Source organism: Dermacentor variabilis, unplaced genomic scaffold, assembly GCF_050947875.1.
Source record: "Dermacentor variabilis isolate Ectoservices unplaced genomic scaffold, ASM5094787v1 scaffold_12, whole genome shotgun sequence".
NCBI classification, from domain to species: Eukaryota; Metazoa; Arthropoda; class Arachnida; order Ixodida; family Ixodidae; genus Dermacentor; species Dermacentor variabilis.
The window spans coordinates 25,315,450-25,459,628 of record NW_027460280.1 but is presented as its reverse complement, the minus strand read 5'-3'; the positions used below and the strand labels follow the sequence as shown (position 1 = coordinate 25,459,628).

General features: G+C 43.6%; 2 protein-coding genes across 6 annotated transcripts; one reads left to right on the top strand and one right to left on the bottom strand.

Moving 5' to 3' along the window:
• Window positions 1-26,769: 26,769 nt before the first annotated feature.
• Oat (Ornithine aminotransferase precursor) lies at window positions 26,770-102,992 on the bottom strand. 2 transcript variants are annotated; one of them, XM_075676866.1, is made up of 9 exons: window positions 102,720-102,992; window positions 97,216-97,393; window positions 83,716-83,940; window positions 61,536-61,759; window positions 53,411-53,583; window positions 52,462-52,540; window positions 44,258-44,371; window positions 35,760-35,898; window positions 26,770-27,008 (listed from the first exon to the last, which is right to left on the bottom strand). In XM_075676866.1, the coding sequence occupies exons 2-9, from the start codon at window positions 97,385-97,387 to the stop codon at window positions 26,845-26,847; spliced, it is 1,290 nt and encodes a 429-aa protein (XP_075532981.1). In that variant the 5' UTR covers window positions 97,388-97,393; window positions 102,720-102,992; the 3' UTR covers window positions 26,770-26,844. The 2 variants fall into 2 exon arrangements, with proteins under 2 accessions (XP_075532981.1, XP_075532982.1); XM_075676867.1 differs by lacking the exons at window positions 97,216-97,393; window positions 102,720-102,992 and adding an exon at window positions 84,131-84,151.
• Window positions 102,993-109,510: 6,518 nt separating this feature from the next.
• Window positions 109,511-143,723, top strand: LOC142566061 (HIG1 domain family member 2A). 4 transcript variants are annotated; one of them, XR_012824958.1, is made up of 4 exons: window positions 109,511-109,696; window positions 109,765-109,975; window positions 141,607-141,702; window positions 143,523-143,723. XR_012824958.1 is itself a non-coding variant. In XM_075676792.1 (3 exons), the coding sequence occupies exons 1-2, from the start codon at window positions 109,549-109,551 to the stop codon at window positions 109,938-109,940; spliced, it is 324 nt and encodes a 107-aa protein (XP_075532907.1). In that variant the 5' UTR covers window positions 109,511-109,548; the 3' UTR covers window positions 109,941-109,975; window positions 120,602-126,169. The 4 variants fall into 4 exon arrangements, 3 of the variants coding, with proteins under 3 accessions (XP_075532907.1, XP_075532908.1, XP_075532906.1); XM_075676792.1 differs by lacking the exons at window positions 141,607-141,702; window positions 143,523-143,723 and adding an exon at window positions 120,602-126,169; XM_075676793.1 differs by lacking the exons at window positions 141,607-141,702; window positions 143,523-143,723 and adding an exon at window positions 114,132-114,645.
• The last annotated feature ends 456 nt before the right edge of the window (window positions 143,724-144,179 follow it).

Here is a 144,179-nt window from a genome sequence, read left to right as displayed (position 1 = left end):
CCCGGCAAAGCATGAGTCGACTGGTAACCACAAAACAACTTGTTTATTTTAACATCGCAAAGAGTTGGCGGTCAGGTTGACCGAAGTAGAGAGACGGGAGAGCACTTTACTCAACAGAAGAAATCGGAGCCCCTTTTGGCGTCCGGGGGCAGCTGCTTTTATACTCTCGCAGTTGAGGGCAAGAAGGAACCCCTCAATAGACGAGCACGTGATTGTACAATGAGATAAGGTGACGCATACTGTCGTAGCGCCGCCGGTCGGGCACAAAGACTGGGAGGAGAAGGTAACTCCTACTCTCGTAGCGCCTTCGGTCGGGCACAATGGCTGGGAGGAGAAGGAGACTTCTACTCTCGTAGCGCCTTCGGTCGGGCACAATGACTGGGAGGAGAAGGAGACTTCTACTCTCGTAGCGCCTCCGGTCGGGCACAATGGCACATACACTCACACACGCACATGAAGACACGTGGCATCGGAACATGCCTGGACGCGCTTGGCGGGGAGCGTAGCGGCGACGCCGAACGGGCCAAAATGTCTGCCGCTTTGTTGCAGTCGCGCCGGCTAAACCGCGCGTCGTAGTCGAAACGTAACAGACCGCCCCGCCGGGGGAAGGAGATCCCGATGGACAGGGGACTGCATCCGCTGTCCGGAGGGATGTCGCTCGATGATGCTCATAACCGAAGTCGGGCGTCCCTCGACGTTTCTTGAGCGCAGCGCACAGAGAAGGCCTCGTTCTCTCGTTCAGGTTCGCACAGGACACTGCAAAGTGACTTCGGGAGAGTTCACATTCTTGTTCTCGTTCCCGGCAAGCGTTAGAACTACGCTGAAACTCAACCGCTCAGTCAGCAAGCACGGCACAACCCTCACTAAGCCCTGCCAGGCTCTTTCCCCTTTTATACCACTGCCTAGTTCCTTACAGTAGTCTAGCATCACTCAGAACGCGTCCACAAATTGGAAAATTGCACTAGAAAGCATATCATCCCTTTGAAACACTAAACAAAAGCAATATGTTAAAAAATCCTGCCTCAGGAAGAAAAACATCAGTAACAAACAATTTTGAGGCTGATTCCTACGTTAGGGGCTTCGACTTAAGCCATCGGCGTTACCGTTGAGACTCCCCTTTTTGTAACGCACCTCAAAGGAATATTGTTGCAAAGCGAGGCTCCAGCGCAGGAGGCGGCCATTTTTGGCAGAGATGGTCTGCAGCCATTGGAGAGGGCAGTGATCCGTCTCAATGATAAACCTCGAGCCGGCTAGATAGCATGACAATTTCTGAACGGCCCACACGAGACATGCACACTCTTTCTCGGTGGCGCTATACGCCTGCTCACGACTGGTCAGCTTACGACTAGCATACAGGACGGGGTGTTCTACTTCTCCATTTTCCCGTTGGCACAGTACAACGCCCATGCCTCGCTCACTAGCATCGCACTGAACAATGAACCCTTTTGTATAGTCTGGCGATCGTAGCACAGGCTGGCTGGTTAGGGCACTCTTTAGGGCGCTAAAAGCTCTTTCCTTTGTCTCGTCCCAGACGACTGTTTGAGGCTCTGTTTTTCTTAGAGCATCCGTCAGGGGAGCCGCGATATCAGAGTACCTGGGGATGTACCTCTGATAGTAGCCGGCGACACCTAAGAACGACCGAATATCGGTCTTCGTGCGCGGTTGCGGAAAGTCTCGCACTGCGGCCACTTTTATTTCAGAGGGGCGGCGACGACCCTGACCAATCACGTGACCGAGGTAGACAACCTCGGCCTGTGCTAACTGGCACTTAGGAGCCTTTACTGTCAAGCCCGCTTCGCGCAGGCGGGTTAGCACTGCCCGCAAGTGTGCCATATGCTCAGACCAGGATGCGGAGAATATCGCTACGTCGTCTAGATACGGTAAAGCGAATTCTTGCTGTCCCCGCAACACTTTATCCATGAGGCTTGAAAAACAGTATGGCGCGTTCTTCAAACCAAAACTCAACACTTTAGGACGGAATGTTCCCATTGGTGAAATGAACGCCGCATACCTACTAGCCTCTTCTGTAAGTGGAACCTGCCAATAACCCCTGACAAGATCTAGGGTAGAAATAAACAGAGCGCTACTAACTTTCTCAAGGCGCTCCTCGATGTTAGGGATCGGATAAATTTGATCCTTAGTGATGGAATTAAGCCTGCGGTAGTCGACGCAAGGACGAGGTTCCTTGCCCGGTACCTCAACTAAAATCAAAGGGGAGGTATAATCACTCTCACCTGCCTCAATAACACCGAGCTGTAGCATTTTCTTTACCTCAGCCTCCATAATATCGCTCTGGCGGGGTGACACCCGATACGCCTTGGATCGTACTGGCTCTGGGGAGGTAAGTTCTATATCATGAGTAAGTACAGAAGTCCTACCAGGCCTCTCAGAGAACAGACCTTGAAACTCTTGTAATAGCTGGTGTAGTTCGGTTTTCTGCTCAGGCGACAGCGATGCTCCACTGACTAAGTCACTAATGACTTGACCGGTGTCTTCCCTGTTCGTCACTGAGCCGAGTCCCGGAAGCTCGACCGGAAGCTCTTCAGGAACGTTTACCATCATGCACACCACTGCTTCCCTTTGTCTATAAGGTTTGAGCAGATTACAGTGGTAAACTTGCTGTGCTTTCCGCTTTCCTGGCAGACTTACCACGTAGTTAACGTCCGACAGTTTCTGAACAATTCGTGCTGGGCCCTCCCACTGCACGTCTAGTTTGTTGTTTAGCGATGTGCGCAATATCATGACCTCATCGCCCACCTCAAAACGACGGGCCCTGGCTGTCCGATCATAATAAACCTTGGCCCTCTGCTGGGCCTTTGCCATTGCTTCACCTGACAACTCCTGTGCCCTTCTTAAGCGTTCGAGGAGCTTAAGCACGTACTCCACCACGACTGGGTCGTCGCCCCTGCCTTCCCACGATTCTCGAAGCATGCGAAGCGGAGATCGCAGCGAGCGACCGTACACCAGCTCAGCTGGCGAAAACCCCGTAGCCGCATGCGGCGCGGTCCGTAATGCAAACATCACCCCAGGCAGACACAGCTCCCAGTCAGTTTGATGTTCAAAGCACAATGCTCTCAACACGCGCTTCATGACGGAGTGGAGCTTCTCAACGGAATTCGACTGTGGGTGGTACACCGAGCTGTGTAAGAGCTTTACCCCACACCTTTCGAGAAAAGTTGTCGTCAAAGCGCTAGTAAACACTGTGCCCTGATCTGATTGGATTTCCGCAGGAAAACCAACTCGCGCAAATATGGACAGTAGTGCATTGACTATCTCAACTGAGCTGAGTTCTTTAAGCGGCACTGCTTCAGGGAACTTTGTCGCTGGGCAGATCACAGTCAAAATGTGTCTGTACCCCGTGGCTGTTACCGCAGAGGTCCCACTGTATCAATAACGAGCCGTCTAAAAGGCTCCGTAATGATAGGTACCAATTTCAACGGCGCCCTTGATTTGTCCCCTGGTTTGCCCACCCGCTGACAGGTGTCACATGTCCTCACGAAATGGTCTGCGTCCCGAAAACACCCTGGCCAATAGTACTCTTGCAAGAGACGGTCCTTAGTTTTCTTAACTCCTAGGTGTCCGGACCACGAACCCCCATGCGTCAAGCGCAACAGATCCTGACGATAGCATTGAGGCACGATCAGCTGATCGAACTCCACTCCTCTGCGGTATAGATACTTCCGGTACAGGGCTCCACCTCTTTCCACAAAACGCGCATTTTTCCTGGCGATACCTTCCTTGACATTGCAGCGCACGTTTTCTAGGCTACCATCCTTCTTTTGCTCGGTTATCAAAGCCGACCGGCTGACTTTTAGCAACCTATTAAGTCCATCTGACGTAGGCGCGATGAGCAAATCAGTAGATAGCTCTTCTAACTTTCCCGTGTCGGGCGTTTCCTCTCCAGTATCTGGCGCCTTCAACGCTACAGGCTCAATTTTATTCAGTTCGTCAGCTTGCTGCACCTCTGACCCTTTTTCATTGTTCGATAACGTCGGCCCCGCAACTACCGCCTTTGCAGCGAGCTCCCGAACCTTCGACCTGGTTAAGGCCTGAACGCTAGCCTCACCAAACAAAAGCCCCCTCTCGCGCAGGAGGTGATCGGACCTGTTCGAAAATAGGTACGGGTACTGGGGGGGCAGCATAGATGACACTGCGGCCTCCGTCTCAAGCGCTCCGAAAGGTCCTTCGATAAGCACTTTTGCTACCGGCAGACACACGCTATGAGCTTCCACGGCTTGCTTGATCCATGCGCACTCGCCCGTGAACATATGGGGTTCTACGTAAGACGGGTGAACTACATCCATCGTAGCTGCGGAATCACGAAGCACTCGGCACTCTTTCCCGTTCACGAGGAGGTCTCGCATGTAAGGCTCGAGAAGCTTCATGTTCTCGTCAGTGCTGCATAATGAAAAAAACACAACTTTTGGTGTTGTTTCCGGACACTGCGCCGAAAAGTGACCCGGCTTCTGGCACGTATAACAAACGCGCGCTCGCCTCATCTCGAACCGCTTTCTGCGTTTGGCTGCCGCCGTCTCCTTACGTTCTGTCGGACTGCTTTCACTCGCATCCGCACTACGCGTGTCCCCCTTTAATCTCATGGGCGTGAATTTCGGCCTCTCAAACTTCGAGCCAAATTCACCCTTTTGACCGTCCTTAGCTCCGCGAGCCCGACGCGTCACAAACTCCTCGGCTAGCTCAGCGGCTTTAGCCACCGTACAAACGTCTGGCCTATCCAAGACCCAGTACCGCACGTTCTCCGGTAACCGACTATAAAACTGTTCTAGCCCGAAACACTGCAGAACTTTATCGTGGTCACCGAACGCTTTCTCTTCTTTGAGCCACTCTTGCATGTTTGACATAAGCTTGTAGGCAAACTCTGTATATGACTCATTCTTGCCTTTCTCACTTTCCCGAAACTTCCAACGGAAAGCCTCCGCTGACAGCCGGTACTTTTTTAGAAGACTCGATTTCACTGTGTCGAAATCCTCTGCCTCCTCTCTATCCAAGCGAGCGACTACGTCGGCCGCCTCGCCGGGTAACAAAGTGAGCAAGCGCTGTGGCCACGTTTCCCGAGAGAACCCCTGCTTCTCGCACGTTCGCTCAAAGTTAACCAGGAACAAACCAATGTCCTCTCCAAGCTTAAACGGCCGCATCAGGTCAGTCATTTTGAACAATACTCGTTCTCCTGCACCGTGTGCCTGACTTCCATTACGAGCGCGTTCCATCTCTACCTCAAGACGCTTCATTTCCAAAGCGTGTTGACGGTCAAGCTCTTGTTGCTCTCGCTCTTTGTTCTTTACGTTCACGCTCTTCTTTTTCTTTCTGTTCTTTACGTTCACGCTCTTCTTTTTCTTTTTGCTCTTTAAGTTCGCGCTCCTGTCTTTTTGCAGTCTCCCTCTCCTCAATGGTCTCAAGGCATTCCGACAGCTCGTCATCCTCAGCTTCTAACTCAAGAATAGCCCTCAGCAGTTCTGGTTTTCTTAGTTTGTCTGAGACATCCAGACCCAACTCTCTTGCAAGCTCCAGCAATTTCGGTTTGCGCAACGACTTCAAATCCATGGCTGCTCTGAATGCTGCTTTCTCTACTGCTTACTATTGTCTTGCCGCAAACTAACCCGGCAGCAACGACAACCACAATTACCAGCTCTGTTTCTGACACTAACAAAAGCCGGGCAAAGCTCAGAAGAAGAAAGTCCCGCACTCACCAAACCTCGCAGGCAGGAATTCAGCGCAGTCGTTCCGCTGCAGGCAACCAGTCATCACACAGGGCTCGTTGCACTGCTCCCGGATCGTCGTTGAGCTGCTCAGCATACAGTCAACTGCATCTCTTCGCTGCTGGCCTCCGTTGTCGCGATCTCACCGCTGGCAGACAGTTGTTTGAATCCCACCGATGGCAACGGTTGTTGTGGTCGCACCGATGGTACGACCTGTTGGGAACTCGGCGCTGACGCCCGTGGTTGCACCTGGGTCGCAAGCCCCAAGGGTAGCGTTGGCCTGGCGGCCTGGGGTACAACTGGAAGCATCCGAAAGTCCCGGCAAAGCATGAGTCGACTGGTAACCACAAAACAACTTGTTTATTTTAACATCGCAAAGAGTTGGCGGTCAGGTTGACCGAAGTAGACAGACGGGAGAGCACTTTACTCAACAGAAGAAATCGGAGCCCCTTTTGGCGTCCGGGGGCAGCTGCTTTTATACTCTCGCAGTTGAGGGCAAGAAGGAACCCCTCAATAGACGAGCACGTGATTGTACAATGAGATAAGGTGACGCATACTGTCGTAGCGCCGCCGGTCGGGCACAAAGACTGGGAGGAGAAGGTAACTCCTACTCTCGTAGCGCCTTCGGTCGGGCACAATGGCTGGGAGGAGAAGGAGACTTCTACTCTCGTAGCGCCTTCGGTCGGGCACAATGACTGGGAGGAGAAGGTGACTTCTACTCTCGTAGCGCCTCCGGTCGGGCACAATGGCACATACACTCACACACGCACATGAAGACACGTGGCATCGGAACATGCCTGGACGCGCTTGGCGGGGAGCGTAGCGGCGACGCCGAACGGGCCAAAATGTCTGCCGCTTTGTTGCAGTCGCGCCGGCTAAACCGCGCGTCGTAGGCGAAACGTAACAGGGTATAGATGTTTGATCATTATATACAATATTCTGTCACTTCCTGGAGCGGATTTGTTACATCCATTGAGCGCAGCCTGAAATTCCGCCATGCTGAATGGACGGTTGTAAGGTTGGTTGCTATTTCCTTTCCGACCCAGAGGCAGTCGTTCCGCTTGTTGCCCGTATCTCAGAAATGTGTCTGAATAGTGGGATGAGCTAGAGATCCTTTCAAAATGTACTCCTAGAGAGTCGGCTTGGTCACTGAGTGTGTCTCCTTGTGTATTTACCAATGGTATAGGATTATTTATTTATTTATTTATTGGCCTTTTATTTTGTTTACCCTGTTCCAGGCTTTTCTTTCGTCTGTATAAGAATTAATACTAGAGATGTATTTTTGCCAGCTTTCCCTTTTGGCAAGGCGGCGCGTTCTTCTACCTTCTGATTATATTTTTTTGAAGCTGATCAAGTTCTCGGTAGTTGGGCAGTCGCGAAGGCGACTCCAAGCCTTATTTTGATTTTTGCGGGCTTCCTTACACTGCTCATTCCACCAAGGAATACGCCGTTTAGAGGGTGTTCCATTCGTTTGAGGGATACATATTGATGCAGCATCAGTTATAAATGCTGTCAAATATGATACTCTATCATCGATTGAGAGAGAACAGATGTCATCCCAGGTCAAATGTGTCATCTCTCTGTATCGTTTCCAGTCAGCACAGTCGACCTTCCAACGTGGCAGATGTGGGGTACACTTATCGCCTTTTGTTAATTTTAAGAGAATGGGGAAATGGTCACTCCCGTATGGATTTTTGATCACGTCCCACTCCAGGTATGGAGCTAGTGTACTTGATGTTATACTTAAGTCAATGGATGAGAACGTTTTGTTCGCCACGCTGTAGAATGCGGGTTCTTTCTTGTTTAGTAAGCATGCATTAGAGGATAAAAGAAACTTTTCTAATAAGCGCCCTCTCGTATCACAACGAGAATCTCCACAGATGGTGTTATGTGCGTTTAAATCACCTACTACAATGTAAGGTTCGGGGAGTTCTGCGATAAAACTCTGGAATTCTGTTGTGGAAAGTTGATGGCATGGAGGGATGTACAGAGAGCTAACTGTTACTAACTTATCAAATAGCACGGCTCTGATTGCCACTGCCTCAAGGGGTGTTTGCAGATGTAAATGTTGGCAGGCGATACCCTTATCAACTATAATAGCAAGACCGCCTGACGAGGCGAGAGCGTCACTGCGGTCTTTGCGGTAAATGACATAGTGTTTCAGAAAGTTAGTATGTGAACGATTGAGGTGTGTCTCTTGCACACACAGCACCCTTGGATTAAACTTGCGAAGGAGTTCCTTAATGTCATCAAGATTGTGAATTAGACCTCTCACATTCCAATGCATTACCTGTGTGGCCATATTGGAAGTGTTTTATGGTGTGCGTCAAGAGATATTAGGTTGGCTCAAGGGACCTTTCCAGGCCCTTTTTTGTGGGCGCGCTCCAGGGAGCGACGCCGTTCCTTCGGCGTCTGAGACGCCGGAGAAGTTTTTGTTACATCCATCGCCTCGTCAGAGGCGCTGGATGAAGCCCGCTCAGCGGGCACTCTCGGGAGTTTTTCGGGCCTGTCTGCACGAGCAGTGGCCCTGGGACCGGCAGGCTCGGAGGTCTGCAGGCCCTTCGTGGTAGGGGGCGGAAGAGCAGTGGCTGTTCCCGCCGGGGGGGGGGGGGGGGTGATGGCGTAACCGCCGTCACACTCCGTGTGACTTGCGCGGCCACCAGAGGATGTGGCACTGCCCCCCGGCGCGTCACATCACTGTAGGACGGATTCGATTGGTTGTGTACAGAAAAACGCTTGCGCGCTTCTGGAAAAGAAATGTTTAGTTTGACCTTCAGTTCGATTATTTGTTTTTCTTTCTTCCATGACGGGCACGATCGCGAATAGGCGGGGTGGTCTCCGTCACAGTTAGCGCAGTGGGTTGTGGAAGAACAGGTGTCCGATGTGTGGTCTTTAGATGCACATTTTGCACAAGTAGCACGCCCTCGGCAGCTCTGAGACCCATGCCCAAAACGCTGACACTTGAAGCATCGGCGCGGATTGGGAATGTATGGTCGTACGCGTAATTTACAATATCCCGTCTCTAATGAATCAGGCAGTTCACTTGTTCCAAATGTTATTATTAGATGCTTTGTTGGAATTTCCTTGTCATCGCGCCTTAACTTAATTTGTTGTACCTTTACCACGTTTTGTTCTTGCCATCCTTCCAACAGTTCGCTCTCACTAATTTCAAGGAGGTCGTCATCAGAAATGACACCACGTACAGTGTTCATTGACCGGTGGGGGCCCAAGACTGGAATGTCACCAAACGCAACAAGTTTCGTCAGTTTGCTGTATTGGAGCTTGTCACGCACTTCCAGAAGAAGGTCCCCGCTTCCCATCTTAGTTACTTTGTAACCAGAGCCGATTGCTTCAGTCAGACATTTTGCGACCACAAATGGGGATATTGTGCGAACTGTCTTGGTTTCATGCTGACTATGTATTACATGGTATTTGGGAAAATTTTCTTTCGGTTTCAAGAGAAAGTTGAAAGTTTCATCGGTGCGCCCCCTCTTCAGGGAGCGATCAAGGAGTGGGGGGAAATTTGAAGCCATGTATAGAATTACTGTATTCGGCAGGAATGCCCGCCGCCCACCTCGGAGCCCAACCTGGGGACGTCACAGGATTAGAAACATTCTATTCTGCGTACGCCAGCGGTACGTTCCCACTATAAACTAATATATATATATATACCCAAGACTGGATATATTACACAAGGTTAACCCTTGCCGCCAGGTAATAAGGAAGTAATAAGAAGTGAAGAGAAAACAGGAAAGATGAAAAAGGCGACAGAGAAAGACGAAGATTGGAGAGGAGGACAGGAAAAGGCGACTGCCGATTTCATCCAGGTGGGTCAGTCTGGAGGTGCCGTCTATGTGAAGCCGAGGCCGAAGAGGTGTGTTGCCTCCGCCGGGAAGCCTTAAAGGTCCAAACACCCAGCTTCGGCTCAACCCCCAGGATCCCCTTTTCCCCAGACACGGCTAAGCCGCGCACGGCTACACGCGGGAGGGGCCAACCCTCGTGTGCTCGGGTACGTGGTGTCGCAACACACCAAACGCCTGCTGACGCAGACGCCCCTGCGGGGAGCGTGGTGCCGTGAGATTTTTGACAGCTGAAGGTGTTTCCTAAAAAGAAATTAGTCGCCGTGTGACTGCCGTGTACTTTGAACATTGCACTTCATCGGCCACTGTGAAGCGTTGGAACAAACGGTTCAAAGAAGGACGTGAAAGTAGCAAAGGCGATCCAAGACCATGCCAAAGACACCGTACAATCACCCCCTACAAAAATGCAAAGGTTGATGAGCTGATAAGACAAGAACGGAGGTTAAGCATCGACGAACTGGCACAGCGTGTGAACATCAGTCACGTTCGGTGCACAGCATAATTCGTTGTCATCACGGTTATCGGCTCTTGTGTGCGCAATGGACGCCCAAGATTTTGAACCACCGCCAGAAGACTGAGAAGTTCGGCGCTGCCTTGACTCATCTGATCCGGTATCACAGCCAGGGTGACGACTTCTTATCTGTAATTGTGATCGGGGACGAACCATGGTGCACTACAACAAGCCTGAAACACGACGGCAAAGCTTACAGTGGAAACATTCGTATTCAGCACGCCCCAGAAAGCAAAGGTTTCCGCCGGGAGAGTATTGACTTTTTTTGATCGTCAGGGGCCATTATTGGTAGAATTTGCTCAATCTTGAGAGACTATCAATTGTTTCCGATATCGTGAACCGCCGGATTGTCTGCGTGTCGCAATCAAGAACAAACGACGTGGAAAATTGACGAATGAGGTCATCTTGTTCCACGACAACGCCCGTCCCCACGTCGCTGATGTGGTTAATATAAAAATGGCAAAGTTCAAGTGCGAAACGCTGCAACATCCGCCATACAGCTTAGACCTGTCGCCTTACGACCTCCACATTTTGGGACAACTGAAAAGGCAGCTCAAGGGAACCAGATTTGTGTCGGACGATGACGTGAAAGAGCCAGTTGCCGAATTTTTGAAGCAGCAGCCCAGAGAGTCCCAAAACGGGAATCACGTGACTCGTTATTCAATGGGACAAACGTCTAAATGCTCATGGAGACTACTCTTAAATAAAGTACCCCGTTTGTCATCCATTCTCATTGGCTTACTTTCATTTGACTCGCCCTCGTATATTTCTCAGAACTCCAGCTTTTTATACGTGCTCTCTGTTGCCACTATAATTTCGGTGCAATTACTTACGATGCACGACCGGTGACAGCTGCTCCTGCGTAATACATGGGAACAAATGACAGCGTCATTGAGATTTTTCACTGGCCGTTGCATGTGTACAAGAACGTAAACAAGGTTCTTGAACGACGAAGTTTCATTAACATGTTTGTCCTCAACTTGTTCATTTCATGGCCTTTGCATATTTCATATCATCGGCATGCACTGCTTTGTTGGTTTCAAACTTAGATGGTTCGAAAGTTCGTGTGATATTTTCTTTACTTATTAAATACACAAAAACACGTAAACATTGATATCAGTTATTTTGGGCACAATTTCTCTCACATACGAGTGTATTCTTTTATTAATTGACTTCTTTTGACAGTGCGTAGCGTTCAAGAATTCATTTTCAGCATCTTTGGCAATGGCAATGCAGTTATTATTGATGCATTTGATCGCTCGACAAATTGTTTAAGAGGAACCTTTAGCTCGGGCCCAACTCCGACGCGGCCCATTGAAGTACATGTAAAACGCGGAAACGTTTATCCGAGATAACTCCTGGATCGCTTTTAATGAATTTTGTTGCACTTGTGAGAGAAAGTCGAATTATATTGTCTGTTGAAAGCGGAATTTCGATTTAGGGCCTGAATGTTGTTTAAGATATCTTGAAAAATCGAAAGTTCGAAAAAGATAGAAGCACGATGTTTACAAACTAATAGCTCTGCATCAAGAAAAGATATCGCGGTTCTGTAAACGGGATCTACTATAACAGTCAAAGCGGACAAATTGTGTGTCAATTTGTATCTTACGTGAATTGCTTACGTTGTGTACGAGGGTTCTGCAAAAGCCGTATTTCCATACTAAATTTTTTTTTTAATTCATGTGTAACATAAGTTTTGTCCGCTGCAGATGTACTGTTAGATGCAATTCACCGAATAATGATATCGTTTTTCATTGTTGAGTTACAGTTTTAAACTTGATAGTTTCGTTTTCTGAAATTGCGATTTTTGCCAATTTTCAATAAAGAATTGACAACCTAAATGAAAAATTGGAAATAAACAGTCACTAGAATTTAGGTTTTTTTTAGTGCAACAAACCTTTTAAAGTTTAGTGCAGTGGTTGCCGAGAAAAACGAATTCTCCTTCTACATGTATTTAGATTGGAGTACCCGAGCTAAAGCTTCCTTTTATGGAGGAGGCCGAGCTGCAACTTGAGTCCCCCCCCCCCCCCCCCCCCGAACGAAATTTCTGGCTACGCCACTGACGATAGTATATACATTTTTTAACATAACGCAGAGACATGCGCACGCTTGTTGTGTTCTCCAAGGACTACGATATAATAAAATCAATGACTTAACAAATAAACAACCCATTCCTACGTTTTAGGGAACAAAAATAGAAAATATAATATTTCAAGAGCCCTCCTGAAAGAAACAAAACTGAAACCAAGTCATGAGTTTTGTCTTTCGGCTATCTGGTGGAATACTGTCGAACTCAGTCCTACGTGGCGTTAAAAAGAATCACCACCTCATCGAACCCACTGCCAGCACGACGCGCAACGATAGGTGCTAGCGACGAAACGACTCGGCCACGGCTTCCAACGCTGCCGCAAGTGATACGCTCGGGTTTTTATAGATACCGCGTGAACTTGCACGACTGTGTGTCGAAAATCGCTTTTGCAAACAGTGTTACGCCATGTGTGGAGAGACGACATAGACATCAATCGAAAGCTGAGTCTCCGCACTACATACGCTGCAGCGACTTTTACGATAGACGCCGTAGTTTTATCACAGCTACCCTTTTTGTCTTGAAAATCGAGCACAAATTTTCGTCGTTTCCATAGGCTTCCATTGCAGAATCTTTAACCGCTCTGGGAACATAATTCTTGGTTGCCACAGCGTGATCACTGCATTTGCCTCATATGAATTGTCTTCCAGAACATGTCTGTCACATGCCTTTTTTCAACAATCGACCTGCAGCTTTTGTTATTCGCGAAAAATCTGCACGTTCAATTGAAAACGCGCTAGCTTCGTGCCGGGGCCGCTTGGGGCGCTAGTTGGTACGTGTCCAGAAAAGCTGGATACGAGCGCTGGTGTGAGGAAGCGCTGCAGCAGCGGCGAGCGAAGTGACCTTCGTGCCGTCTATCACCTCAATGCAAGAGCGGATAGGATGGAAGGATGAATGGATGCCATGAGCGTCCCCTTTGGAACGCGGTGGTGGGTTGTTCCACCAAGCTCCTGCTATTATATTGCCTAATGTCCTATCTATGTCAAAAGAAAGAAAGCGCGTTGAATTTTCATACCCGAACTTTCTGAATCCCTATTGTAATATTTGCCCTTATACGCCTCCGTTTGTCGTTTCCCTACTTCCACCAATTGAGGGTGTCTCGATGCTAGCGTCACCTCCCACTGTTCAGGGTGGTCACACTCTTTGACCAGACTATAACCAGACCACGACCTCATCAAACAGACCCCCGCTACAGTGTACTAGAGTACACTGTACCCCCGCTGCATCTCCGCCATATTGTGTCGGAGTTGTTGAAGCGGACGTACATGTGCGTGGTCAGTGCGGCGCGGTCGTGTTTGCCTAGTGTTTGTTTTTTCGGCGATGCCGCGCACGTGTTCTCTAAGTTGACTTTTATGGCTCGCGACGTGAGAAGAAAGGTGCTTAACAATTTTATCGCTAAAAATACACCGTCATGCCCGTTTGCGGCGCACCTTTCTGCACCAGCGCAACGGAAAAACGACACCCATGTGTGATATTTCCCCGTGACCCAGAACGCAGCAAAAAGTCGAAAAGAACCTTGTTCATCTAAGTCACGGTGATTAAATTTGTGTGTTCATGTGAAAGGGTGTTGAGCAAATTTTCTGATGCACGAGGCGCTTGCCGTCTAGATCATATAATCAAGGTCATCAGAAGCCTGCTCAAACTAATTGTGTCATTTCCAACAATCCCATGCACTGAGCATCCAAATGTCAGGAAAAATGTTCTTGGGGAATTTTGTCTTGTTGCGACTCACAATTTATAATTGCACTGATTGTACTAGCCAGATATAACGAGGGAGATGGAATATGGAACTAAAACCACCGCAGGTGTAAGCTTGAACTGATCTGTTTTGATGTTTATAATACGCATATAAACTCGAGCTTTGCTTTGTCAATGCTCTCAACCTTGTGTGCATGGCCTCCTGTGGCTTTAGGCAGCCTGAACATGTTGAGTTGTCTTCAACTACAGCTCGGTTTTCGGGTTTTCCTCTGGTTTTTAGTCAAGTGACAGCTGTACAGGGTTACCACTTCTAAGCCTTCTGGGATTTTTAAAATTGCCTGAGACCGATAGCATACTTCTTGTCTTGGAGCTGGATTATTCGAAAAGGCGGACAGTAATATAATGAAAAATCATAACACGTATTCAAAAATTAACAAATGTTCGCTTATTAACGTCATTAAAGTCAAAAAGTCTTTCTTGACTTTTCTAAAGCTTTTGGCCGCGTACCCCACTGCCGCCTAATTTCTAAATTATCTGCCCTACGACTTGACTCTTTGACATTATCCTGGATTCGTAATTTTCTTTCTTTTCGAGAACAGTTTACTGTTAACAATTTCTCTTCCCCGCCTTCTTCTGTTAGCTCTGGTGTGCCACAAAGCAGCGTCCTCGGCCCCTTACTCTTCTTAATCTACATTAACGACTTACCCACCCAGATTACTTCCTGCATGAGCCTTTTTGCCGATGACTGCATAATCTACCGTCCTATTCACACGACTGACGATCACTTGGCACTTCAAGCAGATCTTAACCTTATCGCTAACTGGTGTAACAAATGGCTCATGACATTAAACTTTACAAAGTGCGAGGTGATGTGCTTCAGCCGAAAATGTGTTAATTCTAAATTTTCGTATCATCTTAATAACACTATGCTCTCCCACACTTCATCATACAAGTACCTTGGTGTTCTTCTTACAGATAATCTTTCATTGGTCTCACACATCGTTTCTACATGCACCAAAGCATCACGTTCTCTTGGCTGTCTACGACGCAACTTGCGAAATGCCCCGACAAACATTCGAAAACTCGCTTTCCAAACATTCATTTTGCCACAGTTATAATTCGCCTCCTCAATTTGGTCCCCTCATCAAAATTACCTAATCAATATGACGGAAAGGATACAAAATAGAGCAGCCCGGTTCATATCACGTAACTACGGTATAAACTCAAGCATTACGCAAATTAAACTAGACCTTCTACTGCCGCCATTAGATATCCGCCGCAACATCGGTCTTTTGTGCTTATTATTATATTTACACTAATAAACGAACCTGGTTACAACTGCAAATACCCCACTCTTTTTAACGCAGATTAGATAATGAGTTCAGTTTTATGCGCATATACGGTAAAACAAATGCATTTTAATTCATCTGCACTACCTCGTGCCATTCGTCTTTGGAATGACCTCCCTGATAACATAGCCTCCGTATATAACCCCGACACGTTTCGCTGTCAGTTACTCACGCTTTACCCATTTAATACCGTTCACGAATACTCAGTTTAGTGTATTTGATTGCGTATTTTTGCAACGTTGTATATTATTTTCATAAACAGTATTCCTTTCGCTCTCTTTATGGTAACAAGTGTTCGTGTGCCTTCATGTATTTCTTTGTATTCTATGTGGCTTCAGTATTGTATAACACGGCAATTATTCATAGCACTGTTCCTGTTGGAAACTTGTACTTTTTATGTCTTTACTGTTTAAAATGCCCCCCTTACTTTATGCCCTGCCATAGGGCCTGTAAGGTTCTTTTGAATAAATGAATAAATAATTGGTTACGTTACGGCACATTTTGCAATTTACGAATTGCAGCCGCTGAGATTGCAAGACGTATACACTTGAAATGAATCTCCAGTATGACACCAGTTTCGAGATATTTCCCAAAGTGTAGTACGAAATACATGGGCGTTCCAGTTACTTTTGTGCTTCAATGCATAAAAGAGCATTCTGTTAGAAAATATGTGGAACAGCGCATTTTTGCGGCGAGTTTCATGGCGCACATCTCCAATCTGGCGTCATTCTGGAAATTAACTCCAAGTGGATAGGCCTTACAAACTCACTACAAATCGTAAATTGCAATGTGTCGTAAAATAATTAATTAAGAAGTTCATTAGTGAATTTAAAAATTTAGTTGAATACGTGTTTTTATTTTTCGTGCAAGTAATGTCCGCTTACCTGAGTAATTAAGTTGCCTGCAACAGGCGATTCTTAAAAATTCTGGAAAACTTAAATATGATAACCCTGTGTATTTTGGCAACAACCATTCCCTTTCTTTTGGGGAGATGTGTCAATGCTTCTTTTTCTCAAATTGTGTGCTCCTCACGGGTCGTTATATGACAGAACTAAGGCAAATGTGTCTTTCAGCAAAATGGTTAGGCCCTATATTTATAGTGCTTTTGCTTTTCCCTTATTAAAAAGAACAAATTATGTGGTTTTACGAGCAAGTACCACGATCTGATTACTATGTGTGGTGAGGGACTTCGAAATAAGTTTGACCACCTGGGGTTCGTTAACGTCCACCTAAATCTAAGTACACGGGCGTTCTTGCATATTGCCCCGTTTGAGGTTCGACAGCAACGGCCGTGATCGAGACCGCGACGTCAAGCTTCCTTTTTGACACTCGCATAGCATGTCTCTGCTAATGTAAGACTGTTTCCCGACCACGTACTCTTTATCATTCGTACCTTTCACACGCACGATTTGTATCTCGATGAGTAAATTAGCTTCAGCTATTGGTAACGCTGCCGTACTTATTCACCTTGTCCTGTGCTATATGTTTTCACGGTATTACGCAGCTAAAGCTTTACGGCCAAAAGTTGCGTTAGTCTTTTTGAAGGTCAACCTCTAAAACATTTTGTGGGCACCATATGCGTCAACTTTGTTCGAAGCAAATTTGCTAGCGTAAGCGAAAGCGCGGCAAAAACGACCAGTTATCTGCTAAGCTCGAACTACTTCTAGAACTGCTTTACTGTAAGCGTTCAACCTCCGTTTGTAAGGTGAGATGTAAATATTGCAATGCACGTAATCATACAAACTGCGATAATTTGAAATTCGTACACTGCCAGCGAGTGCAGCAGTAGCCTATGGCGGCGCAATCAGACGTGCCACCGCCGTGTACGGAGAAGCGTGCTAGAACACAGCGCTCACAAAGGTATACAAGCCGTCTGCAAATCCCTTTTAAGATACGGCTGCAGCGACCGCGCGCGGCCGTAAACAAAGTACGCACTTGGCAGAGTCGAAGCCTCCCCTCCCTCTCGCGGTGCCTCCCCGCTTGCCTCCAGTGATTGAGCCGCGATCGTCAGTTCCCCTTGCGCCCGGTAGCGAAATGCGCAGTTGCTGCCGGAACAGAAGAGGGCGCGCTTGCTCTCCGCTTTCTCCGCTTTCTAGGGTGCCTCGAGCGCGCGCATCGAGGCACCCTACCGCTTTCTTCGTTCGCGCACGCCAGATTGAGCCGCGATGGGCGGTTTGCCTCGCGTGCTTTCACTGGCACACACAGTACACGACACGCGGCGACGCTGTTACCGCCCTTGGACTTTATACGGAACATCATGGCGACGGCAAAAATGCAGCTGGAGTGTCCATATAATTGCTATCGCAATAAAACAAAAAAAAATCATGAGCCATGCCACGCTGTGATAACAAAGCTGTGTAGGACACGACAAAGGTGACACAGAATTTTGAACAAAGGTAAGAACACATTTAGTCTTAATCGGTGGTGGTACGCACACACATTTATTTTTAGACATTCGCCACCTATCTGTTATACATTCGTTATATACATTTGTGTTTTCGTTTCGCGATATATTGAGGCAAATAAATAGACAGAATCACCGCACTGACCGGCAGTGGACCAGTGCCGTCAGCGCTTTTGCGAGGGGGGCGGAGGCGGGGCGAGGGGCTGGCACGATGAGTGGCAACGGAGCAAAGCTGTGGAAGAAGGCGACGAACGCGCGAGCAGCGGCACGAGCGCGTTCGCGTGGTTCGCCGAGGGGCGCCAGAAGGCCAGCTGTGGAAAAAGATGGCGAAGAACGCGTGAGCAGTTGCACGCGCCACTGCTCGCGCTATTTGATGATAGTTTTTGCTTACACACATGAAAACATTTCACGGAACACTAGCCCCCCCCCCCCCCCATAAACAGCTTCGCTGTAAAAACAAAACAAAAAAAAAACAAGAAAAACATATAGTAAAGCAATGAAGGGGGCTAGTTGGTGAACGTTCATGGTTATATTGCGCTCAGTTTTACAAACACGATACTAAGGAAGGACAGGACGTGGACGGACGAAGCGCAAACTACCAACTGTTTGATACTGTTAAAGAACGCGCTTATATACAAGGAGATATGGTGCGGGGGGGGGGGGTACATATAAAAAGATATGACAAGGTGACGACATGTGATTATAGTTTGGGTCAGGCATACATCCTTCACATGCACCCGTTCGCCCTGGCGAACTCGACCTCAGCTTTGATAAGCGCGATGGACGGAGTGCTTACGCACGTCTCTTTTTCTTTAGCTATCGCAAGCGCCTCCCATATTTCTCGCTCCGTTTTTGTTTTTGATGTTCCAATGACTGTGGTGCTTTCTATTAGCGGGGAGCATTTGCACTGTTTGCAATGTGCGGCCAAGTTGCTAGGTGCTATCAGAAGCTGGCACGTGTACTTGTGCTCCCGTAACCTATCGTTTAGACAACGTCCAGTTTGCCCAATGTATACTTTCCCGCAATCTAGTGGGATTTGGTAAACAACGGAAGTGGCGCATTCCACGTACTTTTTCGCGTGCTTAGTCTGACAGACCGTAGCACTAGGGTTGGCCTCTTTGGATCCTGCGTTCACCTTCTTGCACATGCCTTTTAGTTTTTGCGGGGCGGAGAACAGAACTTGAACATCATGGCGTTGGGCTGTCTTTTTTATCCGATGTGACAAACCATGGATGTAAGGCAACACCACGCGTTTTTTTCAATTTTTTCTGTGTTTTCTGCCTTTTCCTGTTGGCTCTGATTTCGGGCAACAAGTTTTCACAGATTTGCACCACCATGTTGTTCGGGTACCCACTGTTTCTAAAGCGGCTTACTTGTAGATCGATGCTCTCCCTCACAGCATGGTGGCATGAATTTTCAATTGCTTGACTGATGCAAGCCTTGGCGATGCCTCTTTTAATGATTTTAGAATGGCAAGAGTCGTACCTCAGGATTTCTTTTTCTGCTCTAGTTTTGTAGCACCAGCACATGTGGGAGCCTCTGGTCCTAATGTTCACGTACGAGACTCCTACCGAAGGTCGATTGCAGTTACTTGATATAAACATTAGGACCAGAGGCTCCCACATGTGCTGGTGCTACAAAACTAGAGCAGAAAAAGAAATCCTGAGGTACGACTCTTGCCATTCTAAAATCATTAAAAGAGGCATCGCCAAGGCTTGCATCAGTCAAGCAATTGAAAATTCATGCCACCATGCTGTGAGGGAGAGCATCGATCTACAAGTAAGCCGCTTTAGAAACAGTGGGTACCCGAACAACATGGTGGTGCAAATCTGTGAAAACTTGTTGCCCGAAATCAGAGCCAACAGGAAAAGGCAGAAAACACAGAAAAAATTGAAAAAAACGCGTGGTGTTGCCTTACATCCATGGTTTGTCACATCGGATAAAAAAGACAGCCCAACGCCATGATGTTCAAGTTCTGTTCTCCGCCCCGCAAAAACTAAAAGGCATGTGCAAGAAGGTGAACGCAGGATCCAAAGAGGCCAACCCTAGTGCTACGGTCTGTCAGACTAAGCACGCGAAAAAGTACGTGGAATGCGCCACTTCCGTTGTTTACCAAATCCCACTAGATTGCGGGAAAGTATACATTGGGCAAACTGGACGTTGTCTAAACGATAGGTTACGGGAGCACAAGTACACGTGCCAGCTTCTGATAGCACCTAGCAACTTGGCCGCACATTGCAAACAGTGCAAATGCTCCCCGCTAATAGAAAGCACCACAGTCATTGGAACATCAAAAACAAAAACGGAGCGAGAAATATGGGAGGCGCTTGCGATAGCTAAAGAAAAAGAGACGTGCGTAAGCACTCCGTCCATCGCGCTTATCAAAGCTGAGGTCGAGTTCGCCAGGGCGAACGGGTGCATGTGAAGGATGTATGCCTGACCCAAACTATAATCACATGTCGTCACCTTGTCATATCTTTTTATATGTACCCCCCCCCCCCCGCACCATATCTCCTTGTATATAAGCGCGTTCTTTAACAGTATCAAACAGTTGGTAGTTTGCGCTTCGTCCGTCCACGTCCTGTCCTTCCTTAATATCGTGTTTGTAACACTGAGCGCAATATAACCATGAAGAAAAACATATTTTTGATTGTAATGAAAATGTAACCGAAACGTTATTTATTATTCTGTTTCGAGTGAAACCGAAATATTTTTAATCAGCTTGCGGTTCAAGGGAAAAGTCGGCAATCCGAAACAACCGACGTCAGGCAACGTCAGAATTAGCGCATATCTCAGAGGTCCGCATAAGTGCGTATCTCAGGCAGAGATAGTGCGAGCGACAGCCGATCGAGCACTCCATTAATGTAAGCTTTCCGCTCGGTGCACTAGCAGATCGGCATCGTAGCAAAACTCAGGGCTTGCCCGCTGCAAAGCTCGTCGTTTCGTTTTCTACGAGTACAACCCTTTCTTACCGAAATTTTATCGTTCCTTGCGTTCGTTTTTAGCTCGTTTCATAGGAACAGCGGTCTCGCATTTCGGCGAGTACGATCAATAACGTGCTGCTTCTGATATCGTGCTCAGTGCTAGCTCAGTGTTCAGGGCACTGAGCATGATCTCTGGATTCATACTTCATTTATTGGTAAAAATAAATCATATATATTCATCAGTACTTTGCTTCGAAAATTTTTGCATGCGAACCAAAATCGTTATGAACCGTTACGGATCATTTGTTGTTGTTTTTTTTTTGTTCCGGAGCAGAACCCAAACTTTTTTCATTGGAACAAAACTAAAACCCGAACGAAAAATACATTCAGACACCCTGCTCCCAATACGGGATGCCTACCCGCCGTGGTTGCTCAGTGGCTATGGTGTTGGGCTGCTGAGCACGAGGTCGCGGGATCGAATCCCGGCCACGGCGGCCGCATTTCGATGGGGGCGAAATGCGAAAACACCCGTGTGCTTAGATTTAGGTGCACGTTAAAGAACCCCAGGTGGTCAAAATTTCCGGAGTCCTCCACTACGGCGTGCCTCATAATCAGAAAGTGGTTTTGGCACGTAAAACCTTAATACGGGATGCCTCATAATCAAATCGTGGTTTTGGCACGTAAAAAAATGAGAATTTTTGATTGGGGGCAATCCCCTCTCCCGTGCACACGTACAAAGCGTCTTCACTGTCACCCGGTCACGCCAAGAACAAGTAGGCAAAGGGTGCAGCTTACTACGCGTCCGCATCAGCTTGCATATGATTGGGGAAATAGCGACTACGTTTGGGCTTACCGAAAGAATTTTGCTGACCGCACTGGCGATGGCTGACACCTGAACATTGATTGGCCAGAAAGGGAGATGGTGCAATGAAGAAGGTACAGAATTGGAGAAAGCACCGAGTGGGGTGCAAAAAAGTACATAGGCCCTATATTTACAGTGAGCACAGTATGTACAATAGTGAATATCAGGGCAATTTACTCGGACATTTCGCCATCCATGCAAGGGACGCACTGGCTAGTGGGCAGGAATAGCGCGAGCAGACAATTAAGAGAGCCCATATGAAGAGGCAAGCCTGCGGCTATTGTATCCACTAATAAGGATTCTAGAAATATTGGGGGGCCTTAGTTTCATTCCCGCTAGTGTGTACAAGCATTCCGACATGCATACAAAGCATCAAGAACGAAGGTGGCAAACAATTATGGACATGGGGAGAGCGTCATGTCTCTGCCAGATCCATCTGCCCCAGACGACCATGGCCAGTTGCCTACCTGTTCACCTACCCCGTCGTCACACGTGCTGCTTGCTGCTGAGAGCCCATCCTAAAACACCATCTCTGCTGCCTGTCTTCTGAACAGCCAGGTGTCAGGAGACACGACACTTTAAAATTTATCAAAGCTGACAGCCCTTATTTTACTGCGAACTACGGATGCCATAATTTTTACAAAGGCTTCTCGCGCAGAAAGCAGCCCTGCTTTGGACTATCTGCCTGACCAATTTCAGAGTGTGATCAAATAATGATACGCATCGCGTAATGAAGACTACAATACCACGATAGTAAGTTTCCTCCAAACATCTCTTCAACCATGTCAGACAGCAGGTCACTAAAAATAAGTGAAACCTGCACCATATGACACCATCGGAGTTCTATTGCAAAGGCTAGTTCCTGAATTATAAATGTAGAAGAATATAGCATGCCCACAATGCCGGAAGCGCGACTGAGTAATAGGCACTTGCAAAATAGTGCCTTGTTAGATACGGTACCTTTTCCTGAGCCTACTTCGAGTTCACCAGACCACATCGAATAGCGTCACAGCTAATTAAGGAGCGCAGAAGCACATCTACCACGTTCCCGAGGCGCCGCACGTCCAAACAAGTTGGCGTCCCCCACCTCGTGCGCCGCAGGTGGAGCTATTCACTGCTTGACTCTTCCCGAAAGTGTAGCGGGAGCCTGGCACGGTTCCAGATAACGTGGGCCCCCAGGCAAGACGGCTGTAATGCACCGTGAAGCCCTGGCAGCAATCCCCCATCCGCCTTTGTGAAGGCAGTTGCAAGCCAGGAAGGCAATACCGCAGAGAGAAGTAAGCCCTCGGACAATTGGGGCCCAAGGAGCGACCCTCTGCGCCGGGTGTGACACAATCGCACGGGCGCCTACCATTGGCCGAAAATGACGCCACCTGAGCGGGCTCGCCGATTGGCCGAGCGTGACGTGACTTCGAGACACCGAAAGGGTTAAAAGCCAGAGACCGGGAGCAGCAAGGGAGCATTCCTTCATTCATCTCTTTCGAGCTTCTTGCCACGGGCCGCAGCGTCCGAGTTGCTGCCGGCCCGCAATGACTTTATGACTGTTAATTTCTTTGTACTCTCACTGTAAATAATGTAAATAAACCTCCAGTTTTCATCTCAAAGTTCTCCTCAACCTCGGCCAACTCCCGCACCCAACGGAAAGGTCTGATATCTGGGGGACAGCAATTGCGATTGTCCTCCAGATCCAACAGCCTGTCCTCTTTCGTACTTAGCCATGGCCGAACCACTCACTAGAACTGGTTGAAAAATAACGCTTACCTCGGCTGTTACCTGGGCTGCAACATGTCTCTTCTTGTTCTTTGCCTTTCTTTCTCCCTACTTTTTCTGCGTTAAGTAATAATTAAACGAAACGCCAGTCCTTTCATTCACAAAAAAAATGGATAGACGGCAGATTTTTACGGACCACTTGAAAAATCCAAGTTTGCTGTGTAGCCCGGCAGTTTAGCATATTATTTTATACATACTGCCAACCTTATAGCTCTTCTCGAAACACTCTATTCCTCTAAGTGCAGTCTCTCAAGGGGAGATGCACGAACTCAAGGGCTTTAGAATTTCTGGGAAAATTTGTTGTCCTCATAGTTCCCGACCCCACACCTTGCTACCGAGAGGAAATGCAGTGTTGCGATTCAAGTACTCTTGCCATCACCGAAACCTACAAGATTGAATAGTGGGGTTTGGAGTGGTGAAGGTGAAGCTGGTTCAACAGTATGAATATATGCATTGTTCTGCTAGCCTGTGCACAAGAACATTGTGGTTGGAAAATACATCTCTCGCACATGCGCAGAATATACCTCCAAAGGGAAGGCCACGATGGGTTCTTTGTTCACTGTTTGTAAACGCCGCTGCTTGCCAGGGAAAACAAACATCGCTAAAAAAGAAGACAATACAGTGTGTAGTCAACTTTGTTTGGTGCCGTTTTTAGTGCTGCGTGTTTTTGCAAGTCATGTACCAACTAGGTAATCAACATACATTACATAAGTGAGTGAATTTGTAAACAAAATGTTATAGTATTTTTCATATGATTTTTAAATAGCATAATGATGATAGCATTATTTAATGTGAATTATTTCCCATCAGTTATTTGATTTTATTTATATATAATGATGTAGGCAAAATCAGATATTTGCTACGTTATACCGAGATTTTGTTGTATTTAAATTCGGCCTTTTATGCAAGAAAAGTGCAGTCGCCGATCAATTTTTGTTACAGAGATAGGGGCCGCAGAATTTTCTGAATTATCGGGCCATCGAAAAATGCAAATTTGAATGAGAAAAACAATTCATTTTGATGAATTTGGGAGTCGGCGACGAATGATACGATTTCATGCCACGTCGACGATATCTTCACATCGGCGGTACGAAGTGATGCCAGCCACGCTTTCGCGTGCACTCCACCCGCGCGGCTGATAGCGTCACCCACACTGAGACGACACTATCATGAAAAGCGCTGACAGCGGGGAACCAATGCTTCGTCTGCCTCTCGCTCCAACGGGTCGCCGAAACTCGAGATTACGCAACCTCCAATACTAAATGCACGGTACAGCTTACATAATGCCACGCCATCTCGGCACGCCCACACTTTGCACATGCGGCAGATTACCTCTTAAGCAGGATGCGCGGATGCGCTCAGCCGCGCTAACAGCCACGCGCAGCCACGGCCGAGACGCGCGCCAGAAATCGCGACGCGCGCCAACTTGCACCCCCCTCCCCCCCCCCTCGCGCACGCTTGATCGCGTTACCGCGAACTCGCTTCCCTCCCCCTTTTTCTCTTTGCTTCCGCGGGAAGGCGGCGCTCGAGAAGCCACCATCTTTCTTGTATCACGCTCGCACAGTTTCACTCGCACCTAAAGCACAAAGTGCGCGGGGCGCGATAGCATCTTATCGCACTTGTACCTAATACAGAACATGATGCATCTTCACTTCGGCGGTCGCTCTTGCTGCGCCACACGCGATTTGTGGTGCGTTTGCAAGCAGCCGCTTGTAATTCAACTAGTATCTGACCGTCTGCGTCGGCGGAAGTTTCCATTTATTGTCTCGGCTTTCCTTTGCGGCGGAAGCGAACTTTCGTTATATTGAAATCGCATACACAGTTCGTTAAAATGAGGTTCTAAATGGTGTTCTATGGACAAGAGGTGGACGAGGTTACGAAAAAATCAATACTTTATATCGAGAATTTCGTTATATTGAAGTTCATTATATTGAGGTTTAACTGTATATGAGACAGTGAGAGGGGCTGAAGGAGGGGGATGAGTGTTAGTGTCCAGTATGGAACCCCCGCCTTCTTTGAGATAGACTGAGCTACGCCGCTGGGCATAGCCTCAGTAGAGTGAAAGCTCTGTGTGTGTGTGCCTGCGCACACAGATTTCATTCTTCTGGGTCGAGGACACTGACTGCGCTTATACAGCATCAAACAGCAAGTGCTCAAGTCATTTCACGATTCATCATGCTCCTCATGCTTTCTTCCGTATGCCCTCTCCCCTTCAGTGTGGTGTAGCAGGTCAGGGACATATGCTTCTCCAGCCAACCTCTTCTCCACTTTTGCAGATTTTACCGGTTCTGCACAGAGTGGATTGATTCAGCAAAGGCGATGTTTGCATCAAGGTGAACATTTAAATTTGTTAACAGAGTACAAAATTAATATAAATGTCATCGTAGATGACTAAGTGAATAGCCGGGTGTGCTGTCGACGGGCACTCATTTGCTTCCGACCATGGTATCTTTCTTGGCTCATAAACGATGGCGTTTTTCAAATTTTTCTTGACTGAAGTGGTCGTTGACACCAAAGTACTCATCGGCACCATTCATACGGTCTTCCTGGCAGGCCTCCCCAATTGATGGGAGAGTTGACCATAATTTGCTGTTCTTTGGCATTCTTCACAGCACCAAACACACGAAGTCAAAAAATCGTTCCACCTCACTCGGCGCTAAACCACATGACCTCGCACATCTGGTGTGCAACAGTGGCAGTGTTTGATTCGTGACAGGAGTGTTGCGTTGGTGTCCAATGTAGTAAATGAATGGTTCTTTAAAGTGCCGTGGGAAAAAGGATTCTAATGTCTCTGTGCCACACTACATCACACACACAGAAGCGAAATGGGTATGCCCATTTCTCGCCGAGTGCTTATGTAATTCAGTTAGGTTCAGAAAACTGTCGCAGTAGCCAAAGAAAGCTATTCCCTTTAAAATTTCCACTCTTTGCCAATGCAGTGGCACCGCAGTTTTTAACCGCATGGACCTCCTAAATTTTAAAAATGTAACTTCACACAGCCAAGCTTAGTATACATGCTCATCAGAGGACCCTCAGGCTGCAACAGCTAAACAAACTGAAACGGATACCTCTTAGATAGCAAAATGTCTTAAAGCTCAGAGTCACAAAGTCTGCTCGTGGGCCTAACTTTACACTGCAAACATGCAGTGACTGAGTATGATTACGACAAGCATCACCAGCTGCTGGGCACCACCTCTATTAAACAGCATTGGCTTCGAGTACATACACTACCATTAGAATCATGTGTACGAAATTTTGCTGAAATACGTAGCAAGGTCATGAACTTGGCGGACAAAGTACGGGCACAGTACGAAGCAACCACGATTGGTTTCTCGCTGGCTGGGCCCAGAAGTACGGCACTTCTTTTCTAGCATATACCTAATTGCTGCCTCAGTTTCTTATTGTTTGCTTACCATATTCATTTTACTGCTTGCTTTTGTCAGAGGATATTTAATGAAGTCGCAAAATGTTGAAAGGATTCTGAATGCTGCATTTAAGGTATATATGCAAGAAAACATGCTAACACTGGTATTATCCCTTATTGCACATGTAATGTATGAGTTCCTAAAAGCATACGAGTGATGCAGCAACTGAAATTCAAGAACATACGTTTATTGGATGCTTATAGCATTGTTGAATGAACAAACAAACCATGTAATATCACTGTCACTTCATGCTTGCCATTGTTTCCCCAATGATTTCAATGCACTGCCGCAGTTCCTTTTCAGAGATAACCAAGGGTGGTGCCAGACGTATCTTGTCTCCATGAGTTGGTTTAGCAAGAAGGCCATTTTCCTTTAGCTTCAAGCAGATTTCCCAGGCATCGAGCCCTGAAAGAAAAATGTGACAAGTGCTGGCCATTACACTGCTAGTGCTATGCTACAACATATTTCACAAGCTAACAGCTTTCAGTCAATGAAGCACACGCTCCAACTGCTTTCACATGCCAGATTAGAAACTCAACTTGTATCACTGGGTGCTGAAATATAGTACCGTTCAAACGAGTTCAATGGCAACAAAAATTTCAGTCCTCTTCTACACAGGCTAAGTTCAAAATATTTTGACCCTTTATCTTCCAGACGCAAGCTCATGTACGCATTCAAATAGATTCATTATATCATTTATATTCTAAACTGAATCATGCAAGTCCAGAGGAACAGACTGTTAAACTACTAGATGGTTTGATACATGTACGGGGACCATAGCATTTAGGAAACGTCCTTGGCTTTCTTTCTTGCCTGCCTCACTAAGTGCTACAGTCCCACAATGTGTCCAGGTTTTAGTTCTATTTGCTTTGCTCACTAAACGCAAACTGCTCATCAGATCATTTCAGGTTAGGGAGCTGAGACTTTGGAGCTTCATGTGTAGGTTTATGCTCTGTTGTTTTCCTTTGGTAATAAATATGCTTTCACACAATAAATTTTACATTTTACATATGCAGGGATGGAAGTGGCTAAGGGAGTTTTGAAGCACCTCTGGAAGCAGCAAACTTGGCACATTGGAGCAGGTTTGGAGTGGGAATTGTTCATTTTGGAGCTGAAGGTAAGCGCTTTGGAGCACGCTAGGTTAGGATCAACATGAGTGAAATTCAGACAAATCAAGAAAAAATTCTTTATTTCACTTTGCAGAACACTATTAGGTTACGGTGAATCAACACTGTGGAAGCCCTCATGGTGGAGGAAAGTTTACTAAAAAAAATAAATATACACCTGACAAAGGAAACCTACACGAATTTCTCGGAAACCACTATTAAGTTGCACACTAGACATGCCAAGTAAATGTGGCCAAGAAAAAACAAAAAAACAAGGGATTTACGTGAACAGCACCTATTATTTGTTGATAGGCTTTTGATATTGCTAGTCAAGTTTTATTTTTCGTTGTGCACAAGCAACTAATATTTAAGATTCATTAGGTAACATTTTTTACCTCACTTATTGGATAAGCATATTGGATAATTTAAACTCTAGGTTCTTTTAAATCCAGTTATCGCTGATGTTTCAATGTCTTCCACAAATTTTTACTGACATCTCGTCGTTTAGATCCCTTCATAAAGTTCGTTTGTTAGACATATTCGTTTACGAAAAAACAAGAAATACTGACTGTGACAACAAACAACACCTATCAACACACAGTGAATGTGGTTAGTGTAATGCCCTCAGTTATTTTTTACTGTGATAGAAATTATATGGATACTCCAAATATATTTTTGCCATCGCCGTGATGTTCAGTATAAAGTCCAAGGGCGATAACACCGTCACCGCGTGCCGTATACTGTATGTGTGAGTGAAAGCCTGCGAGGGTCAGCTGACAATCGCGGCTCAATCTCGAGCACGCAAAGGAGGAAAGCGGGGAAGAAGCGCGCCATCTTCCATCGCTCGCGAGGCACTGGGGCAGGTCAGGGACTGAACGGGATGGCGGTTCTACTCCAGTCGCTCCTGCATGTGGCGTGACGTGCGGGCGCCCATATCTCGAAAGCGATCCAAGATGTGGACAAAGTGCGCGGTCACACGGGCCTCATCATCAAAGCGATCTGTGATAGGTACAAAGTGTGCAGAGTGCTGGTAGCTTCGTATGCGCTGTGCTTTTGATGCTTAGTTCATGAGGAAGCAAGACTCAGCACGAAGGCCGAGTCCCTCGCTGCTGTTGCTACGCTTCAGTCCAGCATTTTGACAACAAGTTTCCATGGTCATCGAGTGAGATGTGTTCATATTTACCTGTGCGTGCATAACACCGTGCTTGTTAATTTAGTTATTAAGCAAATGTTTACAAGTTTCACAGCTGATAAATCTACTATCTTTAATTTGTATAGCTATCTACTGATTTTCTGTCGCAATCGATGCTTCGCCTTTCAGACGAAGCTGTCACTTTTTAATTCTTGGCGACATTCAGGTGGCATAGCAGAGTACCACAAAATAAACATGAAGCTACTGTGTTGGTCATTGCATGTTTGCCAGTATTCCACGTAACTTGGCGGAGAGAAATTAAAAAAAAAAAAGCTGAGACATTTGTGAAAAGAATAAAGAGAAAAAAAAAGTGCTCAGTAGCTTTCCGATCAGCATCCCCGAACAATATTTTGCACAACCTCGATTATTAGGGCTGCCCCATAAAGACAACTTAAAACTGCGACTGACATTTTGAATGCTAAACATTGGTTTCTTAAAAGTTTTGGACTTGATCAGCGCATGTTGCATTGTGAAGATCATTGCTGCAAATGCAATTTCTGTCGTTCATGCGTTCTCCAACCCTTTACAGCCGCTATTAGGCCGCAACGGTAGACTAAAACGGAAACTTTACATCTTCGTTTGTGGCCGCAAAAGTCTCGTTTTGTATGGTATGCCTGCGCAGACTATAGAGTAACCGGAGTGCAAATTTGAGTGCTGATTACGGTTGCCATTGGATATTACTGGTCAAGAAGTTTCACGAAAGCAAGCAGCTCATTTGTCAGAGTACCACACTACCATCCCGGTAACCAGACGTGGTGCATGTACGAAATACATTTTAACGTTACACGCATAGTGTTCGCTATTAATCAATGGAGATTTCCCAATAGGGCGTACAAGTGAACTTTAACATGTATAATGACAGATCATACGATTTATTAATTCAGCTGAGAGCGCTGTTTTTTTCTTTCCCGACTGTACCATAAAAAGAGCGTCAGTTCAAATCATCTTTAGCTTGTCCGCATATTACGCAAACACGCAAGACTTATATAAAACATTTGTAATGCATTGTATAGCAAAAAGGATTTTAGTTTTCCTGCGGCCAAGTTACAATGCTCCACCAAACACGCCTACACTCCAATGACGCTGAAATGGATTACTTTAGCTTCGCTTCCAGGACTAAATGCTAGCCAACACATGGCTGTGCAGTTGCCACTGAACACGATCACCCCGCAAAATTTTACAACTTAATTTGAAGTTAGCGTTCTGGCATAAGTTGGCGCAGCTCAGTGTTTTGGCACAAGATGGCACATTTGGCACAGCACTTCCACCTCTGCATTGTGTTGTGGAAAAGCGCTTTCAGAACAAGCGTGCTCCTTTAATGTATGGATAAATATGACAGTTGAACCACAATACATTTTCCTCACAGAAAGTATACAGAACTTGGCATAATAAACAAACTTCAGGAAATTTTTCACAAGAAAATTCCTGTGAGGGGGGCTTACTAAAGAGATGCATTAAATGATGTTAGACTAGTAAGGTATATCTTCAAAGCTGAGAAAATGTAATTATGAGGTTTTACGTGCCAAAACCACTTTCTGATTATGAGGCACGCCGTAGCGGAGGACTCCGGAAATTTCGACCACCTGGGGTTCTTTAACGTGCACCTAAGTCTAAGTACACGGGTGTTTTCGCATTTCGCCCCCATCGAAATGCGGCCGCCGTGGCCGGGATTCGATCCCGCGACCTCGTGCTCAGCAGCCCAACACCATAGACACTGAGCAACCACGGCGGGTAAAGCTGAGAAAATGAAGTCATATCATTGTATGAATTTCACACCCAAATCACGACCAAGGAAGGACTGGATTCAAATGTACATATATTTTTATATATGTCAGCTGAGCAACAGAAGATGCAAGATATTTGTTAAAACTAAATTGTCAACTGACATATCTATATGATCAATTTTCTAAAGAATATTGATTGATACGATTGATATTTGACAGCAAAAGAAATATCTGAAAGCAGATCAGCAACAAAACACCACAACAAATGAGGAAGACTATGCCTGCTCAAGTAGCTTCATATGACAGCAGAAACGGTTAAGTGCCAGTATTTGTGCCCACCTATATCAATTCATATGTATAGACTTCCGTTAATTCAACTCTGGCTAATTCAATTTTTCAGTTGAGTTTATCCTGACCAAAGGTCCTGGCAGGTGCCTGTATATGTATATGGGCCAAATTTTTGTTATTTTGATCCTGAAATAGCCCTTCGCTAGAAAATTACTCACTTCACTGGTCAGAACACATGTGCCTGACCCCAACAATGACCACAATTGTTAATGCAGCAGCTGCACACAGAATCTGTATTAACAGCACTAGGGGGCAGTGAATGCATTCAATGTGCAGGGGTGGGACTGCCCAAAGTAATTTTGGAGCAAGTAAATTTGCTGTTTGGAGCAGAAAAAAGTTTATTTTGGAACAGCTTGCAGCTGAATAAATTTCATTTTGGAGCAATTTAGAGCAGATAAAATTTCATTTTGAAGTAGTTTGGAGCAGGCCAATCTGAATTTTGGTAGAATAATGGAATAGTGCACTTCGAAACCATCATGGAATACAGAATAAACTAACATAAGCGCTATACTGCAACTGTCTTAAGCTGAATTTTGAAGCAGATTACCAGGATACTGAAGTTGTCTAGTGCATGCAAATTTCGGTAATAGTGCCTGTTGATTTTTAATTACTAGTATCAATCACAAAAACATGCATTCCGCAATAGCGAGTCCAAAATTTCCAGAAGTAACCCAAGACATTTTTTTTCAATAGATTTTTCTTTTATGCTTGCACAGTGTTGGTGAAGTGCCTGGGAATGCACTTCACCAGCAGACCGTACAGAGAAGCCAAAGTTATGAGCTACTGTGATATACTGAAAGCCATTTCTACATAACAGAAATAGTTCCGCCTTGCCACAAGCCAATCAGAATGCGGGGCGGTAGAAGCACGCTTTGTAGCTACAGCGTACTAGAATATGGAAGAGCGGGTCGCACAGCGGCACGGCGCATGCTTTCCAGTAAAGCCGAAAACACTGGTGGCACTATGGTCAAACTATATATTCGCGCACCAATGCTCATGATGATAGCGGAAAATGTTCACAAATTATGTAGTCCAGTCGTCACGGTAATATAATTTCTGAGTTACCATATGTCACTGCAGGCCCAGAGAGACGCAATCGACCCTGGGCCAGTGTAACATAAAACTATGTATTATGATCTGTTTTTACTCCAAATCCACCATTAGCCCTTCATTATAGATCAAAATGGCTCAGGCCTCTCCCATATGGGCACTAAAACAAATTGGAATAGTTTTACGTTATACCAGCCCTGGGGACAGTGGCTCCCAGCCGCTGAACCCGCTGCAGCACTTTCAGGATTGATTCAGGAATGCAGGATTCTTTCGCATTCCACGAAATCAAAGCTTTGGCCGGCACTTCATTTCCATAATTACTGCTACACGTTTGTATGTAAGCAGATGTACTGTCACGAACAATTGAAATGTGGATAATAAATCACAAATAGAACACCTTTCTTAAGTAATAACTCGCTAGTATGATCTCATGTTGCTACTCGTCCGGTTGAGAAAGGTGGCATAGGGCTGGCACTACTCATGTCGCTACTTATCTGGTTGACAAAGATGGCATAGGGCTCACACTAAGGTTGAAGCTAAAATTATGCTGACATTGCATATTGGCAGATATATATATGAAAGAATGCATTCTAGTTAGCCCCAACTTGTTTAACTACCATACTCGTATAGCCAGATACTTTATCATTCTCTTTCTAGGTATGGGTTTATGAGGTGGTTTCAATCTACACAGCAAATAATCACATGAAAGCACTATCAGCATCAATTCAAATGCAAACCATTTTGAGACTATTTCAATGCCTTATTTTGTTTCGAGTTTGGGTGAAATTGAGAACATTTGTAACAGCGACTTAATTCAGACTTTGAAACGTATGCATGGCACTACTCCTTGCTTAGAGACTAGCTGCCAGTCAACGTCCAATTTTTTAGACTCCCTAGGGGCTGTGAAAACATCAGAACAAATGAATGCATGCACTTTACTGCCCCAAAAGTTCAAATCACCACAGGCCCGGCCAGAATAGCTCTGAAGGCCTGCCAGTACACTTATTAGGCGTATCTTAGCTCGTTAGTAATTACCCGATTCTAACTACTGAATCTTAAAGCGAAGCTTTTCTGCCTCTTCTCCAGGATTTAGCTTTTATCAGTGCTGGATTGCTGGCTATATTTGTGGATAATCTTGTTCTAACGAAATCATGAATATAACAAATTAAATTAAATTCCCCATCTAATCTTCATAAAGGTTGATACTGCCATACAGTGGAATCTTGCAGATACGTTTCTGCATAATATGTTTGTAAGGATGATATGTTAATATATGCTAATATATGATATGATATATATGATATAAATATGATAATATATGCCTCCACCACTTGCGAGACAGCTGTTAAGCCTCAACGGTTTATTGCCCAGGTTGCGCGCTGAAGACGATAACGCTGCTGGCCATGATGATGAATATATACAGATGAAGAAGCTGAAGGGGTAATATAATGCTAGCACTTTTTTCTTTTCCCAGCCAGGGTCCCATAGGAACAATGTATTTTCAGACGGTTATTGCGATCGCATTTTCACATGAAATTGGATGATACGACTGCAGAAGTGTTTCTTTTTACTGGTATTTTTAAAGCTCATAGCTTCAGATTCCAGTGCACTAGGTTAAATGCATTCAGATATGTGTCGTACTTTTCTATGCATACACCTCCCCCCATCAACATTCCTCCCTCAATAAACATTACACATCGCCTTCGTTCTCATGAAGCATCAGTTAACAGCTAAGCAGGGTGGTTTGCTAAGTGAGCTGGTGCTGTTGCATCTCAAAACAGCAATAGGCATTCTTTGGGTGCTTCCCACAAGGCAACCCTTTCACCAGCGCCCGCCGTGACCGGAAGATAGCAACAGGGCCAGACACTGTTGACAGGCCAGCAATGAAGCTCCCTTTGAGGGGACAATAACCACTGCATTCCGTGGAAGCAGTAACGACCGTGAAGGCCAGGCACCCGACCCTGACATGCTGACTGTCGCGAAGAGCTCCCTAATTGCAGATTGCAGTGCTCACACAGCCACTCATCGACACGCCAACATAGCCCCAGCCAGCTTCCCACAGGTACAGGAGGAAATCTTCATTTGTACTGCAAGAGGTATGGCTGCAGCCCAGACTTTCCACATGTGTCGATCATAGATATGGAGTGAAATAGACCGGAAAAGGAGCTATGTGAAGCTTTCCATATTGGAAAATTTTTCACAGAATTGTACGTGAATGAACCTCTTCTACAGCTCACCGATAAAGAGCTTGAATGTTTAAACCAGACACTAAAAAAATGTAAAAGCTAAATTCTAAGGTTTGATGTGCAACAACTACAACATGATTATGAGACACGCACACCATAGTGAGAGACTCCAGAAAAATTTTGACCACCTGGGGTTCTCTTATGTGCACCTAAATAGAAGTACACAGGCATTCTTGCATTTTGCCTCCATTCAAATGCATCCGCCATGGCCAGGATCAAACACGTGAATTCTTGCTCAGAACTGCAATGCCATGCTACCATGGCTGGTTAAACCAGACACTAAAGCTAGCATGCTGAGCATATGTTTGTTGCTATTTAATGACTATTCTTATTTTTATTTTTTTTGCACATGCACAGCAGCGATCAGTGGCATTTTCTTCAAATTAAAACTGAGTTGCAAGTTCAGCATTCTTTCTGTGTTCTCCTCGTACTTGTGCTCGTGCCTTTTCGCCTTGCTGGAATCACCGTACCTTTCTTAGCTAGCAGCTAAAGGCGACGAGGCTGCGCTCGCATCATGCGCTACTGCTGCTACCTCACCAATTCAAATTAAATTAAGTCCCATCCTTTAGGTTTCAGCATCGTGCTAAATCTGTATGCATGTTTGTTTTTTGTTTTTTTTTTCAGGAATACTAGTCCAGAAACTGCCTGCAACATGAAACAGAAACCACATTTGCAGCATTAGCAAAAGCCTAATCAGAGCCGGCGTCACCACCATTGGCATAGCAAGATGGCGACAAAACAAATTTTTGTGTAGGATGGTGATAACACGTTGCTCTCAGCCTGTAATAATGAAACCTAGCTACAGTATAGCCATATCACACATTTTAAGCGCTCCAGGATGAACTAGCAAAGTGGTTAGTCTACGTGCACCACCATCCAGTTTGCAGTTGAAGGCGGATTGGTTCGTGAAATTGAAATATCAAACGCAATAGACCACAAAGGGAATAACATGTTGTGGTCCTTAGACACAACAAACACAGAAACTGGCAGCAATGAATATTAGGTGTAAATAAATTTCTGTTTTGTGAAGGTAAACCCTGCAGGTCTACATTAGTGGCACAAAATCATGTTCCAAGCTACAAATACTGGCAGTTTTCCTTCAGTCTGATCTCGTTCACCATAATTATTTCTGACTGCCAGAGTCAGAGGCGTGCTACCTCTATTTTTTATGTTATATAATTGGGTGCGAGTTAACTTCAGGTACGCACCGTTTTCGACAACAAATATACAAAAACTGTGTCCATGTTAAGCCTTTGATAGTCACCGCCGTACATGTACAGTGGCAGAAACAAGTTTCAAGTAGTGTTTGCGATAGCAGAGCCATGCCTAATCTTTCTTTTAATGATCCAGTTCATTTTCCACTATTCTGGCCCTTTGCGATTGGTTTAAGTGTAGCTTGGAGATCGCTCCACCACCGTCTTCACAAATTAATCGAAGCCAATTGTACACATTTGTTCACTGAAGTGTGTGAACATGACTTAGATACCCACCTGGTGCCACGATGATTGCATTGAGCAGACCTTTGCCTCGAACTTTTGTCACGAGGTCTTTAGGTAGCTTGCCCAGTTCAGCGCGAAGAATTTCACCAAGTCGCTGAGCATTTTCAGCGAGTCGTTCTTCTTCCAGCACCTGATAAAATCAAGGGCAATATGGGATTGAAGAACATAGAACAATCGCAGACCGTGGAGCTAGTGTAACATTTTTAACAGCTTCAGCTACTAAAGCTTAAGGCACTGAGCTACAACAAGCATAGCAAACAGAAATCAACCTTTTGGAGAGTATGATGCAACTGCTCCACTTTGTACTTTACTAAGGAAATGGGCCTGTTGTGCTGGAATTCTGAATGCACCGTGGTGCAAACAGGTGGCAAATAATGAAGTACACGTCACGGCTTGGCCCCCTGAGTTATGCTGTTGCTGGGGGGCAGAACCCATCTCACTTACTTTGTTTGAACGTTCAAGTTTCATTTCTTTTACTATTAAGATGTTCAATGATTGGGTGGAAACAGCATTTGCATTCACTTCAAGTGGCCCATGCTCCAGCTCTTCAAAAATGCACTTTGCTATTTGCAAACTCTAACCATGCAAAAAATGGGAGCTAATACCTCTTCCAAGGCTCTAAAACTGTGATTGGTGCTGTTTTATAATTCAAAATTGACATGCAGATGAATTTACAGATCTTAAAGTGAGTTCACGAAGCATAGTAAAGTGGCAATAGCTTAGACAATTAAGTGGAAAGCTAGCAGCACAACACAGATACCCGTGAGCCAGCTTGCCAAGGAAAGCAAATCAAAATCTGCTGACTTGTTGGGAGCAGCCAGCTACAGTGGTTTATTTATTGGTTCTTTGTTTCCTTCTCCCCCCCGCTGTAATGCCTTCGGGTGCTGTGGGTATTGTGATAAATAAATAAATACAGTGCGCAATAAGGAGATACTATTAAGTTATGGAGACTTGTGACTTAACATGTATGTGTAAGCAGAGGAATGGCAAAGCAACAAAACAATGAAGCTTGTGCATTCTCGCTGTACGCAATCTCTTATTGAAAAGACAGACAAGCTATCGAGACACACTCAAGTGATTTACCGATGGCCACTGTTGGGAATTCTGTATTTGCCCCAGAAGCATGTGTGTGGCTAACAGTCAGCCAGTGCCAAGACGTACCAGAGCCGATCATTCCGTGTATGAATGCCAACTCCTGATTTTGTTACTTTATTAGATATAACTGATCTGTTGATTGCATCATTGTTCAGGGGCCATAGTTCTGAGGTGCTATGCATAAAGCAAACAGACAAGCCTTGAAATAGTTTGTTTCTGCTTGACGTGTAAATTTTGCAGCGCTAAAAGCAGCAGCAGGGCAAAACTGCATCTACGACTTCTCGTGCACCAAATATATATTTGGCACAGCAGTTTCGTTCCCTCACAACGTACAATGCATGAAACAAGCTTCCGACACATTAAATTCTTATGAATTCCCACCAGAGCACAAATGAGACAGACATACACAGAGCATCTCCATGCATTTTCATTCACAGCAGAGGCTCAGGCTTTACACAGTTAAACCTCGATATTAACATAATATTTGTTTATCTTTCTCCAGTGATCGCTTTTCACCGGCTAGAAAATGTTGGATGTTATCGCTCGGCACAGGACACGCCTGCATGTATCGGAAGTTTCTCCAATGTTATTGATGGTTTTATCCATTGTTTGTTGTCACTGAACCTTGTGTAATTCGACTGTGTGTGTGACACAAACTGTAGTACTTTGTGGAAGGCACGCAGGCACCAGCTATTATGCTGGAAGCTTGGTTGAGTCATTTATAAAAGGCGACACACTTGACCCCCAGATCAGATTTTTGACTACTTTATTCCGAAGAAGACAGACATGTGGCACGCTACTGACCACCACCCACTTGGCTATCACTGCCAAGCCACGTCTACGGCCAATGCCCATACTGGGAGATAGGACTTGGAAGCTTCCCTGTCAACATACTGCGTCCGTAGCTTGGTGAACGACCACGTGACATCACAGACTACATAGCCGCAATGCAGTGGAGACCCTGACATACTTTCCATTCACCTTCGTCAGGACGCTACCTGTCGTCGCAACACCAACCGTGCACAGGTCCTGCCCGTGGCCGGTCCATAAGCCGATATCCAGAAAACTGAAAGCAGCAACCGATCGAGGTGCAGTTGCTGTTCACTGAAATACCAAAGACCCTCTGCCATCGCTGTCAGTGTTGCAAGAACCACCGCAATGATGCCTCGACGAAACTCCACCATCCAGAGGACGCCTCGAAGCCAAGCAGACGCCACCTCAAGGAAGCCCGACGACGCGACGTCACAGCACCGGGACAACACGATTAAGCCGTGATACGACGTCACAGCCTAACCACGACGCAAGGCCAAGAACCACCGGCCTCGACATGTTTCTCGATGGCCACGAAGTCACCGCTCTAGTGGACACAGGAACCGACTACATGTACCGTCACAAGTGGATCATTTGCTGTCCAATTGCAGAAAGTCAAGACTGCATGGGACTGCCATCAAATTCTAACAGCCGGAGGACATGATAATGCCAACTGGAATCTGCCCAGCGAGAATTGCAGTTCATGACTGGACCTACCCAGCGATGCTTGCTGTCCTCCAACAGTGCTCCAGAGACGTAATTCTCAGCATGGACTTCCTGAGCCAACACGGTGCAATCATCGACCTGAAGTCCAAGTCAATAACGCTTTCTGAAGATCAAGTGATATCGCGAGAAAGTTCTCCAAGTCGTAATGCCTTGAGTGTGCTTGAAGATCAAGTCAGTGTCCCACCTCGCTATAGTATCATCATTTTTGTCGGCACAAATACACCAGGAGATGTAGGCGGCGGCGTCGAGGGCTACCTACATCTACTGCTGGACCGCAATATATGTGTTGCTAGAGGAGTCACTCGACTGCATGGAGGAAAAGCGAAAGTAATGCTAACAAACATCAGCCAGGAGTACAAACACCTCAGTAAGGGCACAATGATCGCGTATGTCGAGGAAATTTTGGAAAGCAGCAATTCATTTTTTCTCTCAAATTCTGCCATTCAGATTCCTCTCAGATCCTGCAGTCGGAAAAATGTTGCCCCGGTTACAATGAGCTTCTGTTCCTGGGCCACGTCATCAGCAAATCTGGAGTCCATCCCGATCCGCAGAAGACATCTGCCATCGCTGACTTTCCACAGCCCACCGACAAGAAGGGAGTGCGCAGATTCGTAGCCTGTGTGCCTATTACAAGCGCTTTGTCAAATACTTTTCACGCATCGCCGAGCCATCGGCATATCTCACAAAATCCAACGTCGAGTTCAGGTGGGAAAACCCACAAAATGAAGCATTCGAAGAGCTTAAACGCCGCCTGCAGTCACTACCAGTACTCGCCCACTGTGATGAAGACGCAGACACTGAAATCTAGACTGACAAGTATCCTAGGCCAGTGGTACGGATGACCAGCGATTCCAGGCATAGCCATGCTCCTAAGTTGCTTTCCACGATAATAGCCTTTGCATCGCTCCAGTTTATCGTGTGGCATGTGGTATGAACATGCTCTGCAATGGCATTTTGTGCCACGTGGTTCTTGGCAACATCATTTTAATGTTGTTTCAATCACCTTTGGACGCTTCCCATTTATCCAATGTAGACTCATTTACAATTTGTGCAGGGAATCTTGTTAACCACTCTCTGATACCTTGAGCAAAACAAAGGGTCCGTCATGTGGGCGAGCTCATTCCTCAGCTTGCTTGTCAGCACATGCACAATCCGGATGCCATGTTTCCTAAACATTCTCATGAATTCTAAAACGAATTCTAAACTGGACACTGGGCAACTTGGATAACATATTCTCGAACACTGGGACGAGTCCTTAAGCGTATACTATATAAACGAGTCTTGTAACGACAACCTCATTGTGAAAAAGGGACCAATACAGATATCGAAACATCACTTCCCGTGTTTTGACATAGGTCAGTGGACTGTTCTACAAATTTTACCTGAGAAGATGGTGTTCTGTCGTAGTTTTGATCACACCGTTTAGTACTAAAATAACGTTACTTAGTTTTGTCACTCTTACTGCCACACAAGACAGGGATAATTGGCCCCAACAAACACACCAAAAGGCACTGACGTGACGCAACATGCACTCTGAATACAGAGCTACTATACACAGAGCAAAATGCATCGATATGAATGCCCGATACACTGCGCTGGCACCACACTGGCCTGTTATGACTTGCAAAATCAGGCGGCATGCACTACAAAATTTCAGCGGCCAAGACAAGCTGTATTCACCGTTACTAACGAAGACGCTTCACTTTGGAAGCCACTATCTGTCACGGGGTGCAAGACTTAAGAGGTACATTCACAAGCAATCGCATGTAATTCAACCATATGACTATCTGTGCCTGCAGCAGTTTCCATTTATTGCCTTGGTATTCCGTCATGGTGGCAGTAAAATTTTTTTATACTGTATCTAAATTGTGTATAAACACACTTTGTTATATTGCGGCTCGAAATACAGTTAAACCTTGATTTAACTAAGTATTTAACTTTTCACAACTTCTTGTCCATAGAACACTATGTACAGTGGAATCTCAATAAATGGAAATCTCTTAAATGAAACTGCCACTTAAATGGAGTACCATCCTTATGGTTCGTTGGTTTTTGTATTCATGGAATGCTGAAAACATTAAACAGTGCCACCGTTCTTGCAGCCTCCAGATAAGCAGAACTGTGAGCATCAATGGAAATGAAACTAAACAGGCCATTTCAATCGCATCGCGATATGCATCAGAAACTAAAGACACCTGAACTTGCTGAAGACAACAGTGAAGAAGCAGAAGAACCACAGGATGAAGTGTTGGCTGAACCTCTCATCATAAACACACAGCAAGCAAAGCTCTCACTGAAAGCACCTGGGGATTTTTTCGAGCAGGAGCAAAATTCAGAATGTTATCTGCCAAATCTTTCAGAATGGGCAGCTTCATCAAAGAAAAGTGGCTGCAACAGATGAAGCAAACAAAGCAGCAGTCATTTTTCACAGTTCAAAATGTAGAGAGTATGCAACTGCAAAAGATCTTTTTTGTTTCTTATGTTCCATGTATTTTTTTTTATCATATTGCTGTGTTTGATATATCGCTAGTCAGTGGCTATCATACTAGCCAGCTTGATAACTAAGTCAGTTTCATACACTAGCCAGTTGCTTTCAGTGATACGAGTCAGTGGCTAACTAACATCCTGTTTTTTCTAATTTATGCTATCCAATGTCTCTGTGCTAAATAGTTTATTTCAATGCAATAAAGCAGTTGCCTCGATAAAAAGAACACTTTGTGTACCCATTACCTTTGTCTCTCAGTAAATGGAACTCCTGATAAGTGGAACCAATTTCCCTGGTCCCAAGAGGTTCTGTTTAAAGAGAGTCCTCTGTATTTAAAACCTCAAAATAATGAAGTTTGTTTATACATGATTTCAATATAACGAAATTTCACTGCCACCTCGAAGGAATACCGAGACAATAAATGGAAACTTCCGTGGGCACAGATGGTGAAGTGGTTGAATTACAAGCGGCTGCTTGAGAACACACCTCTCAAATAGCATGCCGCATGACCAAGGGCGACTGCTGAAGGAGAGCAGCGTCATGTTCCGTAAAGACCAAATGCAATAAGATTCTATCACGACCTGCGCCTGTATACTTTGGGTGCTAGTGAAAGCATGCAATGGTGAGCAGAGAAGGAGGGTGCCTTGATGAGCACTATCTTCCCGCACAAGTAAAAGAAAATAGGTGGAGGAGAGCAAGCTCGTGGTAACGTGATCAAGAGCATGTGAGAGGAGTGGAGGGGGAAGTAAATGGGGGGGCATGTTGACGCACGTCTCCCTTTCTAGCTGCACATGGTTGCTGCACGTGGCTGTCAGCAAGACTCAGCGCAGCCCGTCTTCATCTGCCGCGTCTGCAAAAAGTGGGTAGGCCAAAATGGCGTGGCATCATGCACACTGTCTTCCTACGTGTTTAGCACTGGAGGTTGCATAATCTCAATTTTCAGAGATGCGACGAAGCGAAAGTTAGGCGAAGCATTCTCTCCCTGCTGCTGGTGCTTTTCACAAGTCATCCCACTGTGGGCAACACTATCAGACATGGGGACAGAGTGGACGTGAAAGCATGGCTGGCTTCGCTTTGTATTGCCAATTTGGAGGTATTCTCAAGTAAAACTCTTGCTTGGGCTAGTTGGTTCATGCTTGAAGTAGTAAAGGCAAGGCGCCAGTCCTGTCGTTTGTGTTCTTCTTCTTGAGTCCTGGTCTTCTGCCCCTTGCCTTTACTACTTGGAGGTATTGTTGACACAGCGTGAAACCACATCTTTCGTCACTGACTCAAATGCAACAAAATTATTCTTTTCTCATTCAAATGTGCTTTTCCTAATTGCACGATAATTTGGAAACTTTCGTAACCCCTTGTGTGTAAGAAAAATCCACAGGTAACTGCACTTATTTGCATAAAAGGTTGAATTTATATGTGATGAAATTTTTATATAACGAAGCAAATTGCCGATTTTACTGACTTCGTTATATCGGGGTTTAATGGGACATAATGTTCTATGGACAAGGAGGTAAAACAGCATTGAATACTTCGTTGTACTGAGAATTTCACAATACTGAAGTCGATTATGAAGAGGTTTAACTATTCTACTCTAAATTCCAGCATGAAGGGTGCTGTTGACCAGTGTTTTTGTAGCACTGCTCAATAGACGTATGTTCCAGGCCAAAATGCATGAGGTTGATACCGTGCAGTTTCAGCATGAAATTGCTATTCAGAAGTTCCTTATCAAACTACTACAGTCGCTGATAGATTCTTTGGACTCCAAAAAGTCGGACTTGATGGATATTCCAGACTTCATAAATGCATTGTCAGGGTTCCCATAGATCTAATGCATTTTTGCAACTAATTTTTTGGATGAATTTAGGCCCCAAAGTTCAATTTTCTAGACTAAATCATTCATTCCGAGCCACGCTACACGATCTTGGGGGCCGCCATGTTGGATTTTCCACTGGCTTCGCTACCAGTGGCCTGCTCTACAGCCTCCAAGATTGGCATGTGCACTCGTTCAATAGAGAGAGCGCGACATCCTCCAGTCTCGCAGGCCATGCCCGCTCTTTCTTGGCTGACAAAATGCTCTAAGGGACGGCACTTTTTCTTGTTTATTTCTTTTTTCGCTCTGCACTGTCATCATAATCCCTTAAGGCGGGATCCATTTTATTCATTTATTTATTTTAAAGTTTCGGTTGCTATTTGCACGTGGTGTGTCCACAGAGCAGGTGTGTATCAATGGCGACATCACATCTTTGGTGTGCATTTGTGTGGCTTCGCATTTGTGCGATTGCCACCACCTCGTGAACCATTGCGAGAGCCAAGCGGTGCAAAGAAACGTGGCTTGTTTTTTCAATCTCCGTGGTGATCTCCTACTGTGGAGATTGCAGATCGCCAAAGCGGTGATGCTCTTATCGGACTGTATACAGAGGCGATGTCACTCTTGTGCAAATATAAGCAAATCTGATCGTCTCCAAGCGTAGTATGAGGCAGGGTGTTATTAGAGATGTTTTTAGGCCGCTCTAAGCCTAATAAATTTTTCTTGGGGAGGGGGGGGGGCTGAACGAGTTTTTCAGACTGTTCAATCTTTCAAACTATTTTTTAGTCCCCGCAAGGTCTGGAAAATGAGTTTGCAATTGTAGTATTTTCAATTCTGCATGGAAGTGCTGACCAGAAAACAATTCCATGCTTTTTGAATGAAACACATTTGACTGCATAGGGAGGCAGCATGTTAATAAAGGTTGTTGTTGGCCTGTTGTATGACTCTTGAAAGAGACACTGATGCATAAAAGATGTGAAAGAACACATTGCTTGTAGCAGTATCCAACTTGTTCTTCAGGGTTCATCTCTTTGCACCAGTGTCTCTGCCAATAATGACTAGGAGACTATAAAGCATGATAGGCAGTGGAAAATTATAATGCGGACTAGCTAAAAACATCAAAATAACACTAAAGGTGTTATTTTGATTCGTCTGTCTTAGTCGCATCCCATTGCCCAGCGCTGTTACTTTCCTTCAAATATGTACTAACCAGCCCAAGTTAGCACCTCATGGCATGACAACTACAACTACTTTAGCTTAACTAGTAATTGTGCCCTTGGAATGCTAAGGAATTGCACTCGATAACAAAGAGCAATCGCAGATGCTACTGATGACAATTGGCCACTTTTTGCTAGAGCAAATCCATGTCCAACGTTTTACACACTTTCATTTCCTCTAAGTGTCAACAGAAATTTCACTTCCCTTGCATTAGAATCTTAATAGCATTGTGAAGGATTGGGCTAGCATTAGGGCTACAACCGACTAAGTAGTCACATACACAGTTTATGCTCTGGCTTTTAACACACCTTTTCTTTTGACCTCTAGCAGTGGTGGGAACCTACATGCACATACCTCAAGTGCTGCAACAGCAACCCTTGCCCCAAGAGGGTTGCCGCCATATGTGGATCCATGCTCGCCAGGCTTTATTACCAGCATCACCTCATCATCCGCCAAGGCAGCAGAGACCTGGAAGAGGCAGTTACTTGGTCGATCAGGGCAACTGCCGCCTTCAAGCAGTCAATGACACAGCAAATGTTCACAAGTTCCCAAATTCTGTCCTGGCATAAACAAGGCATGATTTCTGCACGTGTGTTTTGTTTATTTTTATTTATTTACCCTAAAGGTTCAATTAGTAAACAAGGGGGTTGTGGGAAACAAGTCAAATAATTATGAGCAACAACTGAGAACAAATAATATCATTAAGTTAAGAATACAAAACCAAAGCATCAAAAAGAAAACCAGCAAAGCAAACAAAAAATACCAAGGGCTTAAAATTCTAGCAACCACATGAAGACTCGTAAAGGTAGCAAAGACAAGACAAATCCACAATCTTGACACTGCAGAGATTCTGTGTGCATACGAATGTAGGAAAGTGGGGCTTCAGACTGACACCTTTCTCAGAGAGCCCGGCTACCTTGTAGATGTACCCGGTGAACAGCGTTCCAGCTGCCTCTATGGATTAGCAGCACTTAAAATGCAGATTTTCTCTATTCTTATGCACGAAAATGTTTGTTAAAACATAAGGGGTGTACGTTTGTACTGAATGTGAACATTATAGGCAGTTTGTTAATTTTGGGGAAAGAAAACTAGAAATTGTGCACCCTCTGTATGTCGGTTTCAATCATAACGTTTCCATTTTGTTTCCGATTACTTGTTATGGCATATAATAATAATATTTGGGGTTTTACGTGCCAAAACCACTTTCTGATTATGAGGCACGCCGTAGTGGAGGACTCCGGAAATTTTGACCACCTGGGGTTCTTTAACGTGCACCTAAATCTAAGCACACGGGTGTTTTCGCATTTCGCCCCCATCGAAATGCGGCCGCCGTGGCCGGGATTCGATCCCGCGACCTCGTGCTCAGCAGCCCAACACCATAGTTGTTATGGCATATGTGAGTAAACATTAATGCAGGACGCATTAAGGGAGAAGCAAGATTTCTTTGGAGGATTTAATTTTAACTAAACTTCTAACAGCCATGGTCATGTTTTAGAACAAGGAATGTTCAATACAAGTTGAACCATTTATATCCCAGCATTCCCATGGTGCCTGTTCTTAAAAATTCACTCAAACAGTGGGCACCAGGTTTCCCTCTATGTATATTATAGGAAACTATGAACGTTGCCCTGACATGTTGCATTTAGCACCTCTTTCATTTTAAGGCCCAAATGACAGATAGCTATGCAGGGTGTCACAGGTAACATGTCCCAAGCTATCAAAAAAACAGGCTACAAGATGCAAGTACAGTCCCAATGGCATTCTGTTAGCGGAAGTCCTCCGTAATGTAGAGAATTTTTCTGTTGTTTATTAGCTAATTAGTAGAAATTATTGAGCCAGTTTAATAATATTTAGTCAATGGTGTTCAAATGCCAAATTGTTCATCACATTTGAAAACAACGTATTCAATAGTTTCCAGCCTGCTTCAGTTTTCTTTGCTCTTTGCACACTTCCAATTTGTGGTGCAAAATATGAGAAAAAGGTAAAGTGAGTACATGTCCCCACGCATTGCGTGTTCAACAGCACCACTCTCGAAAGAAATTTCAAATAACTGACTCTACTACCTCTACTAGTCAAATAACTAACTCTACTACCCAATTAATAAGCTCTGTCATCTCGGAATAATATATAGTTGCAAGAAACAAATGCAAATTCTAATTTTTTGGGGCCCCATGGTTCACCATGTGATTGATAAATAGGTCTATGTCTGTCACCAATACATTTCCAGGCTCGATCACTTATTGTAAGAGTAGCTTGCAATATTCTATATATATATATATATATATATATATATATATATATATATATATATAGAGAGAGAGAGAGAGAGAGAGAGTGATTCTTTGCAGTTTGCCCCCACATTCACAACCACGTTCACGCCCTTTCCGCTCGTGCTTCGATGCAGTGGTGCTCACTGTGCATGTCTGTGATATCCATTCACTTGCACGTAACCCACATTCACAAAGTGAAACATCACTGTAACCTTTTTTTTCGTAGACAAACAAACAAAGCCGCCTTTGTTGCTTTGTTTTGCCAACCTAGGCCCAGCAAACATAGTGGATGACAATTTGTAACAGGATATAATGACACGCTGCCGTAAGCTGCTGTTTCATTTTCACAATCGCTACCACCCGACCTTTATAGAACACTCAGAACCCCTTTCGAAGCAGGCATAGCACAATTTTTGCCAAATATCTGGCTTTTGTAGCAGCATGTAGCAGATATTGCACTTTTTAGCAGTTATGGAGCAATGTAGCAGCAGTCCCACCACTGTTAATTGTGCCTTTAAAGCCTTTATTCTTGCGTTTACCACCACGCATGACACCGCATTGGCCGCATGCCTTCATAACTGTCTAGTCCCGATCCATGATCATGTCAATAACCACCATGGTTTCATCCACAGTGGTTGCAGCAAACAGTAGTTTTATTTTGACGCTATGCGTGTGTCATGCCCGCGCCTTCTAAACTGCATATTTGCCATCTATGGTCGTGCCAATAGCAGCCGTGCTTTCGTCTTCAGTTGTTGCAGCAAACAAGAGTTTTGTTTTGGCAAGGTGCATGCTTCAGCCGCGTGCCTTCAGAAAGCGCAAGGTCATCATCTATGATCGCATTGACAGCGGCCGCAGTTTCGTCTGTAGTGGTTGTGGCAAACAGTGGTCCATTTTGATCCATTTTGATCCATTTCAAAGCTGTTGAGAGTGAAGAGCACCGGCTACATTGCGATGAATGATCCTTTAGCAACCAGCTCATGGGCAAAATAAAATAATCGGGATGTGTGCATGGTAGTGAAAAGCACTCTTTCGGTACACAGAGAAAGGAGAACCTCAAGCCTTCCCCTTCGCTTTGCACACAGCCCGCGCCGCTCAGTCACCTAAGCTATTTCTTACACCGTGGGCAGAGACAAAAGGGCGTCAGTTTCTTGCGCCATCTGTCGGCACTCTCTAGAAGCAGGACCGCGGTGCACCTTGCATCGGCGCCTTCTCACCTAAGCTACTTCTTACACCATGGACAGCTCTAAGCTCGCTGTGCTTCTGGCAGGGTCATGAGCTCTGGCCGTGGCCTCCTCCTCTTCCCTTCTTCGGAATTCATGTTCACATGTTTTGTTTTAATGCTGTAGGTATACGATGCTTAAAAAATTAACTTTGAGCATGAACTTGGGCATGTACCTCAAAACATGTTTGATGCTGGGGTGCTATTTGCATTCAAAAGGCTTTGTCCACCGAGCGCAGCATGGGTGTTGAGGGGGAGAGAGTGAAGGCAACCTTGTTCACTAAAAGTTCCTTTCACAATTTTCCACAATACCAGAGATAGCTGTTCATTCTATGTCTCGCATATTCTCTTCATCTGCGTCTTCAATGCAAGCAGAATTGATGAACTCAATTCCAGCAACATCATCCTCCACATTGTCCCTTGAGTTGACGTCCGAGACGTTTCTCGATGAATTCCTCAGGTTTCTTTTCATAAAACAAGGACAAAGGCAGTGCAACAAGCACTGCAGAGATATACAAGCAGTTCATCAGCTCGAGCTGTGCTCTGTGCTGCTTCGCACGGAGCGTTTCAAACGTGTCCATCATAATTCTTTGCAGATGTCTATGACCATATACAAATTCCAGCACAGAGAGGACACCCGGTCTGTGCAGGTGTTGTAATTTGATCTTGAGGCACTCTCATGATTGTTATATGAGCAGGCAATATTTTGAAAGCCATAGACAATGCCAGAAATGCAGAAATAAATAAGAAAGATAGCTTATCTGGCGCCACCAAACGACATGCTGCCATGCTGGATATTTTGCACATTCGTTTTATCCACATTCGTTAGTTGGTGCAGTACATGCCACAGTTGAAAGACGAAGAGTAGAGAATTCAGCTGGAACCACGAAATTGACCGCACCTATAACACGCTCAGAGGAAAAGGTGAGCGTTCACAATGTACACGATTGTGTACATAGCATCTGAAAAGGTTAAGTCAAAGGACATAGAGTATGCAGTGGAGCATGGAGTCAAAGGCCGTTGGGTATTCGTAAAGCATTTCAGTTTCAATGAAGTTCACATGCATTACTGGCAGAAGCACCAAGAGAAGCTGCTTGCTATGAATTGGATGCATAGCACCTTTCAGGAGCCAAAGACTGGAAAGCTGTCACTGTTTGCAAATAGTGGGCATGTATATGTATTTACTGCAAAGATAAGTTACCGTATTTATTCGAATCTAGGCAGATTGTTTTTTTCAAATAATCATATAACAAACTATAGGGTCGGCTTAGATTTGAGGATTTCAAAAAACGCGCCAGTTTGCAATTTAAAATGATGAATATGGTGCATAGGTAGCACTGTCTAGAAAAGTCAGTCTCGCAGCCGCTACTAACCACGCCAGTGGCCCACCAAAGTGCACGAGCTACATCATTTGGCCTGTGTTGCATCGGTATGGTGGCTATGTATCGGCGGGTGGCGTGGCGTTATCGTAATGGCACCAAACAGGAGATGCCACAAACAAAAAGTTGTGGTAGCCGCACAGGCATTGTCAAACGTTCAAGCCGGGCGGGACTTCAGCATCGATGAGAAAAACGTCCGTCATTGGAGGGGGCAACGGGAGACACCGTTTGCGTGTGCCGCAACGAGGAGATGACATCGACAAGGAGGATGAGCACGTGATAACAGAGAGGAGCTGTTTACCGAGATTGCGCCGCGTTTCAACACGTACGAGCCGTGCCACACTGTCTGTGCATGTGTGGACGAACGTATGCGAGCTTGCTCGCGTCTGCAAGGGTACAAGGGAAGCAGTGATGATGACGGAGAATGAGGTTGGCATGATCATATTAAATAGATACGGTTTTCATTTTGTGAACGCTGTCCTCACTTTTTTGTTCGGCTTACATTCGGGCTAAGTTTTTTTTTTTTTTTTTTTTTTCTGGCTTCGGACATTCGGGGTCGGCTTAGAATCGGGGCCGGCCTACTAGATTCAAGTAAATACAGTATCTAATGCACCTGCTTAGTCACTACCATCTTACTGTTTAATTTTTGCTCTTTTGAAAAAGTTCCCATAAAATTTACCCAGCATATTAAATGCACTGCCCACCTTTACGTCGGTTTTTCGAGAGAAAAAGAAGTTTGTTCATTATGTGACTAAATGGGGTAAATATAGATCCTTCCCATAGATTCTTCCAAAGTGACAGCAATGTTCAAATGCTTCGTTGAATCAAAAGTAAAATGAAAAATTACTTTAATGAAAAAATAACACGCACAGTCACACCTCGATATAATGAACACAGATATACAGTAAAACCTCGTTAAACCATATCCGCTTAAACAGTAGTTTCGTTTTAAAGGTAGTAAAGTCATATCCCCGACTCAGTGGCCATTGAACATAATGTGTTTTGTATCTGCATAAACAGTACCAGCTTATTGCGCACATATCGGTTAACACGCAGTGTTTCTACTTATCGTCGTGCAAGCACCGCGGTGTGCGTCTCCATCGGGCGGCCCGGCAGAACAACAAGCCTCGAAGATCAGCACAACGGCTTCCAAGCCCCGTGCATTTGCGCGTGAAGCCACATCAACATCAACATCACTTTGGCGCCGTGCCAGAGAGCATTGTGGCATCGTGCAAACAAGGAATTGCATCATGCCGAAGCTCGGATAAAAAACACACCGGATGCTCACCACAGAAGAAAAATTAGACATTGTTCGTGCTATCGAACGTGACACGAAGAAGTTGGCGCTGGCACCGTGACAGGGATCTACTGTCGACTACATTGTGTGGCATTTGTAATGTGAAGAAGCTGCTCGGCAGCATTGCTGCGACCGCAAAGAGATGTTGGCTACGAGGTTAGACTTTTCACCATTGTTGCCTCTGTTGCTGCCGAAGTGTCGACTAGCAACAGTGATGAGGACGACACGGAAAGCGACAGCACGGGCGATTCAGGCCCGACAGTGGCTGAAGCTGCTTGTTTTGACGTACAAGCAGCTTCACCCGCGACTTCACCCGCGACTTCTGCAGCGCTACCTCCTGTCTGCACGGAAAACATGCAGCGCCTAAGAGGAATCTGCCATGCGAGTGTTTGCCGAGAAGAGGGGGCTGGCCGAAAAGCTGGCACGCAGGTTCAGTAATGTTGAGTTCCAATGGTAGATCGCGAGCGCTCGGCCGGATCACGAACAGAGCGCATTGCTCCGACTGAGATCGCTCTCATCTGCTCACACCATATCTGCGAAGGGAATGCGTGCGCTCCCGCGGGGGCACTTAGTACAGGAAAATCAAGTGAGAGGGCGCTAGAACAGAGGGAGGAACAAGCGCTTGGAAGCGCAACCCACCACCCCATTTCACTGTCCGTGTCAGAAGAATCATCACTCGACTTGGAAATTGTACTGTCTGAGTCGGAGCTGTCTAGGAGCGCGAACAAAATCGCACGGCGCGAAGCGGCGTCCACGTTTCCCATGTCATCCATAGCTGCCCGCGACCGGAAACAGGCGACCGTGACAGGAAGCAGATGCAGGTGAGGGAAATACGTCACAAGGACTTCCGGTCAAATCTGCAGATTTCAGCGCAGCAAATATTTTTGCTCCACGGAGCAATCCGGGATCAGCGGCTGGTCCCAATCTGCCATTGGAACACACAGCTCACGCTCCCATTCTGCCACTGGAATAGGATTGCTCCATACAGAGCAGAAAAACTTGATCTGGATCTGCCATTGGAATTCAACATAAGTTTGAGGCTGCTGTCGTCGCTGCTAGGCCGCCGCGACATCAAACGAAAATAACATTCTTGTCGCACGAAGTGAATAAATACAGCATGTCTTTCTCCCCTTTCATTGCACTCTCTCTGAGTTCCGTTTTTGACAGGTAAGTGGGTGACCTCATGCTATTTCGGTTAAGCAGTACTACCGTTTAGTACATACTTTTTCCGAGCTCCGGCCAACTACGGTTTATCAAGGTTTCACTGTATTGAAGTAAATCCAATATATGGTTAGCAGGCATTATTTAAATAAATATTCTACGATAACAAAGTTGAACACATTTGAGGCCTATATTGGTTACAATGAGTTGAATATTTACTCAGTCACATGTCAGAATATGTATTCTCGTAGTCAAAATGTTAATACTCAAAGGTCAACTCGATTAGGCTCATTCTGGAAGAACATGTGTATTATGGTCAATGGGCCTGTAGCCAGCAAGCCAAAGTGCCAATCCTGTGTGATCACCCAGATTGCAAAATTGCTTATTCATGATGATGCAGATCACATTTGTCATTTACTCTTGTTTACATGCCATGTATCAACATGGCAAACTGTCAATAGGCCATCAAAAATTGACAAGAGCCACTTTGCTGGCCTGTCGGACCTTTCTTTTGCACAGACCCAATAGAGCAATTTATTCATTCTTTTAGTTCATAGAATCAGAGTGTACACTTACAATGAATATTGGATATAATAAAGATAATTATGTGTTGAATGTGTCTTCATTATAACAAGTTCCAACTGTATTTAGTTATGTACATGGTCAACCAAACTTTTAGAGAACACCTAATTTGCATTCTAGCACTGATCACAACTGAGATTTTGTGTGAAGACCTGAAGAGTAGTGTTCATTTTAAAGACACATAATATGCTTTCCAGGCTACTACAGCAATGAAGCCTGGTACCAGCCACAAGCTGATATTCCCCTACAGATTAGTCCCCAATGGTATGGCTGATGTGTCTGCAATTCTGACAATTCTATGCTGCACATGGCATACATTTTGGAGTGATAAACTTAAAGTGTCTACTTTTTTGTTCCTCTTCAAGAAGAAAAAAAGAAAGGGGTGAGGAAGGGGGCACCATTGCCCCTGTAAAGCTGGCTTTCAATAAAACTTCAGTTCTATAATATGTGGACTAGATTACTAGTATTCTAGTATAGACTTTTCCCTGGGTATCACCATAAAGCCCCCCCCAGGCTTGTGAACCAACGTCAACCCCAACTCCATAGCACTACAGAAGCAGCACGTGCACTTTGTACTCGCTTGCAAGTGTCCAGAAAGGAGGTGCTCCCTCCCCTAAATGGAAAGGTCTATAGAAAAACGTGCAACTTACTGGATAGAGACCCCCCGAAAGGGCCTTGCCAAGGGTCACTATGTCAGGCCGTACATTGTCATGATCCACACATAGCATCCTAGCAATGAAATAAAAAGAAGAAAACGAACAGAAAAATATGAGAAAGTGGTAGGATGTGGGTTGTGGGAACTAACAGCAAAGCAACAAATAATCATTAGTTTTCAAGCTAACAGTTCCACATTGATTTTATATATGTGAGCCGGCACAAAAATACGAAACCACCTCAAGATGCCATTCGAAATTTTCAAAAATTGAAAAATAAAATTACAAAAATTACTTGTCTGTCAAAACCTAAGCGTAAAACATCTTGATTCACAACCTGCAGTATTTAAAGGCTGCATTGATTAAACTTACAACTTTCATCCTCCAAAATCTCCAAGCTGCCTGTTCAAAGAACAGAATGATATGTTTCTAATGACAGGAGTACTGTTATGCTAATGGTGGAGTTGTAAATAAAACTTTGCCTCACTATTGTTACCTAATCAATGCACCCATATTGCATTAAAAGCTCCATTTCTAGCACTTCTTCAAAGTCACTCAGTGCTCACATTTGAATAAGTCACAAAAGCAGATACCAGACTCTTCAAAAGGTTGCCAAAATAACACTGAATGCATATTAATGACCGTAACAACTGTGGCTGAACAAATTATGCTGGAATCTTTAAAAATTCTTAACAATTGACAGCAATCATAGGTACTGCTGATTATCCTGGCAGCCCCATGCTACAGCCGATCCATATCAAATGCTGCACATCACTTCTTTCCTCCTCTATGTGTCAACATAATTTCCCGATCTACTGCCTCACAATCCTAACAGTAATGAAAAGGATTGGGCTACTTGGTTAGGGCTAGGACCTACTAAGCGCTCCCAGGCAATGCTGACACTGCCCGGAAAGGCTGTTCTGCAAGTTTAAATGTGGCTACCCACTTGCCCGTGCGGCCCAGACCAGTCTGAATCTCGTCTGCTATCCAGAGAACTCGATGTTTGGTGCAAAGATCACGCACACCCCGCAGGTAGCCAGCTGACGGCACCACTACACCAGCCTCTCCTTGGATTGGCTCCACCATGAAGGCACACACATTGGGATCTTGCAATTCTTTCTGCACATAAGACAAATATTACAGCGAGTGAGAGATCACGCAAGGAAAGCATGCACAAACCTTGCAGCCAGGCCTGTGATTTCACAGACAAGTGCTTCCAACCTAACTAGTTGTTCATGACGATGTGAAAGGACAGTATGAAAATAAAAATAAGGCATCCAACTAACACAGTTTTGGTGTCATGTTTTTCAGCTTATACAGCATATTATTAAAGTGGTCCTGCATCAGACTGAAATGTTTTTGGTAATAGAGGGAATCTCCATACAAGTACAAAAAGTTAATCAATGCACCTAGTGTGAACGAAACCAGTTATCAGTAGTCAAGCACTGCTGCTGCCACACCCTCACAATATTCCTTTTCTTTTCATTATTTCTACTGCACACACACCTACGCAGCCATGCCCACACGGAGCGATGTCCACCATGCTTCACCCATCAATTCATAATGCCTTTGTACAGTGTAATCTCGAGACGTGTGGCATGACCCTCTGTCATGCTGCCCACCTTGAGGTCACAGTAATGGAACAGTGGTATCATTCACTGCCATCAGATGTTTAATTCTCATGCAGTTGTCGTTTCTGCCCGTTGCAAGGACTATGCCAGCAAAAGAAACTGTGCTGCACCTTCTGATCATTATGCTTCGGGCATACACAATACTTCAGAGTTAAAATCTATGATTATCTGGGGCTATTTTAGTTAATGAATTTCTTCTACAATGTGAATATACTGTAGTTAAGTACACCCATTGTCACAGATGGCACACTTGGTAATGTAGGAGCATCGTGCCATTTCCTCATGTGCTGTACAGCTATGAGCCAACACCATAAGAAGCACCAAATTTTCATTTTCAAGCAAATGTGCATGATGAAGTGACATGAACCTGACATGTGAAGTCCTACTAAGCAACTAAAACATTCATACTCTTGTGAAATGAAATTCTGGCAGAACCCATCTCACGATGAAATTAGCATTGAAGTAATGTCGCAAAACACAGCACTGTCACCACAAAACACATCATATACGAGGCATGTATACAGCCAGGTTCCTCTCTCGCGTTTCCCTTTGGACATGCTGCACCATCTAGCAATGCCACCAGGAAGTTCATGTGTGGTAGATGTGTGAATATATATTTAGAAAAGATTATTTGAATATATATATATATGACTTTGGTTTGATACTGCCCAGCATTGGAGAAATTTTAACAGATTTCTTTTATCACTGAAATGTGGCACACACCCAATGACACCGGCAGGTGCCACAGAGGTTCAACGAAGAGCAGCACATACCCAGTGGGCCCAAGCCAGGATAACGTAAATCTATCCACTGAGGCCCGAGTCATCTTGACCTATCACTGAGTGTTAATGGCGGACTTGGAATAAAAAATTGATTGCAGTAGCTTTACGTTATCCCAGCCCTGGTTTCAAAACCGGTTCCCTCAGCACAGCAGCCGAATGCTCTGCCCATTAAACCGTGGACTGATGCCCAGTGACCAGTGGCATAGCAAAAAAATTTTTTTCGACAGGCCACATACAAACACAGAAACTTCGAGGGGGGAAGGGGCTTCCACCCCCTGGCTACGTCTCTGCCAGTGACCCAAGTTGGAGTGAAAGAGGTTAGCTACAAACAAACACTGAGACAGACAAACATACCACAAAGTGAGTGAAATTCCCAAAGAACGCTAATTGCATTAACCTTTTAATGACCGCACATATGAATCCCCCCCAAAAAATGTTATTTTCTAAAAAAATATTTTGAGGAAGTTTTTTCAGCATTAGGGGAAAACCACCAGGCAGAAAACTGGAAGTGGACTTCACCTTGAGCCACCTATGGCTTCATTTGAAATTTGGAAAGACAGGTTTGGTTCACATATGTGACCGATATGTGTACATTTCATTTGCTTTACATCCCATGTGCCACACCAGTGCAGCTGGAGATCTTGCACCAGTCTCTATTCTGACCATGATTTCAAAAGTAAGCAAGTCGCATGCTAAACTTCTGCCTTGTCCTGTGTTTCTGCTCTAAACAAGAGATGACGCTTGGTGCCTGTCATTCAGTAGCAGCCATAGACAATTAGCCAGAAACCTCATACTCAATACAAAAACTCGGCATGGAATAAACTCTCTGGTATGGTGCCTGATGGCAACACTTGTCAACAAAGGGTTAATACTTTTTGTCTGTCATACATGTTGAGCTGCTACAGGTTCCTGAATGAAAATGTAGGTGTCCCTTTACAAATTTTTTATGGGGATGCACACATGCTACTCACAACATTGATAAAATAAATGCGACATCAACAATTGCCTCTACATTTTATCTTATTTGTAACAATGTTTACAGAAAGTTGAAATCACTTGTATAGAACTTTTTCATTCTAACAGAGGTTATCGTTACTGAAAAGAGATGAAATATGAAACTAATAAATGCAAATGTGCTCTCCCCACTTTTTTGTCAAATATTTTACTATGACCAATTGCTTGCTCTAAACTAATAAATATTTTAGCAGCCCAAAAAGTGATAATGTTGATTTTAACGTAGATAACTCAACCAATCATACCAAGGCAGAAAACACAAAGCAGATTTTGCTTGTTAGATAAGACATTCCTTAGATTGTCTTATCGGCGTCCAACAAATCCCTTTTATGGACGTTCCATCTGTACTTACAGAGGTTAACAAATGGACGCAAATAAAAGAGTGCAATCAAAGAGCCATTGTACGATAACTTTTATGCCTGTCTAGAAGCATTATCACATGTGCCGCTCTTGACATTGCTTATCTAAAGAAAGGCTGGCAGCCACCAAAAGCAGCGATAGCTCCTGGCAAGTTGTCTAGCGTTACAAAGAATAAGATAAGAGCCCAAGGCCTATTACAACACTCCAACAAGCAATCCACAAAAAGACAACTTCCCAGCTGCTGAAATCTCCAAAATAGTGACCACACAATGCAACGGAGCACCAAGGAGGTGAAATACAAAGCCAGCCCTCCTTTAAAGTACTGAGTGATGATATTTAACTCGGAAAACAATTATATATAAACAATACGACCAATACGAAGGTGTGAATGGGAAAGCAAAACCTAAGCTATGGAAGACACTGTAGTTCTCCAAAGGAACCCTGAAATAATTTTTATGGTTTTGTATGAACACATTAATTTCTTCGGGGAGCTCCTTGTGAACATTAAGGATCAACTATAAAATGCACCATGTAAACCAAGGTTGCACAACAACATGTGCAAACTCTGCCCATGCCAGAGTCAAGCCTTCCATGGTGTGCTGGTGGCTGCCATCACAGCATGGCCACATGAGAAAAACATTAATTTCATTGCCAAACAATACATGACATGAATCATTGGTGGCGTCAGGCACAATAAAACAAAAAGGGCACGGAACTGTAGGATCTCTTGTTGGGAGCAGATAAGAAAAAAATTCAACCACCAAACGTATTGATCAAGTTACCAACACCAAGCCCGCATTATTAAAGCAGCGCCTATAAATGAACTGAACATTCTCTTTGCCAATAAGCTTCAACTGAATGATTACAGAGGGTAGTACCTAAAAAAGATACTTTGGTTTGGTTCAAAATTAAATTATGGGGTCGAGTTTTTTCGGCAGATGTGACCGCCCAGGATAGATTTTTTTTTTTTATTGCAGATTCCAATTCTTTTCAGGGAGTTATTTTGGAAAAAAGATTACCGCAATTTTTCTAGGGTGACTGTAAAGTGAGAAAAAGATATTTGGCATTGGTATATATGTACTCTTCATTCATGAATAACAACAACAAAAAAAGGAAATAAACATAAGAATTGAAAATTTTAAGCATTGTTATAGTTCAAGGCTTTGAAATGCGCACATGAGAATATTTTGCAAGGCACAAATGTTCCTGCTCTTACACTAATATGTCCATCCATAGTGTAATCGAACTGCATAGGTGAGCGCACTCAAGAGAACTGTGGCTATGTGCGCGTCAAAAAAGCAAAACATGAGACGAACTTCCGCTAATCTTCTTATCACCAACCAGAGGCAATTAGTTCTCGCGAGTGTCCAAAAAGAAAGCAATGGAAACGCATGCACGGCGGCATCCTTCCTATGCCCGCCCCTGGGAGCACTAAACAACTGATAGACAGGCGGTCGCCCTTTGAGCGATTAGTAACGAGATAGCCATCAGTTTTGCAATCACAAGAAGCCGAAACCGCCCGCAGAACAAAAGCCAAGCCACCGCCCGCCCGCCCATGCGTGCGCCAATGTGCAAGCGGTACTATATAGATGCGCGGGAGCGTACTAGAACTCAAACAAACCATGCAACGAAAAATGAGAAAGGGAGGCACGTGAAAAAAATTTCCTTTATTCTCACATAGTGGAAGTACATGACAGAAAAGAAAACGTTAGGAAATTGGCGCGCTTTTTAATTATACACACGGTGCCGTAAATATACGGCATCGATCATTTTGGAGTTCGTTCGCGCTGACGTATATTTTGCATTGACCCTCAAAGGGTTAACGTGCCAAAACCACTTTCTGATTCTGAGGCATGCCGTGGTTTCTTTTGCACTATTGTTTTTCCTTCTCAGGAATATTATTGTTTGGGTTTAGTCAAAAGCCCACTTTGTGGACAATTTTTCACAGAAGTTTCAACGCTCCAATTGCATTAGTTATTTTTTTAAGTTTTCCTTCATCCAAATACAAGACAGATATAAAAGCTTACAATTCCAACACTTTTCAATATTTTTAGATAAATCTTGGTTAAATAATGAAGAAAGCACAAGCAGATCTTAATAAATTTTCATTTTGTAAGTTCAGAAACTTTCAAAAATTCCTGACCTTCCCAATATGCCAACCATCCCCTCTAGGTCTGTGCAGATAGGTTGCAACAAAGGCATGCCTTAATGCCACAGGGTGTTCAGTGCCCTGCAATGTAGTCCCCTGTCACATGGTTGCACTCTTTAGACACATTAAGCTTCCTAGACTGGATGTGCAGAAATTGCTTTTCCCTGCAGTTTTCTACAAAGCCACATGAAATAACAAGCCGTCTATGGCATCAGAACTGCCAAAAGAGCTACGTGGGGTGAAATTTCATTTTCAGGGAAAAAAATTTCACACATACTGTGGCTGTCTTGTTGGTGCTTGAAAAAGTATGTTGTTTCGAACATAGAAGAACACACTAATATTAGCAGAGAATGTTCTAAAGTCTTGTAACGTTTATGCACCACCAAGATAATCCTTTTAAGCAATGGATATGTAGCCAGTGCCAGAATGTTCATTGTTCAGTACTACCTATTTAAAGGGCCCCTGAAACTGTTCAGACAAATTTTGTAGACGCGTAGGGTACAGCTAAAGTTATTCATTCACACCACAATTTGTGTGAAGCGTCTCATATTAAGAGAGCTACAGATGATTACAAGTTACCCTTCTCCACAGTCATACATTTTCTCCTCAACTCGTTCGCCAAATAATCGGGGCTAAGCTCCGCCTTCATTGGCTCTGCATCATGATGGCACATCGTGTCGTCAACTTCCGGTTCTCTAGGAGCGAGCTGCGAAGCCTCTCCGAACTCTCCACCAGCTGCTTGGCAGTCGACCCAAAGGGAGACCTATCGAAGCAGCATGCGTTGCGAGCATTCTGTTGCAGTGCCGAATGTGTCTGGTATTCCGGTAATCACAGGTGAGCTGGCCGTTTCGACAGATTGCTGGAGGCATAAACTCAAGCTGATGAAGGAACTTTAGCATAGACGTACGTGAGCGGTCTGATCCGTCTGCACTGTCCAGCCACCTGTTGGCGCAGACCTTAACCAGCCAAACAAAGCGCTAATATAGCTCTAACCAAGTGTAAAACATTTTAAACATTTATAAAAACAATGTGCTGATGATTACACTCCTGCGAAAAATTTACGCCAGCAGCAAAGGAGAATACACTTCGTTACTGCTATTGTGTTTGGTTGAGCTCTGTGCCACCACGTGGCACAGACCGCCGTGCAGGCCATTCACATTTGCGCTTCTGCTCATCCCATGAAACGGCACCATCAAACGGCGAGGCCCTGTCCCATTGCGCTTGTGTTTACCCAAATACCAGACTCGCGAAACGCTATTGCGGTAGTAATCCTCCAGTGTAAAGTGACGGCCGCAAACGCGCAAATCCTGGCGCCGATCGGAGAGCGGCAGTCCGATTGCGCTGCAGCCAGTCCACTCATCTACTGCCATGCAGAGGGACACGACGTCACAGCTTGACATATTGCCAGTCACTACGTTTGCAGCCCACAACGCAACAAAGTCGAATAATGGTGCTCGCGAAAAGACAGACCGACTCTGACCACGGAGCTTTCATCAAAATGGAGAATGTTGTAACACAAGCAGAAGACGCTTGCTGTGTGCCGGAAGTGCTTAAGTGTAGTGAAAAACTGTTCTTGTTTTCTTTGTTACTTTCTTTCTATAGAAACAAATTAACTAACATTCCAACTTTTACGAACATTTGTTCACCACAAAGTTGGAAAAATTATCGATGACGTGCCCTGGGCAGCCAATCGGATAGCTCGCCCTACTACAGTCATTGGGGTAAATGATGTGAAATGGGTAGGGGCGGCCTAAAATTCAGCCGAGTGATGCGCTGCAATAGGCAGCGATGTACCTTTTTAGAACCTTATAATAAATTACACGCTTTACGCGGAGCACTTAGATGCATCAATTAATTATCAGAAGGACCTACCCTAACGACTCGGTATGTTTGCACAAAATCGTCAAAATCGTCTCAGGATCCCTTTAAAGGTTAAAGACCAAAGTCCGGACTTGAGACACACTTCAAGAGAAGCTCAATATGCTTCTAAAGAAGTCACAAATAAGAAAATCACAGAAAGGCAAACGAGCACATGAGACTGAACTACCAACTTGAGTTTTCATAGGCCTTTAATGCTCTCTTAAGCTCCAAGAGCAGAGCTTAACAGATACACTCTGTGTGCAACCACTTCCAACTTCCATAACCATCAACATCACAGGCTGAAACCCAACAATCAATCATAATGCAAATGTAGTGAAACTGTCCACAAATTAGAACAAACAGTCCCACTAATCTGCAAGGTGGAAATGACTGCCGAGAAGTACGTTCGTGCGATTCAGTGCAGGTTGTAGGAACTTGAAGCTAAACATATCGACAGAATTGCCTGTCTGGTTGGGAAATTGATTAGGACTTTCAGACTGACTCCAACCAAATAACTGAATTTTATTAGCCCAACGTTTCGGAGCCCATTCGGCTCCTTCTTCAGGGGGTTGTTCTTCAGGGGGTGGCGGTGTGCAGCTTTTAAAGGGTCTTTTGTAAAGAAAGGAAGGGGGAGCAGGGAAGGTGGGGAGACACTTCACAGACGGGAAGGTGGGGGAAACAAAAAATGGGGGAGTTGACAGCTGCCATAGTGCTGGGGGGCTGGGATGACCGGTGCTGGGGAAGCTTGGTCCGCGAGAGTGCCGCTGATGGGAGGCGGGGAGTGGGGGAGCTTACAGGGCCGCGCCGACGTTTTTGTTTTGGTGAACCGAGCGGGAGTCTACCTGGCTGGGCATCCTTTTATTCTTTTCGTAATGTCGCCAAGGCCATGAACATACACCGAGGGTAGGTTGCCCTTCACGCAGTTTATGTTACCCCCCGTATTCTGAATGTGCCATGACTCCAGTAGTAATCTCTTCCACGAGTTCGTCTCTGGCAAACAGCACCAGCACCACGGCAGCCGTCAACTCCCCCTCTTTTTGTTTCCCCCCCACCTTCCCGTCTGTGAAGTGTCTCCCCACCTTCCCTGCTCCCTCTTCCTTTCTTTACAAAAGTCCCTTCAAAAGCTGCACACTGCCACCCCCTGAAGGAGCCGAACGGGCTCCGAAACGTTGGGCTAATAAAATTCAGTTATTTGGTTGGAGTCAGTCCGAAAGTCCTAAGGTTGTAGGAAAAAAGAAGATAATAGTGACTGGTACTGAACACAAAGCTGCCTACCTCCAAGGCTGGCAAGTCATCGTATGGTATAATCGAGAAACCTGGCACGAATGGTCCAAAGCCTGCGTAGCTTGATGGATCCGTTGATGCTGAGACAGCTGCAATACTGCGACCCCAAAAGTTGTTCTCGGCAAACACAATTTTAGCCTTGTTGGCAGGGATGCCCTTCACATCGTACCCCCACCGGCGAGCAAGCTTGCAGGCAGTTTCTGCGGCCTCCACACCTGCATGACACGAGTTTGATAGCATGTAAACAATCTCGCAGGCATAAATAGCAAAACACTGCTGGTGTACGGGGCTGAATGGCTGTTTACTACATGGCCGCTTTCGAAGTGCCCCTCTGGAGCCAATCATGGTGCAATCTAGATTATTCAAGCATTCCAAAATAAACTGAAACTGAAATCAAAAGTTTACACACCAAATTTTGCATAGTTGTCAATTCAAGTTATAAGCAGTCTAAGTGTACTACATTGTCAATAAAATTTGAACTCTGATAGTACTGTAACTACTGCAGTTAATATGCTGATATACCACTCAGTAGAGCCCTTATAGCTTTGTGCAGGATGTACTATGTCAGTAACGCTTGTTTCATCCAACTATTTACAGTACTCAACTAGTCACGTACATACTCTAGATGGCTTTACAGTGAACTATTACTTCACCTAAACAATCAGCTGTACTTTCAAGGAAAATCTGGCAAATAATGTGAACACCTCAAGACAAGGCCAATATACGCTAGCCAATTATACGCCACCTCACTACTGGCTTCATCAGCTAAAGTAAACTGACATAAAGTGAAGTTACGGCAGTGCTGCCATCTCTAGGAAAACTTCCATAGGTCTACGAATTTTGTTCATTGTTTAAAGAAATAGGGAAATTAGTCTAAATATGGGAAAATTTCACACAAAAACATTGAAATAATGAAACTGCTAAAATGACAGCATGTCTTTCTTTCAGTCACTTGCAAATTACATTCAAATTAGCACATGCACACTGACTTTTGATCAAACAGCAATGCAGTGAATAGATTTTGCCCAACAAATGACAGTGTGTGGATACCTTGAGCCCTTTAACAAAGTACCGCTACTGCAATTTTGCCATTTGTACTCAAGCTGAACTGTCGATGTAGTATGTGCACTCTAAATGAAACATTTAGTATCTGCAACTAGAGAAACAAACATACGCTAGAACTCCAAACAAAGCAGCACGGGCAAATCTTGGGATTAAGTGGACAGATATACCTAGTGCTGAGCACAAAATTGTGGTTGTGGCACTCAAAAGCGGACTGCACACACACATATACTAAAATATAGGGAATTGCTCATAGGCAGGGCAACCATGGACACAACACAGTCTTAGTGGCTATGCGCTTGGGCAAGTTTTGCTTGCCCAAGGCAAGTGAGCCTTGCGAGGCAAGTGAGCCTCACATCTTCGTGCTCTTCCACAAATGATGAGTAAGTTAGGTGGTGCTATGTCAATGCATGACATTAAAAACATTCAAACCTTTCAGATTGCCATTGTTAAGTGGCGCGCTGTTTCGACACTGTTACATTTTAAAAGGGAGGTCCGACACCCATCGTCCTTACAATTTAAATAAAGTATGTGTAGTCTTGGCACAACAACAAAGTACATATGTGCTGATGTCTTCTTATGTGAATATGGTTTCAAGGAGGTGGCTGTGTTAGCACAACTTGCACTGCGACATCATTTCTACTCGATTCCATCATTAGTGGGCGAGGCAACAGCAGCATGGGCACCATGTTGATCAGCTGTCTGTTCATCACGCAGTTCGCCGGCTACCTTGCTGCCTCCATGTTCGAGAATGCTGCTGCGCATGTCCCTGACGTCGCGCTACACTTGTTATCATCATTCTCTCATTGTGTCATGAATATGCCGGGCAGTCAATGCGTGCTCGACCCTATCTTCCTTGCAGATGACAACGACAAATTGCTCCTCACACCATCGGTCCATATCCTGCATGCTCCGCTGGAGAAGATTACTGTCACAATCCACCGCCCAATCATCAACAGACCAGGTTCCATGACGATATGGTTTATGGCTATAGAAGCATCCCTGGCAGTTCCCTTCCTCAGTGGGCGAGGCAACAGTGGCGCGGGCACCATGTTGATCCGCTGTCCATCATACGTACAGGTATGTTACCTTGCGAATTCTCAGTGCATCCGTTCAGATGGCCATTATATGCTGCTGTTCCCTCGCCCACATGACTGCAACCATGGTTTTGTCTATATTTCTTCGTATTCTGCTCTGTTAAATGCTGCCTGCAGGCTTTTATTGAGCAGCGATGTGGAAGTTAACCCTGGCCCCAACGCTCGTTCTCAGCGTGATCCTGCCTCCCAAACCCGGTTGACAGATGTTGATAAACAAACCAAAGTAGCGGAAATGCTCTCTGAACTCCTAAATGGCCAAAAGAAACTGGCTCTGGATATTGCTGAAACCAAATTTTTCAATCGTCTGTGAACACGAGGTTTGAGACTTTTGAAGCTCGTGTATCTTCTCTGGAGTCACCCTCAACGTCTAGTGGTGCACAGGATTCCAATGACAACCTACACACTCAAATCCAGCTATTAAAAAAGCTATATCAACTCTCTCTTGCAGAAACGACAATTAAGAAAACAGGTCGCGTAGAAACAACATTATTATACATGGTCTCAGCGAGGGCCCTAACAAGAATTATAAGAAATTTTCTTCCAACATTGCTAAGTGGTTCCAGGACACTCTTAAGATTGCATGTCCGCGCATCGAAAGGTGTCATAGACTTGGCAATAACTTCAGAGGCCGGTCACGTCCTGTTATTATGAAGCTCCTTGATTTTCAGGATAAGGTTCTGGTGCTGAGGAATTGCTATAAACTTAAAAACACTAACTTTCACGTTTAAGAGGATTTCTCACCATAGGTTCGCAATATTCGCAAGAAGCTCTGGGAAGCATCCTGCTCTCATAGGGATAGTGGCTCATCTGTCCAACTTAGATTTGATCATGTATTTATTGGCAGGGTACAATACGATTCGGATAGCACATCCAATACTCTTGTCAGATCATCTGCTGGCTCAACTAAACCTGCCGAAACACTTGCTAGAACCAAATCCCCTTGACTTCATGGTACTGGCAATAAACATTCCATTTTAAACGTTAATGCAAGAAGCCGTGTCAGCAATTTCTTTAAATTTCTTTCCTTAGTCTCGTCTTACTCGCCATATATTATCAGTGTTACTGAGACCTGTTACGTGATGGTGTGCATGATTCTGAGGTAATCACCCCCTGGTTTCAAAGTGGTCTGGCGTGACAGAAAATTCGGGAGAGGAGGCGGTGTTGCTCTATTTTTTCAATCTCACCTTCACTTTTCTGTATGCCTTGCCCCAGCCGATACTGAGTTTTTATGGTGTAAAGTTCAACTAAAAAATATGTGTTTGATTATAGGAGTCATTTACCGTCCACCTGGTTCTAATATTGAGCATTTACATTATCTATGTGAATTTTTGCATAGTCATAGTACTTCTTCATCAAACGTTATCTGCATAGACGATTTTATTGCTCCTGGTGTTGATTGGTCTTCTATGAAAGTAAGCAGACACGAAGTAGCTATCGGGCGGGAGTTGGTCCACATTTCATTGTCCTGTGGCCTGCACCAGATCGTTCAGGATAACTTCCGTCTTTTATCTTGTCTTTCTTACATCTTTTTTTAATGCCAGTTATGAATGAGATGTTATTGATGAAACATCTGACCACAATGCAGTGTTAATTTCAGTTCCTGGCATCGTCCCTAAATCCCGCTACATCTACCGCACATTTCCAGACTTTAACCGCGCTGATGATTTGGCATTAACAGATGCCCTACGAGACTCTTTTCACGAGTTTGAACTAATAAGTACTACTAGTGATACTAATACCTTGACAAGTTTCTTCAAAAATCTTGTCAGTAAGTGTATCAACTTTTTTATTCTTTTAAAAACAAAGAAAACAAACACAAATTCCTTAGATGACTAGGGACCTTTTGCATTTATCATGTCGTGTGGCCAGATTACGTCGATCGAAATGCTCTGGTGACCCAACAAAACGCATGCAATTTCATAGCGCTGAAAAGGAACTCTGTTCTAAAACGGTTGCGGCAAAAGAATTTTATCACACGGTAACCTTGCCGAAATTAATGCTGGCTAATCCCCAAAAATTTTGGAAAGTTATCCTACCACCCGGGTCCATCCTCAGACACATTATTAATAACAATGTTGCAGTTTCTGATTCGTAGACAATAGCTTCTTTTAACACTTACTTCCACTCTGTCTTTACCACTGATAACTCTGTAACCCCCATTTTTGATTCCGAACTATACCCTCCAATCGACAGTAGATCGCTGTCAACTGAGGGTGTACTTAATCCTAAACTTATACACCAAGAAGCTGTGTGGTTCCCACGGTATCCCAACTGTTTTTCTCGTTCGATAACCTCTTTGGTGCAGCAGATATCTAACAATCATCTTTAGAAAATCTCTCTTAACCACCACCGTTCCTCCCTTGTGGAAACTTGCTTCAATTCTGCCCTTATTTAAGTCAGGTAACGTTCAATTGTTATCTAACTATAGGCCAATGTCCTTAACAGCACACTCATGTAAATTACTCGAACACATTATCTTTAAACATATTATGGAATTTCTTATTCTTATTATGGAATTTCTTATGCATAAAAGTCAACATTTTATGCACTTTCCAGCATGGTTTTAGATGTGGCCTTAGCACTATAACACAACTGACAGAATGCGTTCATGCCATAGGTGACTAGATTGATGCTGTTTTTGTAGGCTTTGCAAAGTTCTTCGACACTGTCTCACACCCTAAACTTATGCACAAGCTGTTCGCTATACTAAAAAATGCATCTTTGGTTGGCTGGATATTGGACTTTCTTTCCCAGCGTTCGCAATATCCGTGTTTCAACTCTACTAACTCACCCTTGATACCTGTTTAATCAGGGGTTCCCCAAGGCTCAGTACTGGGTCCTCTTTTATTCCTGTTTTATATTAATGATCTCCCCCTACACACCTCAGTTAAAATATGCCTTTTTGCAGATGATTGCATTTTATATCATACGATTAAATCTTCTACTGATTGTGTTGCCCTTAACAATTATTTTGCTGACTTCTGTAACTGGTCCAAAGCATGGCAAATGAATATCACCTTTCCAAAACTGTCTCGATGTCCTTTACACAACGCTCATCCCCTTCCTTCTTTGCCTATGCCTTTAAGAACATTACTTTAAATAGGGTCTTCGAATTCAAATATTTGGGTATCCTACTAACACACGATTTGTCATGGTCGAAACACATTGATGTCACCTGTAACAAGGCCCTTAAAAGACTAGTTACTTACATCGAACGCTTTGTCTTGCTACTCAAGAAACTAAACTTCTTACATATAAAACCCTCATTCGCCTCATCCTCGAATATGGCTGTGTTGTATGGAACCCATACAAACACTGTGATGTCAAAGAACTAGAATCAGTGCAAAAAAAAAGGCAGTTTGTTTTGTTTGTAGGTGATATGACAAGAAATTTTCGCCGTCTAACTCTCTTCCCCCCTTGGTCTCAGTCTTCTTGCAGAGCATCGCAAACTTGAATGCCTAAAATTCCTTCACACATTAATCAATTCTCCTCGCCTCTCCTCTCCAGATAACTATATTTGAACTTTTCCTAACCCTCATGTACGAGGAGTCGCCATGCTCTAAATATCTCAACCTTTTTTACCCACACTGATTCCTTTAAACACAGTTTTTGTCCATCAACAATTGAAGTCTGGAATTCATTATCGGGTAACACCTGTTCATTTCCACTGAAACAATTCAAGCAAGCTTGGTTATAAATGTTGTATGTTTGTTGTTCATCCCACTACTGCAATAACCTCATTAAGGCTGCAGTATGTATAAATAAATAAATAAATAAATAAATAAATAAATAAATAAATAAATAAATAAATAAATAAATAAATAAAAATTAGTGACATGCGAAAAGCTTAAAATAAACTTAGAAATAAATTGAAACTAAAATGTCTTATTTATTTGCATCACACAAAGTTTGAGTGTTACAGAAACTATATTGACAAACTAAGGCACCACAATATGGAAAAATTTAGGGAATTTTTCTATCAGAGTTAGGAAAATGCTGGCTTTGGAGGTTGGTAGCACTGAGCTACAGCAATAAAATACACTAGCACATGGTGCTCACACTATCAGCTAAAAAAGTTACTAAGCCACTAATGCTTAACCCCTTCAGCGGTGGTGTGTACAATTGTACACATTGAATTTGGCGCCACGTCGCGCGCCCGCCTTTACTTCAAATTGGATAACACACTACGTGAGCATTGAGACATGCTTCCTTAGTGGACAGCTAGCACCATCTAGGTTTTTTACAGCAAAGCACAAGTCACAACAAACACTCAAGATGGACGCCTCCACCTTTTACGGATCGGCGCGTGAGTGCACTCCGATTATTTGTGTTTTTGCTCGTGTAAAATTTATTTACGAAAATGATATTCATATCAGCTTAACACATACGGTTATGGCTTGCTGCAAACAAGTATTTTTTGCGGTTTTTGTTAAGGATGGCTCGGTGCCGTGCAGTGAAATATGAGTGACTACAATCGTACACATGGCGCCTTAAGGCTGTCTCTGTGCCGCTCTTGCGACAGCTGAAATTGCTGGGTATTTTGGCCTGTGGTACGATTAGGGCCAACAGAATTCTAGGTTGTGAGCTCAAAATCGAAAAAGAATGGAAAAAGGAAGGGCGTGGAAGCTACGACTTCAAGACTGCCGAAGAGGAAGACGTCGTCATTGTTCACTGGCACGACCGCCTGCTTCTTGGCCAATCCCCCATAGTGGGTATGCGCCACTGTCTGGGACACAAGACAAGACAAGACAATGGCCCAGTCAACATGCCTCTACAGTTGCAGGACTAGGCAACATCACTAAGGTGAAGAGATGGAGCGAAGCTGCCAAGGCACATGTCGACATCGATTGTCCATAGGTAATCGCCGAGTACAATCAATTCTTGGGTGGCATCGACAAGCTCGACTTTTTGATGTCGCTCTATCCCCTGAAAGCAAAGACTAAGAAATGGCCAGTAAGAGTCGTCTCCCACTTCATTTGCTTCGCAGTGTGCAACAGCTGGCTTGAGTACATTCGCGACGCGAATGCAGAAGGACTGCCCAAAAAGGAAGTAAAAGATGTTATGGCATTTCAATCAGACATTGCACGCAGTTTGGTTTCAAGCAACAGGACTGCGCCAAACAGGAGGGGAAGACCAAGCATCAGCTCTCCAAATCCTGTCCGAAAATCACATGTCGGTATGCCCCTGCCAACAAATTCCACAAGGTTTGATGGCAGTAACCACTGGCCCATTCACATCAGTGCCAACTTCCCGCAAAGATGCTGAAACACAGGTTGTGCTTCAAAGTCTCGAGTTTGCTGTCGCAAACACGGAGTTTTCCTCTGCCTAAGTGCCACAAAGGATTGCTACTGTGAATTTCACATCAAAAAGTAGGATACGTCAATGCAGGCAAGCTTTTATGCATTGTAAATACACTCTTAAGTGCTTTTGACAAGTTAACAGCACCTGACAACAGTTGTTCCCTGTGTAAGAGGCCATCGAGATAATTTACGTCCTGGAGGTGCCATGTGTACAAATGTTCACATCACAAAAATTTTTGGTAGTCTTAATAAACATGTTTTCATTCATATCACTGAGTTTGGGTCGCTATTTAGAGGATATATTTGAAGGAACCACAATTTTCTTTGTGTTTCTCTTAATTCGCGCCTGAAGGGGTTAATGACTTGCTTGACTGCACAGAGCTCTAGACATAAGGTAAAGCATCACTCTGGATGTACTTCCACTGCATCTGTGTACAATACAATTGACAGTCAAGTCTGCTCACATCCGTGCCTGCCACCAACATCAAACAAGTGGAATCACTTTCTCGCATTACCAGCTGCCATTAAAAATTACGACAATCACCTTCTCACATTACAAGCTGCCATTGAAAATTATGGCACATCTATGAACATGTTAACAAACACTGTATGAAAAGGAAACAGGTTTTTAATGTAATTAGCATTCTTAGGGTACTTGACGCACTTCCCGGGGGCTGTCTGTCTGCCTACCTATGTCTCTCACCGTCTTGCCGCCAACTTGGGCGACTGGTTAGTCCATGGTCTAATGGGTAACACATCGAGCTGCTGTGCTGAGGGAACAGGGTTCAAAACAGTCAGAAAAACTTTGGTCACCGAGTATGTGGCACTGGGCATGTGCTGTTGTTCAATGAACCTTCTTGATGCCAACTTAGCAACTGGCAACAATCTGCAACTGGGTAAGTGCCCAACTTGAATGAACCCCCGTCACGTCAAATTAGGTCACAGGATGTGTGCATACAATGTATATGTGCCACTCTCCAATTAACTTTTTGGACGCCAACTTGGGTTACTGGGTATGTGCGATTGGTTATGTGCCACTCTACAATGAACATCTTCAAAGCAAACTTAGGCCACTGGGTATGTGCTACTGGCTATAAGCCATTCTTTAATTAAAAAAAAAAAAAAAAGAAACCTTAAAGGGACCCTGAAACACTTTTTGAACATAGTAAGAAAATGTCGATCTCCTGTGAAACACAGCAAAAAAAATCTATTGCTCTCGCTTCTGCAATTTCGTCATGCAGCACCATCGAATCATTGCAAGCAGCTGGGCCCACCAATGCTATTGGCCGATTACGCAATTGCATTCTCAGTAATACGTAATTGCTAATTTTGACTTAAATAAATATATATATGTCATCAACTTCAAAAAGACCGAAAAATCATATTTTTGCACTGCGCATACCTGCGTCTGCTGCACATGGCCTATCAGATACCAGCAGCGTGCTGTGTAGTGTAGTCTACCATGGCCACCATGGGGTGCTGCAACGAGCCTTTTTGCTGCAGCGACACTCAACTTATAGCAGGGGCACTGTTCTCTTTGCTTCTCCACTTTGTAGCTTCCAGCACGCTAGCACAGCAAAAAGAGAGAAAGCTAGGTATCGGTGCGATAACTCAACTTATAGTTGAAGGATTAAAAAAACTCTTGCAGCATGACATTAGTGAGATGTCTTTTAATAGCAAGGCCATTCTACAATTAGTTAAAGAAGTATTTCAGGCTCCCTTTAAGTTTTCTTTGGTGCTGGATGGAACCATACCCATGCCATATATATTCGGAGAATCTTCTCTGCACGTATATGCACACACATGCCAGTGGTGGTGCAGATGGCACGGTGTGTCCAGAGAAGAAGCACAAGAGGAGCCAGGCTGCATGTGCACCTCATACACAACGCGTTTTGACAGTGGTACTATAGTGTGTTGCTACATTGGTTCACTGCTAATTGCGTTAATGTTGACATCCATGTTGAGATGAGGTCTGCCGGAATTATTTTGCTATGTCCATCCGTGTCTAACCACTTCCATGCCAACTTAGGACACTGGATATGTGCCCGCATAGACAACATGGGAATAGACAACTTGGGTCATTGGGTATGTGCAACTGGGCATGTGCCACTGGCATCGGTCAGTGCACTCACTCACTCACTCGTACTCATTTCAAAGGCGTGAGTGAGAGTGTGAGTGCCACTGAGTGTGGGCGGAGGCGAATGCGAGTGAATGCTAGTGAGTGTGAGCGGAGGCGAGTGCGAGCGAGTGTGAGAGGAGGTGAGTGTGAATGTGAGAGCGCTTTTGAGTGTGAGTGTAAATGAGTGTGAACATGGTGTTTGTGAGTGAGCAGAGGCGAGTGTGAACATGGTTGAGTGGAAGTGAGAGTGAACCTGAGTTATTGAGTGCAGGTGAGTGTGAATGCGAGAGCGCTTTTGAGTGTGAGTGTAAATGAGTGTGAACATGGTGTTTGTGAGTGAGCAGAGGCGAGTGTGAACATGGTTGAGTGGAAGTGAGAGTGAACCTGAGTTATTGAGTGCAGGCGAGTGTGAATGTGAGAGCGCTTTTGAGTGTGAGTGTAAATGAGCGTGAACATGGTGTTTGTGAGTGAGCAGAGGCGAGTGTGAACATGGTTGAGTGGAAGTGAGAGTGAACCTGAGTTATTGAGTGCAGGTGAGTGTGAATGTGAGAGCGCTTTTGAGTGTGAGTGTAAATGAGTGTAAACATGGTGTTTGTGAGTGAGCAGAGGCGAGTGTGAACATGGTTGAGTGGAAGTGAGAGTGAACCTGAGTTATTGAGTGCAGGTGAGTGTGAATGTGAGAGCGCTTTTGAGTGTGAGTGTAAATGAGTGTGAACATGGTGTTTGTGAGTGAGCAGAGGTGAGTGTGAACATGGTTGAGTGGAAGTGAGAGTGAACCTGAGTTATTGAGTGCAGGTGAGTGTGAATGTGAGAGTGCTTTTGAGTGTGAGTGTAAATGAGTGTAAACATGGTGTTTGTGAGTGAGTAGAGGCGAGTGTGAACATGGTTGAGTGGAAGTGAGAGAACCTGAGTTATTGAGTGCAGGTGAGCGTGAATGTGAGAGCGCTTTTGAGTGTGAGTGTAAATGAGTGTGAACATGGTGTTTGTGAGTGAGCAGAGGCGAGTGTGAACATGGTTGAGTGGAAGTGAGAGTGAACCTGAGTTATTGAGTGCAGGTGAGTGTGAATGTGAGAGCGCTTTTGAGTGTGAGTGTAAATGAGTGTGAAGATGGTGTTTGTGAGTGAGTAGAGGCGAGTGTGAACATGGTTGAGTGGAAGTGAGCGTGAACCTGAGTTATTGAGTGCAGGTGAGTGTGAATGCGAGTGAGTGCTTGTGAGTTGAGCTGACTCTGAATATGAGTGTGAATGACGGTATGAATGTGAGTAACTGCTTGCGAGTGTTAGTAGACGTGAGCATGAAGGTGAGTGAGTGAGCGCGAGTAGACACGAGTATTAACATGAGTGTATCACAGGTAGCACAACAACTGAAGACGTTTAAAGTTCCCTTTAAGAGTGGAACGCGATAGCGTAAATGTGCTACATTCGCATCGGAAATCATGGGAGGCGGTTGTAGGCGGGACCCTGTCGACGAGGAAGTGGATGCAGCATCGAAGGCACGTGCATATGCCGCGTCTGAACTTCTTCATAGAAAACCCCGCTTAAGGGCATGCACACCATCGACCGACAGTCGCTGAATTCGGCAATAAAGGAAAAAGAAAAGACAGTGGCTGAATGAGTTAACGTGTTGGTCTCGCAACCCATAGTCCCTGGGGCCGAATCCCCGGCCCGCAAGTTTATTTTCAGGTTAACATCTATTATTTATTGCCTTTATCGGAAATTTTCACTCACGGCCAACAGACGCTGACAACGCCAACACCGGATTTTCCGTGGCCCCGCGAGAAGCAAGAATAGCCATCTTCACGACTCGGGCTGATGAGCACGCCACTGGAACTCGACCAAGTGCTTTTCCGGTGATCATAGGCGTAGCAAGACAGGGGGCTAGCTGGAGGGGTTATTTTAAAATTTCACCTTTATGGGTGTGTGCATTACGCATGATTGAGCAAACTTCTCAGATAATAATTTCCTGGGTTTTACTTTCCAAAACTACGATATGATTATGAGGCATGTCGCAGTGGCAGACTCCGGATTAACTTTGAACGCCTGGGGTTCTGTCATTCCGCCCCTATCGAAATGTGGTCGCCGCAGCCGCCGATCAAACCAATTTCCTTGAGCTTAGCAGTGCTACTTTTCAAATATAATGACACTTGGCAGAATCACAAGAATATTCTCAAACGATAGCATGAACACAAAAGCCAATAGATTCTATTAGGCTCAGTTCGACGAACCTACAGGTGCAAATTCTAGGATTACAGGTATTTTGGGCTGTTCACCGTGTTTGTGATGTTTCCGCCCAAAACTGCTTTGGTAGCAAAGTGAAACAAAATCTGCAAAATGTTCCAATTAACTAGTTTCTTAGGACTGAAAAAACTAAGCGTAGAGACATATCTCTTCATCCCAAACGCCTTGCAGGCTTCCTCTCATCACTTGACACTCGCCCTCCCAGTTCGGCGCTCAGGAGGCATAAAGTGCTTCCACAGAGTTACGCGATTTGAGACATTAAATAAGTTCCGCTGTTTGTGCATCTGTTTTTATCGTATTTTATATTGTGTAATACTTGATTAACAATGAGAGAGCACTGTTAACCTGCCCGAAGCAAGTGATTTTAGTGCATTTCAGCAGAATATCTACATTTCTTCGTTGTTCTTTTTTTTCTTTTGTCGCATTGTGTTGCCTGTCTGCTGCTAGTCGAAAGTGATTTAAAGCCAGGCCACTTTCCTCAGCCCTGCAAAACTTGCACGTACCACATTGCTGTAGTTTATACAGTTTTTTCGTGTTCTTGGCATTTATTGTGTGAATGGCTCTTCCACTGAATTCTCGTTGTTAGGCGGGTCAAGGGTGGCAAATTATTTCCTTTCCTGCAGCAAAAAGAGTGTGGATTGGATGCGCTCAAGCAGGCAAAAAGAAGTCGCGTAGCATTTATTTATTCATTTAGGAATACTGCCGATCTCTTGTGAGATCGTTGCAGGGAGGGGATCTATATAAATACAAAAGGAGCACAATCAAGTAATTTATACAATGGAAAAGCAGAATTAATGCATGAAATTATTAGTAGCAGTATGCTTGGTACGAGTAAAAAATAGAAATCACGAAAAAAACAATGACAGGATGCGCGATGATGCGATAATATTATTCAACCAAAATCCTGATACAGGTTTTTAAAAATTTTTCACAGAAACTGTTCAGCCTGCACACTAATTTCCACCATAGCTAATGTTACGCTTTGCTCGTGTGGCAACTGCTAGCACGAACGCAAAGTGCAGAGACATTCCAAGTCAGACATGGGAAGACCTCAGCAGATGGCGCCAAAGGGCCGGGAAGCGTAAGGCTCGTCGGTTTTAAGGGAGGCGCAGACAAGTCACCGAGAGATGACTGATGGAAGTCATGCAAGCCTCGTGTGTGCGTGCGTGTGTGTACCAGCGGCGCCTATTCTTCCTTCGGACGCTCGCCCCTTCTCCCCATCTGCCGACACGACAAGTTGGCGCAGGGTGCTTGCAGGTGCGCACATGAGACGGTTATGCCCATTTATGGTACAATCTTACGCCTGCGTTCCTGATTAGACCAAACCGTGCTAGGGTGACCTATAATATTGGGAGGGTGAAGCTTTTCCGGAGAACTGCCACACCACCACGCCACTTTGCCGCACCCGCGGGCTTTCTCTGCTGTGGAAGCTAAGCCAAAGCGGCGGGCGGCTGCTATGCGCTTGATATTTGCTTGCTATTAACCAACATTGCAATATAACACACTACGTAACTGTAATACTGCAGTGACTTGCCAGGCATAGAACGCGTTTACATGCTGTAAATACGGGGATTGTGTGTATTTCCATCTATGCTAGCAGGTTTGTCACCCCAATGGTCCGCACTTACGGGTCTGTTTCTGGCGCACGTTCAGCGCGCACTTCATTGCGAGCAGAAGTATTTAGTTAAGTGTGGCATGACAAACGTAAACGTGCTGCAAAATAGAATAAGCACGAGATGACATGCATAACCAGGAGAATGAAGCAGGTATAAACGACTTGCTCATGCTAACGCTTTGTGCCTTTCATTTACGTTTTTTTATTTCATGCATTGGATTTGCTCTACAAGACCGCCACCCGTGCTCTGCTGTTTCCTTCTTAAGATGAAAGTAAACTTAGCAATTTATTCTGTATGCCCGCCGGTTCGTACATAGCAACTATACTTGCTGATAAATTAATACGTAGTTGTAATTACATAATGAAAAAAGACAAGTTATTATAAGGACGTAAACTTTTCACGTTTTACTGCCATTGAAGGTAATAGCAGTACTGATATTTAAAATTAACAGAAATATTTGCAGTGCATCAAGGGTCGTAATTTAATTCAAACACACATAACATCATTGTGCATAATAAATGCTTGCTAGTTTACGTAACAATTCTACGTTATGCAATAACACTTATCCCACTGGCGGGTCATTTGCATATGATAGCATGAGACAAGTTACATGTTGATAATTTATGAGAGGACTCATGGATTATATAACAAGGCTGTTGTAACAGTTGAACTTTCACATAATAAATGCATATACAGCTGGGCCAGTAATAGTTATATATTCATTTCAATCTAGAAAAAAAAATTGTGTATAAATGGAAAATTTCCTGAAAGGAGAAGAGGTCGGACAAATGCAGATGACGCAGATGTAAGATTCAATGCTTCTGGCAGGTTGACCGGAAGTCTCCGCCTCATATCACTTCCAAACCTCGCTCCTTTCTCTCTCCTCATTGGCCTATCATAAATAAAGTAAAGCCCCCTGCACCTTTTTAGTCATACGGCATAATCTTAGTAATGTCGTCTCCGCATTGCATCATCGCTTCTAGTCTCCTAACCTTCCTCGCTTCTCATATTGAGCTATCATACGGTGAAATGTCATCCGCACATTGCATCGTTGCTCCCGATGTTTTTTAACTTCCTTCTCTTCGCTCATTCCGCAGTTATGCACCTCCGCCCCATTGCTAGGCATTGCATCATTGCATCAATTCAGAGCCAATAATGATTTCAAGATGATGCAGGTGGTGCAAAGCCAGAAAATGTGGCTTGATCGAAAGGCTGATGGAAGAAGGCAACCAGTCCGGCGCAAAACCGGATCACGCTGAATGCGCGTCTCAAGAAAGTTATGAAAGGCTCATTTTGTACATTTGGGGCTATGTGACTAAGAAGTTTGTTCTGAAAATAAAGTATGAACACTGTAGCGATATTCTACTAACCAAGAAAGAATATGTTAGCCAGCTAAGCGCAGCTGATTACACACATCTAGCTGCGGGACAAGGGAGGCTTGCTGTACCTATCTGGCCATCTCTTTAGATTTATCAGAGATTTTGAGAACCTTTTCACAAGGTGTTTCAGTACTCGGGAGCTTCATCACGAAAGCATGATGCATGGCCCTTATTGAACTCATCAGGAAAATGTGGGAAGTTGCGGCTGGGTGCCCCATTCGAGGCACTCACTTGCCGCTGAAATCATTGCTTTCTATGTACTACTAGTTTCCATTTCTTTTGCAAACTCTTTGAAATGCGCAAACACTAACCACTGTGAATATTCAAAATATCTGAAGTTGCTGTACATGAGGCTGGATTATGCGAATCTATTTTAAACGTTCTCATCTATTGCACTTTCTATGGTGAAGCAACCCCAGCACCTCGGATGAATATTTTTTATTGATGTACAGTGATCCCTGTAGAAAGACACAAAGCTGATGCATGACTGACCCCAGCCTACTCAGAAACATCCACTCTGTACCTGTTTATAATGAACATTTGTTGTCTCATGTTTTATTTTTGTCAGGCACGGAACATAAAAGGTCTCTATATTTGTTGATTATATTTATTGTTTATATAGAGCAGGTTTGTATTCCTGAAAAATTTTCTAACGTACCTGAAATAACACTTTTGCGTTTGTACATTGCTTGCCGTATTTTTGATTCAGCAGTCATTTAATTTTTACGGCAAAATATGCTTGTATACCTATGCTTTTAATTTTATCTGGATATCTGTAAATTCTCTTTCTGTGGGATACTTTTGTGTAAAAATTTGTGGAAAAAGTTTACCTGGCATTGCTTTTATTTCTAATGTCTGCATTTAATACAGGCTTCGTATAAGCACAGCGAAGCTTGTAATGCATGCTATCTCTGAAACAAAATAAGCTTATGGCGCTACAGCCATCTCTACTCTATCTCATTTCCCTTAAGCTCTCATTCTGTGCTCTTTGGATAATAAAGTACTAGTTGAGGCTAACAAATTGTTGAATGAAGACATTTGGATATGGCTGTAAACCACTGGCAACCGCGACTGGAAAGCTCGTAGTGGAGAGCGAAGCTGTAACTGCATCTATGTACTGCAGTTGACTGCGCGAGCAATTCGGTTTTTTTGTTACTCTTAATTATTGCATGCATCACCTTGCCCAATTACCCATGCGAATAACTTTTTCATTCTCTCCTTGTGCGTGTAACTTCATTTTGCACGTTTCTATGCACGCACAGCTCCCACATTACCGCTTCCGAACTCTAGCAGCGGAACTAGGCCGCATTGTTGCCATTTGACACGATTTTTGCATTATCTTGCTGCTCCAGCACAGAGACAACGCTTAAAGATGGCCAAGTTCCATGCCATACCACACCATTGAAGTTAAATAGCCTCCAAGTGTCTTGCATAGAAACTGAATGCAAGAAAACTACAGCGCATAGCAGACACCCCTGGGTTTCCGCTTGCTTCCCGAGTGCAGAAAGCCCACGAGTCCTAAGACGGGTTTGGCACTGCAGCAGCGCAGCGCGGCAGTTCCCCGAAAAAGCTTCAAGCGGGAGCTGGCGGATTGGACACTCTCCCAGTGTTCTAGGCAGCCGTCCTCATGTTCCATGTTCAGTTATGCGCTGAAGGGTGCATAAATGCCACTTTAGGAAAGTGGCAGTGCGCATGGTTGTTTACATCGTCATGGCAACAGGAACAGCAGCCACATGGCACCTTCTCTTCAAAGCAGCTTTTTAAAAATTATTATAGCGACTTGCTCAGCTCACTACCCGCTCCTCCCCCCCCCCCCCCCCCTGCATGTCGCATGCTGTTTTTTTTTTTTTTATGCTGCTGCCTGTGCCTGCAGCGTGTTCTTTAACCCTTTGAGGGTCAATGACGTAAATATACAGCACTGCGAACAAGTCCAAGAATGGTCGATGCCGTATATTTACGGCGCCATCTGTACGTTTAAAAAGCGCGCCAATTTCCTAACTTTTTCTTTTCTATCGTGTGCTGCCACTATGTGGGAATACAGGGAATTTTTTTCGCGTGCCTCCCTCTCTGTTTTCATTACATGGTTTGTTTTAGAGCTAGTTTGCTCCCGCGCGTCTATACACTATCGCTCGCGTATTAGCATGCGCGCGGGCGGCGGTTTGGGTTTTGTTCTGCGGGCGGTTTCGGCTTCTTTCGCTTGCAAAATTGATGCCTATCTCATTATTCATCGCTCAAAGGGCTACAGCTTGTTTCTCGCTTGTTTAATGCTCACTAGGGTGCGCACAGGAAGGATGCCGCCATGCATGCGTTTCCGTTGCTTTTTTCTTTTTTTTGACACTCGCGAAAACTAATTGCCTTTAGTTGGCGATAAGATGAAGATTAGCGGAAGTTTGTCACATGTTTTGCTTTCTTGATGGGCACACAACCACATAGTTTTCTTGAGTGCGCGCACCTATGCAGTTCGATTATGCTATGGACGTAAATATTAGTGTAAGAGCAGGAACAGGTGAGAGTTGAGAAATATGCTCGCGCGCATTTTCAAAGCCTTGAACTATGGGTATAAAGATGCATATAATCTCGTAAAATTTTTTAATTTTTACGAGATTATTTTCTTTTTTATTGTTGTTATTCATAAATGAAGTGTACATATATACCAACGCAAGATATTTCTTTCTCAATTTACGGTCACCCTAGAAAAATTACAGTAAATTTTTTCAAAATAAGTCCCTAAGAAGAATTGGAATCTGCTATAATAAAAAAAAAAAATCAACCCTGGGCGGCTGCATATAACGAAAAAAAATCTACCCTCAAAGGGTTTTAAGCACGCGCGCTAGGCCGTGCAATAGCTTCTTTTTTTTTTGTTCAAATACACTGAATGGAGGGCATGCCACACACGAGTATACCAATGCGTCCTTCAAAGCATAAAGAAGCATTGCAATTGCTTGTTCCAGACTCCAGTGCTGTGAAGACAGAACCCCATAAGTGATATAAAGAGTGCGCTGCTCTGTATATAAGAATGCTTCCAACTTTTGTAGTTGCTGGCATACACTACTGTGCTCTGTTGCTCGATGTTCGCTCGCCTGTAGCGATGTATTAAAGCAGTTTGTTTTACGTCGTCTTGTCTGCGTGCCGTTCCCTCCTCAATGATCAACAAGGGGCAAGCTCCGAGCGAGCGCTATTTAAGTTGGCAGCTGTTTGAAATCATGGAGTTATTTAAATATAATGCATTAGTAATGGAAGGACTAAGTTCATTCTGTTCCCTAATTGTTTTAAGGAAATATGAATATTTAAAGCAATTTGAGTTAAAGGTGCATTCATTAGGTGTTCTAAAGTGCTTGTGGCATGTTGACCTAGAACGATTCAAAGAACTTCGTAAAGATGTGTCAATGGTTTTGTCACCATGAATAAATTTAAACAAAAATTTTAGTCGTGCTAGTTCTGCCCTAATTTGCAGTGTTATAAACTAGCTCTTTTTAATAGTTCAGTCGATGAATCCATTAACTTGTATTGATTATAAATGAACCTTATTGCCTTCCTCTGCACCCCCTCTTACGAGTTCTTTTTTTAAATCAAACAATACAGCACTGGCCGAACAAGCATTTCGTAGGCCAGCAGATTTGTATCTGCTGGCGCAAGACGAAGGCGTCTTCTCAGAAAGATGAGTCACTTTGGTGCTCAGCATAAAGATTGATTTCCACTTGAGGTTATGTTGTCAACATGGGTTTCCCGTCGGAGAGCGCTGTTAAAGTGACACCTAAACATTTACACTGAAATACATAAGTGAGAGGTGTGTCATTAATAATGTAAGTAAAATCACATATCTGTTTCATTCTACTTACTGTTAGCATTACTTATCTTTCGGCAGTTAGAGTCATCTGCCACTCCTGACACCAAGAAAAGTAGAATTTTGTATATGGTGATCATCATTGCAATTAATTTTGCGGTACGAAAAACAATAGTCAGCAAATAGACTGATGTTACTGTGTAATCGGGAAAACAAATTGTTTATGCATATTAAAAATAAAACTGGGAACCAAAACACTGCCTTCTCGCACTCCAGGTACAATAGGTGCTAAACTGGAAGCTTCGGTCTGAATAGTATACACAAATTGTGAGAGGCAGAGGGCAGCACACTCACTCACATTCACTCGCACTCATTTAAAAGGCACGAGTGCGAATGAGTGCCAGTGAGTGCGAGTGGAAGTGAGTGTTAGTGAGTGTGAATGGACATGAGTGCGAGTGCAAGTGAGCGCCAGTGAGAGTGAGTGGAGGAGAGTGCGAGAGTGAGTGGGGGCGCTTGTGAGTGTGACTGGAGGTGAGCGCGAGTGTGAGCGAGTGCGGGGCCTGGAAAAAATTACGGTGAGTGCGAGTGAGTATTCTCCTACACTGCCGACCTATGGCCACTGGGTATGTGCAAAAATAAACAACTTGGACCATTCGGTATGAGACACTAGGTGTGTGAACATTGTTGGCCAATCCTCCAGAATGGGTATGAGCCACTGGCTAAGTGCCCGCATAGACAAGCAGAACAAGAGGCAAGTGAAGATGTCCGCTGCCGAGAAGTGAACGAGTTGGTATCAAAAGCAGCCACGTGGGGAGAACAAAGTGAACAGAATGAGACCAGAGCATGCGAGCGAGTGAACAAAGCGTGTGAGGAGTCGAGCTACAGAGAAATGTAGATGTCGGTAACCAAAAATTGAAGAAGTCACCTACACAGAAGTGAAGAATTTGGCAATATAGGTAGTGTGTTGCTACATTGCTTTAAAGCCACTTACATTAACATATGATTCAATGTGAGATGGATTCTGCCACAATTGTTTTTGTGCGTGTGACTTGTACTAATGCACTTCCTACATTTTTAATTATAGTATATTTACAAAGCTTGTTTGCATAACCACTCTCTCTGACCTCGAGGGTACTAAAAACAAAATAGCAAAGCAACTGACCTATATTGACAATTCAATCCATACCAAAAGGCATTTCTAAGGTACTCTCAGAAGTCCTTGTGAGAAAGAATCTGGCAGTAGAGAAGCTTTGCGTATACCTTTGGCTGTACACCACCATATCGCACATAACTGATCAAGATTAGAGCAATATGAAACAACTGCCCCAATTTTAATGGACACATACCGAAATGCATTTGTTATCACATTTTACTGCAATTTAAATGCATGTCAAATGAAAAGCAGAGCTTCTGACACAATAGGCTTCTATGCACACTTTATCCCAAACAAGGTAAGGCCAGCTAGCTGCTGCTGGCAATGGCCCAATGGCATCGACTTTTTTGTAGTACAGTGTTGCGTAGAATTGACAAACTTTCCACATGTATCAACTGAATACTGAACTCAAGGTTACACAGTGGACACATTTATATGGAATTTCAATGAAAACAAAAATAACATTTGCTTAAACAAGGCACACAAAACATCCCAAATGCATTAACTATAGTATTTAGAGACGCACATCAGCCCTCTTTAATTTTCTGAACAAAGAATGTGTCTAAGCTGACATGTTCGGACAAAGAGTCCAGAACGGTGGCAACCATCCCCAATGGTTCTGAAATTTCCATCATGGCAACAGACTCCTAGCTTTCTATTCTAAAGTGCACTAACAGGACAATATTACAACTGACCATTCGCTTTGGCTCATTAGTTTATTATGTAAGGAAGCAATTCTACAAACTTGTCACTCATTTAAAATAATGGTCACAGGCCTTCTTGCAGCACCACAAGTTCTTCAATTTGAGTTAAATGAACAACAATAAACCAGGCTCATGCTGAAATTTTAATTAGCACCTAATACAGTCAGAGCTAATTAGGTGGGCCAAAAATCAGCTGCATAGCAAACATGCAGCATGGATCCAGCATGATGTACAAAACTGCAGGCCACATAAAGGCATGCTGAAGAGTGGTCTGTTGAGTCTGTGTTATGTCTTGAAATTGTCCTCTACTCCTGACATCATCAAGTGTGTAAATGGTCTCGCGATCTGCAACCATGTGCACTTCTATATAACAAATCAGTGGACTGAGCATTGTACAAAGGCCATGTGTCCCTGTTCTCATGATGACAAGATGTTTCACAGCCTCGATCCCCACAATCTTTCACCACGATGCTCATGCATGTTACAACCCACAGTTAGGAAAGCATTGATGTTGGGAACTTAAAAAGCAGCGTGTAGACAATGCACAAAGGACACAAAGACCTGCATAGCAATCAATCGCAGGTATTGATGTTAACATCACTGGCAGTTTCAGCCTTCAGATTAGCCAGTCATCCTCCTTTCACAAAATTATCCCATTTTTGACAGTGTTCATCAGAATCCGGATTAAGTGACACCTTACACTACTCCGGCCATCCGCTGCATTTTTGTGAGCCGATAAATAAATGGCGAATACAAGTCCCTTTGTTGAAACATTGGCTCCAGCCTAAGACATATCACTTGTTCCGCTACTATCGATCACTATAAGCAGTGGTGGTGGCAGAAGTAATCCATAGGGGCAACATTAGGGGCAGCAAAGCATCTTGTAGCATATGGTTTTTCCTGTAGGCACACCTTCAAAAGTAGCGAGTGAGAAGAATAAACTGAGGGGCTCAATTTTTCCATTATTCACAACTATACAAACTAACAGATAATGAAACCAGATAAAGCATGGGGGAACATAATTGTTATGCTTAATCAAATTGCAACAATAACAAGGTAAAGGGAATGAAAGTAGACGAAGAGAACTTGTGGGGACCAAACTCACATCTCTGCATTATACACGAGATGCTTCAAAAGAAGTGGACATTCTTACCAGCACTCTTCATATGAAAATGAAGAGATATAAAGTGCAGCTATGGCAAACCATTGTGTGGCAACTGCATACAATGACGATGTGTCCATCTGCCTGCTTTGCAGTTGAAGCAACTGGTGTTGCACAGAATGCAAGCCTTAATTTATTGACCATAATCGCTGCAGAATCAATTTCCACTATTAAGTGTGCAGGAAGCTTTACATAGTTGTGGGAACTTGTCAATGACAACAAGTGAGTGTTACCACCTTCGCGTGTCAACATCTTTTTGTGTCAACAGAGGATAGACGAAGAAGTGCAGGTCAAGGCTGTGCATCACAGGGAGAACGCAGTGAAAACTGCTATGTTCAATCAATTTGTCATTCTGCAATACTTCATCGACTTTAGCACCCTTAGCAGCTTTAACACTTGAACACCTTTAACACCTTTGGCAGGGATGCATTAACTAAAGAATTCCCAGTCACGTCCATTATTTCTGCGCTGGGAGTGCTTGAGAGCCCTTTTAATTTGTGCATATCCAGCATGCTATCATGTGTTATGTCATGTTGCCAATCATCAGACAGTACTTACCAGTGTTCATGGGGAGCACTTTGTCATAACCAAACATGTTTGTCAGTCGCTCGGCCAGCTCTCCCAGAGCAGTGTTGTAGAAGGCTCGCGAGGTGAGAGTCATCATTTCCGCTTGCTCTTTCAGAGCCTTCACAATTTTAGGGTGGCAATGGCCTTGGTTCACCGCACTGTATGCACTCAGGAAATCAAAGTAAACACGGCCTTCAACATCCCACACGTGGACACCTGTATGGAATACAAAAAATTAAAGAGGTAGAGTTCTGCGTGCAAAAAATAATTTACTATACCCTTTACCTTTAGCAAATTATCCTGTCCAATGAACTCATTAGACTGCTCAGTCCAGTCTGCTTGAGTACTTTAAATTAAAACATGAAATACTTGGGTAGACATATTCCTCAGTTAAACATGTACTTACCAGGTGCTTTCTTTTTTACACTATAGATGAATTTATGAAAAATGCCTGTAGCAGATAGTGAAGTTCTAATCCTTGAACTGGGTTACTCGAAGAGGTGGACATTACTTGCACAGTAAATTAAGATATATAATTGACTAATTAATAAAAATCTACTATGTAAGTTCTAAATAAATTACTTTAGGGCTCGTATTGCAATATACAAATTGACACCGATGAGTTCTCAAGGCACATACACTTGGAACGAATTCTGAGGATGGCACAGTTTCGAGATATGTGCCTTCAAACTTGCTGTAAAAATGCACTATAGTACTGCTTACTTTTTTTTAACAAAGAGTCATTTCATGCACTGAACCATAAAAGTAACTGGAATGAGAATGTATTTCGTTGCACAGTTTGGAAATGAATACAGTGGAATCTCGACAAACAGAAATCGCTGCGGAACTACCTCTTAATTAAACGGAACACCATCCTTATGGTTGGTTGGTTTTATATTCATGCAATTGTATTCAGCTTTGTCTCTCAGTAAATGGAACTCCTGATAAACGGAACCAATTTCCTTGGATCCCTTGAGGTTCCGTTTAAAGAGAGTCCAACTGTATCTCAAAACTCGTGTCATCCTGAGAATTCGAACCAAATGGATACATGACGCAATAGTTCTGCAGAAACCCGCAAGGTGGAGAGAATTAATAACGGGAAAATCAGACATGCACCCATTCGTAGCAATTGCTACAAACGGGTGGATGTCCGATTTTACCTTTATGAAATGATACATGTTGAAAACTCACCGGCTACAATTTGTAAATAGCAATATGTGCCATAGAGTAATTAGTTAAAATTGTAATTGGTCAATTATGCATTTAGATTTCTTGCACAGGTAATGTATGCCTCTGACGAATCCAGCTCAAGGACTAGAACTGTGCTATATGCCATAGGAGATTTTTAAAAATTCTGTACCGTCTAAAACAAAAAAAATTCATGAGCCATTCCACTGTGGTAAGGTGGACGACCAGTGAAGCTGTTTAGCATATGACACAGCATCTTGAACAAAGGTACAAACATATTTATTGTCCTCATCTGTGGTCATCGTGACAATATAGGTACGCACACACATTAAGCGTGTCTGCCCCGTAAGACAATGATGGCTCATACCACCTTAAGCAATGGCTCATACCCTCGTAAATGTGGCCTCCCCATTATGAGGACAGAAGTGAAATTCTATGCTAGAATGATGGGTGGCAACGGAGCCAGCTGTGGAAGAAGACGAACATAACAATGAATGTGCGAGCAGTGGCATGAGCGCGTTCACGCGAATGAGTCAGCTGTGAAAGAAAACGACGCTCGAGCCATTGCTAATGACGATAGTTTGCATCCCAGGTGCAACAAGGGTAGTTCAAGTGCGCATTACAGGTCCCCGAGCCCACAGAGGTATGTGGCATTGAGCTTGGACCCTTTGTGCACTATCACCAGGATTGGCACATATCACAGTTTTTACACACAGACGCCACGAAACACCGGATCTTAGATCTATACAGCTTTGCTGTAAAACACACTGTATATATCTGACAAAGTATTAACCCATGAAGAGCCACAATTAGACCTCGCTGTGTTCCAAAACATTTGTGTCTGATTGATTCCACTTAAACGTCATCATGGGTCCAGCTCACATTAAGACAACTACAATTGTACTTCACTGCATACCCTCTTGGCACACAGTGTCAGAGTCACTGGTTAGATCCACATTGGTAAATTGGTCATTCATCGGTTTCCAGAGACACTTATGAGAATCAATAAATACCACATGGCTTTAAGGAGACCGTAAATGGCAGTCAGATTTAACGGTAATTCATATGTCAATTGGTCTCAGTTGGAAAAAAACGTGACTTGCAATAGTTATTAAAACAGCAGTGTAATTAAAATTCGCATTCTGAAATAACAGATCTTTGTACTTTGGTCGAATCAATAGAGACCAGCATTTTGCTTCTTTTGAAAAATCTGCAATGAAGCTTTAATTACCCTATACATTGACACGTGTACTTGTTTATCAGGTGATCACATTTCACAGTCTCACAAATGTTATCGCTGAGCACAGGACACACCAGCATGTATCAGAAGTTTCTTGAATGCTATCGATGGTTCTAACCGCTGTCTGTTGTCACCGAACCTTGTGTAATCCAATTTGCATGTATGTGCAATGCGAATTGTGCAGTACTTTCTGGAAGACACGCAGACACCAGCGATTTCTGTGGAACCTTTGATGACCTATGTATAAAAGCCAATGTGCTTCATCTGCTGATCAGATTTCGCTGATCGCCGACTGTTTTCGCCACTATCGTTGTTCTTTAAGTGTAGCCTGTTTTTCTGGGCACAGGTTCACCCAATAAAATGCAAGTTTTGTCATCCACAGTTTCGCTACGATGTTCTTGATCATCACTACCACATTACAGTATTTTTTCAAAGACTGGTACTGGCATTCAGAGTTCCATTAAAGCCATTTGGTATTTATAGATTCAACATCTGCAGGCTTAGAGCCTGTCACCGGCAGAAGATGCAGAGAGCGAGTGGGGCTATACTAATCCAGGTACAACCAAATTAGGAAGGTCCACCAAGCTTCAACAAGACACTCCCTCACTAGATCAGGAATTCACCTCCCTGGTGCAGTATTCGGCCACCCCCTCCCAAATGGCCCTCAGTCCCCAGCAGCTGCGGAGCACCTGACCAAGGCGGCGGTCAGACCTGTAACGCAGCAGAGGGTGCTAAGAATCTCTGGACCCCGACAGGCCACCAATGGAAAATGACCCTTGCAACGTTTAACACCCGAACCCTCTCGAGTGAGGCTAGCTTAGTTGGACTCTTTGAGGAACTATCAGACATTGCTTGGGATATCATCGGCCTTAGTGAGATTAGGAGAACTGGTGAGGCTTATACATTGCTGAATAACGGCCATGTCCTCTGCTATAGAGGTCTCCCAGATTAGAAGCAATATGAGGTGGGATTCCTAATCCATAAGAACATTGTGGGCAACATTGACACATTCTACAGCATTAATGAGAGGGTAGCAGTAGCCGTAATCAAACTTAATAAGAGGTATAGAATAAAGGTAGTACAAGCCTACGCTCCAACATCCAGTCACGATGATGAGGAAGTAGATCAGTTTTATGAAGATGTTGAATTAGCGATGAGAGAAGTGCAAACTAAGTATACTGTAGTAATGGGCGACTTCAATGCAAAAGTGGGGAAAAAGCAGGCTGGTGAACAAGCAATTGGCAACTACAGCGTCGATTCTAGGAATGCTAGAGGAGAGATGCTGGTAGAATGCGCAGAAAGGAATAAGCTTCGAATAATGAACACCTTTTTCAGGAAGCAAAGCAACAGAAAGTGTACCTGGAAAAGCCCTAATGGTTAAAGGGCCCCTGAAACGGTTCAGACAAATTTTGTAGACGCGTAGGGTACAGCTTAAGTAGAACATTCGCACTACAATTTAAGTGAAGCGTTGCGTATTAATGGAGCTACAAGAGATTACAAGTTACCCTCCTCCCTAGCCATGATTTTCCTCCTCAACTCGTTCGCCGTGCGCTCGGGGCTAAGCTCTGCCTTGACTGGTTCTGCGTCACGATGCAACGTCACATCATCCACTTCCGGCTGTTTTGGAGCCCGCTCCCACCCGCGCGAAACATCTCCGCTAGTGGCTTGGTCGTCAACCCCAAGCGAGAGCTATCGAAGCAGCGTGCGTTGCAAGCATTCTGTCGCAGCGCCGAACGTGTCTGGTATCTGGTAATCACACACTAGCAGAACGTTTCGACAGAACTGTGAAGGCATAAACTCAAGATGATGAAGGAACTTTAGCGTAGACGTACGTGAGCTGCCTGATCGGTCTCCACGGTCCAGCCACCCGTTGGCGCAGAGCTTAACCAGCCAAAGAAAGAGCTAATATTGCTCTAACCAAGTGTAAAACATTTGAAACATTTACAAAAATGTGTTAACAATTACACTCCTGCGAAAAATTTACACTAGCAGCAAAGAAGAATACATTTTGTTACTGCTACTGTGTGTGGTTGAGCTCTATGCCACCAGGTGGCTGTACCGTGCAGACCATTCACATTTGCGCTTCTTTTCATCCCCTGAAATGACACGCAAGGGGACATGGCCAGGCCCTGTCCCCTCACGCTTGCGCTTACCCTAATACAGGACTCGCAAAACGCTATTGCATTAGTAATCTTCCGGTGTAAAGTGACGGCCACAATCGTGCAAATGCTGGCGCCCATCGGATAGCGGCTGTCCAATGCACTGCAGCCAGTCCGCTCATCTACTGGCTTGCAGAAGGACACGATGTCGCAGCCTGACATATTGCCAGTTGCTACATTTGCAGTCCACAACGCAACAAAGTCGAATCATAGCGCTCGCAAAAAGACAGACCGACACTGACTGCGGAGCTCTCGTCAAAGAATGAGCATGTTGTAACACAAGCAGACGACACTTCCTGTGTGCCGGACGTGCTTTAGTGTACTGAGAAATTGTTCGTGTGCATTCTCTTTATATTACTTTTTTTATAAAAACAAATTAACTAACATTCCAAATATTACAAACATCATTTGTTTACCATAAAGTTGGAAAAATTATCGATCACGCACCCTGGTGAGCCAATTGGATAGCTCGTCCCACTGACGTCATATGGCAATTTCTGTCATATGGGTAGGGGCGGCTTAAAATGCCGCCGAGCAGTGTGCTGAAATCGGCAGCAATGTGCATTTTTAAAACCTTATAATAAATTACACGCTTTACGCAGAGCACTTAGATGTGTCAATTAATGATCAGAAGGACCTACTCTAACGACTCAGCGCGTTTGTAGAAAATCATCAAAATCGTTTCAAGGTCCTTTTAAACAAGAAATGAAATTGACTTCATACTTTCTGCTGATCCCAGCATAGTGCAAGATGTAGAAGTGATAGGTAGAGTAACGTGCAGTGATCATAAGTTAGTGAGGGCTAGGATTCACCTCAATTTGAAGAGAGAAAGAGCTAAATTGGTCAAGAAGATACAGGTCAATCTAGAGGCAGTAAGGGTAAAAGCAGACAAATTCAGGCTGGTACTTGCAAACAAATATGCAGCCTTAGAACAGAGAGATGATGATGACATAGAGCTAATGAATGAAACCGTAACTAGGTTGGCTTCAGAGGCAGCATTTGAAGTGGGAGGCAAGGCACCAAGGCAACCAGTAGGCAAGCTCTCCCAACGAAGTAACGAAGGACCTAATAAAGAAAGGACCAAAAATGAAAGTACGATAATGAAGATAAGATAGAATTTGCGGAACTGTCAAAACTGATCAACAAGGCGAAAGTAAGTGATATTCGAAATTATAACGTGCATGAGACTGAAGAAGCCATAAGAAATGGACGCAGCCTGAAATCAGTGAGAAGGAAACTTGGCGTAGGACAAACCAAGATGTATGCACTGAAAGATAAGCAGGGTAATATCATTAGCAATCTCAAAGGTATAGTAAAAGCAGCGAAAGAATTCTATGCTGACCTGTACAATACCAAGAGGACTCAGGATAACTATTCGAAACAGTAATGAACAGGATACAGAAACTCGCCCTATAACTAGCGATGAGGTCAGAATGGCCTCGCAAGAAATGAAACGGGGAAGAGCAGCAGGAGATGATGGAATATGATGGATAGAATATGATGGATGGATGATGGAATATGATGGAGATGATGGATTATTTAATCAAAGATGGAGGAGACATAATGCTTGGAAAACTGGCGGCTCGTTATACAAAGTGTCTATCGACTGCAAGGGTCCCAGAAAATTGGAAGAATGCAAACATTATACTAATCCACAAAAACGGAGACATTAAAGAATTGCAAAATTATAGGCCGCTTAGCTTACTCCCAGTATTATATAAAATATTTACCAAAATATTCTCCAATGGAATAAGGGCAACACTGGCCTTTAGTCAACCAAGGGAACAGGCTGGCTTCAGGAAGGGATACTCTACAATGGATCACATCCATGTCATTAATCAGGTTATTGAGAAATGCGCAGAGTACAATAAGCCTCTCTATATGGCTTTCATAGATTACGAAAAGGCATTTGATGCAGTAGAAACACGAACAGTCACAGTTATAGTCATAGTCATACGAACACGAGCAGGAGAAGATGTAGTAACAGTCGATTTAATCAAAGATGGAGGACACATAATTGCTAGAAAAACTGGCGGCTCTCTATACGAAGTGTCTATTGACTGCAAGGGTCTCAGAAAATTGGAAGAATGCAAACATTATACTAATCCACAAAAACGGAGACGTAAGAAAATTGAAAAATTATAGGCCCATTAGCTTACTCCCAGTATTATATAAAATATTTACCAAAATAATCTCCAACAAAATAAAGGCAACACTGGACTTTAGTCAACCAAGGGAACAGGCTGGCTTCAGGAAGGTATACTGTACAATGGATCACATCCATGTCATTAATCAGGCCATGGAGAAATCCGCAGAGTACAATAAGCCTCTCTATATGGCTTTCATAGATTACGAAAAAGCATTTGATTCAGTAGAGATACCAGCAGTCATAGAGACATTGTGTAATCAAGGAGTACAGAAAGCTTACGTAAATACTTTGGAAAATATCTACAGAGGTTCTACAGCTACCTTAATTCTACACAAGAAAAGCAGGAAGATATTTATAAAGGGGTCAGACAGGGGAGACAATCTCTCCAATGCTATTCACTGCGTGCTTGGAATAAGTATTCAAGCTATTAAACTGGGAAGGCTTAGGAGTAAAGACCGATGGCGAATATCTCAGCAACCTTCGGTTTGCCGATAACATTGTTCTATTCAGTGCATGCGAGTTCCAAAAAATGATTGAGGACCTTAACAAGAGAGTGTGTAAGAGTGGGGTTGAAGATTAACATGCAGAAGACAAAGATAATGATAAATAGCCGGGCAAGGATCGCCAGTCAGCCTCTAGAGTCTGCGAAGGAGTATGTTTACCTAGGTCAATTAGTCACAGGGAGCCCTGATCAAGAGAAGGAAATTCGCAGAAGAATAAAAATGGGCTGGATCGCATACGGCAGACATTGTCAGATCCTGACTGGAAGCTTACCATTATCACTGAAAAGGAAGGTGTACAATAAGTGCATTTTACCAGTGCTGAAATATGGGGCAAGAACTTGGAGTCTAACAAAATAGCTTGAGAAGAAGTTAAGGACCGCGCAAAGAGCGACGGAACGAAGATGATAGGCGTAATGTTAAGAGACAGGAAGAGAGCGATGTGTATCAGAGAGCAAACGGGTATAAACTATATTCTAATTGACATCAAGAGAAAAAAAATGGAGCTGGGCAGGTCACGTAATGCGCCGGTTAGATAACCGTTTGACCATTAGGGTTACAGAATGGGTACCAAGAGAAGGGAAATGCAATCGAGGACGACAGAAGACTAGATGGAGCGATGAAATTAGGAAATTCGCGGGTGCTAGTTGGAATCGGTTGGCGCAGGACAGGGGTAATTAGAGATCACAGGGAGAGGCCTTCGTCCTGCAGTGGACATAAAACAGGCTCATGATGATGGTTTACAGATTTCACTTGGTGCCTCTGGACACCCATGAATATTCAAGTGTCCAATGCAGATCTAAGCAGATCAGCCGAAAGTGTCAATGGGAAACATAGTGGGCCTCAATTGTAACTGTCGCAATACCAATTGGACCCACAAGGATGGCCAATTGGAACCAATTTTAGCCCACTGAATGGAGCAATTAGGCTCAACGGTTCGTTTTCTTTTTACTGAGAAGGTGTTCCTTCACATTGGACAGCCATTCCTGCTTTTCGTAACAAGCCTACAACTTTTACCTGGGCACAAAAAATAATTCGAAATTAATTTTGGACATTCCAAGCAACGTCACATATAAGTAGCACATTTAAAGGGCCCCTCACCAGGGTTGCACATTGAAAACAAGAGCAGTAAGCAGGTAAGGTCAGGCCCCGCACACTCTCAAGTTCAACAAATGGCCACAGAGGGCGAAAAATCAATCGAGGCGCGTTTCAGCGTAAGCGCGCAAGTGGAGCTACTGTAATTTGGTCGAATACTTTAATTTGTGCTTTCTCTGCTAGGGGCGCTGAACATGCTAAATGTTTTACTTTACACAAACCATTGACATAAACAATCGAGGTGTCTAAGGATGCTTTTTTACCTCAGGCAAATAGGCAGTTGATTTTTTTTAAATTTGATTGTTGAAGCTGCTTTTAAGTCATAGCATCAAGGTTTTTGTACTTGATTAACCACCGACAGCCGACAGCCTATTGGCATCGATGTGTTTTCCTGGCCGTTGGCGTTCGAATACTACGGCGGTAAAACATTTTCGAAAGCATGCTGGTTTCGTCTGCGAGTCACTACATAGACTTGCTGTAAAGAGGTCTACTCTTGGCAAAAAATAGTGCCTCATTTTGTTTAGGCGTTGATTATCATAATGAATGCGGCGGAGGTTGAGGGAGTACGCTTGAAGGTACGTTTTTATGCCGTTGATCTCCATAACACCGTAAGTACGCAAACCGATGTCACAGAACACTCGATGCATCATTGTGTGTTCTCCATCATCGCTTGTTTGCTGTACGCCTACTAATTCTTCATTTCTTCTTCAAGTGTTGTATTCTCCTTTTGTCCTTGTTCTCTTGTGCTTCACTTACAGTATGTCGTTCCGTCAGCTGTAATGCGCATTTGCAAAACCAATACCTTTGATAAGACGCAGTGGTTATCATAATTTCACTTCACATGTATTAAGCTGGCACATATGGTTCAGATACAGATGCCTGTATGCGGACTTGCACGACGTTGATGCGGAGATTAGGATAATTATGACACCCGTAAGGAAGAGGCAGCTGACGGCCGTAAGCTGTTGCGTTCTTTCCGCCAAACAACCCGACCTAGTAGTGCTGTAAAGATGCTGTATAAAAGTGACACGCGGTGACAGGGAAATTATTATACTTAGCAGCCGACCATACGTTTTGTAGCTTAGGTCTTCTTTCTTGTGCGTTTGTGCTACCCTTATTAATGAGCCATTTCTTGACTATGTTCTTGACTATGTAACCGCGTTTGTGTGGATGCGTAGACGTGTGCTTTTTGTTGTACTTGTAAACTGCAAATAAAATATTTTCAGGCTTACTCAATCTTTGGTGTCGTGAGCGTTTATTCCAGTCGAGGCCATCGTGCCACCTGGAAACCGCATTCTGTCAGTAGCCCTACACGAAATGCAACAGCTGGAGCGCGGCGGCACAACTCGGGGTAACGGCGGCGTAATAAACGAAAAACCGCTCGGGATGCCCTTAAAAGTCAGTTGAGGGTGTGCCTTAACTCGATATGACTCAGTGCTACATGTATTCTGCTGCGCCTCGATCGTGCTCCCGCCAGTTTGGTTGCTGTGTGGCAAACGTAGCGCCTACATACATATGTAGGCGTTACGTTTGCCACACAGCAACTAAACTCGCGGGAGCACGATCAAGGCGCAGCAGCCAGAAACCCAGTAAAGCCACAGAACACCTGGTAAACTGTGCAAAACCCCGTTTCCGTTTCCTGTTGTACAGCGCCACCCGTGGTCGCATACTTTAGTTCACGACGCCACCGCTACGCTTATTTCCGTAGCACTGTGGAAGGTACAGTTTCCCTTCTCCAAGTTTGTATAGGTGTTCTGTGGTAAGGTGGCGATGAATATGCCTGTAAAGGATTACACCAATTTATGCCACCAATATCAGCTGAAAATTCAAACAAAAGCCTTTATGCTCTTCTTCTCAGGGGCGCCACTCGGCCTGCTAGTGTCACATACACTGTGTCTGCAGCACACAAATATCCACAAGTAGCGCAAGCAACTCTGGAGATTCCCGTGAAACCCCAAACTTACAGAACAGCTACAGGAAATGCACCAAACAACAAGACAAGCAAGGAGGTGTGAAAAAAAGAACTGGCTGTCACAGGGGCACAGGGTGTGACAAAAGGGAAGGTGGGCTGATTTGGAATACAGTAGGAGGACAATGTCACTGGTCAAGACAACAGGAGAGAGCCTATGCCATGGGGAGGGTAGATCACCTCCTCATACCATTGCTTTACAATATTTCACTAATTATATCTCGGCTACTACTAAGCCCTTTTTAACATAACATTCTTCAGTATTAAAAATTCTAGCGTAGAACCAAAATTTCCTATGAGGCTTGGTGAGGGGCCCTTTAAGTGCAATTCAAATGCTTCTCTTGAGGCAATAACTGACTCACTGTACAGCACAGTTCAGTTAAATACATTATTTATTAATGCTATGCTGCTTACAATCAGCTACTTCAGCAACATCAGCTTTCAACACAATGCAAAAAAACAAAATTGTATGCGAGATGCCATGATTGCAACATCATCTTTTTTTTTAATTATTAAATTTTTGCTTCAGAGAAGCTATTTTTATGTATATGTGAAGTGACACAAAACACATAGCATAACTGCCAGTGCCACCTGCCATCAGGCACATATTTCGAACATAATTAATTCCTAGTGTATTAGCATGCATAATTATTACTGTTAAAATAAAAGGTTATTTCTTTTTACTTGTTTCTACTATGCTACTTTTTTCAATGCTGAAATATAGGTACATGTGCATACTAGTTGCACTAGACTGCGCTAGCATATGCGCTGCTGACTCAGTGCACAACCAACTGTGTAGAAAAGGAGCATTGCCCTTACAGAAGTTGTAAATATTCCTGAATGGCAGATTTAATGCCCATCCAGATACAACTATAACAGGCCATAAGGATTGAATTTCAAGCAGTTTTGTTGACATCACTTTCAATATTCTGACTAGAAAGTGCCTAGGTTCAAAACCAGTTCAGGTTTTTCTTTCCTTAAAATCTTACATTCCATTTTATGATCATCATTAAGGTACGATGATAATTATTGGGTCGCTGCAAAAGCAATTTCAGCAACACACAGCAGCATTACAAATGCAGCTGAAGTGCTGCTGCAACAGCCATTGCTGTAAAAGCATGGATACAGGCTGTGTTGAGATGAAGAGAGCTTTGATAACAAGCATTCACTGAACTGGCTCTCACTTTTTTTTTTAGAGCTTATATCAGCAGGCAAGAAAAACTCATAAGAGGATGCCTTTGTCCACTTGCTATCGTATTTCTCTGATTATTAACTTTTCTGTCTACACAAATCCCTTAATCTAAGTAACCTGCATTGAACTCTGGTATTTACAAGGGACACTTCAGTGTGCTATAAAGGGCAGTCAAAATATCCCCTTTACAATGCCTTAAAAGCCAGAGAGTGAGCTATGTGTAGAAGTACCATGAAACTGGGATACTTTTTGAAAAGTTAGAGGTTGTCCTATTTTACATGTAACCTTCTTAAGATTACAGAAGTCCATAGAGAACCTTAAAGAGGTATAACATTGTACAGTGGCATACTGAACTAACCTTTTTTGCAAGACAGTGATGTTTGAATGCACACCCAGAACCATCGCATTTCAGTGTATGTCTGTTTTTTTTCAAATTTCAGTCACTGAAAATTGCTTTGTAATACTTCCTGTCTAAAAGTGCACAAAATGCTGCTATTTGAACAATTCCTTTCAGTTTACTTAATGTCAAGTTCAAGTGCACAGTAACATTGCCATTTAAGTAAGTCGCCTGATGACGCAGAATGACATTCAACATAACCCAGAAGCTGAAACATTGAGCAAGAGTCAAGCTCTGTAAACCTTCTGGGAGCCACACTCACTGTATATTGTTTAGTCAACAAAGATTTTGTTCTTTATACTGCTGGCTTAGCTGCCATGCAGTGGCCCCAGAATCATGTTTGCAACAAACAAAATGTGAGCAAATGACACATTCAACTGGCAACTTTAGAATGCTCCTGCAAAGCTTCGAAGGTTGTTTAACAAAGCAGCCAAGCTTTATGGTGACAATAAGCTCACCCCTATAGTATTCATGAAGCTGGAATAATGCTAATAAAATCTTTTACACAAGTACAGTCGACCAAAAAAGTTTGCAGACCAAAAGATCTGACGAAAATCTGAATATCTCCGCAACCTCAAAACGCAGCCTGGTATTCCCAATTACAGCCTTTACTGGTATATGTGAACAACATTGTGATATACAGTTTTACTGGCTACTTTTAAAGGCTGCTCGTATGTTTAGCATTTTCTGAGACCCCATGGTCCGTAAACTTTTTTGGTCGACTGTACATCAGAGCACTGCCACAGCAGTCTGAGATGACCACTTGAACATACGACAAAGCAGCACATGATTTTCCCGTGGCCATGAAGCGTTTTATGTTCAGTGGATAATTGGTATAATTGGACAAATGGTCAACTTGTTCGCTGTTATCCTCTGTATAATTGAATCATGTGTTTTCTAATATGTGTATTTAGTTTTGTTTTCCTTTTGTCACTGTTGTAACTGCTTGCCAAATTAGGTAGATACGTCGAACAATTGGTCTCATTGCCACACAGCCAGGCTATATGGGACTACACAAGTTTTGCTAATTTTTTTGTAATGTGATGGTGATGATGATATGTGGTTTTTAATGGCGCAAGGGCCAGGTATGGCCAAAGAGCGCCATGCCAAATGGTAATTTTAACAATGTATTGTGAATGGAGTGGACAGCAAATTCATCATGGTAAATGTGACATGGGTGTAAGAAGGCCTAAAAACCTGTCGCTGTAAATGGCGTAAAATAAATGGGTACTAAAATGATGACACTGATTAGTTAGGGCATGGGCGATGGCAGTTGGGTTTTGTTAAAAACATGATGGAACAAAACAACCCATAACAATAACAGTAAAACTTCAAGAGAGCCCTTTAATAGAATGGCTGTTAGTCGTGTGCTAAAAATTACCTGTCCAAATGATTTTGAGAGTATTTGTTCCCGACAAAAACTGTAAGACTAATTTGAGCGAGATGAAAGTAATAATAATAATAATAATAATAATAATAATAATAATAATAATAATAATAATAAAACATGAATACATCATAGACATTAAGACATGTGTACATGGATTGCCCCATGCAATAATGGCTTGATGGTGCTGCTGATAATTACTAATAAATAAATACCTTTTGCTTTGTGGATTGCCACTGGAAGTGGATGATAATTGTGGGCACCATATTTTTCTTCACGTTCGAAGACCTGATCAGAACTTAGAGGATACAGCTTAGCCTGAGTCCTTTTTTGCAACCAGTTCAGCTGCTGTCGCAAAACCCTGGAAGACAGCTTGGTAGCATGCATAACTTTCTGCAAAATGAATACATAAGAAATGGCTTTAAGCACTCAGTAATAGGAACACACTGCCAAGCAGATAAATGCGCACTGGCACCTGGCCCAAAACCTCCGAGCAGTATGCCCCTCACTCCTCCTTTTCTTTGTCCTTTGCAGTCATCTGTGATTTTAGAATACCAGATACCGTAATGAGGCAAATGTGAAGCCTTAAGCAGGCACGGTTCACCACTGTCTTCTTGGTCTGCATGACTGTGGCCAAGCATGTGGCATTGCCCAATGCAGCTGCCAAACCCAGATAAAGATGGCTAACCAGAAGCTTCTAGCTGTTCTAGCAAAATCCCAATACCATCCCCATTTCTAACCACTTAAAAGCCTTCACAACAAAGCAAAGCCAAACCTGAAACTAAGAGTTACATACAGTTAAATGAGTTTATAACGTAGTGTTCAGCACCTACAAGATCCTTCGTTATAAAGGCCCCTTCGTTGCAAAGGTCACACACCATACCACTCACCCTAGTGCAGACTAAGCACATTCAACAGGAGCAAACCTATATTTAACCTAAACTAAAGAGTGACATAATGAAATAAGGTGCTAATTTCTTCGGGCACACTTTTCCTGACAGAATGCATGACTTCAGCCAACCTTATTGCACCGAGGTCCACTGCATGCTCCATGGCGAAATGCAGTAGACACGCAAAATCTGCATATCGTCAAATGCTGCTATCGCCTCTCTTTCCATCAAAACTCTTATTCGTTTACAACATCTTCACCACTACCGCCTTAATTGACCTTCATATCCTTTCTGCCCTCGATGGCTTTAAAGATATCGTTAGTTGTCAGTTACGATTACATGATTGCATCGTAATCAACTGCAATGTATCCCTCAGCCCTTGCACCCATTGATGCATTACAACAATTACAAGAAGTGTACGAGTTGAGCGATTCCTGAAGCAGAGCAGGAGGACTACTGACATGCGCATGCTCTTCAAATGCATTGCTAACGTTGCTGTAAGCACTAGCACAGAGAGCACGTTGGTAATGTCGGCAGAGAGCAGTGGCAGCACTGCTGCATGGCATTAGTTGTAAAGGAACAAATGGGCCATTGGGGACACCTAAATTCCTTCGTTATATAGTAAATTCGCTGTACCGGTCTTTGTCTTAGAGGCATTCACAATACTTGCAAAAGATAGGCATTCAGCAGAGACATAATCAATCCTTCGTTATACAGGTAATTCCGTTGTAGAGGCGTTCCAACTGAATACAACAATGGAGCAACTATATATACTTAAGATCCTTCATTTTTGGGTAAAATCCAATTAATTTGCGATTTTGGCACCCTGAACAAAATTTATAACAATCGGGTCAAACCCAATTTCTCCCCGAATTTTGCCCTTTCATAATGGGTTTCAATAAATGCAGGTGTTACAAAGCTAACAAATGCTGCCCAACTTTTCCAAGCAGGTGGTCAAGATATAATGTTAGTAATATATGAATAGTTTATTTGCCTCATTTTCCCTTAATATTCAAGCAGAAACTGACATATAAAAGATATATTCAATGCTTGCCAGTCTTGAGTGAGTGAAATCTTATTGCTTTCTTTAGCAGCCAGATTTACATGAATACAAGAATGGCATACTGCATCACATTTCCTGTATGTCACCCACAAGTAAACAGCATTAGTGCTCTAGAAATCGAGCTAACAGAGCATTGATGCTGCTCTGTATTGCGAGCAGTAGCTCTGACGTCGAGCTACATAGCGGCCTTTTTTCCCTTCTCGTCAGCCATGTATATGTAGATGTATGTCTGCAATAAAGACTCAGAGGATCATACCTAACTATGTTACCTTCAAAGAAAGATGACCGATTAGTCTAGTTGGTATTCCATTCATTTTATTGCAAGGGCATGTATTCGGAACCATTAAAACAAGACGACAACAGACAAGGATGAAAGCCCTGACTGGTCTAGGACAGACGAAGTGCTTCCCAATGCACATACTAATAACATACGCCAACAACGGCTTGTAAGGCAAGGAAAAGCACCACACCTCCTGCAAAGCAAACCCTTGTACACTGCATTTTGTACTTTTTTTGTTAGTTAAAAAATCAGGAGAAAAATGTAAAGAAGGAATCACCAAACCTATCTCTTTCTGTTGGTTTTGTTAATGTGGTTCTTTTTAAATGTATTAATAATGTATGACAATGGGGATTTGCAGAGATCAGTTCATCAGATGATTTGCAAGCAGCTCTCCTTGCCATTACATGTTCTTGTGAGTGATTTCACTTGTTGAAACAGATTGTGTCCAAAAGGATGCCATCAGTTGCGTTAATTGTTTGTAGAACTTGCCAAAAAATCTTGAATGTTGAGCTGTCAGAAATCAGAACCACCAATTTTTCCCCAGCTTTCATGCCAGACCTCAAGATTCCCCAATTTCTCCCCGATTTTCCTCTTTACCAATAACACCCTATTTTTACCCCCCAAATTTCAGAAAAAAATACTACCCAAAAACAAAGGATCTATATACAGGGTGTCCCAGCTAACTTTAGCCAGAGTTTAAAAATATGAAAGTGCCACGTAGCTGGACAGAACAAAGGTAATGTTGTTTGCCGTCGCTTGGAGATACTCAAATTAGTTTTTTAATTTCACCTAATTAGATCATTAGCCTTAATTAATCAACTTCTCAGATATTATAATTCGATGAAAAGTGTCAATGAGAAAACTGTAGAGCAACATGAAAAACTCGCGCTGCAGCTTTCTGTTACTCAATACATGCTACATAAAAGTTTTTCCGAGCGTGAAACAAGCCCGCAAATACACGCAAAGTGCCTCAAGCAGCCAGTCGCGCAGCAATTTTGATTGCATTTGTGGGCTTCTTTCACGTTCAAAAACACTTATGTAGCACATATCGAGCAACAGAAAGCTGCAGCAGAGTTTTTCATGTCGCTCTACAATTTTCTCATTGACACGTTTTCATCTAATTATAATATCTGAGAAGTTAATTCATTAAGACTAATTATCTAATTTGGCAGAATGGAAAAAAATAATTTGGGTATCTCCAAGCGACGGCAAACAACATTACCTAACTTTGTCGAGCAACATGGCAGTCGCATATTTTTAAACTCTGGCTAAAGCTAGCTGGGACACCCTGTACATTGTACACAGCCTCAGGCACGATAAAGCCTTTAAAATCTGCGAGTGTAGTTATTGAGGGCATTCTTAAATGTACTTAGTTATATGGGAGCATTAAGAGAAAGCTTTAGCTTGGGCCCAACTCCGACGCTGCCTATTCAAACACATGTAAAATGCAAAATGTTATTCCGAGATAACCGCTGGACCGATTTTGATGAAAGTTGTTGCATTTGAGAGAGAAAGTTAAATTTTAGTGACTGTTGGAAGCGGAATTTCGATTTAGGGCTTGAATATTGTTACAAGAATTTTCAAAAATTCAGAAGTTTGAAAAAAATAGAAGCACGAAGTTTAAAAATTCATAGCTCTGCATCAAGAACAGATACCATGGTTCTGTGAATGGTATCCATTAGATCATTGAAAGCGGACAAATTCGATATGTCATTTTACATGTTACGTGAATTTCTTACATTGTTTACAAGGGTTCTGCAAAAGCTGTATTTCCATGTTAAGTTTTTTTGAGATTCATGTGTAACATATCAATTTTGTCCGCTTTGTATGTACTATTAGATGCATTTCACAGAATTGTATTTTGATTTTTCGTTGATGAGTTACAGAGTTGTAAACTTCATAGTTTTCTATTTTAAAATTTTTCGATTTTTGCCAATTTTTAATAAAAAATTGACGACCTAAATCAAAAATTCGAAACCAACAGTCACTAGATCTTAAGTTTTTCTTTTAAGTGCAACAAACCTCGTCAAATTTGGTGCAGTGGTTGCCGAGACTAACGAATTCTCCTTTTACATGTATTTAGATAGGAGCACCCGAGCTAAAGCTTCCTCTTAAATTATTGCTATAAATCATACAAGGGCTTCAAGAGGCAATATCTCGGTGTCTATTCTTTTTTTACCTGTATTTACTCCGCTAAGGAAAAGTGATTTGGGGGCGTATCCTGGGACGATCACTTTGGGTGATACTAGGGAGATTTAGATTAGGGGACGCAAGCGGCTTGCGTAGGCAATAACTAGGGGGCGACGGTACTGCGCATGCGCACACGAAAACGTAGGGTGCTGCGCACGCGCAGTACCGTGGCCCCTAGTTGCGTACGCAAGCCGCTTGCGTCCCCTAATCTAAAGCTCTACTATCGCCTCGCCCATCAGGCGCGCGCTTATTGGCTGGTTGGACACTACGTCACGTGAAGGCGGTAGAATCGTCGAGAGTGGTCGTTCGAGCATCACCTCCTCTTTTATTCTTTTTTTATTTTTAATGCCAGCCTGATGCGGCCGATCCAACCATTCACACCACCCTTTCCTATCGTCCTTTCCTACTCTCCCCCGTCCGCCAGCGTGTGCGCCTGCTTTACGGTCGTGGACGAGAGTACTATCTGAGTGGCGCATCACGACGGAAGTCTGAAAAAGATTGACAGACGCGTGATAACCTGACAGACGCAGGTAGGGAGCGTCTACCACTTCACTGGAACGGCAGCGGCGCGCGCTCTGACGCGCGCGCTCTGACGCACGCGCGATGCAAGCAGTCGTACCATCTGGGTAGTGTCGCATCGCGGCAGCTCACTGCGAACAAAGGCTCCCATTAGGGAGCGAGCGCTTGCAATGGCATTGAAAAAAAAAAAAAGAATAGAGGCGGCGATGGTTCGAGAATGCGTCCCCTGATGTAATCACTAAATTCTGCAATGAAAACGGTACACAAAAAGGAACTGCTTCAAATGAGAACATTAGCACGTGCAGTAAAAGCTGGGAAGAAATACTTCATGAGTTAATCACGTGCCGTACGCTGGCCCTGCGCATACAAACCTTAAGGGGAGGGGGTTAGGATGTCCCCCCCCCCCGCCCGCCCTGTTTGCGGGAATGCATACACGCGACCTGGGAAGATGAAGTTATACGGACGCATGCACGAGCGCCCGGTGACAACGCCCTCATCTAGCTGCGGCGGTCGTACAAATTGTTTCAATCAAAGGAGCATGTGGTACAGGTGTGCTCATTGCGCGCCGGGACGGTCAAATTTGGCGCCTAACGAGGAGGGCTCGGACGGGTGGGTCGCGTGTATCGTTGAATAAATAAATAAAGCAAAACAAAAAGCAAACGAAGAAAACGCGAGAACGCGCCTAAACTTTGTTTGGCGCAGATGGGACGAAAGGTTTCCCGCATTCCTGCATTAATCTACGCGCAAAGAAAATGGCTAAAGAGAGGGAATGCTTACCGTGAACAGCCGCAACGGTCACAGCAAGACAACTACTGCAGCGCAGATAAGGCAGCACACAGACGCACGCTACTCGACGTGCCACTTAAAGGGCTGTGGCGCTGCGGGCACTACGAGTAACGGAAGAGTTTTTTTCCACAGACCACGCCTCGCGCAGAACACGTGCTTTTTGTTGCTGCGTTGACTCTAGTACCGGTGCTATTTTCAGAATTCACAATTTGCGACGTTTTAGCGTAGAGTGTACTTGACAATGGTTGAGTGTGGGTTGAGTGGACCGAACGGCGCTCTCCCGCTGAGGCGCCGCGTGTGAAAAAATTGTGCGAGGGCGCTGCGAGAGAACTAGGTTTAAAAAACTGGGTTGGTGCTGAGCACGACCGGCTTTATTAGTAATAAAGCCGGTCGTGGTGCTGAGAGGCGCTTCGCAGCATGTTCAACGTAATTTCGCTGCGGGCGCAGACCGATTGCGTGCGTACGCTCTTATAATAGTGATTTTTTTCCACTGCAAATTTATATTGGCACCTTTTTACTACGTATACATATTTGAGGCATGGGTTCTACAACATGGCGTCGTTGTCAAGTGCGTCGTCTGCTAGCGAGCGCGCGTTCGTTGCGCGGACGTGCAGTTTTCCTAGCACAAAGTCTGTCCAGTAAAATTTTTAATGTTTTTACTTGCTTTGGCACGCCCGCGACTCTTGTCGGCCGTTATCAATTGTGGCTTTAGCCAGGTGAACTACTATTTTTCACATTTTTTTTTCTAAATGTAACACGTAATTTTTGCCACAGAAGCCGTCTATCTGAAAAAAAAAAATATGGGCTTTTAGTGCCAAAACCACAACCTGATTATGAGGCACGCCGTAATTCCGACCACCTGGAGATCTTTAACGCGCACCTAAATCTAAGTGCATGGGTGTGAGTTCGCGCCCATCGAAATTGCGCCGCCGTGGCCGGGATTCGATCCCGTGACCTCGTGCTTAGCAGCCCAACAACCGCCTATCTGCAACATCAAGCTACGTAGGAAAATTTTATTTATATCGTGTCATCTTACGCGCGCTTATAGCTGACGGAATATTGATCAGGGGCAATAATCAAAGAAAGCAATAACACAGTGAAATAAACCAGGTTTATTAACTGCGTGGCGTGAATATAGATGCAGGTGACTAACATGACCAATGCAATTCTAGGTAAATCTAAGGGTACATAGACATATAGATGCACGAGATATACAGGGTGTTTCAGCGAACACTTTCAACATTTTTTTAAAAGTTGCCTGTGGCAGATAACTCAATTCTGGTTTATGAGCCGGTCTACTCGAAGCGGCGGACACTACTAGTCCAAAAAATTGAAATGCGCGAAATCGACTAAATAACAATAATTCACTAATTAACTTTTTAGCTAATTATGACCCATATTGCAATTTACAAATTCTAGCAGTGGACTTTGCGAGGCGGATCCACTTGGAGCGAATTCTCAGGATCGACGGCACCAGTTTCGAGATATAAATTCCCGAACTTTGCGGAGAAATGCATTGGCGTTCTAGTTACTTGTGTGCTTCAGTGCATGAAACGACGTTTTCTTAACAAATTAACTGGAACGCCAATGCAATGAACGCCAATGGTTTGTCTGGCGATGCACTTTGAAGCCACGTTACCGACAAAGCTCGACGTCGCTCGTGTAACGTGCCAGCAGGCGAAATGAAGTAGAAACATGTAGTCTAATCGAATGGTATTTGCTATTCAGATCGTATTCCACTTCAGAATTCACTATTAAATATTATCGAATAGCCGTTCTCGTTCGAATGTAAGGAATAGCACTTTTGATGCCTCGAAGATCAGGGGCCGACGGAAGGGAGGACTCTTAATTCCGAATGATTGTGCTGCTGGCTGTTGCGCAGAGGCGCACCAGTTCCTGAGAGAATTAACACGTGCGCGGGTGCTAATCGGTTCTGCTGAACACGTTTCTATAGCTGCCATTGAATGTAAAGGGGCAGCCTGTAAATCTGCTAGCTTAATTCGTCAACGAACTCAGCAGATCTACAATGAAGCATGCCGTTCCTTTAATTGCTTCATTATTGTCCTTATGATAGTGCGCCGGATAACTGAAAACATCCGTTTATAATACAGAAGCTACTTAGTTGGGCGGACGGCATTACATCTAGGTATGAAATATACGATAAGCGTAACATGGTTTTTCTTAGAAATCATACTCGAGAATAATTTCCTTTCGTTTGGGAAATTAGGAAGTGTAACCTGAAAGTAATGTTGTTTGGCCTTTTTCGCTTTCTGCTTGAGGTCTGAACTAGCCTGTGCTAGTCTTGCTGTTTTAAGTATGGTTACACATCTGTATTTGATATTCTGTCTAAGCCGCTTAACGCGACGTTTTGCTTGAATGACGTCATGGGTGATCCAAGGATATTTTGTTGGAGGGCGCTTTGATAAAATGGAAACAACATGAATATGCAGTGACAAACAATATTTTTGAAAGTAAGCCGAAGAAAATTGATATCTGTATCTGCATTTGACGAAACTGCGGCAATAGAGTGAAATTCATGTTCGAGATAGGTGAGTATGCTTGCATCATCAGCTATGTTAAACTTACCTACGGTTGTTAAAACGGCTTGAGACGTAATGGTAATGCCAAGGGGTAGTGCACAAATGGCCGGGAATGTCGTGATCAGAGATACCTTCGATAATTTCAGTCTATGCCTCGTCCAACGGAAAATTATCACTAAGGGATATAAGATCAAGTATGTTTTGCGATATATCCTGGATGCGTGTTGGACATGGTACTGTTTGACGAATGTTGAAGTTCAACATCAAATCGACGATTCGATAAGTTGCGGGGTATGAGAGGTGCATGTTAGTCCAATACATTTCGGGCAGTTTAAAATCACCCACAAGGATCACTCGAGAATTACGGCTGCGAATGTGACGCTGCATATACTCTTGAACATTAGTTATGCACTCGTGTCCTGTAGAAGGGCTCCGATACACACAACCTAAGAAAACATGAGCACCATTAATTGGTTCTTAGTTTACAAAATATGGCGTCAGCTCCTTCTATATCTGGGACGACGAAAGGCTTACACACCTGGAAAAAAGTCGAAGGACGCAGCTACCTTCTTTCTTTAAAATTAAACAAATTCTGGCGTTTTACGTCTGGCGATATGCTTTATGAGGCACCCTGTTCACTTCTCACCACCTGGGGTTCTTTAACGTGCACCTAAACAGAATTCAACGAGTGTTTTTCCATTTCGTTCCCATCGAATTCGGCTACCTGGTTTGGACCCGCGAGCTCGAGTTTAGCAGCGCAACGCCATATCAGAGAAGCTGTTAAGCGATATACTTTCCACACTTTCGCGTCCGCGTGTAGCAAAAATGCCGAAGATAGTGCAATGCCAGGCCGACCCGCGGCGGAGGTGACGCAGGCGTCAAGCACTTCTCATACGTGGGCCGATCCCGAATATAGCAAAATATACCGGGCCGACCCGCGGCGGAGGTGCAGTTCGCCATTAAGAGGCCCACATTCACAGCTTCACTAGTCATCCTTCTTCACAGAGTGGAAGGGCACTGAGTTTTGTTGTTGTTAAGCATGGACTGGGCAAAAAATTTCACACGGCTTACGGGCCAAAGATTAGCATATATAATCGCTATCTAAAACTGTTTTCGGCGCCCGAGTGCCGACCGCAATAAAGATCGAACCCGTGCCAATTACTCCGCGTTCTGTTACGCGAGGAAGACAAGACGCGCAAACATGAATGGTATGTTGCACTGCAGTTTTTTCTTTTCTTTTTCTATCAGAATGCTTCCCGTAAATCTCAGTACTAGGGCGCCGGATGGGGCCGGTATGTTTTATATGTTTGAAGCGGCAAGCAGGACGTTTACATATGCTTTCTCCGTCTGCGTTTCGCAAGACCTAATGCTGAAAAAATATGCGCAAAAACACACACGAGGGATACATAGTGCTTGAAGAAGAAGAAAAATATTTGTTCTTCAAAGGGAAGCGCACAATAACAAAGTAGAATGAAAGCCGATACTGCGGCCGCAATGCACGCGCAGTCACCGAGCGGAATTAAAATTAAATAAAATGAAATAAAGAATCAAGAGAAAGGACGGCACCTACTCCTAAGGCATAAATACCATGTCATATCGAATTATAAACACCATTTAAGCGGTCTGTTCATAAACAACAGCGCGCGAAGCAGTACCATGCAGTACGAACGACCCTGCCGAGCAGAATCGTCAGCAGTTTCTACCGGCGCGACCTTGATGCGGGGCGCGACCTTGATGCGGCCCACTCCACTTCGATCGCAATGCTCCCATAGTATTTTTCGTCGTCGCGCGCCTCACTGGCCTCACTGCAAAGCATGCGCCACCCCACCCGCTCGTTGCGCTCAACCGTATTCTAGTACACTCTACTAGCCATGACCAGAGAAGGACTCTGCCATCACTTTAGTTTCATACAATAATTCTATGGACTTTCGCGCTACCCCCATTCTACCCCGAGCGCATAGGGTTCCTCACTAAATGTGAGAAATTATATGCCCCAGTGGCAGTGCCGCCAAACTTAGAGAAGGGAAACTGTACCTTCCACAGTGCTACGGAAATAAGCGTAGCGGTGGCGTCGTGAACTAAAGTATGCGACCACGGGTGGCGCTGTACAACAGGAAACGGAAACGGGGTTTTGCACAGTTTACCAGGTGTTCTGTGGCTTTACTGGGTTTCTGGCTGCTGCGCCTTGATCGTGCTCCCGCGAGTTTAGTTGCTGTGTGGCAAACGTAACGCCTACATATGTATGTAGGCGCTACGTTTGCCACACAGCAACCAAAGTGGCGGGAGCACGATCGAGGCGCAGCAGAATACATGTAGCACTGAGTCATATCGAGTTAAGGCACACCCTCAACTGACTTTTAAGGGCATCCCGAGCGGTTTTTCGTTTATTACGCCGCCGTTACCCCGAGTTGTGCCGCCGCGCTCCAGCTGTTGCATTTCGTGTAGGGCTACTGACAGAATGCGGTTTCCAGGTGGCACGATGGCCTCGACTGGAATAAACGCTCACGACACCAAAGATTGAGTAAGCCTGAAAATATTTTATTTGCAGTTTACAAGTACAACAAAAAGCACACGTCTACGCATCCACACAAACCCGGTTACACAGTCAAGAACATAGTCAAGAAGTGGCTCATTAATAAGGGTAGCACAAACGCACAAGAAAGAAGACCTAAACTACAAAACGTATGGTCGGCTGCTAAGTATAATAATTTCCCTGTCACCGCGTGTCACTTTTATACAGCATCTTTACAGCACTACCAGGCCGGGTAGTTTGGCGGAAAGAACGCAACAGCTTACGGCCGTCAGCTGCCTCTTCCTTACGGGTGTCATAATTATCCCAATCTCCGCATCAACGTCGTGCAAGTCCGCATACAGGTATCTGTATCTGAACCATATGTGCCAGCTTAATACATGTGAAGTGAAATTATGATAACCACTGCGTCTTATCAAAGGCATTGGTTTTGCAAATGCGCATTACAGCTGACGGAACGACATACTGTAAGTGAAGCACAAGAGAACAAGGACAAAAGGAGAATACAACACTTGAAGAAGAAATGAAGAATTAGTAGGCGTACAGCAAACAAGCGATGACGGAGAACACACAATGATGCATCGGGTGTTCTGTGACATCGGTTTGCGTACTTACGGTGTTATGGAGATCAACGGCATAAAAACGTACCTTCAAGCGTACTCCCTCAACCTCCGCCGCATTCATTATGCTAATCAACGCCTAAACAAAATGAGGCACTATTTTTTGCCAAGAGTAGATCTCGTTACAGCAAGTCTATGTAGTGACTCGCAGACGAAACCAGCATGCTTTCGAAAATGTTTTACCGCCGTAGTATTCGAACGCCAACGGCCAGGAAAACACGTCGATACCAATAGGCTGTCGGCTGTCGGTGGTTAATCAAGTACAAAAACCTTGACGCTATGACTAAAAAGCAGCTTCAACAATCAAATTTTAAAAAAATCAACTGCCTATTTGCCTGAGGTAAAAAAGCATCCTTAGACACCTCGATTGTTTATGTCAATGGTTTGTGTAAAGTAAAACATTCAGCATGTTCAGCGCCCCTAGCAGAGAAAGCACAAATTAAAGTATTCGACCAAATTACAGTAGCTCCACTTGCGCGCTTACGCTGAAACGCGCCTCGATTGATTTTTCGCCCTCTGTGGCCATTTGTTGAACTTGAGAGTGTGCGGGGCCGGTGCCGCCCTGCGGCCTATTCTTCCAATTTTGAGGACACTAGCCGTTTCACTAACCAGCTGTTTTTTTATTTTTCTTGACAATGGAAGAAAGAAAGGTTATTGATATGGTTATTGAATTTGTTTATTTAGCGCCCTCATTCGAACGGTAGCAGACGTAATAGTCACGTGATATTTGCATTTTGCCCAATGCCTCCTTTACTAGATGCCTGCCGCGTGAGCCGAGAAGCTGGTTCCTGCCCCTTTCCTCTTTACTCTTCCCCACCCGGGTTAACCCGGGTCGGCTGCGAGCGCTAGCTGCGGTGGCCGCTGCAAACCTAAATCACGTAGCCATGCCTCCGAGATTTTAGCGGCGTCTGATGCGATCCCGGAGGCACAGGACCCACAGTCTCTGGTCAAGCCATTGGTCGAGCGCGCGCCAGCCTAGTAATCGTCACTTCCTCCACAACAGGAAGTGGGTCGGTTGCGAGCGCCGTCTCTCCGTGACTACCCTGAACTACGGGAACCTCCGCTCCAATAGGAAGACTAGCGACGCGGCAGGCATCTAGTAAAGGAGGCATTGTTTTGCCTCTGCACCGATGGCGGACCTTCCTAGGAATTCAAAGGACGACGAATTAGAATGGATAGAGATCGAGAAATCATTTCGTCAAGAAGATGCTGTTGAGACAGCGGACCGGGCCGCTCGTATAAAAAATAAATTAGCGGCCAACCCATTTGTGCCACTGGGTAAGTCGTGACACGGGTATCTCCCGATCTGACTAAACCAACTGTTGTGGAAAATGTGGTCTTCGTAGGACTTCTGGCCACGGTGACGGCGTTGGGTGTCGGTCTGAAGACGATGGTCAAGGGTCAGACGAGGCAGTCGCAGATGATGATGCGTACACGAGTCGTCTGCCAAGGACTGACGTTCGTAGCCATACTTGTGGGCATCGTGGCGGGAGCACGCAAGGCGCAAGAGAAACCTCAATGACTGATCTGTTTCTACCAAAATGAAGATTTCTGATGGTAACAGTCTCACTCGCGTTTTACGCTTGTCTGTTGCTGCATCTTGTGTTGCCAATGAAATGCGTCCAACTAAGCTTGGTTGGCACGGTTCCTGCGTCTCCTACTGGCAAAATTGCTTCAGGAAAATCAACCATATTGCTTGACAGTGGGGACGTTAAATCAGGGTATGCATACCGAACACCAGCACACCTCGTGAGGTTTTCGGTGTCTCTGGCGCTCCAACACGTTAAGAGCGGGAATGCGTTTTACCCGATATTCATCGCAGTTTAGGCCGTAAATGTCTACGAAGAACAAACTGGGAACTTGGGTACAAGCGTTTTATTTATTTTTTCACGTTTTACCTACTCGTCAAAGGCAGAACAATTGCCCGCATGCATTTGAAATTTATGGAACACAACCTCTGTGTGCACATGTGTGCAGCCTGCCGAACAGATTAATTTCTGTGGCTTGTACTATACCCTTTGCTTCATATTAGTGTACATACAAGATGCATGCATTTGGGCTTTTCAACAGAAGTCAAGGATAATGTCCCTTTAAGGTTGCGTATGCTGGACAGTGCTTGTTGCAGTCATTTATTTATACAAAACACAAGTTCATGCACATAAATTGTCTGATCATAGTGCACTGTGATAATGGAGATACTTAGCTCTGTCTATGTTTTAGCTGGCTTATTTGTACTTATGTGCAAGTTGCATGCACTTCAGAAGGCAATAGCTAGAATGGCGATGAGTGGGGCAATTCTTCTTTCTTTCTTTTCTTTATTCAATACTGCAAACCTTGTACAGGACCAAGCACAGTGGGTCAAATGGCAACAAAACAATAAACAATAATAACAAAGTTAAACAAAAAACATCAAAGTGTGGCGAAAGGCAATAAGGAATCATTCCAGTCAGTTACAGTGCGAGGGAAAAATGAAAACTTGAATAAATCTATTCGCACAAAATACGGCGTCAGGTAATTAGGATGATGGTGGCGTGTATGCCTTGACATTGAAAGCGACAGATATGGAGAAAGGTTAATAGCTAGATCTTGATTCCAAAGCAAGAAAAGAAATTGCAAACGTAAATTTTTTCATCTTTGTTCAAGACATTGTATACCGTTAATCTGCATTAATTCAGAGGGTGAGTCATACGGGGAAAATTTAGAGTAAATAAACCTTACAGCTTTTCTCTGTACCTTTTCTAGGTGGGTAATATTGTGTTTATTAAATGGGTCCCAGACAACGCATGCATATTCAAGTTTAGGTCTAATGAGTGAATTGTAAGCAAATAATATTACGCAAGGGGGAGAATTTCTTAGCTTATGTCTTAAAAAGTACAGTTTACGGAATGCGGAAGAACAGATGTTATCTATATGTAAATTCCATGATAAAGTATTAGTTAGTGTGACACCTCAATACTTATATTTAGTCTCTTCCAGCAAAGGTGACGAACCAAGCCTGTAGTTAAAAGAAAGCGGAGCTTTCTTGCGAGAGAAGCGAAGAAAGACGGTCTTATCAGTGTTAAGTTTCGTGTCCCACGTTTCACACCATTCAAAAATCTTAGCAAGAGAGGAGTTAAGATGGATTTGGTCGTTAATTGAAGTTATTTCTTGAAAAAGCACATAATCATCTGCAAACAACCTGATTTGGACATTCGGATCAAGTTCATTAGTAATCTCATTAATATATTAAAAGAAACAATGGCCCCAACATACTTTCTTGGGGCACGCCAGAGCCGACCGGAAGGCAACCTGATTGTTGTTTATTAACTCGTACAAATTGGTAGCGATTGGTTAAATAGTTTGATATCCATATGATTAAAATTTTCGGGAGACCAATGCGCCTGAGTTTTAATATTAGTTTGTCATGGGGAACTGTGTCGAAAGCTTTACTGAAGTCAAGAAATATTGCATCAATCTGCCTGTTCTTATCGAGACATGAAGCGAGTGAATGTATTACTGTCACTAATTGTGTAATTGTTGAGTATCCTTTTCTAAACCCGTGCTGGAAATTAGAGAGGACTGCGTGTGCATCTAAAAATTCATTAATCTGGTTGGCAATAATATGTTAGATTAGTTTACAACATGATGATGTAAGTAATATTGGACGGTAATTTTGTAATAATGTGCGGTCACCGTTCTTGTGTATTGGCACAACCCTGGCTACCTTCCAGTCGCTCGGTAATTTTCCATGAAGTAATGAGATATGAAATAATAATAATATTTGGGGTTTTACGTGCCAAAACCACTTTCTGATTATGAGGCACGCCGTAGTGGAGGACTCCGGAAATTTTGACCACCTGGGGTTCTTTAACGTGCACCTAAATCTAAGCACACAGGTGTTTTCGCATTTCGCCCCCATCGAAATGCGGCCGCCGTGGCCGGGATTCGATCCCGCGACCTCGTGCTCAGCAGCCCAACACCATAGCCACTGAGCAACCACGGCGGGTGAGATATGAAATAGAATAACTAGAAACTTTGCAGCAGATTCCGCATATCTCCAGAAACACGTTAGGAAGGTTGTCGGGACCACATGATGATTTAGTTTTTAAATTTAGTAACATAGAAACTACGCCAGGGTATGAAATAAAATTTACATCACAGGGATGAAACACTGCGTCATTGGATGGACAAGCACTGAATTTAGAAAACACGCTGTGAAAGTAGTCATTGAAGTGGTGCGCAATATCCCCGTGATCAGTAACCACAGAACCATCAACCAAAATTTGCGACACCGGTTTCCTTTTTCACTTATATAATTCCAGAACTTTTTGGTTCCTCTATAATGAAATTTGGCAGCACTGTACTAAAATAATGTTCTTTTGAGGTGTGTACTGCACGTGCAAGACCTTTTAAATCCTTTAAATGACCTAAATGCAAGCGCTGTTTCTTTAACCTTTTTATCTTTCGCTTTAAGTGGATTATTTCACGCGTCATCCACGGCGTTTGTCTACGAACAAATTTACGTTTGCTCGGCACAAACTTATCTATACAGTAGTGGCACATATCTTTAAAACGGTGCCAAAGTGTGTTCAAATCAGTATCATTAAAATCGATACGGCATGTTTCCAAATGTTCTATAGTGGATGCATCATCTGCACGTGAGTAATCTTTGAAAGAACAATGTTTCACAGTGTTATTAGGTAGAGTGCAAGCGACAATGAGTAAGTGAACACTGACAAGCAGGTGGTCAGAGATGCCTTCCACAACTTCAACAGTGTAATCAGGTAATCCTCTTGGCAAAAATACCAAATCCAGTACAGATTTGCTAGTTCCTTGTACACATGTCGGTTCCTGAACTATTTGAATTAGGTAATGTGTTAACATTATGTTAAGTACACTGTTTAAATTATTGCTTTTTTGAGGAAGGGATTCAAAACGCTCCCAATTAACGCCTGCCAGGTTTAGGTCACCAATAATTAGCAATTTGTTTTTCTGGAACCGAGACATGTGCTCTTCCAGTTTTAACAGATAATAAGCTGATGCATCAGGAGGTCTGTAAATGGCAAACAGAATGAAGGTATGGCCCCAGCATGAGATCTTTATGCACAAACATTCAAGGCCGAGAATTTCTTCCAAGAGAATAGCCTGTGTGTGGTCTTTAATTAGAACTGCAACGCCACCTCCCCTGAAAGGCCGATCCCTACGGAAAACTTGGTAACAATTTGGGAAGACATCCTCGTCGGCTATTTCAGTCCGCAGCCACGTCTCGGTTATGACGGCAATATGTGGGTCAAATTCTAGTAAAGAAACCTGCAGATGCAGATGGTCAAAGAGATGCATGTTAAAATTTATGAAAGAAACTTTGCTCTCTGTAATAACTTTATAAGCATGATTATACAAGTTGTAAAGTGCTGTCTAGGGAGTGTTGCACCACAATAATAATTTTATGAAGTGTAGTAACCAAGATAGACGCAAGTAATGTAACAGTGAGAGGAGGGGAGCCACTCTCCCTGCAGCATTATTCTTTTATGTTGCCTTAATCAGTGCTCACAAGTGGCATTTCCTGCCTACTGCTATTTTGTGAGGACTCCTGCCCCTGCGACACCCACCTCTTTCTGTTGTCGCCTTTTTTCTATTGCTGCATGGCACATTTCAAGAGGTGCTTCTGCATGCTCTGTGTGTCAGATGAATTCTTGAGTTGTTCTCACTGATGCTTACTTTTTGTGTGCTGCAGGTGGCATGAATGTGATATGGAGGCACCTAATGAATGCATAGCATCATCTTGGTCGTGCCTACAGGGACTCCTTTGATGTGAAGGGCGCGAGGACTTTTTGAATTTTCAGCTGTTTTTTGTGGTGTAGATTAGTGTTACTCTGCAGACACAATTGTTTTTGAATGGTCTATGCGCCGTGCTTATCTATTTTCAATGTCCAGTGCGAGGGGCCCTTTAAGGTTGTGCAGTAAAACCTCCTGCTAAAAATTCTTATTTAAAGTTTAGTTTGTAGCTTTACTATGAGAAATAGAAGCAATATTTTGTTTGGAATGTATTTTGTTATGGCGCATGCTCATTTATAATGAACACTTGAAGTAACGATGAGGCTGCTTGAAGTATATACACTAGCTAAGCACTCTTCTTTTGAATGAAGAGCTTTCTCTCTTTCTGTCTCTCTTTCTGCTTGAAGGGATGAAGCTGCTTTACTTAAATAAAATATTCATGGTCATTATTGAATTCGACTGCTGACTGGTTGATACTTCTGTCCACTTTAAATCCAAGCACTTTTGGAAGGTGTACATTGCGTATTGGTCTAGCTGGGTGAATCGCTTCGCATACCATTGGGATGTGCCCTGTGGTCTCCAGATTTTTTTTTTTTTTTGCTGCATACACATGCCTCATCTAATTGCAAATATTTGTTGCAGTATGTTTTTGACCTTCGGCAACCAGCATGAGCCTCAAATAGCAAGGCACTTCCCTTCCTGTTATTGCACAAATGTTCCTTTCTAATTTATTTTTTCACATTCTTGTAGATCTCTATGGTCTTTTTAGTTTCCATTCTTTGCATCCACTTTGCTGTCTCTATTTCTCTCACTTTCTTTCTGATTACTTCTGGTTGTCTATCTACACTTTCAATTACCCTGTACTTGGTTGCCAACTTTCTTGGCCTGTTCCTCCATTCTGTGTCCACGCTTTTTAGGTACAGATACTTGTTCACTTTAGCCACCCATTTCTTTTCATTCATGTTCCTGAGTCTTTTTGCATAACTAATTTTGCTCAGCGCTTCTTTGACTTAATCAAACAAGGCCCAACCCATGACCCCTTGCACTGCCTCATTTGTGGTTTTGCCGTGGGTTCCCTAAGCCAACCGGCTTACCAATCTTTAGTTGACTTCAAACCTGACAAAATATCTGATTTTAGGCACAGCATGGCATTTGGGAATGTTAGCGCTGGCACCATGACTGCTTTCCAAATCCCATGCACCACTTCATATTTGTTCTGGCCCCTAAGTGCCCTATGTTTCATTATTGCTGCATTCTGCTTCCCATTTATTTTGAGGTTATTGAGGTTTGAGGGGTGCTCGAGTAAGTCTTTCCTTTGTTTGTGTATATGCCTAGGTATTTATATTACTTGACTATGGGTATGACTTGCTGTTGAAATGACACCACATAGTTATGTGTCACTTCATTAAAGACCATAATTTGCGATTTCTCTGTACTAAATTTAAGGCCTAGATTTGTTATTGCGTTGCCATACATATTGGCCAGTGTCTGTAAATCTCTTTTATTGTCTGCTAGTAGTACTAAGTCGTCCGCATACATCAGTCCAGAGAGCTGCTGTTGCACCATTTGTCCCTTACGCGTGTAGGATAAATCAAATCCTAATTGAGTGTTTGTCTTTCCATGCCCTTAAAATAAAGCGCCAACAACAGTGGAGGCAGAGGGCATCTTTGCTTCAGTCCTTGGTAAATTTCCAGCACTTCATTACAATTTCAGCCTTCCCATACAATTTTTGCTCGGTTGTCTCTATATATGTCCCTCAGCAGCTCCACGAAATCGTTATCTATGCCTTTGTGCTTGAGAATATCCCATAACAACTCCCTGTCTATGCTGTCGTAGGTTCCCTTAATATCTAGAAATGCTATTCATAAAGGCATATTCTGAGTTACTGAAATCTCTATGCACTGAGCTAGAACACAAATATTATCTTCTAAGCGTCTGCCTGGTCTGAACCCGTTCTGTAGTTCCCCCAGTATATCATCTGTTTCCGCCCATTTCGACAATTCTAATTTTATGGCTTGCATTGCCGTTCTGTATAGCACCGACGTTACTGTAACTGACCTGTACGAGCTCGTCCTATCCTTATCATCTTTGCCTTTGTAGATGAGGTTCATATTTCTTCCGCGCCATGCAACTGGAGTTTTCTCCGTTCTAATCACTTGCTCTGTGGCATTAGTCAGCAGTGCCTTGATCTTTGGACCGACCTTTTTGATTAGCTGTATTAGGAGTTCATCATGTCCTACTGCTGTGTTATTAGGGACATTTTCTTCTGCTTTTTTCCAATAAAAGCTTTCTATGCTAAATTTTGATCTCTCAGGCTTCTCTGTTGTTGCTGGATCTGGTTGAGTCTGAACATTTTTATCTGTTTGAGTGCCGAAGTTATCCCTAATAATGTCTGTGTTGTACCGCAGCGCATTGTCGCCTTTGAAGATGTTACCGTCTCATCCCTTATAGCAGTTTATGAATTTTTAGCTGGAGCGCCGAGTGCTCTTGTGTAGTTCCAAAATCTCTTTAGGGTGCCTTTGTCTCTTTTGGTTCACTTGCGCATTTAATTTTCTATTGCACAAGCTCACTTGCCACCCGTTTCTTTTCTCTGTATTTTTTCTATCTAAGGAGCACCTGTTCTTCGTGTAATCCCAACTTTCTGGCTTCTCGGTGATCCCTAGACACCGGCTTACGCTCTTCTGTAGCTTGCTTTACTGCCTTGTTCCACCACTTACGTGGTTTTCTCTTTCCGAACCAACAGTTTTTCTTCCGTGTTGGTCTTATCTCCTTCTGCATAACATCTACCACTTCCTTATATTTGCTGACTGTTGTAGGAAATGCCTCCGTTTTCTCCTCCATATGTTATTTGCAATCTCTGTTTTGCTTTTCATTCATTTTTATAAATTCTGACGCTATTGATATTTGTTTTGTGTTAGTATGTGTTAGTATCTTTCCCAAGTTTTAAGGTTAAATGTTTGTGATTGCTACCCAGGCTATCTTTTCTGTGTTCATCTATCATCATCTGGTCTAGTCATTCGTAGACCATTTCTGAGAGTACCGTAGGGTGTAACCGATATATGACTGCCTATTTCCCCACTGCCACATTACCTGTCTATGACAATTATTCTCCCTGTTTGCTATAATGCTCTGTTCTTTGCACAGATCCAGCACTAGAGAACCGTTGTAATCAGTATATCTGTCTAAATCATGCATGTGCTCATATCTCCCAGTAATATCACCTGGACCGATTTCTTGAACTCATTAATATTGCTTCTAATGCAATCAGTCAATTCGTTATCTTTATCTGTGCTATCACTACCTGTCCATAGGTAAGCTACTCCCAGACATGTCTTTTTGCCTTGCCATGTGCTGCTAATCCATAAATGCTCCTTACATGTCTCTTTTGCCCTTTGCCACTTCAGACCTCGTCTAATTAGCATGCCTGCGCCTTCACCTTTCCTTGACCCAGTCATTCTGTGGCACCCTTCCCATACAAAATTGTCAATAACAGGCGGCTGCTCCAAATCATGTAGCTGTGTTTCGGCCAGGGGTACATGCTAATCACTTCGTCATTCAGCCATGTTTGATTTTCCAGCCATTTTTCCTGCTTGCGACCACCCTGCATGTGTTATGTAACAGATTTTACCTTCTCTATTCTTATCCTTTGTGTGTCTTTTCCTAACTCCTTTTGGTTCAATTGTGCCCTTTCCTGGTGTGTCGCTACATTCAATAATTATTCTTCCTTCCTGAATGCCCAAGACCTGCCTAAAAAAGCTACAGCCCGCACCGCGAATCGACGTCCAACCAGTGCTGCTGCACTTTCACTAAAATGTATCCTGTCACACACAAAAGCACCTTTGCGGCCTGCTCGGTCAATGACAGTAAAATTCATTGCCTTAGTTAGCTTCCAAATTTCCCTGTGTACTGCAAGCACTGTCCTTTCAGTTGCGTACGCCTGCCTTTCAAGCTCCGACACCTTGCACACTGCGATTTGTACTTCCCTTGAAACATTCTGTAGGTCTTTGGCTCCTTTGGCTATTTGCTTCACGATCCCTGCCCCTTGTTCTTGCAGTACGTCAATCACTCCGCCCATTGTCACCACTAGGTGCCTCTTCTCCATCGTGTCCCACATGCGTTCCTTGGCTTTTGCTACCACCTCCATAATCGGTTTTCCGGGAAGCACATTAATCAGCACTTGCTCCCCTGCTCGTACCCTCTGCATTATCACTGGTTCTATGTTTCGCACGTTTGAATCACCAGTATAAACAACTCTATGCTTTTCCTCCACCTCGTCACCGAAAGCTGCAGCAGGGGCCATAATGCCATCCCCCCCGTCTCATCATCACCCTTTGCTTTGTTGCCTTCCACGGCTGGCATGTCAGTGATAGTCCCTTCGTAACCATCACTGATGTTCCCCCCACTGCTTTCTGGCATGATGGTTTCGGCTTCCTTACCTGCTCTCGCTTCATTGCCAGCCCCATTCGCTGTGCTTGCATTGAAGTGTTCACCATTGCTTTGCGGAATGTTGTCCCTCAGCTTCATTTCTACATTAGTTAGCTTTTTTTCTACCTCCTTCCTCTGGTTCTGTTCGCTCTTGATTTCTTTTTCTGGCTTTCCAACCCACTTAGCTAGCTTATCCTTCTCCTGCTCTAGGCGGGCTAGCCATGACCCTAGCACACACATCCTGCAGATAAAAGCTGCTCTGTTCTCTTTGTGTACTCACTGAAACCGCGTTTCTTCCAACACGTAAGAGTGCTCGCACTCAGAACAACGCATGCGTCTGCTTCTCTTAGTACCAACCATCATCTTGTGCTAACAAGGCACAGTACAAAGTAACCCTACTTGTGCAGAAAGCTAAGCAAAAAGCTTTAGGAACTGAAAAGCTTGAAAAATAATTTATAAAGATTGTTCAGGTAACCTAACCCTCCTAAAAACAAATGAGCAAAAACTCAAATAAAAAAACATCGCTTTGGCAGGCTGCTCCTGATGCACTGAGAAGGCTCCTCCACTTGCCACGTCTGTTTCCTTCCTTGTCACTCGAGAGAGTGTTTCACAGTTGGAATTGCTGTGGCGCCATCTGGTGGGTAAAAATCAAAAACACTTCCACTGCTCTTGGTGTCTCAAGCTTAACAGCATCAAATCAAACAACTCTTAATAATAGCCACAAAATATAGCTGAAACTTCTTCCTTAGCAAGAGATGAGATGAAGCGATGGCTGATTTTACCACTTATTTCTTGCTGTCACTGTGGAGAGCAAGTAGCATGAGCGAATTGAGACTGAAGCTGGCGTACTGGTGTCTACCATGTTACACAATTGTGCAGTAACTGACGGAAGCTGCCGTGCAGATTTTTGGGTGGCAAGCGAAGTTTTCTGGATGGCTGGAAACCAGTGACGCGACAATCAACAGTGATAGACCACCCTTTGCGACGGTCAACCCTGTCGCTTGTCGCCGTCACTTGAAAATTACGTGAGCTTAATTGCAGCTTAAGTGTAGATAGAGTGGCTCAAAGGGAGTAAACCAATCTGCTTGTTTCTGAACCCATCACCTGATATCCTGGTGTGAGTTAAATGAATTCAAAGGCAAAATTAGCCTTTAGGAGACATGGCATATGTGTGGGACACACTTGCAAAGCGTACAGCTGTAAAGCCCCCTTGTTTCTTTATTAAGCTTGGTGGGGCGTATGGCATTCAGGTGTGATCAACAGTGGCCAAGCAAAGGAAGCCTGGAGTGCCCGTGTTTCAACAAGGGGCCTCTCATAGACAAAACATCGGCTCCAGGTTTCCCTTCTTCTGCTACTATGTCTGAATGAAAGCGTTTGACTCTTCAACAGATTGTCGATGTGACTTAATAGTGCAAAACGAGGAGTAGTTGGTTCAAATTGGAAAATGTTACAGAAGTCAGTGATCTCAGAAAAGAGAGTTGATGTCAAGATGGCAGACACAGCCTTAAAGGGGCATTAAAGAGAATTATTAAGTTAAGCTGTATACCAGTGAATTGTGCTTGTACAATAAAAAAATGGTTGCTCTTATTGTGAGCAAGGGTTTAGTAAGTCAGAAGACGTAAAAGCAAAAATTGTGTGGGGATGGCACCTTAAGGTTCCTGCATCAGTAGCAGAACTTCTTGCAGATGTTGAGTACCCGCTGTAGTGGTGTAGTGGCTATGGTGTTGTACTGCTAAGCACGAGGTCATGGGATCAAATCACAGCTGCAGTGGCCCAGGTGGTCAAAATTAACCTGGAGTCTCCTACTATAGCGTGCCTCATAATCAGATAGGGATTTTGGCTCGTAAAACCCTAGTGTTTAATTTTCTTTTTAGCAGATGATTGGATAGTGGCTCATTCTGGTTACGATGTGCTATCTTCAGCTTTACTTTTCTTGTATAGAAATTGCTAGTATTGTAAATGTGTTATGTTTATATGCAACCTATTCTTTTCTACATTTCCTAGGTGCTTAAAGGGGCATAAAGAGAAAGTTGATTTCCTCGGTATTAATAAATTACCCTTCTCAATACCTAAAAAACGCAAGTATTACTGTAAAAAGTGTTACTGTAAAAAGCCAGAAAAGGCGCAAGAAGACAGGTGGTGCTGCCGCCTTCAAGTTCCCACACCAGCTCGCCGTGATGCCATAGATTTTGATGGCACCTGCTAGAGCCTAGTTAATTGGATATCAATAAAAATTAATGACATTGTGTTTTAAAGGAACCAGAGCTTGAACTTGACATGTTTCGGGAGCTTTCACTGTGTCAACACGGCCATAATGCAGTAAGATGCTTTGAAATTCGTGACATCACAGTGCTGTACTGGTGCTGAGGTTTCAGCACGAAATTGAAAAGAACTTGAACTTTGACCTTCATTTTCTCTTCTAATAATGATCCTATTATCGCGAACTTAAGGAAAATAGAGTTTTCAAAGAGTACCTTATTAATCTAGGCTGATTTAGTGTTTCTATTTAGTGACCCTTTCAAGGTGGGTGAAATTGATAAATTGCATTGACAGTGAGATATTGAATTGGTTTTGGCACTGCCTTGTTCTTCACCATCACCACGTGACAATATAAGTAAGCCTAGTGAATTTCCAACGACCCTCCGCAGATAATGGAACTTTCAATGGAATAAAGATGCTTCTAGTTCACTTTTAGTAAAGTGCAACATTAAAGCTTTACAGTGTGACCGCTTTTATCAAATGATACTCGCACAGAGTTGTAGCAGCTGAAAGCAACAGCACCTAGCAGCACCACTGATGTGGGCTGTCTGGTTTGACAAATGCAGTCTTCTCACCGTTCAGCTCATCACTCACAATCTGCCGATATCTGGAGCAAAGATCTGTTGATTAAAAATAAGTCTCACCGTGGAGGCAATTCAGAGCGTCATCAAGGCGTGGAAGTGGGTAGACATAAGGTCTCCTCGATTTGGCTGCACTTTCTGCACTAGTTCAGGGGGTGCAGCACTCTAGCACTCGATTTGCCAGTGCAGCTAGCGCCACCTGCACTTCGGCACTTGATTTGACGTCATGCTGCACGAGTTCATGTACACTTCGGCACTAGACTCTCCGCAAGTTCTTTTCTCGTGCACGTAGCGCAAGGCTTTTGATAGCAGACGACATATGCGGCTCCGTGGCCGTGCGGGTGTTGGTAGACGGCATCGACGGCGCCTGCTATTAGTAACGCAGCACGGACGGCAGTTTTCTTCAGGATGTGTACGCAGCATCTTGTTAAGGGCGCATTCCGTGTTCAACTGCTGCTAAGTGCACTGAAGGCCGGGATTTTCCCTCAGGTTACAGTCGTTTGTATTAATTTTCACGAGCTTACCGCTAGCTGGGCGTTAAGTTTGCGCGAAACCACATCGGTCAGTCGTTTGAAACGTTGTGCTATATATGATTCAGAAAGGTGTGGAAACCACGCTTGGTCATGCTTTCTGAATAATGACACACCAACAAAATAACACACCAACAAAAGAAAAGCCACCACCGCCCAGTCGCAGCAGACGAAGGCCTGTACGTTTCTGCACTTTTGTCCTCGATTTGACCGCTGCACCGAAAGCGCTAGTGTCACGCTACACTCACACTTCAAGAACTGGCGCTGCACTTCCGCGACACTTTTCTGAATTAGTGCAAAAGGTGCAGCCAAATCGAGGAGACCTATCTTTATTTGTGATCTTGTTTAGATGACGGTAGTCCACGCAGGATTGCCAGCTATTATTCTTCTTTTTGACCAGAACAAGAGGGAAGCACACTGGCTGGAAGAGTGCTTAATAATTCCCTTGGCAAGGATTTTCTCAAATTCTATCTGCATAACTTATCGCTCAGAAGGCGTCACTTGGTATGGGTGTCAGCGATCAGTGGTTGCATCGCCATTATTTATACACTGCTTCACAATCGTGGTTTTACCCAAAGGACGATCGTTCAGGTTGAAAATATTGGAGTACGAATCGAGGAGGTCACGGAGCTCTGGCAGCTTGGTGAGGTGGGAGGTCCAACGCAGTCACCTTTGCAATGTCATTGGGCAAGACAGGTGCAGAAGGCGCAGAACCAGCGCCGATCGAAGACTGCTCCACAGATAGAAAGGAAATGTGGCACACGCGGGACGGTGACAATGTGGCAAGAGACATGCCTTGACGAAGTAATTGAGGGCGCAGTCCAACATTCATGATGGGAAGACATGTCTGTCTGGCTGTTGCGGAAACGACAGTGTGTGGGAAGGAGACATTGTGGGAAAGCAGGACTGAAGTCGTGGGAAGAAGCACATATGTATGAAGCACATAGTCTCCGCATACAGGTGGACAGGCTGATACAATGATGTAGGTTGCTGCTTGAGGTAGGAGACTAGGTAGGAGGTAGGAGAATAAAATCTACAGAACAAAGCTTAGTTGGGGCTTGAACAGGATGGTCAAGGGAAAAAGGTAGGCCAAGTTGTACAACACCAGCTGAACAGTCAGTTACAGCAGAATAAGTGGCCAAAAAGTCAAGTCTGAGGATCTTATTGTGAGGGAAGTGCTCAAGTATACTAAATAAAACAGGTGTGTGGCGGTTGGCCACACTGACACATGCAGCACGCATTTCAAGCACAGCTGGAAAGTTCCACCATTGGTGACCTGTAGCACACGAGTTGAAGCAGGAGTAAGCACTTCAGGCACGTTCGAAGCTCTACACTCATGATAGAAATTTGCGTGCAAGTGTCGATTAGTGCTGTAACTGGCAATCCATCCACTTCCAGAAGGTTCCAATCAGTAGGCAGGGTCAGCAGAGGAATTTCAGGGTGGGGTGCTGAAGCAGCATCACCTCCAGGAGCTGCCACATTTAGTTTCCTGTCGGAGAGTGGCGATGGTAAAATGGGGACAAGGAGTGACGCAGCTGGGGTGAGCGGTAGTGGTGACTGTGTGGAGACGATGAATGGCTAGTGTCAGTGGCACGAGCTTTGCCAGGTGCATCTTCAAAATCAGCAGAGGGTGCATGCGGGCGAAGATTCAGTGCGGGGCAGCGGTAGGTGGAGAAGGTTGGTTGAGAGTGCACAGGCCAGGAACTTTGGCAGTGGTGAGAGATGTGGTCCACACGTTCGCAGTAGAAGCAGATGGGTCTATCCGCATGTGTGTGCAATTTGACCAGGTTGCGATAGCCCGGGTAGGCACAATACTGGCTTTGATGAACAGGGACAGAGGCAGCAGAAAAAACGGAAGTCAGGACAGTTGGCAGAGCAGTTATATGGCAGACCCACATTGACTAGCTCTTGGCGAATGACCATTTGGATAAGGGACACGAACGGTCAGGAATCGTCTTTTGACAGTTTCTGCTTGAGTGGCAGGAGAAGCTGCTTCACTTTCTCATCTGACCATAAGTACGACATTCTTGTAGGAGGAGGGCGCACATGAAAAATGAAGCTCTTCACATGTATATGAAGCAATGTTATTCAGTAGACGCATAAACTGCTGTGCTATGCAGCGGCTCTTCGCGTCTTCAAAGCGGTGACATTCAGATATGATAACAGTGACTGTCATTTAAGTTCTTGTAAATGAGAAGGTTAAACGTGTCCTCTGCGATACCTTCCAGGGCGTGGGACTTTGTCTGTTTCTGCCATGTTTTCATCCACAATGTGGCAAAGAGCGAGAACGTCCTGGATATACGCCACGTACGATTCAGTCCGTGTGTTGTAAAGTCCTTCTTGGCAGACCGTTGCTGCCAGTTTAATGGATTGATTTTTGAGCTTGCAATGATGAATAAATGATGGCAGTTCACATCACTGATTGTTAGTCAGCATCCAAAATAGAATTTTGCTTATGCTTAATGAATAATTTAGCTATACCACATCATCACCTCCGTTTTGTTTGCCACAGCTTGTGTGAAAACTTTTGTCCCAGGTGGGGGGACTCTGTCAGGCATGTCTGCCTTTTGTCCTCTCTTCCTAAGTGTAATCATACACCTGAATAAAATCAATTCAATGTTATCTGTCTGGCTTCTTAAATTCCTTGCAAAATGAACACAAGTGCCACCAAGGTTGATGTGCGTTTTAGTTCGCAGTTGCCTTGGCTAAACTGTCATACTTTGGAGGAAAACATTGTCTTGGAAATTTTGTGTGCCCTTTGTTATTCCTTCGGGTTAGTTATGGTAGTACTAGAGGCACTTTGAAAGCTGAAAGCAGGTAAAGTATTCATGAAGGGGGGCACTTGCAACTCAATACCTTAGCACAATTAGCGGAAATGCCATTACAGGGGCCCTGCAATGCAGGTTGAGCATGACAGTTAGCTGTTAGCATAGTATGGGTATTGGTGATGTCTCAACAGTCAGACGCTGGGTCCACATTTGTGGACTCAATTTGTTTTTGTGGGTTCTGTCGAGTGGTGGCCAAGAAAAAACAACAGACATTGAAGTTTGGATGAAATTGAACCCCCTGCGTAATCAATATGTCTTCATTTCACTTCCAATATGCTCTGTACTGCTATAGACAAGCACTTAACTGAATGCACTGCCATGTTTGACGCAATGTTCGACCTGCCACACTACAGCAGCAACATAGAAAAATTTCTCTTTGCTAGTAATGCATGCAGTTGGTAATGAAATTGTGCATGTGCTTTAACACTGTGATTGAATTTTTTATGCAGAAATGGAGCATTACTGACTGCACAATAGATATTTAACTGCTCTCCCAACTATGATAACTCATCAGAATATGCACAAAGCACCATCCTACCACCTTGTCTTTTTTACCGGGGAGTGTTGAGTGCTTTGGAATGAATTGTGTAAATTCGACGCATTTATAGACAACCCATCATAATTTTTATCTGAAGAAAGTATTTTAAATTTTATTGAGGCCCTAAAATTTTTTTCTTGATACCTGAGAAACATGCTGAAATGAGTGTGATGACTGACTGAGATATATTCCCAAATAGCTTTTTGAAAAGGTCCTAATGTGAACAATGATACAGTGAGCGCAATATCTTCTTTCCCTGCTCCCCCTGAACTCGTTGGTTCCCCTCAGCTGGGGCAGTGCTGATAGCAGCAAAGTTCTTAGACATATTTCAGTTTCACAGCTCCCTATGCATGCTGACTGGCTGGTGTGGCCGCAGCGACTCTCTCGGGAACTACCGGTGCTGCAGTCACGCCTTTCGTCACGTGCTGTGCATTGTCTGCTCCTGCTGCGATGCATCATTTGCCCCAACTGGCCTGTACCGCTTGTCCATTAGTAAATGTGTTTTGTCAAAAAGCTGTTGTGCTTAAGTAACACAGACTTCACTGTCTCTGTGTATCTGTGTCGGTATGTCTTGCAGTCTCTGCATGCATGGTGCTTCTTCTGCCGTATGATAGCTGTGATGGGTCGTTTTACCGCCCCTACCCTGTACTGCTTGCTCGTCAGTGAATGTAGCTTAGCTGCCCTGTCAATATTTTAGGCCAAGGATGATGCGAAAAAACATTGCTCTGTACCGACCTTGAAAGACGTGTTCAAGCTGAAGCTGTACTGTATGAATGAGTGGTCGTACGCAATGATTCTGCTGTCCAACCAACTTTTCGAAATTAAAAGTCCCTCTGCCCTACTCAGTGTTTTTTTCTGGCAGCTCATTCTTAACATGTGTAGTAGCGACAAGCACCTGTGCAGACGCAGTGGCATTATGAGTGAATGTCTTTTTACAGTAATGGATATAAAACGATGTACGTTCAATGTGATCCGCAGGAAGTGGCAAGAACCGATTGCAAAACTGAACATTCATAGGTCAAAGATTTATTTTATTTTTGAGGAACAAAATTGGCAATGAACATTGTGACGACTTTTATTTACTTGAGCATCCTTCTTTTTTTCAAAGTAATTCTGCCTTTTTTCTGGTGGTGCACGTGGTCTGTAAAGAATCATCCTAATGTTTTTTTTTTTTCAAGTACATGTGCATGATCATATAAAACTTGATTAGGCATGTCAAGGTTTACAAATCACATCCAAATGCAGGCACTCACAGATAGTGTCTCTACATAGTTTCTCAAACCTGACTGGGATGTTTCAGAATAAATAGCCAGAAACTGGATTTACTGAAATGCATGTGACATAAATTTTTAATTCTGTACGTGTTCAATGATGGTCAATATCAGGATGGTTTTGAACAACCTCATATCTCTGTGAAGAGGCTTGTGGCGGTTGAGAATCATGTACATTTGAAGCCACAGGCATTTTTCTTCACAATATATTGCCCATACATGTTTCTGGTGTCACTTGAGTGTCCTGTTTGGAGGCATGCTCAAATGAGGTTGCCTCTGCAGATGGAGATAACATTCACACACTTCTGTAAGTAATGTGCACCACACTGTTTGTGGTGCAAATATGATCGTATATGTTGTCCTTTTACTTTGGCTTGATCTTATGCACACCCGTTTTCCAAGATGAATTCTTCTCTAAGGATTATTTCATTACGCTTTTGAGGGTAGTGTAGCCGCTAGATATAGCATTTTGGGGATTTTGTTGTAGCCTTTCATGCAGAAAATCGGGTGCGGTACTCTTGAAGGACAACAGTTTTCATAATTTAAAAGACGCCCACCTACGAGTTGCCTCATATGTATCCACATAGCACTGCAGTGTGGCATCGTCTCAATAAATCCAAGCTTTCAGAGCAGAGAAGGCAAAGTCACGGTTGTGAGCTTGTTGATCACAGTCAGTAGCACATATTTAGAACGCAAGCACAACAATATTCCAAGGACAATTGGTTTGAACCTGAAGCGCTTCACTGCAAGCCTCTGCCGAAGTCTCTGTTGACACTCAAGCTCTTTTTCTCGGTGAACTTTGCTTTTGCATCACATTTCTTGACTTTGAGGTGCATTTATGAAGACCAGGAAAAATTAGGTCGAGGAATCACGCCGCGAACCAGCGTCCATATTTCTCGCAGGGAATGAATATATCTTTGTTTTCAAGAGTAACGTTTGCAAATATTGATTGTCATCCTCAACATGACATTCACACACTTTGGACTTATCTGAGAGATATTCCTCCTTTCAGCATAGCATGTGTTTCCATATATAAAACTCTGCCGTTGTCGCAGTGTTAATAGCACCAGTGTCAGTATGCATCTGGCTGCTGGAGCAGCCATAGGCAAAGCAGGACTGCATAGGAAACTTCCTGCTATGAGATGGCGAAACGCTTCTGTGGAAAACTTTTCACTGGTCAGAACTGCTCCACATCACACAACACCAATAACATAACGACAGATGATAGAGCATGACTGAAGTGAATACAGAAGTGAAAGCAGAAGTGAAACCACAAGCACCAGAAGTGATGAAAGATGCAATTGCTGTATCCCTAATTCATGTGACCACCACTTTGGCCATTTCCTGAGCGGAGCTGTGAAACTGAAGTATCTCTAAGCATGTTGGATAGCAGCGCATAGCTTATTGCCTCCTTTCTTTTTCTTCTTTCCCGAGTGTGCTTACAAGGTTGGCATCTCACAAAGCGGCTTGGGAGTGACAATGGAGCAGTGGCAGGATGGGTGGGTGGTGTTAACTGCCACTTCCCTATTTCCCAGATCTGGAAGGGTGCACATGCATGCATTTGCTTGCAAGTAGTTCATGGCCATGTATCCAATAGTTGTTGTCTATGGGCCACCACACTGGCAGTAACTTCAGTGATGTAATATATGGTGGAAGAAGACTGGGTGCCTTGAAAGATGTGGGAGATAGTAAGCAATCTATTGTACAAGATGGGAAGCCCCCTACTGCATGCAGCAGAATAATATTTCTGTCGCATGCTGAAAGTTGGAAGTTTACTTATAGATGGTTATACAAATACAAATTACACACTTTTGGGACCCATCAAATTTGTTAAAGGGTCCCACGAATTGCTAGGAAGAAAGCTTCTATGGCTGCTGTTATTTATACGGCATAATTACATAAAACAAAATCTGCTGAAGTAAGACAGGAAAATAAGGTAGCAGAGAAAACTTTACACACACATTATAAATTTTGTAACAATTTTCTTTTTACATTGTCAAAACTATCTTTAAAAAAAAATTTAGGATGTGTGCATGCATGCATGCACACATCCGTTACACATTGTCAATTAGTGATTGCTTTAATTTTTTAAGGAATCTATGCAGTCTCCGTAGTAGAATTTGCTTACTATCAAGCCTGTTCCAAACTTGTTGTGCCTGTAAACTGTAATGTAGCATGACCCTAATTAGTACTTACTCTAGGCAATAAAAATGACAGTGTGATGCATTTGCAACAGTATGAAGTAAGGGGCAAAGTGAGACTATTGTCAAGATGAGTTTTTCTTTAAATATTTGATGCATTCAGGAGGCGATATTGTATGCATATGTTGTCAAATTGTAAACATTGAGGGCGTTTGGGGTTCTAAATAAATCTTCTCTTAATGTATGTATAATGGGGTCCCATAATCTGAAGAGCTCTTTTTAAAACTGCAAATGCAGAAGACAAGCGAGTTTTGTGTGTGCAACCCCAGATCGGGGCTATGCAGTAATTAATGTGACTGAACAAATGCACAGTAAAAGTTAATAGTTATTATGTTGGGAGTGAAACATTTTCGACATTTTGACGGCACGTGCAAGCCATACGAAACCTTAGAACTACAGAGCGCACGTAAAGGCAGAATATTAAATGGTTATCAACAATAACACCAAGACATTTTGTCTTAGTAGATTGTTTTATAGGATAATTATTGTAAATGATGTCTGAATGTGTAGTCATTTTCTTTTTTTGACAGTGAAATAACATAAAAACTGTCTTTGTTAGGTTAAGGTGAAGAGCACTTCAATGTGCACTTCATTCATTTTCGTGATTCAAAATTTGTCATTCTGTGTTAAGCTTTTTAATTAGGTTGCATTCATCACGATCAGCTATTATATGGGTAGTATCGTCTGCATAGAGTACTTGGGTAGCACACACAAGTTAGGAAGTGGGAAATGTCGAGGTTAATAAGCATGCTGTTGGACTGAAAATCTCCTAGTTGAACAGTCTCTTGATGATCTTCTAAGTAACTGCAAATTAACATAAATGGTATTCCATTAATTCTATAGCGAAGCAGTTTATCTTTTAGTATAAAATGATTAAGAGAATCAAAAGCGTTTGCAAACTCCATGAACTATCCTGCAACTTGATAAGCACTTTCTACTGATTTTTTAATTAAGTCTGTAGATGTTGAGACTGCGGTTTGTGTGAAAAGGCCTTTTCAAAAAGCAGATTGGTTCGCTGCAGCATTGTGTACACATCGGGAAGCTTTTTTTTTACCATGTTCAAAAAAGCGTTTCAAGGCTTTTTTAATCTGCCATGCAATGTGTATTCCTCACTGATTACATCATAGGAAGCCAACAAACACTGACACCAATTACAGCATAGGGGAAATTACTTGTGCTTAATAAATGAAATAAAGAAAGGATAAATTAATGGAAATTAAAGTGGATAAAAAAACAACTTGCCGCACGTGGGAACCAAACCCACAACCTTCGCATTTCGCGTGCGAAATGCGAAGGTTCTTGTTTCTCGTTTATTACATAACAAGGTCTGAAATCAGGTAGCATGTGTGGGTTTATTGACCAGTTGCCTTCACCCAAAAAGATCACGTTCTCGTGACGCCTGCGGCAAAAAGGACGTTCCACGTCCGCCGCCAAGGTCTGTGAGTGGTGGCGCTGGCTAACACTCCCAGGGTTCTACTAGGACACATAAATACCCAAGAAAAGTGGAAGGGAAAAGGGCGCCGTGGTAGCTCAATTGGTAGAGCATCGCACGCGAAATGCGAAGGTTGTGGGTTTGGTTCCCACCTGCGGCAAGTTGTTATTTCATCCACTTTCATTTCCATTAATTTATCGTTTCTTTATTTCATTTATTAAGCACAAGTAATTTCCCCTATGTTGTCCTTGGTGTCAGTGTTTGCTGGCTTCTTATGATATGACTAATAAAAATTGGGCCCCTCAGTTAACCCTCTTTCTTCACTGATCACAGTGGCATCTGGCAGTGGTTTTAGGCAGCAAATGTGACGAGGTATGCTCTTCACTGTGATTGCCTGGGACATATGTGCATTTTGCACATATGTTCTGCATTGTTGGCAGATGAATGCAAAAAAAATAATAATGCACACAATTTGTACAGCCATTTCTCTAACAAGCAAGCACTAAAATGCACATTAAAATGCCCAGAAAAAAAAGTTGTGACAGGGAAGCAATAGGGGGAGCTGCTGACCACTCCAACTCAAAGCAACTATCGGGATCTCTGGATACCCTCTCAGGCTTCCCACACTACAACTGAACTTTAATTTTTGCTACTTCTCTGAACTGAAAGCAACCTGACCCATCTCATTTTTCTAACAGCGACCTACCCTTTCTTCCTCACAAAGGAATAACCTGAGATCAGGAACTTGTGCTCAGCGTTCGCTTCACCCGCCTGCCATTCGGTAATGTCAGTGTGGGTCCACAAAACAATGCTGTAAGAAAGTGCAAGCACCAACTGCTCTGACAAGGCCACCTTGGCTATGGTATACATTTATGAATATTCTAATCATTGGTAGCAGCTTATGATGTACTGGGGAAGTGAAATTAGGAGGACACTTTTCGGAAAGTTTGTATCACTTTTGAATTTTGAGCTTGAATAACTTTTGTTTGCATGGGCCAATTTTAGCACTCTTTTTTATTGAACTTGAGACCATACAAGGAATTCTTTAAAGCAAAATTATTTATAGTCAACATCATAGTGCCACTTAGCAGTACATGTCAGTAGATAATTTTCATGCGTTGTCGATGCAGTGTTGTGCTTTGCTTTGGGAGGGTGGGGGGGGGGGGTTAGATGTTATGCAGGCAGTTTTAGCAATGTCACTTTAAGAGCTGTGAGCAGAGGCTCTTTGTGCCAAGTGCTTCAAGTGGCCAAATTATGCAGCTGTGTGGCTATAAGTTGGTGCTGTGTTTGCTGCACTGTATATTTAAAGTTCTCCAGGCTAGTTCTGCTAGCCTACTAACTGAAAGCCTGTGTTGCTAGAGAATGCCTCTTGCTTTACCTTTTACTGTTGCTAACATGAAAATGTAGCAAAATACATCAGCTTCACAAGAGTCCAAAATGATCTGTGAAGTTGCAGTGCCAAGGTGAACCACTAGATGTAAGGAACAAAATATGGCACATACCACATTTTACATACAGTGATATACAGTTGAGTTCTTTGATTCTACCTTGGTGTGACATGCTACTTTGTTTAAATTATCTCAAGTTTAAAATAATGCATTAAACGTTTACACTAAATGAACTTTACTTATTGGAAATATGTAATTATGATGACTTCTACCTGCCCTTATAAGCAGGCGCTTCTTAAACCATTGTGCATGGCTGTAAAGCCTGGTCAGGAGTATTGCCATTTTTACTTTCATAGCTTCTCAAAAGCATTTTCAAGATCCTCTAGAATTAATTTTTAACACTGCCCAAATATTAAATTAGACAACAATTGAAGAAGCAGTAAGATAAATTATGGCTAGCAGACATTTTTCTTTTATTAGTGCAAATACTAGTTGCATCTGGTTTGCTACCTCATATGAGGGTAGGTGGAAAGTGGTTAAAAGCGTGGGCAGGGGGAGGATAGAAAAGAGAAACTGGCTAGCACTTGTGACGCTTGCCACCAGGCAAACAACTGTCTTTTGCATTTTTTGTGAACATCTTTGCCATTTTTTGTGTACATGCTTATGGAAAACAAACGTGTTCACAAAGCTCATTCCCCCAGACTTTATAGGACTGCACATTTGTGGATCAATCACCTCAGCTATTAATAATTCCTATGTTTGGAGTGCTTTAGCTAGTACACATTGTATTTCTAGGAACCAATCAGTGCCTCTGTTATTATTATTTTTCAGTTCTTTTTTCATTCCCCTCTAATGCCTTTGGTCCTGAGGGTAAAGTGAATAAATCTTTGACATTAGACATGGTCTTTGCCTGTCAAGTCTGCAGCCTACAATGCATTTCTGCAAAGCCTTAAAACAATTTTGTGTATTTTCAGTGAACATCAGTCAGTGAGGGGTGAAATTTATTGCAATCATTACTTTGTGCTTTGCAATGTAGATATAGGCCCATAACTTTCCATCATTATTTCAAAATTGAAGGCATTTTGCTGTCTCAGGGATGCTGATTTCAGCTAGGTCGTATATGCTTGAGTAAGACTTGTTGGCTGAGTTGGTACAGGTTCATCTTAGTATAAATGGCATAAAATGACAACAAATATGAATGACAAGTTATAGGCAGTTATTTACTTTTATTTGTCTTGTTTTGTGCCATTTCTACCAGGATGCTTTAGGAACCTCTTTCTGAGGGTCCTCTGATGAAAGTTTGCTGACTTCACTCAGCTGTATGAAGTTGTGCACAGCTCTTTTAGTCTGTTAAAGACGTGCTAGGAGCATTTATTAGTCCACTGAAAGCTCCATTACGTGTAAGAATAACTAAAAATGAGATGAAAACATTTAGAAATCTGCTCAAAGGTCTGTTATCTGTTGAGTGAAATTTTGTTGCTAAACTAACATGAAATCCACTAGACCTAAAGGAATATGTGCTAAAATAGCAACACTGCTGGGCAGCATCGCCTTCTTTTGTGCACTGTTTGCACACACATGGAGACAACGCTGTTTGAATTTCAGCCACAGTAATTAGTGGCTTCATAGTCACTGTTGTGTGAAAGCTGTATGGCAGAGACATAATTAGCATTGCCTTCGTATGTTCATTAATTTCTACCAAATGTTGTATAAATAAGAGCACTAGCTCTACATGACTTAAGCCTAAACTGCTGGTTCATTCAATCCAGATTTCGCACATAGGTGGCGTTTCACTGTGAATTCAGTTCAGCTGCTTTAATTGCCCGTTTCATCTAGGCCAAGTCAAAAGTACACATTATCTGACACAATGCCAGATGCTGATGCCATCTGTAGTTATAGCGAGATGCAGTGCACACGTTGTTTTGGTTTGCTGCGGTGACTTAGCATTTAGTTGATAAATCAGGGTTGAAATTTTGATGTTTTTCAGTTCAAATCTTTACTTCAAGAGAATTTGGGGGTCTCTCAGGCAAAAAGCAGATGCAGCATACATGTATAAGTTTTATTGGATGGCAGTGGTTTCACTGGCTAGATGTATGCACTTACACAGGGCAGCACGAGAAGCAGCATTTCTAATAGCAACTTGCAAAGGAAAATACAAATGTTTAAATACTTCAATGCACAGAGCTAACAAGGGTAGTGTTCTCATGAAAACATATATTTAAAAATGCGTAACAATGCAATGCACGAAGCTAATGAGCAGCATCCTTTTTTCGGCAGCAGGACGGTATGAAATTAGAATGTTAACATACAGAAGGAATCAATGCCTTTGTTTTCTTCTATGTCCTTGACATAGTGATATCCTTGTATTCATATTCGTTCAGCAGTGATAGAAAAATGTATTGCAGTGATTGTAAAATAAATGGCCCAGTTTTTGACATGCAAGGAGCCACAGATGCCCAAATCGCTCTGTTGGATATATAGGTTGGAAGTTTTTAAACGGAACAATTTGGATGACTAGAAAAGAATAAAGTTAACAAAACTGAAACATAAGGGTGGTAGTTTGAGCCTGTTGGTATTCCATAAGGGCGTCTAAAGAAGTGCAAACTTGACAGACAGCAAAAAGGCACATGCACATAAGCTTTTGGTTGAGTATGTGCCTTTTTTTTTTGTCTGTGTCTACATTGTGCTTTTTAGTCATTCTTACAAGAAACTTTTTTTTTTTCATACTGATCATTTCAGCTCAATGACCACACCAAGTGTAGGTTTCTTTTATGGCCATTTCTGATTATGATGGGAAAGCGTCAATTGGCCCATTGAATGAAAAATCTGGCGGCAGCTGTAGAAGCAAAACAACACCTAACTTCCCTTTGGCTGCGAAGCCACATTACAAGCCTGCGAGGCATGCTCGTGATGCTTACTTGTGCTTGCTGGCTCTGTACTTGATGGAGCAGAGCAGGCAAAAGGCGAAACATCTGCTGCCGCAGTATTGCGTGAAGGGAGAGGGCATCGCCGCGACGCCACATTAACCTCGCTCTTGCTCTCAAAAGCCTGTGTTATTCGCAAGTTCCTTGTTCGTGCAAGCTCTCGCCTGCATTATAACTGCGCCTTAGTAAGGCCAACTCAAAACGTGGCAAGTGTCTTAATGTGCTCGCTTGCCCGCGAGGAGTTCGCAACTCGAAGGACTGCTCTGTGGCATTCAATTGGACATTAATGCTTTTGCATTCACAACTCGTAAGAAGTGCTTAGGTGTCCTCAGAATTGTTGCTCATTTTCTTGCTAACAGTGGTGTCTTTGTATGTTTTCCCTCTTGAAAGCCGCACTGATATTTGGAAAATATTTTTTTTAATACGTCTACAGGCCTTTTTCTCCACAAAAAAAGCTTGTGTACCTTTTAAAAACAGCCATGGTCAAATTAGAGGCTGAGTTTAAAACCGATGCAGCATTAATGGGAGTGAACCATACCATTTAAAGGCATCGGCCACTTCAGCATTCTGCACTTCAAAGAATAAGCTACTTTATCATGTTTGCATAGCATCTGTGTGTGCTGTCAGATTTTCATTGAAAACAATGAAAATCGAGCAGCATGCAAAGTAGTGACATTTCAGTATATAGCTGTTCAATAACTTCCATGGGTACGATGGCGAGTCATTTTTCTGAGCTCTGAAGGGCCTGCGAAATATGGAACAATGACATAACTGCATGCTTTCACGTCTGCATTCCTGTGCTCCCAGTTGTGTTTCTAAATAATGAAGCCCACATTTATGTTGAAAGCTCAGAAGTGTTTGCATACCTTTGATGCTACTATACCAGATTGTCAAATTTGGTAATGGAAGAATTTTGAGCCAATCAAACAGGCTTCTGGGCACCTCCGATTGGTTCAGAATGTCACCATTACAGAATTTGAGAATGCCCAGAATAGCACCCCAGGTCAGCACTGGTCTATCTCTTATAATTTAGGACTATGACCAATTTGAATCTTCAAAATGAAGACGTTGACATGCACTGAATGGCATGTCCTACCACTTTTTATTTTTCATTGGTATGCGAGCTTCTTTATTTAAATAACACAATTGAGAGTGCTGCAATCCAGACATGCAAGCGCGCAGTGAGACCTTTTCTTAACATTTTGCAGGCTTTTTTTCAGAACTTGGAAGAAACACTGTCGAAAAAGATGACGTGAGTCAGTTTGAGATTAGGGACTTGACCTCGCTGTTATTTTGTGACCCAGTTTAGGCGACTATAGCATAGCGTAGGACGAGCCCACACCTGCTGTATCGGCCAATAACCGGAAATGAGGCACGCATATGGGTTCCGCGAAGAGGGAACGCGGGCAAAGAGAAAGCGGATTAGTAGCTGCACCGTAGAAAAGGCACTAGAACTGCACCCCCGCTCGGAACAAAAGGGTAGAAGGCCCGAACTGAAGGGGCGCGTTCGGGGAGACGAGCGTGAAGATGAAAGGAAGGGGGGGGGGGGGGTTACCGCCTTGAGGTCACCGCCACCACTAATGCCCATGCGCTCCCCAAATGTCCCGTCGACCGTCTCGGTCACGGATATTGAGCGACTCGACGCTGCCCAGCCGGTTTGATGTTTGGCATCCGCGGGCGCCTGCTAAGGATTCCCGTGAAAATGGCGGTAGCTTTACCACTTAGCCGGCTACGGCCGAGGAAGGCTTTTGTGTGCGATTGCCATCGGGTCCCAATTATGGTGTTTGTATTTCAAACGAACCGGCACACAGCTGCACGGGAGACAGATTTCTCAGTACTGGCAGGGTAGCCCACTGTCCGGCGGATATGCAGTTAATAGAGAGGTTTAGCGTGTCCGGTATTCGGGCAAGCGCGGGCGGTTTTCCGGTTTAGCGGGGGCGTCAAGGTGAGCGGCCAGATTGGTGGCGCCAGCTGGTGGCGCAAAGCTCAACCACACAAACACAGAGCTAATTACTGTATTCTGCTTAGCTGCTGGCGTAAATTTTCGACAGTGGCGTAATCGTGTTCACAATTACGCCGCTGCCAAAAATTTGCACGAGTGGCGAAGTAAGATATGGTGAGTTACTGCAGCTTTAGCTATGCGGTTGTCTGGTTGAGCTCTACAACACCAGGCGGCTTCACCGCTCACGTTTACGCCCCGACCATCCGGTAATCCGCCGAAACCGCTCCCGTTTACCGGAATAGCGTACGAGCTAAAAGTCTCTAATAATCCGCGATTTCACGGAACATGATCGGCAGCTTGCATGGCGGCCGTTTGCATGTGAAAAGAGGGAAGACATCAGGGGCCGATACTCGCAGCCCAACGTAGGGGAGAGGGAGGTGGCACGTGTGTTTGGGAAATCCTATCCCCTGGCGTGTTCTAAAGAGTGCCACTGTTTCCACCAATGCTGTGTGCGGCACGAAGGTGGTTGTGCTATTGGTTACAATGATGTGAACTCGCATGTGTAATTGGCTGGTTTGCGAATCCTTTGTACAACTGAGGGCTTAAAAAGTCATGTTTGGTTGTGTGGGGGGAGAGCGGAGCTTCGGGCTTGGACTCGAACAGACGCTTCGGCGTTTGAATAAAACGTCACTTCGTCGGACAACGGCTCTTCCTTCGCGCTGCCACCGTGCACTCGAATCATCGAGGGGCGCCGACTTCGGACCTTCAACACCTTCCCTCCTTGACTACCGTTGAAGCTACGAGAGGACAAAGGGAAAGGAAATTAACTACGGGGAAACACCCAATGAAATCGTTAGGTGTTTTTGAGGACACTACAATTTCTCAAGTCCACCTTATGCCCTGAAATGAAAATTTAAAATTTTGCATGATTAAGCGTAGCTAACTACTGAACTAATTGCACTTCAAAAAGGAGCCTGAGTAACTAGAAACGACTATGAACACTATGCATCGGGCCTCACTTATCTAAGGTGTACCATTCAATTTAAAGTTTGGTTCTTGTTACGTGAAACACCCGGTATATGTGCTTCACAGCAGCCGCTGCTGATGAATGTCATTTCAGGTGTGTTCACTTCAAGTCAACATTGTTGTTTGCTTTTTTGCCTTGCTTTGGTATCCCATTTCTGGAAAGATGCAAAATGAAGTTGAAGTTTGTTCATATTTTTTTACCGGTAGGAGGCAGGCCTCAGTCTGGTGGTGTACCGCCTTGTGCATCCCTTCTTCGGTTTGTACTCAATAAACCGAAATAAAATTATTATTATTATTATTATTATTGTTATGTTGTACATGAGGATCTGAGACACGATGACGCAGGCTGGTGATGAAAAGAGATTCGCAATCAAACAACTCATTTAAAGAAACTTCTTGAGTATTAAACAAATGAGAGAACATTTTCTTCTAGCATGCAGATTAATAAGAGTTAGATTAAACTTCATTAAACAAACGCTAGCTGTACGGGAATGAGTAGAAAGGATAAAAAATAAAACAAGCTGATTGGTTTTGGGTGGATTCTGTGGTATTTGCAAGTACATTTTGGTCTGCTGTCTTCATTGCTGATTCATATTTGAGGTTAGTCTGACTATTGCTTTGCATACAATAGTCCTAATTGTGGTAGGGCCTAAGCAAAGTCTCTGTCTATGTGATCAAGTGTCCGATTTTCATTGTTAGTAATGTGATTAACATGCACATGCCAGGAGAGGACATCAGTTATGCAAGTACGAGGCCACAGTGTGAAGCAAAATTTCGTTTTGTATCTGTAAGTGGTAGGCAGGTGTGACCAGTAGGGAATATGGTACTTTAAATTTACTTGTGTTGATAATCATAGCCAATGTGATCAGCAGTTACACGCATGCAAGTTATCAAGGCTAGCGTCGAGGAGAGAAATCGTCACGGTTATTTTGCGGCAAATGACACTGTCGTCTGTGGAAAATACTTTAACAGGGTTAATTTTGGTAGAGAGGTTGTTAATACGTACACACACACGTGCACACAAGCACACACAGGGTGTTCTATTTTATCAGTAACAGAATTTTCAAAAAGCACTCCTGACATTTAGCACAATTATACTACTTGAGCTAGATTACTTCAGAGGCAGACGTTATTTGCGCAAGAAATAAAAGTGAATGTCAGACTAATTAAAATATATTTGCTAATTAACTATTCCCTTACCATGCCCACAAAGCATGGGTCGTAATTGTCTCATACCTATTGCGCAATAATTTAAGACAACAGGTCTTACAGATTTGCTGTGTCATCTAGTTTATTTTCTAAGAACTAAAGTTTTGTTTCCTGAGTAGGTATTGTTTTTCCGAGCAGCAGCGAGTTTTAATGGTGGTACAAAGAGCGTGGTTCGTATCATTTGATCGCGAAAATTACTGAGGCATCAGTCACTGGACCTTTGGGCGAACGATGTCATTCTTGTGATTCTATTGCATCCTCAAGTGATTTTTTGGATGCATATAGCAGCAGGGACTCTCATGATGAAGGGAGTTTATCATATTTTAGTTCCAATGGCGGAGGAGACCCTCAGAACCACTAGCCAGTTTCTACTAGGCAGAAAACATGTTTTTGTTAGTCATGCTTCTTATGACCTAGAGCAGTTGAAACTCTCACGTGTTATAACCAATAGATGCAAAAACATTTTGTATATTTCAGATTTTTTCCTTTGCTCATTATTTTCATGTTATCAGTGCAACAAAGCAAATGCTTTATCTGTTTATTTAGTACTTTTGTTTTTGACAAATAATATTATATATGATGCACTAACATTTGTGTTTAATATAAAATTATTTAGAAAGTACAATTATGTAGCTTTCTATTTATATATAGCATGACATTGTAACCATGATAATATTAATTAGAAAAATAATTACTAAAACCTTCAAAAAAGTTGTCAATTTTCCCATGGTAAGAAAAGAGTTAACTTTTAAGCTATTTACTTTACGCCAGATTGCAATTTACGAATTGGAGCTGGTGACTTTAAAGTCATAACCATGTAGAACAAATTTTGAGAATGACACCAGTTTTTAGATATGCATTCCCAAAGTTTGTGACTTGTGTTCCAGTAACTTTTGAGCTTTAACGCATAAAAAGGCATTTTGTTAATTACGTAAGTGGAACAACAGTACATTTTTACCGCAAGTTGGACTGCGCTTATCCGAGCCCAACTGGTGCTAGTTTCAAAATTCGTCCCAAGTGGATGCACCTTGCGAAATCACTGACTTCAGTTTGTGTATTGCAATATGTATGCTTAAGTAATTAGTTCAAAAGTGAATTAGTGAAATTTCGTTAATTGGTCAATTATGCATATTGAGTGGCAGTGTAAGTAGTGTATACCTCTTCAAGTATTCCAGCCCAATGAGTAAATTTGCAAAACATTATCATTATTTGCAAAACAGACAGCCCATCACTTACTCATCCCGTTCGCTAACTGCAGCCCAACAGCGATACATGCAAATTGAAAAGAAGACTTTGGCAATTGTCCATGGCTGTACAAAGATTCAAGATGACATATTTGGACAACTAGAAGTAACAGTCGAATCAGATCACTGCTAACTGGATATGATATTCAAGAAACGTTTGTTTGAATGCCCGTTACGCCTCCAACACATGAGGCTAGTACTTCAAAGGTTTCCAATCGCTGTTAAGTACAAGCCAGGCAAAGAGCTTCTCTTAGCCGATGCCCTCTCATGTTTTCCAAGTAAAGTGCAACTGCGAGAACAAACTGAACAGTTTGAAGTCGATGTCGTTTCTTCTCTGCCCATTGTGGACGACCAACTACAAAGCATCCAGGAGGAAACCAAGAATGACGCAGTTATGTTGCAGTTGCCTTGTTATACCAGCACAGACTGGCCCGAGACAAAGCTACAAGTACCGGATGCCCTGTGATCTTTTTGGGCATACCACGATGAACTGCATACCGAAGATGGCCTGCTGTTTCGGAGCAACAAGCTAGTCATCCCGCCAGCCAAGTGCCAGGAAGTTCTCCACTTACTACATGCAGAACACGGGTGAAAAGAAAAAAATGAAGGCAAGAGCTCGACAGGTGATGTTCTGGCCTAACACGAATTCTGACATTCGGACACTTGCAAACTCTTGCCGTGTGTGCCAAAAATACAAAAACAGAAATGCAAAGCTTCCGGTGTTCTGTCATCCGGTGCCCAGCTTGCCCTAGCAGCCTGTTGGTATGGACTTCTACTACGGGGGCAACGAGTACTTGATTACAGTAGATTTCTACTAGTTTTTTTAGAGATCCGAAAGCTTTGCCATACAAGAGTGCAAGCAGTTATCCAAGCATGCATTAAGTTTTTGCAACGCACGAGATCGCTGCCAACATCTGCAGTGATAATGGACCCCCATTCAGCAGCGGAAAATTCAGGTGGTTCACGTCTCATTTTCACATCAACCAAGTCATGTCCAGCCCCCACTATCCATATAGAAACGGCATGGCAGGGTGTGCCGTTCAAGCGGCAAAAACATTGCTCAAGAAGTGTTCATTTGGGGTCTTTGAATTTTGCTGCACCATGCTGAAATGAAAAAAATTCACTGAAAGATGGCCTTCTGCAGTCGCCATCAGAAAGATTGATGGGCTGCTGCACCAGAACCAAGCTGCCAGTTCTGGACTGTCATCTCAAGCCAAAGGGTATTCTCACCGAAACCGTCCGAAGCCACCTAGAAGACACTAGGACCAGGCAACAAAAGTACTACAATTCTGTTCGGCATCTTCCAGATCTTCAAAGAAGGTCTGCAGTGTCAATCTATGACACCTTACAGAGAACATGGGCTCCAGCAGTAGTTGTAGGCATAGCAGGCACACCACGATCCTACATAATCGATACTGGCAGCGGACGTCTGCGTCGCACAAGAGAGCATCTAAGAACTACAAAGGCAGAAATACAGGATCCACCTTCCCAAATGGAACTGCCAGGCGATATTTTGACTCAGCAGGCAATGCCTGAAGATGGGCTTCGTAGAAGCACGCGCCAGAGCAGGGAGCCACAACGGCTTCCCTTGCCAGAACGCTGAACTTAATCACGTATTCCATATTTTTTTTTCCAGTGAAGAGAAGATGTGGCAAAAGGCAAAGTCATCTGCATGCGTGCACAAGACAACACCTGCACATGTTGCAGCCCAAGAGTGCTCCCCAAGAGCAAGGTATAAATACCAGAGCACTTTGCAATAAAGCCATTTCTCGTTCCCTCATGCCTGCGTGTTGCAATCATATTAACGTTATGTTGCATTACAATGCAATCTGTTTACAGTGGATGGGGTACTGACCGACTGTTTTTTTGCTAATATCATAAACTGCGCTTCCTTTCCATCCTTGTTGGGGTCCTGTAACCAGCACATGTTAACCATAGAGTTTCTTACCATAGACAATCTTAGTATAGCATTTGTCACCTTATGTATGATAAACACACATATTTTTATGGGATGTTACGGTGTGCGCTCCTTCAAGACGTTTAGTTTAACATACGGGATCACAAACGTAAGGAAGACGTTTGAAGGCAGGGCACCATCTGGTACCTCGTGCCAAATGTATCCAAGCCACAACAATTCATTAGGAACTATCCTGTCGTTTTTGTGACACGGGTCATTGGGTCTATGGATGCCAGGATTACCGAACGATATCAGAAATTAGACACACTATGCACTCATAACTTCAGTTAAGTTCAGAGGAAGCGAAAGCTAATTTCTATAGTTACTGGCAATCAACGAGAGCGTAACCATCGCGAGAACTCAAGCTGAAACAGAACCCATCGGTGGCCGCCATGTTCAACAATGCTATTTTTTAGCGAGCGTAAACAGTGTATTAATGCATAAGCATTCTTTGGCGAGTACCCCAGCAAAATCTTTCTCACATGAAAAGTGTAATGCATTCTTTCTGCAGAAAAATCTGTAATTTGCTAAGTGAACACATTTAATCGTTATATATAGTGTACCTGTAGATTGACAGCTTTATAAGCGATAATGAACAATTGAAACAAAAAAAAGGATTAATCAGAGAATACCCATATGTACAGTTTTATGCATAACCATAGGGATACATAGGGCTCGATAGAAAATGCATGGGAAAGCCTATAATAGGGGGGGCCCAACAGAAATTGGGGGGTGGGCCAACTTCAATTTGGGAGTGGGCCAACTAAAGTTTGGGGTTGGGCCAGCTTGTAATTTAGGGCTATGCTTACTCGTACTTGGACAACTGCCGTGGAGTTTATGCATACTTTTTCCTTACGTATGTGATGTGCTTACGTTTGGATGTAAACACTAGGTGTTCTAAAGCTTTCTAATAATTCATAAAGGAAGGCTGATGCCACCAATCTATGTGAATGTTGTTGTGCACAATACGGGAATTTCAGAATATGGATAATTCTGCTTCAACATGGCTTGGCTAAAACTTCCTTTGAATGAAACAGATAACATCTTGGAATGAAAACTCCACGGAAAGGCTTGGTTCTGTGATACATCTGGCATTAATGCTACCAACGTTCGATACGTCAAGCGAAGAAAATGGGGCATGCAATTGAAACTAATTGATAAGGAGCTTATAGACCTTGCCTTTCGTCCAACTTTTATCGACCTGCTGGTATTGTTCTCATTTGATATACATAATTGTTTGCACTCTAGCACAGTTTGTGGGGAAATTGAGTATGTGGCAACATACTCAGCTGTGTGACTTTTCAGGGTGTAGTTTTCAGAAAAATGCAGTAAAACCAGTTGAAGTTCTTAATCTCCTGCTGTATATTTTCTCTGTTCTTTTATGGTGTTTCTTATTCTGAAGCACTGGAAGTGTATCAGATGTCGAAGTTTCAACTAGCTCAACTTTCTGTATTGAGCTTAAAAGAAAGATGTTTAGTTGTTCTGGACAATCGGATGAAGTAATGTGCATTGTTTTTCACTACACTTGTGAAAAAAGGGTTTGTTGAGTTTCGGGTCTTCCGCTGATGACGGTATGTGTTTTGTGTATAATGCAGAGTTCCAGCGCTGTCAAGTGTCCAGAAGCAGCCCCAGGTTCTTGGAAGAAATATTGTTTGAACTAGACAGATGGTGGCACTTTCGCCGGCAGGACCATTGGTAAAATTAGTGGCCCTGTTGTTGGCAGCAGTGCTGTACAGTTTACCTGTTGTTAGTATTCGGCGAATAAAGACGTCAGTGGACCTCTCGATAAAGCTGCAGAGTAAAGTTGTTTTTGTGTATTTATTAATGCAGTTACTGAGCGGCGGAATGTGTTGTGCTGTTTCTATTCAGTGTCGAACCGAAGCTTTTTTCGTTGCTGTTTTCGTTCCAGTTTAGCGAAAACCATTCAGTTCCCGCTTGTTCGCGGAGCGAGAAATAGCATGACCTAAGAACAGTTAATGAAAAACAGTGCACATCTATTTTGTGCAAAAACCTCATGGGTGCTCCTAGCTGTTGGGAAAGACTAACGCATGCTGTTCTTAAAAGGCCCCTCACCATGTCTGGCCATGTTAACTGACTAGTGCAGTGCATACAATGCACGCTAACGATCATGTCTGTAAAGTATGACACCGCTGCGTGCCCCGAAAAGAGCTGAAATTTCAGACCATATGCCTCGCGGGCGCTGCGCTCCCAGCCGCAGAGTCGTCAATCACACAAGTGTGCCTATGTAAATG

Excerpts from the sequence above, each read along its gene's own strand:
- Oat (XM_075676866.1), bottom strand. The coding sequence starts at position 97,387 with ATGCATGCTACCAAGCTGTCTTCCAGGGTTTTGCGACAGCAGCTGAAC. Across the intron at positions 35,899-44,257 it reads TTGCTGTTGCAGCACTTGAG|GTGCTGGAAGAAGAACGACT; the intron begins GTATGTGCATGT and ends TGATTTTATCAG. Across the intron at positions 27,009-35,759 it reads TGCAATCATCGTGGCACCAG|GGCTCGATGCCTGGGAAATC; the intron begins GTGGGTATCTAA and ends TTTTTCTTTCAG.
- LOC142566061 (XM_075676791.1), top strand. The coding sequence starts at position 109,549 with ATGGCGGACCTTCCTAGGAATTCAAAGGACGACGAATTAGAATGGATA. Across the intron at positions 109,697-109,764 it reads CAACCCATTTGTGCCACTGG|GACTTCTGGCCACGGTGACG; the intron begins GTAAGTCGTGAC and ends TGGTCTTCGTAG.